Here is a 142,961-nt window from a genome sequence, read left to right as displayed (position 1 = left end):
GAGCGATATTGAACTTCTATAAAAGAGTAATCAAAAGAGGCATTGACTTGCTTCTTAATCTACCAAAAAATGAAAGAAACGCCGAGAAAAATGCAAAAGACTTGTGATGGTCTTATGATCAATGGGGATCACCACCCGTAATTATAGGGGAAATACTCTAAAATTGATCGCCTCAAATAGGGGTGGGAATATGTCAGGTCAGACTTTGAAAGGCCTGAGTTTAGTCTACGATAAATCTTTGAGGCCTCAGTCTGGTCTATAGTATATCAAAGGTTTTTATTTTGGCTCGGCCTGACCTTTTTAAAAGTCTGGTCTGATAGTCTTTTTAAAAATTTTGTTCGCAATAAATATTTAATATTTTATGGAGTAGGAACGTAATAGAAAAGTTAAAAAGAAAAGGAAAGTCAAATTAATCTAAAACTTGGAATTTCTAAGATTTTATTTTAATTTCTTCACTTATTTGTTTGTCTTTAAAGTGGCAAAGAAATTGTGAGATCATACATTGTTTCTTATAATTCAAAACCTGTTTGCATCGAAATATTTTTGTACGTACAGACCTTTTTATAGAAATTGAACAACTTCATGTTTATTTGTAAAAAAAAACAAAACAAAACAAAATGACGTAGACTTGTCACTCTCAAGTCTCGACCATTTATAATATCATAAAATAAAATAAAAACATTTTTGACTTGAGAGTAAAACATATTTTTAGGAAACTCCCGCTGACTACGTCGTTTTTCCCGTGGGCTAGGGTTGTTACAACTTATTTTAGAGAACAACCTTTTTAAAATGTACGGTGCAATTTGAATGAACGTGGGGACAAAGAACCAATTCATGCATGGTGTAGGATGAAGCATGCTCGATGATGTACTAATTCAATCGTGCACGATATGAATTCTATTATTATTCCAAATTATACACACTTTTAGTCTTTAAATACTGCATTTTTTCACTTATATATTTTAAACTAATGAATATAATTGTACTATATTTTAGTTTTTAAAGGTAATAACTATATGAAAAGTACATTATAATAAATAAAGTTTACAAAAAAATTATATTTTTTTATCTATTTAAATTAAATTAAATATGATAAATTAGATATGCTGCAAGCACTATAAAGCCAATTCAAGCATGCACGATATAAAATCTATTATTTGAAATTATTTTTAAATATTTACACACAGCATGTTTTAAAATTACTTTTATATTTTTTAAATAATAAATATCAAATACTATTGGATGATTTTAATTTTAAAGGTAGGAAATATATATATATATATATATATATATATATATATATATATATATATATATGTGTGTGTGTATGAACTATATTTATTTTCTCTATCTTAAATTAATTACTCGATTCAAATATGGAAAATGCTAAATAGTAGTATTATTTTTTAGGTATTTTTTAAGGAATTAAAAAATATTACTTTCTCCAATAAATATAAACTCTTTTTTTATAAGATTATTTTCAATTTTTTAACTAAAATACTCTTAATGACTTTACTGTAAATAATATGAATTATAAAAGATTAACACACATTAATTAGGAAAAAAAGTAATTATGTGAAAAGAAAAAGATGATGAATCTCAATAATTTGAAAGATATTTTATAAATATAATACAAAGTATTAGTAAATTCAATATTATTAACTAAATTAATTAACATTTTAAAGTTTGAATTAATTAAAATAGTCTCATATTTAAGAAAAGAGATAGTATTATTAAAGAAATGTAACATTTTTAATGTGTTAAACTTTACCTTTTATAATTTACCAGTTAGCTTTATTTTTATTTCTTAGTAAATATATTTGAGATACGCATTAAGAAGGATGTTTATAAGTATTTTATTTACCCACTAAATTCATCTTATTTCTAATCTTTCTCAATAATAGTTAATCCGAACCATTATATTATAGAAGAATCAAAAGCTAGACAATTCTTAATTAGTATATTAGTTTTAATAATTTAAAGGTTAAAATGTAAAATTTATCCTAATTAATTTATGATTTTAGTTTTTCTATTTTTTAAATAAAACATTTTATTTTTACTTTTGAAAAATCTTTAATTTTCGTTTTCCATTTTTAATTGAGATATTTCATATTTTATTTTTTTAAAATTTACAATTTTAGTTTCTTGATTAATTTCAAACATTAATTTTGTGTACTCAAATAACATTACGAACATATTTCTATTTATTATTCATATGACAAATATTTTTTAATTATTGAATAGCTTATGAGCTTAATTTATAAGAAAATAATTAAAAGCATACATAGTCAACATATGAAATTGATTGCAAGAACGAAAATAACATATATTTTTTTAAAAAAAAGTAAAGGACAAAATATTTTAATAAAAAATATGGGTACTAAAATCGTAAAAAAATTAAAATAAAAAACAAAATATCTTAATTAAAAAATAGAATAACTAAAATTTTAGATTTAAAAATATAAGAAGAAAAAAATTATATTCTAAAGAGATAAATTTTTGTACTCTATCAATAAAAAGAATTACATTATCAATCAATTAAAACTCATCAAATGTAACTTTTAAAGGGATTATTAAGTTACATATCAATCTGATTCAATATATATTATCATTAACAAAAATATCAAATGATTTAACAATTAAATCAGTAAGTATTAAATATTATAAAATATAATTAATTGAGACATTTTATCAAGCTTAACAATTTGTTATCAATTGATTATATAAAACTATCATAGCCGCCAAAGTTGTCCTTTGATTTAGATCAAACGAAGAAAAAAGAAATAGTACAATAATAAAGTAAATGCAATAATGTAATTTTAAAATTACAAGCATTTTCTTTTTTAAAAAATAATATCAATATGACCAGTAAAAAATAATATCAAGTAATTTAACAATTCCTTTAAAAAAAGTAATTTAACAATTGAATTAGTAAATATTAACAATTATAAAATATAATTAAATGTGTCATTTTATCAAGCTTAACAATTTTTTATCAATTCATTATATAAAACTATTATAGCCACCCAAATTTTTATTTGATTTAGATCAAAAGAAGAAAAAAGAAATAGAACAATAATATAAGTAAATGCAATAATGTATTTTAAAATTACAAACATTTATCAATTTTATTAAGATTTTGAATAAATTGTAATCAATAATCATTTTAATTTGAGGAACGGAATAGGTTTTGCTGTTCATTTAATTTGCATTTTATATTTATACAACACTTTTAATCATCCATCAATTCTCTCTCTCCCTCCCTCCCTCTCTTCTATCATATCACATTGCACAATATGTAAAGAAAAAAAAATCACAACACGCCAAATTAGTACCTTACAGGTTCAAATTCAAATAACATTTTCTTTGTCGAAATTGCATTTGGTAGCCTATTATATTTGATTAGTGTAATATGTTTTTCTAAAAGAAATTAGTGCAATATGCTATAGCGCGTTCATCACGCAGTAGTGTCAATTATTTACGGGTCTTAGGGCGTCTGCATGCCGTTTTAATTATTTTGCATCTCATCGATTGGTTAGTAAACGCCTTCCCTAATGTGTGTATTGTTATTTGTCACATTTTGAGAAAATGACATATATGATTCGATATAACTGTCAAATATAAACAAAAAAGAATTAATTAATGCAATGGTTGTGGTGCAACTCGCAGTGACAACTATAAATACATCACTTCCCTAGTGGGATCTTTCAACGCAAAGTTTCCAAGGTAGTACCTTACTAGTTCTCTTATATGTATTTATTCTTGTTGACACTAACTAAACTTGATTTTACTATATGCATAGTCATCTTGTATACATGCTACTTCTTGTAAACAATACTTAACGATATCTCATTTTCAAACTTGTCAGATTGAAACCACAAACATCGTGTGGATTTGTCATTGTTCGAATTTTACAATATCATGGACAACAATGGCAGTTCCCACGAACCTAATAACAACAAGAGGGGAATTCCATTCCTTGTTTTCTTCAAAGACGCAAGGTATTATATGTTGAAGTATTAACTGAGTCAAGATTGTTTCTTAATTTAGCTAGGTTTAAATATATCTTTAATGTTTGGTAATATAACTAGTTTTAGCCCTTATATTTTATAAAATAGTTTCTCTCATCATTTAATATTTAGTTATATATATGCATCTAGGCATGCATGTCATGTAGTATTACTTTGGAATCTCACATGACATGTTTAGTTGATCAGATATATGCTATGTAATCATAAGGACCATTTTTAAAAAAATAAGGACCAAAATTAACAAAATGTTTTTTGAACTAAATCCAAAATTCATCCTTTGTAAGGATTAACAAATATATTAAGCCATTTCTTCATTCAAATTTGTAATTTAAATTGCTATTTCTCTCTCTCTCTCTCTCTCTCTCTCTCTCTCTCTCTCTATATATATATATATATATATATATATATATGCACATCACCCATTTTTCATATATATGTAGGAGCAGAATTATGCTTACTAGAGCAATTAAAATGATATCACAAAAGATCTATAGTATAAGTGTATAACTATATAGTCTATTATAAAAAAGGGATTTTTTAAAGTAATCAGAGTTAAGATTTTTTGAGAGGAAAATAATAAGTCTTAGCACAATGAAAACAATTAATAGTTTGATCACTTTTCAAAAAAATATAAAAATAAGTGTTAAATAATAATGATGTAATGCCATAAAAATAATAGATGAACTCACGTATAAGAATGAAAGCTCGTATTTATAATATAAAAATTGATATATTATTTTAATGTCTTTTTCTTCTGATTTTTTCATCCCTTATCTATGCAAGGTTGATGGGGATTTTTTTTTTTACATATATTTCATTTATATGAACTTGCTAAGAGCAAAACCACTAATATAATTAATTTTATGATGAACTATGGAATCTTCTAATGTGAATGTAGACTTATTTTCAAGCTGGATGCCCTTTCTCGAGAGATATTAGGGATTGCATTCCCTGCTGCACTAGCTGTTGTTGCTGATCCGATTGCTTCTTTGATAGACACAACATTCATAGGCCACTTGGGTATTTCTCTCTTCCTTGCCAACATATATTGTTTAGAAAGCTTTCACAAATCTTGGTCATCATCATATATATGATGTCAATAGCTATTTCGTTAAATGTAAATTAAGGTCTTCATTTAGACCTATGGACTAAACATTGCTGGCCCACTTTAAAGATAGGAACTACTGTATATAATTAATTTTGCCCTCAAAATAGTAATTTTGCCCTAACCTTGTGGTTTCTTCTTTAAAGTAATTTTAATTTTTACAAAAATCATCGATCTCATGAGAATTTATAATTAGATAATAATATAAAATTCTTTATACTCTATTATATTGCCTTATAAACAAAATTCATAGTTTTAATTAAAAGAATTTTGTAACAAGAATCATTTTAGCTTTTGAAGATATATAACTTCCTTTTTCATCTATATAGGACCGGTAGAGCTTGCTGCTGCAGGAGTTTCCATTGCTTTATTCAACCAAGCTTCAAGGATTACCATATTCCCTCTTGTCAGTATTACAACTTCCTTTGTGGCTGAGGAAGATACTATCCAAAGGTTGATTAACAAAGAAACTGAAACTGATAACATAGAAAATGAAACAATAACCAAAGAAAATGTTGAGGCTCCAAAAAAGTTCAAGGGGGAAACCGACGAATCAAACAATGTTGTAGCGAAGAGTACTTTTACATCTGGGGATGTGGAAAAATTAGCTACAGGGAACATGGGCATAAATAATGAAAATGGTACTTTTTCTCTCTACATATATGTCTATAGGTGTGTTTGTCTATGTGAATCTGAATTTGCCTATAACACACACTACTAGCAGAGTCCTTAACATGGCACATGCATGGTTCTGATGAACCACTATTTCTTATTATATATAGGTGGAGAAAATGAACGAATGATTGATTTTTTATTATATATACACAACAAGGTTAATTAATTAGTTCGTGAAAATTATTTTTCTTAAAAAAGTGTTACGAATAATTTATTAACCAAGGAAAAAATGAATAAATATACGGATAGAGAAAAATTATTTTAAAAGAGAGATAAGTTATTTTAGAAAAGAAAATATTACTTTTCTTATATACCGGACAAAATAGTTTCCGTATGAATCGGTATATTTCTGGATTATATAATACTTTTCTTTTGGTAACAAAACTGTGAAAAGAGAACTTCATAGTCTTGGAGTTAGAGCAATGAGGATAAATCTTCTATTCAAGAAGATATTTTTTTTTCAGGAATCGAATCAGCATGTTATTGTGAAGTACTCTCGGACACACACTCTTATTATATAATACTTTTAAATTCAATAAGTTATTTACGTGTAAATCTTCCTGGGTTTGTTTTCTAATTGGTGTGTAAATCAGTGAAAATTTTGAGGCTCTTGCATATGAGTTGAGATACCTCTTGTAATATATATTTTTTCTCTTTTTAAAAAAAAGTTACAAGTAGTACCAAAAGCAAACCCAAAGTTGGAAAGAAGCGCATTGCTTCAGCATCAACAGCGTTACTTTTTGGCACTATTCTAGGCCTCCTTCAAACTGCAATCCTCACATTTGCAGCCAAACCTCTTTTATATGCAATGGGTCTAAAACATGTAAGTTAATTTATTCATCATCAAGAGTTAATATAATTTGTTTATATACACTTTAGTTATAGTGGAGTTACTTCATCATTTTGTTTTTAGGATTCTCCTATGCTAATTCCAGCAGAGAAGTATCTAAGATTGAGATCAATTGGGTCACCTGCTGTTCTTCTCTCCTTGGCCATGCAAGGAATCTTTCGAGGGTTCAAGGACACAACAACTCCTTTATATGTGATCGGTAAGTTCAAATTCATTTGTATGAGTAATGATTTATGAATACTTATATGTGACAAATTGAGTCACCCAGTCTAATTTAGACTCATTGGATTGGATTAAAATGTGAAATCTATTCTGACCCGAACTTCTTTTGAGCTATAAAATTTATAGCCCAACTTAGTCTTATATAGTTTAATGGTCCAAATTAATCCTAATTAAAATTTAAAAAAATGAAATTATTGATATACAAAATTTTAAGAAATATATAAATATTAAAGAAATAAAAACGATTCATTGAGATAGGTCAAATAGGCCTATTTTTGTTTGGACTAAATTAGAAGCCCGACCTAGTTTGTTGGGCCATCGAACCAGGCAAACAACCTGTTTTTTTTTTTTTCTTTTCTTTTAAGAGCCCCTCAGCCTTAATTACAGATAGTTTAGGTTGATGGACATTCGCACAGTAGATACACTTACTCAACACTCTTAATTTCTCCTTATCTCACTTTTTACAATATTTAAATTTCTATCTCTTTTTCTTTTTGAGTGTCTATGGGCATATGAGTTTGCATAAACCATTTTTCTTAAGTATGACCAGATATAAATGAAATCTTGCCAAGGAAGAATGAATTATTTATTTTTATCCGTAAGGAGCATTGAATTATGCTGGTGCATCAAAATGCTTGTTGAAAGTGATATAAACGTTTTTGTATTATATTATTCAAATTCATATGTTTTTTCTAATTCGGGTTATTTAATTTTGTTTTACTTAGTTTCTGGATATGCGTTCAATGTCTTACTGGACCCAATACTTATTTTTTATTTGAAATTGGGCCTCAAAGGTGCGGCCATGGCACATGTTATCTCCCAGTAAGTCTTACTATACTTTGTTGTACACTATTTTAGTACCAATAATGGTTAACTACTTTTTGTGTTCATACAATTGTATTTAACAAAATGGCAATCCTTATAGGTACATGATGGCAATCACCCTCCTTTTGTTGTTAATGAAAAGAGTACATCTCGTACCCCCAAGCATAAAGGATTTGCAGATTTTCCGATTTCTTAAAAATGGTAAAGTGTTGAAAATTAGCATGTTAAAGTTGTAGATTCTTTATTATTATTGAAAAAGAAAAATAGAGACACAACTCACATACAATTTCGAGTATTCATACGATACAATCCTCAAATGAAAAAACAGAACCAAAGACCAAAAATGTTTAAAAATATATCAAGTTATTTAATTAGATTGCATCGGTTTTTATTCCAGTCTCGATTCAAACTAAACTATATATGCAGGAAGGATCCATTTGAGGCTTTGTGGGTTGCTTCCCTCACAAGTTCTTTAAACATTTTTTTATATACACAATATATGCGTATAATTATAAATTTTCTCCACTATTTAAAGTTCAATAACAAAAGTCAATCCATTATATGAGTATTGTTATCACAAGTTTATATATTTTCCTAAACTTAAAATTTCTCGATATGTCACACAGTATATATGTGTCACCTATAATTTATGTATTGAATGTAATTTTCTCAATCAAATCATTTTTCTCTTTAAAACTAATTTAATCCAATTTGTAAACACTTGTACTTACTTTAATTGTTAGTTTTCTCCAATCACATAGGGGCTTCAAATGTTATCTTCTATTTCAAAAAAAATCCTTATAGAATATTAATAAGAATAATGTTGGTTGTGTTACTTATTATAATAACTTTCATATTTAATTTCACCATTTTCAACAGGTGGTCTATTGTTGACAAGGGTAGTGTCAGTGACATTTTGTATGACCTTAGCAGCATCATTGGCAGCAAGGCTAGGTTCAATTCCTATGGCTGCATTTCAACCTGGCCTACAGATTTGGTTGGCATCATCCCTTCTTGCTGATGGTTTGGCTGTGGCAGTACAGGTACAAATTTTCTTATCCTTAATTTCTTGGAATTAATGATTTAACATTATACATTTAATCTCTTAAATACTCTTGATTTGTGCAATACAAATCAAAACCAAAGAGTCTAACTCAGTTGGTTGAACAGGGTGTGTAAGTTGTTGGAAACTTCCTACTACTTGAATTTGATTCCTATAGAATAAAAAAAATATATAAATCAAATATAACTAACCATAGTTCCCTTGTTTCACAGACAATGCTAGCTTGTTCCTTTGCTGAGAAAGACTATAACAAGGCAACTGCTGCTGCAACACGGACACTACAAATGAGTTTTGTTTTAGGCGTGGGGCTCTCTTTTGCAGTTGCACTTGGGTTATACTTTGGAGCTGGAATATTTTCCAAAAACGCTAATGTTGTGCACTTAATCAAAATAAGCATGCCGGTATGCCCTTCACACAACAAATCATCAATGAAAAATTATCGTGAAGTACTACATTGTCTCTTTTATTGGTTGAAATTCGTATGTGGCCTACTAATTTTGGAATAAGACCCACTACATAGGAAGAAATTATATGGTTTAGGACTTTGTTGTCTCGACTAATCTATGATCATGCAGAGATTGATTAAGACCACATAGTCCCAAACCATATAATAATTTCTCCCAAATGAGAAAATGAGACTCTCAGATTTACAATGTTTTTGGAGTCATATACATATAGCTCATATGTGCACTTTAACCAATTTTTTGAGATGTAGATCACTAATAGTAATCAAAACAAGCACTGAATGGAACCTATATGAATTTCACCAATAAGATAAAGCGCGAAAGAAAGAGTGTATTGATAGTATTTCTCTATACATGTTTTATTGTTTTCTGATATCATTTATTTCACCAGTTTGTTGCAGCTACTCAACCAATCAATTCATTGGCCTTTGTCTTTGATGGTGTCAACTATGGGGCATCCGATTTTGCATATTCTGCCTATTCTTTGGCAAGTTTGCATGTCCTTTTTCACCCTTTTCATACTATATCCTCCTTACCAAAATTTATTTAGTAATTTTTCCCTAATCTCTTTGTTTAGGTTTTGGTGTCATTAGTAAGCATTCCTATAGAAATCCTTCTCTTCAGGAGCAAACAATTCGTTGGAATATGGATTGCACTAACCATATATATGATTCTTCGTATGTTAGTTGGTATATGGAGGTAAACTTCCCCTTCTCAAAAGCAAGAAAATCTCATGCACATAATTTTAGTTTTTAATTTAAAAAATATTTATTAAACTATAGTCATAACTCATAAGATTTTTATAATTGGTCTATTTTTATTTTTCCTAATCACAATCACTTAATTTGTCAATTTTACACGTCAAAATTGGGTTACATATATCATGAATGTACATGCAGGATGGGAACAGGGACAGGACCATGGTACTATCTTAGAAAAGGACCATGGTGTTATATGAGAGGCCACTCATTGCCATAGAGTATTGATCTTATCAACAAGGAGCAACACATGTTTTTTTTTTATCAATTGTCTACACTTAGGATCTATATGGGTCCTATTTTAATATTTTCCATTAGCTTTGGTTATACGTTGTAATAAACTTATATCTTGGACTGCTCCACATGAATTATGTTATGCCTCCTACCCTGTTTCCTCCCTTTTTGAGTTATTAGATATGTATCCTATATAAACTATAAATATTGATTATGTTATTTATATAAAATTTTGCTTCCCATTATATGACTGTTTACATCTTTTATATTTATATCTTCATGGGAGTGAAAGTGTAAAAAAAAGTTAAAAAAGATAATGTCACGTAGGAACATTAGATGTAACTAAATTTAGTGGTCAAAATTTGAGGATAAGGTGCTTTGAAGATATGGATCATATAAAACACGTATTAAAAGTACAACGTTGGTACAATAAATCAAAATAAAACATGGGAACAAGAGACTATATGTTGAACTGACCAACACCGTATACAAACAGTGAAGCTCATTCAGCATAAAAGTCATTTACTTCAGCATACATGTGGGTTTTGAGGGAAGAAGAATAACATGGCATGGAGGTTTGTATGATGTGTTACTAAATGGTTCATATGGATGCATAGAAATAGTATTGTGTACCATGTGAATGAATAAAATAATATTGTGTTCAAGAATAAGGATCCTAACACCTTTTCTGTTAGTTTAAACTTAGACTTAGTAAAAGGCTTTTGATGACATGGAAATAGGTTAAGGTCATATTCCCACACCTTTTCGTAACCTGATTCGACCTAAACAAGAAGAATCAATCAGCAGAGGCACAAATGTGATGGTGACATTGGTGAGTCAAAGACGCAAATGCAATTATTATGCAAGGAGGGAGAGAGTAAAAACTTGCTAAAAGATCCTTAGAAATTAGAAATACAATTTACAATATATGATACAGTTACTCACATATTATCGGTCAATATCAAAAGAAACCTTTAAACAAGTTTTTCATATCCAAAGCCTAAAAAAAGTATGCCTTTAAAAAAAGCCTAAAAAAAGTAGTACAACTCAAACCAGGGTCTATCTTGTAAGACACAAGGCCAATTAAATTAAGCATTTGCCTTAGGCCCCAAATTACTTAGGGCATTAATTTTTTTATATTTTTTAATAAATTATTTACTATTAATTTAATTATTAGATAATAAATTTTATTATGGTGTGATATACTATTACTTACTACTATTTTTATCAGTAAGACTATATAATCTTAAGATATTTTCATTGTAATTAATCTAATCTAATATTATTTATCTATGTCAAAGGATATTAAATGAATTTATTATTGTATATATTTAAGAGTGATATGTTAAAATACTTGATTATAAATAATTTTATAGTTAAAATTTTTTTAAAAAAAAATACCTTAGGCCTCATAATTTTTATACACAGACTGACTCAAACTAGGATAGAAACACAATCTTCTCATCTTATCCTCCAATCTTATCTCATGAAGTCAGTACGCAATCCTAATAAAACCAACCCTTATTATCCTAACCCTTATTAATGTAGAAACGTCATACATGTTCTCAATTGATGCAAGTAACAAAGCAATCAATAGGACAAAGAATAATTGTCAATTTACCACTACATATTTTCAAGAGAAAACGGATACCAAGGAGGCTCTTTTTGCCTAACCATATTGATTTTCCCACTCCATTACAATAAACACTAATGCCCCCCTTAGTGGAGTTGCCTCATGATTGATTGCTCAAGCTTTGGCAGGGAGCTTTTGTAAAGATCTATTGTCATCTTCCACAAGGACATTTGGGAACACACTGAAATGATATGGTTTGTCTGTCCTACACATTGCAAGTCATTATGAAATGATTTTTTATGCAATCTATCATTTGCACCTTTGGTTTTGAGCTCTCATTATAACTTGGACTAAGATGTATTTATTTGTTATAATCTCTTCTTGTTAATATTTCATATTTTCATGTGAAAAGTATTGAATTAAAAAAATAATCATATATTTGATATTTTTAAAATATAAAATGTTCAATATTTTTTCTTGCGCAATATCTCATCGAGTTTGATCTTTTATTTAGGTTGGGTTGGTTTTTCTGTTTTAACATCTAATAGTCAAGGTCATGTAGTCTACGGGGGTTTTCTCCTCTTTCATTCACTGAAAAAAGGTCATGTAGTCTACTTAAAAGTAAATGGTTTAAAACACACATATTTGTGTATTTGAATCCGTGTTTTTGATGCACATGTTCTTATATTTTTTTGTTAAATCAAAGAAAAACATAAAAGCTACAAATAGTATTTTTTTATTTTTAGGAATAAAGATAAATATAAAAAATTATAATAATTCACACACTTTATTCAATTAAATGGACTAATTTCATTGGTAGCTTTTGACTTGATGCGAATTAAATGTTCAGCGTAATCAAACAGGCACCATTACTTAGTCAATTTGCCTATGGGTTATAAAATCCCATTTGAAAAGGTAGTTTTGATATGATTAGTATTACGGACTTTATTTTCATCGTAGTATTACGGACTTTATCATAGTAAGAAATTAATCTTTCTTTATGCAAAGTAAAAAATTATTCTTAGTTCATATAAAGAGTGGAGGGTTATTTTTGTGAATTCTCAAATTGGTGTGCCAGCAGATAAATTGTATTATTCGGTGTCCTTACCCTTGATAAATTTTTATAGATGGTTTGCTGATAATAAAAAATTATATATGATTTTTTAATCTAGATGACAAATAATAATTCTGAAACAATTTCATGTCAATTAGTACACGTGCATGATGATATGTATGATTTAAATTATTTAAGTTGTTTTTTTTAGTAATTTTTGTTTTGGTAACTTTATTATTAGTGTTATATATTTATTAATTTTATTGACGATTAATTTTTATAAAAAAATTAATTAATCATTTTTAATAAGAAAGAAAGGATTATACATTAATAATGTAAAAAGCTTTACACAATCATTCAATAACATGTATAATAAGTTTATAAATTTTTAAAATAATTCAAATATTAATTTATAATTAGACCAACATGTAAAACTTTTGTGCATTTATCAATACATTAATATTAAACTCAAATATTTCTTCTCACGCTCTTCTTTCATTAGCTCAAATTCAAAACCTTACACAGATTGAAAGTTCAAACGCTTAATAAGATATGTTTGGTAGTGTTTTTAATAAATTATGCTTACAAAGAAAAAGATAGATAACATTATTTTGTGACAGGCCTAATTAATCATTCATCTACTACCTCCTATATTCTACATTATGAACACACTATGCAATAATTTTTAGAGCAATGAAATGCAACTTTAGCTTACGTTTTAGACTTGCATAGACTTTAGGACGTTAGTATCATTTTCTTTTACCTTTCTCGTTATTGGCCTCCAAAGTCAGAACCACGCGATTTCATTTTGATAAAGTTGCAGAGTGCACATGCTACCACCCATTATCAAAAGAAAAAAAAATCACGCTATCCCAACGCTAAAAGTCCAGATAGTACATTTTTTTTTTTACACACATTAAACTTGGTCAAGTGTTTTAATTTAAAAATTTCGCGCAATGGATATTTTAAGCCCAAAGAGATGAGAAATTCATTTATTTTTACTGGCCGAAAATTAACATAAGAAGTGAGCAAGCATGCGAATTTTGGATTTTAGAGACCCTACAGCTTGGATGAGATTTCAAAATATTGAAGTTATTATAGCTATGGGTTGTTGCAACATCTACTCAGTTTAGAAATTGAATGTATTCTTTTTTAAATGAGGATATATATTAAAAAATATAATGCACAATTATAATTATTGATTAAAAAATCAAGTGTGGTTGTGAAAAAAAACAAGTGTATATATGTAATAAATTAAGAAATTATTAAAATTTCAACAATTATAAATGTAATTGATACATAATAATGAACCCTAAAAACTACCTCGTAATAAAAAGTATTGAGATGATACTCTAAAGCAACCTTTCCCACTCGAAATCAAGTATCAACCCTGTCAAACGCAATAAACAAAGCTATCCTCCCTTCGAACAGAGCTTGGGACCCATGCACTGATAAACTATCCACACTCATGCATGTGTATAAAAAAAATTTAGAAAGGAAAATTTATTGATTTCAAAAATATTATTTATTTTTAGTTTTATAAAAAAAATTATATAATTATTTTTTATTCTCTGTTTAAAATATTCTTATAAGAAGTTGAAACAATAACTAGAGAATCATATGAGAATGTAAGTAACATAAGTAATTTTAAAATATGACCAAAAAACAGTAATCTTGAAATAAAATAAGTTTGGTGTCATGTCACTCACGAGTTTTGTCAGTTTTAACAAACAAACAAAAATGCATCAACTATCATGTACACTTTTTTTCTGTAAAAAAAAACAAATTAATTCATACATACTTCGAATTTGACTCGTATAAAAAAATGTACAAAGAGAGAAATATCATTAATCGAAAGTATATTATATTTAGAAGAAAAAAAATCTTTCAAAATAATTATATTTAGAAAAGTTCAAATTAACTGTAAATAAATTAACTTTCTCACTTTAGCATCCCAGAAAAAGTATATCAAAATTCTTCGTATGTTACATGAGAAAAAAAATAATTTCATAAATTTAACGATAAAATTAATATGTTATAATTGTTTACATTCAAAAATTAATTTTAATTTTTTATCTTTCAAAAATCAATTTATCATCAACTCAAACTATAAAAAATCAAAATAGATACTTATCCAATACTTTTTTTATTGAACTACAGCTGGGTGAGTAGAAATTCTCGGCAGTATATAACTATTCCTTGCAACTATCAAAAATCAAAATAGATACTCATCCAATACTTTTTTTTATTGAACTACGGCTGGGTAAGTAGAATTACTCGGCAGTAAATAACTATTCTTTGCATGTTTAGATTAAAGTTTACAAATTTAAGTTTAAGTACAGTAATAAAGATTTTTCAGGGATAACCAGAAATCCAAAACACATCCTTTGCAATTTGCTAAACTGAAAGAAAAAAAAATACGTATATAGTTGTTGATACAGGTCATCAAGTAGATGCACCCATACACACCAACTACAGTTGGCGCAGAGTAATCTCCCCAATAAAAAACCCAACTACCACCTTCATGACACTAGTCCAGTCTGCAGTGTAGCCAAGAAGCAACATAATTAACAACACCATCCCCAAATCTAGAAAATTTATCATTTAAAGCAACAAAAAAACCAAAAATATATTCCCCTCACTAGTTTCACAGTTAAAAAAGATTGCAAGATTTCAGAGCAGGACCACAGAATCATTCCACGACACCCCATAGCCATTTAAAACAATTGCAGTGAAGAGTAGGCATCGTACTAGTAGTTACACAGATTTAATTAAAGTAGGTACACGAAAGAGAAGAGAGGACAATAAAAAAGATAAGAAAAGAAAAACATTGCATTTGATTTGAATTTGAAACGAAATGATATATAACCAGTACAATTCAAGGTAATACAGCTTAATAAGAAGAACATTGTAAACTTCACTATCTCATTTATCTGCTGTAAATATTCAACAGTGCAGATTACCTCTAATTATTCCCTCAGAAAGAAACAACTTCAACCTTAGGCAAACAGCAAATCATTCACTTGGCTTAACTTGGTGAACTTCGGAAAAATCTTTAGAACAAACGCAGGCTAATAATGGTTTTTGTCGCATTATAAACCAAACTAGCTTGCTTGATAGTGAACTCAACTCTAGTGAAATAGCAAGGGCGAAAACCCTGAAACGGGGCCGTTTTGGAAGAAAAATAGATAACCTCGATAGGATTTTTCGCCTACTATTAATTGATCAGCCCCAAGGGAGAGAGCTTTTTCAGCTCTCCTGAAGCTATGTAGTAAAATAATGAATGACAATTATTTTATAAAAGAAAAAATAGAATATCCTTCATGTGACTCTGCAGCCAACCGATCCTCCATTCCTTTACTACACTTCCTTTCTTGTCTTCCCAAAAATTTCACCAAAAGAATATGTACCTTACGAAATTAAATACCTATCTCAACAAGATATGTAAAGGGTCAATTTTGACTAGACTACAAGCTGATCCAGCTGCATTTGCTCAAGCCAGGCTCCTAAAACAGAATGGTCAATGGATTCAATTTGGGAATTTGAATTCGGTCCATCAGCAGATGCAGTAGGCATAGGAGATGCAAACTTCTCTTTGATCATCTCAGGTGGGGATTCCTTCACCAGAGATTGGACCCAAGAGAGATCAGGCTCTTCCCCGTTGTTCTTGAGCTCAAACGAGGATGATCTTCGCATCTGACGACCAAGTGTGTCTCCATTTACTGACCAATCAGCTTTCCCATTAGGAGATCCCCACTTTGACCAAGGGTTTGCAGGGGAGCCAACAAGTGAGGCAGGACTGTTGGCACCGAGGTCTCTCGAACTGAGACTGCGCAGCTGCTGCTGCTGCTGTTTTTCGCGCTGAGCAAATGCCGATATGCGAGAGCTCATTGGAGAGATTGGTTCAACACTTCTTGGTGACATCCTACCCGATGGAGAGACACCAAAGGAAGCCTGTAAAAGAGGATGCTCAACATTCTTAGGAGATAGCAAGTTAGTATTTATAGGTGATAACATACTTTGGAGCTGTTGAAACTGATTGAGAACAGCTGATTTGTGCGTAGGGGAAAACACGGAACCCGCTGCTGGATCAGAGTACCGGGGAGATGAAGAAATCTCAGCAGAAAAGAGATCTTCAAGATTTGATGGAGTTAGGATCTTGGACCGACCAGATCTACTCACAGAACCAGCACCAGGCCGCGGCTGTAAGTAACAGCTCAAGTCATTCAAAGGATGCTGCTGCTGGCCATCAAGATCAGACATCATGTTCAAGTCGTCTGGTGGCATGTCGCGGGCACTAAGGGAAGACCTCAATCGACTAGACTGAAGATTGCTTCCTGGTAAATGAAGAGCTGGCACATTTGGCTGTGCCCAAGCAGAAGACAGTGACATGCCATTTGCAGATGGGGACATTGGTTGCCCAAAGTGGGATGGCGACATGGAAGAGACCGAAGAAGGCGAGCCCGGCAAAAGGCTCATCGCAGCAGCCATGTCCATGACATTAGGAGCCGAGGCAGATGACCTGGGCGAAGGGACAGCAGATCCAGTGGACACATACAGCGGACGAAGCTCCTCCGCAGTGTGAGCAAAAAAACACACCCTTCGATTGCAACTGGTACCATCTTTGCAGAGGCGTGTCCGATACTGAGCCGGGTGCAGCCAGCACTCAAACACCCCATGAGCATATTCACACATGTCCCCGCGCCTACAAGCCCCTTTCCTAAAATCAGGGCATGGCACACAGCTGTAATGGAACTTCCTGGGGTCTCTCCTCCGAGCATTCTCTCCGGGATGAACAAAAGGACACTCAGTCCAATCATGAGAGTATGCCCGGGAACAAGGCCTCACCTTGAACGAAAACATCCGAAACTCATCGGTCGCATATATGCTGTTCTTTATATCAGGCAGCGATGGATCAATTGGGTATTCCTTCTTCTCCGACAAAGAGCAAACAGCTGCATCAGTAAACTTTGCCACCACAGGAGATGGCGGTGAGGAAGAAGGAGTATACGGCATCCCATTCGAGGAATGGCCAGGAGAACCCAGACTGGAAGTATTAACAGACACTGGGACAGAGAATTCACCAATTGAGCCTTCAGAAGCACTGTCCGAGAGAAGTTCCTCGAGAACGGCTTTTGCACCTTGCAGCTTCGGAGGAACAGCAATCACATCAATAGGGCGATTCCCATTTGCATCCACGCCATTCACATCGGCCCCAGCCGATAAAAGAATCTTCACAGCATCAACAGCATTGGCAGACCCACCAGAAGCAGCACAGTGAAGAGCAGTGGTTTTGTTCGCCCCACACGCGAAATTTACATCTGCCTCGGGGCACAACAGTATAATCTTCATAACATCAATGCTACCATAAGTTGCAGCAACCATCAAAGGGGTTCTGTGCTCAAGAACAAATTGCTTCGATCCGTTTTGCCGGCCATACCAGAGCCCAACCTCATTGATCGAAGAAGAATCTTTCTCTAAAAGCACCTTGAAGCCTTCAATATCATTGTTAGAAGCAAGTTCCAGCAAACTGGAAAAAGAATCTTCAGTATTAACAGTTAGCGATTTCATTTCTTTATCGTTAGCTGACTTTTACACCTAAAGGGAAGACGAAGTTGAAGGAGATTTTGATTTCTCTGGACCACCTCACGTGACTTCAACTAACTGGGACAATAATCATAAAAAAACACAAACAAGCCATTAATCAATAAATCAACAAATTAAAGAATAAAAAAAATAACCTAAATTTGGCATAGAAAAATTCACAATAACACAAAAGTTTACTAAGGATTCTAACAACAGATTAAGCAAAAACCACGCTTGATGAGAAATAGTAACATAAACAATAAAATTATTTAAGAAAATTAATAAATAATAACAAATCACAAGGTAGCATAACCACACGAAAGTATTGTTGACAAACAAGTAGCTGAAAATAATAATATACATACACATATATGTGTGTGTGTGTGTGTGTGAGTGTGTGTATGTGTGTTTGTGTGTGTGTGCATTACTTTAATCTTAAAAAATGAAACACAACAAGAGCACAGATCTGAGGTAAATCTAGAATCATCTTTAGCAGATTAAAGATAACAACAAAACAATTGCAAAATGAAAATAGAACAAAAATTTCTAACCATGAAAATAGAAGAAGAAAAAAGTGATTCACTCGATGATCGTGTAAATTCAACAGCTAATAAAGAAAAAGGAAAATTCATGAGCTGAGAGAAGAGAGAGAGAGAGAGAGAGAAATTCACCGATTACAGGTGGAGGCAGTGGCGATCATCAAGTTTAGAAACTGAAAGAATCTGCGACGAATCGGAATGTGAAGTGAGAAGAAAAAAGCGAAGAATCAAAGAATCGGAAGCAACAACAACGAGATCTGAACACGGAAGAAGCAGAAGAGTTAAGGCTTCACTCTCCATCGATGAAACTGAGGAAACATCAGAGAGGGTTAAGAAGAGAGAGAATGTGGTGTGTGTGACTTTGGAAGAGAGAGAATGTAACGTCTAGAAAGAATGAAATTGAAATTGAAATTGAAATTGAAATGAAATGCGGAGAAAAGAAGAATTTAGGGTGAATTTATTTAAGAACCAAATGAAATGGTGCTGAAATGCACGCCAAATGAAAGGCCAAATGAAGTCTCTGGAGTGGGGGTGTCGGGGAACCGGGTGGGTCGGTGGGAGTGAAAGAATGGAGTGGAAGGGATTGCGAAAGAGAGAGGAGGGGTTGAACCGGTTGACCGGTACGGGTGGATTTCATTGCGAGATTAAAGCGGAATGAAATGAGGTCTTGAGATCCGCCAATGGGAGAGCGACTCGTGCGCCAATGATGGGTAAGTGAGGACAGTAGTCAATTGTGTTAATTGTGGAGTCAAATCAAAACAGCACCGGAAAGAGAAAATATCTTCATTTTTTAACCCCATTAAAATTAAAATATTACAAAATTTTAATATACTTTTCACTAGCATTTAATTCATGTTTTATATATTATTTATTAGAATTTAACGTTGGTTCACTATCAGAGCAATATAATATTAACATTCAGAAGTTGTTGTTAATATGTCCATATAAAATAATTTTATAAGAAAATAACAAATTTATTATATACTATTGTCTTGATTTCTTATACTTTTAGTATATAATTCTTATTTTTTTACTTATTACACGGATCGTGAGTTATTTAACTTTAATAATAATAGTATAGAGTTTCACTTTTAAATATGTAGTGTTATATTCAAATTATATTGAAATGAGAGGATTCTAAAGATTATATAAATATGAGATTGTATAGTTAATGGTGACTTAAACAAATAAATTAGTATTATACATATCAATAAAATATATTTATTTTTTAATAGTGTATCATTTAAGAATTATATAATTAAGTATATTTAATTTTAAGTAATTATAAAATGTGTGACCTTTTAAAAAGTTTCCTAAAAAACATTTGAGTGAGGATAAAATATTTTAAAAAAATTTGTGTTAATTTGTAATGTAACAATAACTTTTGATTTATGCTAAGAGTAAATTTTCTTTTAGTAATCAGTGATATGTAACATATATTTACTAAAGTACAAATGTATCCTAAATTGAAGTAATAGGAGGCCTAAGTATGGATATCATATCCAAAGGACTAGGGGCAATTCTAAAACAATCCAATTTTGTAATAAATTAAACAATTTAATTTTAATTAAATGTTTGCAAAAAATGTGTTCAGTTAGTCACTAGAAATAAAGTTCCAAGAGTCATCGGTTCATAAGTCAAGAGATTACCAATTAGAAAAGATTAGGGTTTTGATTTCAATCATCAATGTGATTTCCCAATTTCTTATTTCAATTGATTTTTTTAATTATTTTGCAATTGCTAACATTCTCTTAAAATAGTTTACATGTTTTTATCAAACGTCATTAATTGTCTTTCTTATAATCTAATTTATATTTGGTCAATTAGGCTTCAAATTTTTTTTAAAAAAAAGCATAAACACAAAGAGAAAGATTAAAGATTATTAATTTGGTTAGAAATTCACAAAATATGTTTGGCCATTCGCTATTTTGTGAACATGATTATTCTATAGTTCCACAAATTACAAGAAGATGGTCAGCTACGAATAATTGCCTAATATATTAGAGCAATTAATTATAAATAAAATCAGTAGACCAATCCAATTGACTGAATAATACAAAATTCAATTAAAATAAACCATTGGGATTTACAAGCACAACTACATCATAACACTATAAAAGGAAAAATTAGCCGATTATATAAACATAGGAAAGCAATTTAACAACACCATATACATGAAAAATAAAAGAGTAAGAAGTTTTACAATTCAGGACCCCATGTTGTTCTTCATGATCTTTCCTACCTTCTAAAGCTCCCTTAAAGTCACTCTCTCACTTAGACTATTCTACTTTCAAAATGAAGTATAAGATAATTAACTTTGGCTCCCCCTCTTCTATTTATAACAAATGTTCTGACTTAGGGGTGCGAAGTCCAACACAACTATGCTTTACATTAATTAGCACGATTATGCTAAAAGTGCAGACTTTTTAAAATTTGAATTTGTTTGGTGCCTTAATGGATCAACATGACCATGCTTTGGGATAACATGACCGTACTCAGAAAAGTGACATTGATTCTCTTTGTGAAATTTGTAGCACAGTTGTGTTGCTCCTAACACATCTGTGTGGTGTGTGGTGTGTGGTGCTGAGCACAATCGTTCTTTTTAGGAAGTGTCCAAATATTCTTCAAATCATCCTTTTTAGGCTCTCTTTTCCTGCTTATTCTCCTATGAGGCCTTCCTATTGCACACTTAGCATAAAAACATGACTTTTGCGAATAAAGTATGCATTAATAGGAACAAAATGGGAGCAAAACTCACTTCCTAACACATGCAAAATATGTTTTATCAATCACTAATTATATCAGTTAATATAAAAAAAATCTTATTTAATTGAAATATCCTTATTAAAAAGTAAAAATATAATTGTGAAACTAATTAAGCATTTAACTTAAATTAAAAAATAATATTTTTGTTTTCCAAATTAACAAATATTATAAAAGCCTCACCAAAGTGATGGATAAAAATGAAAATTGATTATAAACAAAACTAGTTGATACTCAATACTAATATCATGATAATCCCAAAAGTATTTACATAAATTTAAATATTAAAAATATTTCTTCCGGACTTAAATATAAGAAATAAAAAATCCATGTGAGATGGACTAAAACAAATAAATTTTAACTAACTTCTACCTATTTAATTATATCATCTTCAAAATACCATTCATTTAATTAGAGTTTTATTTTCAACAATCTTTTTTTCCAATACAGTTAAGCGTGAAGGGTATATTTTAATACATGAATTAATTTTTTAAATGAAATTAGTATGAATAAGTTTTTTCTTATATTTCAGTCCGAAAGAAATACTAATAAAGAAGCAATATATATATATATATATATATATATATAATTATTTAAAATTTACTGTTAAATGACTGTTGCATTTTATATATAATCAATATTATTTATAATTATAAAAAAGTTATTATTTTGATAATAAATAAATTTGTTTTCTTAACTAGCGTTCTAATACCTTAAAGACACTAAATATCATTTACTAATTCAAAAAGACATAATAGTGGCAAAAACTTATAAATCACTCTATAATATGTCTACGGCATCACAGTAACTTAATTTTTGTAATGATTTACGTTTGCACATACTTAAGATAATTTGAACAAAAGGTTTCTCATTTATGAAACTAGGTAGAAAAATAAAATGAATGAAATGCAAGGGGGTTAGAACATTTTTGCACCAAGCACAAGGCTCCAAAAAGGAAAGGAAATATCCTAGTTGGTGTTAGGCATGGAGGAGCAGGCAGAGAGGTTCCCCACCTAAACAACCTTAAGATAATTGAAGGCGGGAAATCGATTCTGCGTTGTGGGTTTCGTTAGGTTAATGCTTCATAAATAGACAATACCTAACCTACAATATGCATGGTCCCCATCTTTGTTCTTCCATGAAAATCAAACCTACTTTGTATTCAATTTCAATGGAAAACGATGGCTTTTCTTTTCGACTCTTCCAAACTTTCTATTTAGCTCCCCCTAAAGGGTACCATTCCAATGTGGCCCCCCCCCCCCCTTCACCCATTTCTGCTTCTATTCTTATCCTTATAAGTCATTTTCAAAACATTTTAAGAAATAATTATTTGATTTTATTTGTAAAAAAGCTCATAATTAGCACGTTAATTTATGAAAATATTTAAAAATTTAAATAAATAAATTATTTCCTCTAAAGTAAGCATCTTACATGCCTATTTTCATTGATATATTTAATTTAAAGTATATCTTACGATGTTGACTACGTAAAATTTAAAAATAAATATTCCTTTATTTGTGTATTTTTCAGACAAGTTCATTTTTTTCCTTCAAAAGTTCTATCCTAATTTCTAAAATTTATGAATATTGGTCATGCTAACATTTCTTGTTGATTAATGTGTTCGATCACCTAAATATTTATGACTTTTAAGAGCTACATTAAATTTTTACTTTTTTATGAACTTGTCTATTTGTTTTTGAGCTTTATAACATTGTACTTTAAACTTAATAAAAAAATTTAGCTTGTTTTTTTTTCCTTATCAGATAAAGCGAATATTATTAAGGGATAATACGTAGTGCTCCATCCTTCATATATAAAGTCCAAATTTGACTCTGTTTATAACTTTGCTTCAAGCACTGTACGTAGAGGACAAGTATACACAAAAGTTTGAAAATTAAGTCACCTTTAGCATTATCTAGTGAAAAATTAATAGCACCCTAGCTAGTATTCCAGTGAAGGCACCCTAGTATTATCTAGTGAAAAATTAAGGCATCCTAGTACAAGGTCCAAGAGACAAGGTAAATCAAATGATTCATGTCGATCTGGATACCATCTCATCAAAAATATTTATGTACGAACTATACTTTGGATGTGTCTAATTACTTTGGACACTTCTCGTGCTTGAACTTATAAATAATAATAATAATAATAATAAATGAATGAATATCATTTCATCAAGGTTATCATGATCATATATAGAACAAACAATATTAAACCAAAAAACTAATCATCCCCGCATTTTTCAACGAGCCAAAAAACATCTACAAGACCTAAACATAAAAAAGTGCACGAAATCTTTCTTATACTCAATATTTATTAATCATTGTTTTGTTTTCCATCCATCTGAAATTTATTAGACCTAATCAACAATAATAAATGATTTTCAGCCCATCAAGAGTAGTATAGAGAATAATATCCGTGTCACTTCGCATACACCATCAAGGGTAGACTTATGTCTACATGCTGAAAAATACTGAAATCCCCACATAAATAGGGAAAAGATTGTACTCCCAGGAAGCAAAGAGGCATTATATTTCAATAATAATAATTATTTGGGCATTATTGATGTCAATGTCTTAATCATGGTACACTTGGCGGGTTCAGGGTGACATTAGAGGGTGTCGCTTGTGGGGAACCGCATTAAGGTGTGGGGAGGAAAATGAACAGACATCGGGGACTATCCTAATTTGTTTCTCTTGTGGAATATGATATATGATCCAAAACGATGTGGCTAAGGGACGGTGCTCTATGGTGGGGTCGCACTTTCGATTCAAAATTCAGCCAAGTGGATAATAGGACAATGAAGGTGAACCGATTATTCAAAAATCGGAAAAAATAAAATAACAAACAAAATCAATTCCAGAAAATTTAGGAAAGTTAAATTCTGGATCATCATGATCAAAGGACAGATTTCAAAATTTAATAAACACTGATAAAAATATTTACATATTACTCATTAACAAAATACTTACATTAACAAAGAGAATCAAATTCATCTTTTTGTGAAATATGAATTCATTGTGAATTGAACCAATCCTTATAACTAAAAAATCAATAAATTGATTAGGCAAGTATACATGGTGAATCATTGTTCTACCATAGACATGTTCAATTGAGAGTGGGATCCATTTATGGCTCTAATAAATGCCACGTGTGTGGATTTGCATGGCTAAGAAATCAAGGATTGTGAGGGAATCTTTAATAGTCCATCTTCCCTTTTATCAAATTTTTGTTGTCTTATTATAATACATTATATATAAGAATTTTAGCAATTTTTTATTTTAATGATAAAATTATTTAAAAATTTGAAATGAGTCTTGGTTATTATCTCTCTTTCTATACTTCATGTTATAAAAATAATATTTTAACATTAAGAAACAACTTTTATATAAGAACAATTTCTACACTAACTTTCAATGGATCTTTTAAATAAGAACTAGTCTTTACTTCTACAAAATACTCCAACAAAGAAATTGATGGAGAGCTGAGAGAAAAATGATGTTCACACCCACGATCATGGAAAAGGAGAAACTATTGGATGGAGGTGGTGGTGATGAGGCACAGAGAGTGTCATTCAAAGAGAAAGTGATAGGAACGGTTTCTATGTCAACAAAACCTAAGAATATCCTTAAAGAGGGTATGATGAGCATGAAATACGAGGGAAGAAATAAATCACTTACAAAGTTCAAAATGGGACATATTGCTTTTGAGCAACTGTATCCTCCTTGGAAGAAGTGTCTAGTGGTGAAACTAGTAGGAAAAAGTATTGGTTTCTTGACAATGAAGGAGAAACTGAAGTTGACCTGGAAACTGGAGGGATGGTTTGATCTCATAGATGTATCTTATGTTATTTTGTGGTGCGATTTGACCTTGATGCGGATCGTGAAAAGGTTGTCAGTGGAGGATCGTGGATGATCTTTGATCATTACCTCACAATTCATCCATGGATCATAGATCTTGTAGCAGCAGTTCACCCATAGATCAAACCCTAGTGTGGGTCTGTTTCCCAGGCTTAAGAATGGTCTATTACAATGAAAGTATCTTGCTTACAATTGTTAAAGTAATTGGTACCCCTACTAAGGTGGATAAAACCACATTGAATATGCACAAGGGTCATTTTGCCAAAGTTTGTGTGCAAATTGATTAGACCATCATTGTGGTGAAGAAGTTTAACCTAAATGGCAACTAGTATAACATAGAGTATAAGGGATTGCATGCCATTTATGTAGAGTGTGGTTGTTATGGACATGTGATGAAGGAGTGTACTAAGGTTGGCTCAAAGATAGTGGCAGACAATACTGCTCCAAAGGAAACAACAAGTAACCAAGGGGACCATGATCATCTTGTAGGGAGCGCAAACCCTAGCAAGGATGCAAGGGGTGCATATCCTAGCAAAGATGCCACGTTGGCAAACTTAGAGGGACCCACTAAGATTGTGGCACATAGGGAGTGGATGGATGTGAAAAGGAAACCTAGGAGAGGGAATATGAATCAAAAGGTAGCCACAATTGGAGATTTAGTGAATCATAACAATAAAAGAAAAGAGGGAACAAAATTTTCAGTTTTCAATCAAAATTATTTGATTATGTTGGAGGGCATTAAAGTTGTGCAAAATCATTCAAACAGATTATTGGGAGTTAATGAAGTGACATCATCCAACGTGACTTCCACAAGTGAGAAACGTGAGCTTAAGAAAAATGAGAATAGATGTGTGCAACTTGATGCAACAACACATGGGAAGTAAATTATGGACCCTCATATTTTAAATGCTTTGAAAAAAAGCTCTAAGACTAATGGGAATTCTCATATAACTCACAATAAGCCTAAAACCCTAGCCTTAAATGCTAGCATGCCTACGACATCCCATCATATGCACTATATCACTAGTAGGTTTGTCTAACAACCTTTGGGAAAGGACAAATCTCTATGGTTCCATCCATCGATGCAAATGTAAAGGGAGTTCCAAGAGTGCCTAGAGAATTCGTGATGCATATGGATCTAGGAGATGCCTAAGGTCAATTTACTAATGGAGTGATAGAGCCTGTTCAGGCTCATGATGCAACCCCCATGCAAGATGTAGCTATAAGTTCCTAGTGGGGGATGCTTCCTATCTCAAAAAGTTGTTATGGAAGTCTTTAAAGATGTGAATGTTTTATCTTGAAATATCGAGGGTACAATTAACGTTAAAAGGCATCGATATATCAAGGAGTTGGTGTGGATGGACAAACCTTTTGTGTTTATTTTTTTTTTAGACACATAGTCTCTTTGCTTCTATAGACAATTTTTGGAAGTTGCTAGGTTTTGAAGTTCATCATCTGGTGGAAGCCTTGGGTCATTTTAGAAGGATTTAGGTCTTAGTTAATGGTCAAAGTAATATAGCCATTTATGAGATCCATTCTTTTCGCAAGCTATCACCTTTTCGATTTCTAGAGGCAGTGAAAGATGGTGTTGTTCATCTGTTTACGCGAGTCCTCAGTATTCCAAGCCCACCCTCATTTGGGATCATCTTACTTCCATTCGGTCCAATATTCTTGATCCTTGGTTGCTAGTTGGTGATTTCAATGAGATTGTGATGCCTACTGAGATGAGAGGAAGAAAGTTTATAGCAACAAGAGGGAACCTCATGATGTCAATGATTGATGCTTGTAGTCTCATTGATATTGAAGCTACTGGGATGAAATATACTTGGTATAGGAAGCAAGTGGGGAACGTTACAACGAAAAGGCTAGATAGAGCTCTTGTTGACCAACCTTGGAAGCTTGCTTTCCTATAAGCCTTTGTGGAAAATTTATGTTGAGTATACTCGGATCATTACCTTATGTTGATTCGTGCGGAGGTATAATAGCTACTTGTCATTTGGGTCAAGATGCCTCGTGTCCCATGTGCTTAGTTGATAATGAAATAATTTTACATTTGCTCTCTAATTGCATGTATTTGTGAGAACTTTGGCTACGTATGGGTGTGGCACATCAACCCATCATACACTCTTATGATCTTAACAATTGGATCTACAAAATGTTATATCATAAAGAAGCTGAGATTGTGGTTACGATTTGTTGGTGGGCTTGGTTTTAGAGGTGTAATAATATCTTTAACTCCTACTATGGACTATTTCACATGTGTATAATTTGATCCAATCTAGCATGGCAGAAAACCTATATATGAGAATGAACTACACTGGAAATGTCTCGACTCACCACTAGTGGATAATTGCATAGGCACTCGAAGGGATTTTTGAGACCATACTGGATCGTGGATAGGAGGATTTTCAAAATTGTTTACTGATGGTGATCAGATATGGCAGAGCTTCTTGCAATTAAAGAAGGTTTATCGAATGCTTGGAAGTATGGGCATCAACATATCATTTGCGAGACTGTTTGTAGATAAGTCTTTGAAGTCATTCAACTAAGAGATATTAGAAGTGGTAGAGCACATTTTTATTATGATGTTGTTTAGGAGATAGCGTTGTTGATGATGCAAAACCCTTAGTGACAAATTTTTGGTTTGAGGCCCCTATTGGGGTCCTAGCTTTTGTAGTCTTGTTTATTTTGTTTCCAACCTTACCAAAAAATACGTACTCAAGCAACATTTGTTTTGAGTTTTTTTTTTCTTTTTAGGGGCAAAATATGGAGAGAAATTGAATTTTTATGTGCCAGAACAATAAAAAAACAAAGCTACAACCTAACAAAAGTAGTGCCAAAAGCATTTGCTGAAATAACAACAAAAATTGAAAAAGGGAAAACATCTCATAGCACACTCCAATCTGCACAACAATTTGTTTCCCTAAGAATATGAAGAAGTTGAACATTCCAAGCTTTAGCAAGTAAATATTTAATCGTTTTAATGATCACAACATAAAGGTAAACTTCTTGAACTTGATGAAGAATAGCTTGTAGGCATTCATAGAGTTAGTTTCACAAACAAGGTGCAAAAGTCCTAACTCCCAAGCTATAGTTGAAGAAACTAAATGACTAGTTTAACTTGATTGATAGTAGAGTAGTGTACGAGTCTATTCAACTTGTTTAAACATGACTCACGTTGGCCCATGATTATATTGAATTGATATGATCTATGATAAAAAAAGTACTTCTTCCTAATTTATGTTTGTTAATTCATATTAAATAGATTTTCCATGAATTAAGGATATAAATTTAAAAATGTAAAATAACTTAAAAAAACTAAAATATATGAAAAAGCTAAATTGTTAGTTCATATTAAATAGAACTGATTAACAGTGTTTATAGTAAGTAAACTAAATTATTAAATTTGAAGAACTAATTCAAACGAACTAAATGGACATAATTTAGTTTGAATTGTGAGATCGTATTAGGTCAACTTCTACAAATGTTGGTTTGGTTCACCCGATCCGTATAACAAAACCTTTTGCTTGCATTTTTTTAAAAAAAAAAAATCTAATCCATTATCACTTGGTTTTGTGCGGTCGAAAACTTCTTGTACCTTCTTCTAGCTAAGAGAATCTCATTTACCATTAAATATTGTCTGTGGATCAACATGGTTGGTGGGATACTAAATTTAATGTGAGAGATCTTTGTGGAAGGAAAAAAAGAAGAAAGAAATTAAGGTTCGAAGATGTTGATAACTCCTCAAAAAGGAACAAAAGAAAAAGCTTGTGTTTGACTATTGAGCAAAAAACTGACTCCTTCCGATGTACCAAAATAAAGAAGAAACAGCAGCAGTGGCCTGACTCCTACCTATATTTCAACCAAAAAGATAAGGATAGCATTCACGTTCAAGACTTTTTCGATGAGTGCTTAAAGGTCAATGCTTAGTTGCTCATACATAATCCTTTTTTGAGTAAATGTAATTGTCTTTAAAAATTATTAAAATAAATTGATTTTAAATACATTTCTTTTGTTGAAATGGTAAATGTGTAGGTTGAATAACATTGGCGATGGCAAGACAGGTTACCCAACCTATTGTGGACAAGCTCGATGAGGATTGCGCACTATAGTCGACCCAACAAAAAAAAAAACTAAATTAAATTAAAATGTTGTCAAGTCTTGTAAAAATTCAATTTTTTAGAGCTTTTGACAAGTTTTACAGGCTAAACCTGCATTCGACTATGATCGAATCAGATTAAAAAGATTCACTTTTAATTTGGATTCAACATTTAAAGTCAATTTGTATATTTTATCAAGGGGATTTAAGTCCATCTGAGTAATTTGACCCATTTTTTTAATCTTTAAATAAGATATAAGTGAAAATAGCACATAAGGAATTAACAACCTAAAATTTTCTTCTATAAACTTAAAATAGGTACCAAATGAAAATGAAATATGTGAGAGACTGAGTACAAGAATAATATCAAGAAATTTTGTTTGCTTTTAAAGTAGTTTTTGAGAACTATTTTTAAAGCTAATATTTCTATTTTAATTAGTTTTTTAAAACAAAAAATAAAACATCTCTAAAAGTATTTTTTTATTTTCTACTTTTAGTTTTCTTTTACTTATTTTTTTACATACTTTTACGTATTTTTTATGGTTTCTATTATGTATATAAGTCCATTCTTAAAAATTGTTTTATGAAATATTCCTTAAAAATATAAAATAAAGACATCCTCACAAATCCTCTAACTATAGTGGAGGGTTTAACATGAAAAATCATATCAATGTGGTTACAATGTTATTACATCCTCACAAATCCTCTAATTATAGTGGAGGGATGAAACTTATCTTAAAAGTAGTCCAGATGAAGATGGCGCGAATAAATTATATGTTTTGTCTTAAGTAATCAAATTTATTTAGTTTATTCGAATTATTTGAGACTCAAAATAATTTTGAAGTAAAAAGGTTAGTTGGCTTAATAAAGATTGAAAAAAAATGTATCTAAGGTTGAAACCTATTCTATACGAGTGCATTTAAGCACACTTTTCTCCACAACCACAAAATCAATCCATTCACTCACATGCACATATATGGCCTTTATTTTCATATATTCAAATAAACATTTTGCATCTAGGTCATTGGAACATGTGGCTCTAAGCTCACCATGGCAAATCAGGTAATAGCTAGTTGTTTAATCTTTTGTGGATTCTTGGCTTTAGTCACGGTTTGGCCAAGAAAAAAAGAAGAAAAAAAATCCATTATATGAATTAGGATCATCTCTAATTTTGAAAAATACCATTTGCTCAACTGTTAAGGGTTGTTTCCCTTCAACTTAATTATGATATATAGAAATCTACGTGTAAAGAAAGATGTGCACTAGTACTTCATTTGTTTTTCCTTTTGGCAACCGAAAGAAAGATAAAAGAAAAGACAAGTAGAGGATATCATTCACTAAATTTGGGTGCTGGTATTATCATTATTATCATCTACATGCATGCACTGCCATTATAGGCATAAACATTTGCTTTTGCATAAAAAACTTATCGAGACACGCCTGTTGATACTTCAATATTTAGCAATGCTATTTTAGCTAAGATATCCACAAGCATGCGCGTAATTTAGGTTGTAAAAGTCATGTTCCATAGATTTCTTGGACTGTTCAATTCGTTTTGAAGTCTAATATGCAAGATTCTCTAAAAAGTCAACATCATTGGAATTTAACTAAGTATTTAGCTTTATATATACTGCATATATACAATATTTTCTAAAAATAACTTCGGTCGTTTAAGTCAGTTTCGATATATAAGAAAATGGGCAGAGTATATGCAGTTGCTTTTGATTGCGAGGAGAGAAAAGAAGCACAATGTTGAGAGATAGTAAGAGTAAACGGGGAAAAAAAGAAAGAAAAAACATGGAAGAAAAAATGATAAAGAAAAGAAAAAAAACGGAGAAACAGATTAAATTTAACTTTTAAAAAAATTCTTATTATATTTTTTCGTAACATAAAAATAAATACAACACATTTCCTTATATTTCACTGCACTTTTGGAAGAGGGGGAGAAGGAATATTTTATATATATATATAACGGATCTCACATATTATCTTACAAATATTTTATTTGCACCACCAAAAAAATCTAGCACTTTTTAATTATAAAAACTGGTTACTTACATAAAAGTTCGTACAATTAAGAATCTTATCAACCTCTTTTAATTATAATACTAAGTAAAAACTAATTCTTTAACTTTTTTTTCACTGCTCTTTTTTTTTTTTTTTTTTAAGGATACTGCTCTATTTCTCAAACATAATAACTAATATCCTTTTTTTTATGCAACCTCATAATTTAAAACCTTTTACAGGCCAAGAAGCCCAAGTGCAACAAGGCCAAGAAAACCAAGCCCACAACTCAGAGAAGCTTCGATCCCTTCTCAAGCTTCCACAAACCTGTGAATGGTGCAACAGCAAAACAAAGAGGAACGAACGAAGAAAAAGAAGGAAAAAAAAAGTAAACCGGAAATTAATGAAAAAATGTTAGGTGTAGAAAAAATTTGCCTGGAAGAAGCAAAGCCCTAAGATTCCAATAGCTGTAAATGGGCCATGATCAATGTTTGAGGAGAAATTGGCTGCTATGAGGCCCTCAATATCCCATGCAACTAATTTATACGAAGATTAACATTGCTAAAAATATAAGACAAGAAATGAATCGTCTATCCCTATCCTGGCTACCCACACTTTCTTTTCTAATGCCTAAAAAATTAAGAACAGTGCTACTCAGAACCTGTTACTCTAGCATCGAAAAGGAAGGTAGCTCAAGATGTGGGACCACTAAAGACGCAAGAGCCAAAGATTTATTACATAGACAATGGCATCAAATCCAATATTAATTTCAAGCAAGTGTCCAATGGGCGGTTTGAATTGTTTTGAAAATGGAATTTATAATAATTAAAACAATGATATAGAAGTGATGCCTCAAACACCTCTGGTCTTAGTGGATATCAACATGGGCCAACAAACTTGATGCTGGGTATGCGGATCCTCTTTTCTATTTTATAAGTTTGTTATTAAGTTTCTCTATGACATGTCTTTTATCTTGTGGAAATGTTCGTGGCAAAGTTGGTAGGTGTACTTGGCATTATATTCATGACTTAGTTTTGCTACTGATGTACTAGGCATCACATTCACGACTTAGTTAAAACCTATCATCCTTGTATTTTCTTTTTCTCTGAGGCTCATCCTCCCTTTGCGAGAGTTGAGAACAAAGTAGAAATCTTTGGGTTATAAGGTTGTCTTTATCCAGGAAGGCTCAAGATCATTCCAACACTATATGGTTCCTATCTATCAGAATTCCCAGTCTATTACCTTTATGTTAAAGAGGCATAATGTTACTTGGTGCTGCTCCTCAATCTATGCCTCCCTTAACCCAATTATCAGAAGTTTATTTTGGGACTACTTCATGGGCCTAAATAAACAAATTTCTTGTCATTGAACTATGATGAGAGATTTCGATGATATTCTGTCCCCTATATAGGTTCCGGGTGGCTCTTTTTTTCTACTTCAAGAGCCTTTTTGTGTGCTGAGATGATGGATAGTTGCAATATGATGGACATTGATGTCAAAGGAAGGAGATTTACCTGGAGAAGCTCATATTAGGAAGAAGCTTGATCGGTGCATGCCCAACCCTGATTGATGGTTTGCTTATCCTCATGCATTAGTAGAGATCCTACCTTCACACAATTTTGTTCATAATCCCTTGTTGCTGAGTTTCTGGGAATATCTTTCGTTATAAAAGGATTTTGGAGGCCCACCTTAAAGGGACCCATAGTCAGCTGGATACTTCATATGATCATGCTTTAGTTCTTTTTGAGAAGAAGGAGCTTTGGGACAACATATACAACACGATTTTGCCCAAGAAAAGATATTATGGTTTCAAAAGTCAAGAGAGAATTGGGTCAAGTATGGGAATAAGAACACAAACACAAACAATTATTCGTCGCCATAAAAAAAAAAACTGGTTTGAATATTGATGGTATATGGTGTATGGATGATGATATTCTTAAGAAGGAAGCCCTCTCTTTCCTTAAAATATTGTTTCAGAAGAATGCTTATTGTTGTCCCCAAAGCATGGTGATTAATACTATTCTGCGTATTAGTGATGAGCTTTATCAAGGCCTGATGAAGCAGTTTTCATGTCTGAGGTTAAACAATCTCTGTTTGCTATGAATCCTTATGAACTTTGGGTCCTGATGGCTTCCAGCCTATCTTTTTCCGATCTTATTGGGAAACTGTTTCTATGACAGAAGGCTTGGCAGAGACCATTATTGTGCCTATACCTAAAGTTGATTGGCTTATTACTCTTAAGGAGTTTAGACCCATAAACCTTTATAACGTTAGATAATTTCTAAAAAAGTGTTAGTTAACCATATCAGACTTATTTAGGATAATTTTATTGGTCCATTGCAGAGCAGTTTTATTCCTAACAGAGGGCCATCTATAATGCCATCATAGCTCAAGAGATAACCTATAACCTATAACATGCATAACAAGAAAGGAAGACAGACTATCTTATGCTTAAAATTGATTTTGAAAAGACATATGATGTGTAAATTCAAGTTTCTTGAAATTAACTCTTTGAGGAGTTTGGATTTCCTATGAAAATTATTGACTTGATAGAGCGTCAAAGGCATTTTATTTTCCATCATTTGTTGTTTCATTTGGCATTCCCGCAATGACGAAATCTTCAATGACAAATCTGGCCTATCTAGTTTGTTACAAATCAAACTCATTCTCTTCAAAACGTGCTTCTTCAACAACCCAACACCCAAATTCAAAGGCAACCTCTTCAAATTAGTTGGCTCCCTCCTATTGTCAATTCCTACAAACTTAACAGTGATGGAAGTTCTATATGGGAAATGAATTTATTTATGTTTACGTGGGTTTGTGTGGTACTACATCCATCTTCAATTCATGCAGAAGGGTATGGTATTCTTCGTGGCTTGGGAAAAAGGCATCACGCCTTTGGATTGCGAAACAGACTCAAAAAAAAATTAAAAAAATGGCTATTGATCTCATTCTTCTTAGCCATAAGAGGTTACATCCTTATCATCCTCTTCTTCAACAGATTCGTCATTTTCAATCTCTAGACTGGCAATTCTCTTTTCAACATGTTTACAGGCAAGGAAACATGTGTACAGCCGATGGCTTGGCAAAAGTTGGCTCCTCAATTTCCAAGATTTTGAGATTATGAATACTTGTCCATGCTCTCTTTTTAATCTGTATTTAACTGATGTAATGGGTTTTACCCACAATAGTCCTTAGTGTGGTGCTGTTTTGTTTCTTTTTTTTTTCCATTAGTAAAAAAAAACGAAGATAAAAATTTACACTGTACAAATAAATTGGTAAGAAGACACAATAAATGTGCCCTTTTAACCTTTCAGCATCACAACTTAGACCCTTTGGCTAATTTTCTTTAAAACAGTATACATTTGATTTAACAGCTATTTTCTTAAAGAATAATAATTATGTAAATTCAGGAAAAAAAAATCGTACCTGGAAACTGAATATTGGTAACTCCTATAAAAATAATAATAAAAAGAAAAACTATATTATCACCCCGTTAGCCATCTTGCTATAAACAATAAAATGGAAACCATAACTAGAAAAATGAAAACCATCGTTACTTGGGCATTCCACAAAAGGAACAATTAAATGTACATTAAAATTGAAAACGTTGGCACAGTTGGGATGGGAGCAGCTACAATGGTCATAATTCATTCATGCTTCTTTATTACTATGTTTTCCCCTAGGTTTCATACTTTGCTTCACAAGCTGTTTAAAACCTTTCTTTGGGCTATTCATTTTCTTCCCTTCCTCTTTCTTCTTTGCTACCAACTCTTCTTCCAGCTGCAAGCAAAGCTTTCATACAACACATTAGAGTCCCCTCTTAGACTAGGGTAATAATCATGTGATACCTCTTAAATGCATAAGACCCCAAATGAAAAAGAGAGAAAAATATAAAAATTGGAAAACAAGTATAGAAATTGAAGTGTAAAAAATTAAGTCATATTATCACCACATCCATACAAGCCAAGATCAAACGGTCAATAGATTTCCACGTGGAGATACCTTTAGCATTCGATCCTCCACCTGATTGAGCCTCTCTATCATCGTTCCTTTGGCTTCGGTCTCCATCATAATGTTTTCAATCGGACGGCAGTGCTTCTCTAAACTCTTTGGGGAGAAATCAGTGGACGACACGTGTCCATCACTTCCACTTGTTGGAGTAGATGCACACGAGCTCTTCGGAGATGGATTGCACCCTCTAATTTCCTCCAAATGCCGCAACTGAAGTATTTTCATTTTTTTTTTAAAAATGAAAAATGAAAAGCATAAAATTAAACAAAACTTCTATTTCATTTAAGGACTATGGCCCAACGTAAAATTAACTTGTACATAATTCCCTTTTTTCTTTTAAGAAAAGATGGTGCTTTTTAGTCAACTAAAAAGCAATTATGAAGTTATTATTGTTTTTATAGTCCATTAAAAAGCCTTATAATGTTCAATTTCATAATAAACTTCCGATATATAGTTGTTCTAATAATACATACAACAATGATACAAACCTAGTGAACCAATGTAAATTCTTCGCAAATCTTTGACAAACGAAGTTTAAGTATCTCTCTTCCGTAGCTAAAGATAATGTAGACGAAACAGTACTGTAACTCTATATATAACTAAAATTTGGTAAACCAAACTTTCACACAGTAATTTAGTTTAAATCATAAGAAATTTTGAATTGCATAAGCATCTTCTACTCTACACTGTTCATTTAATAAGAATAACTAACTAATTTTAAATTTTCTCTATAAAAAATATCAACACCTTTTGTTTTAAGTCCACCCTTTAGTCTTTTTTCCTCCTTTCCCTTGCTTGTGAGTTATAAAAGAATAACATCACGCTCCCTAATACTCAATTTTTCAAATATTATTGAACTAAAATCATGTTTTACTACTCTAATCTAAATAAATTCAAAGAAGAAATGCTAGGCAAAATAAAGCTACTAAAGAAGGGGCATTCTTACCACATTATCCAAACGGTCAATCCTAGAGAGAATTTTTTCCTCAGTGGCAGCCATCAGTTTTCGTCACTCACCTTGGTGTAGTCTTCTACGATTTTTCGAGCTTGAACACTTTTTGGTTTTGGATTTTCATGGTAGGTGGTTAATATATATAAAGGAGGAAGAAGAATGATTCCATGGTGCCACGCGTCCTACTCTTACTGTGGGCTGCTAGCTCCTATTCGCATCTTTTGCCACGTGTGATGGTAAAGGTTTTGGTGAGAGTGATGATGATCCATTGACCTCACTTCAAGGACACGTAATGGAGGCGCATGCACTGCATGAAATTGCTGCATGACACGTTCCATCCATCGTATCTATCTATATGCAGCTTAATTTGTTTGTTGTGTTCTCGTAAGTGTAGAATATATTTCATAGGAAACTGAATAAATTTGTCTAGCTAGTTATCTCTAGGAGGCTCTTAATTAGTTTATTGAGATTCTATATTCATATAGATAATATTATTAAATGCATATGTTTGCGTCATAACGTAGCTATGAACAATGAATCCAAGCACGCAGTTCCAAACCTGTTCTGTTCAAATGGGACAAAAAAATCCAAAGCCTGCTATGACTTTTTGCACGTAATATAACTTGAGTCTCTAACCTGTTTGCGGATAGACACCTCATCATAGTTATTAGTTATTATCTAATTAACATGCATCTATTAAAATTTATCTAAAGTTTTAGCAAGCTTGTTGGTGACTCAATCAGTAAGGAAGAAAAAGCAAGATGGCAAATTATGAAATTCAATTTCATCAGATGGCCAACAATATAGTTGTCCAAATGTTACTGTGAATAAATCAGCACTTGACTAACCCTAATAGGATGGCCCGAATTGACATCCGAAAATAATGCGAGTCTTTATATATTTGAAATGTGAAATATAACTTCGGACAGATAAGAATATTGTTAGTCTGCATTTGGCTATAATTTATAACCTTGTAACCACTAACCTTCACAATTGACAACTAGGTCAGTGGATCTAATTAGTAAACGACTTATATATAGATAAACATTAGAATTCAATAAAACAATACTAGTAATATACTTTTTATCCCGCTTCTTTTAACATATACTTTATTATTAGTTAAAATTTATTTAAAATAACAAAATGATAGAGGCTTATTAAACAACAAATAAGATTCACACAATTTTTTTTATTATTTCTAATAAATTCCAATCTATAACAGAGAATGTGTTATGTTGCTAGCATTTATCTCATTTAATATATCCTTTCACTTGGAATCTTGCATCATAACACTAACACATCAAGATCTCACTGTAGAAAGACCCCAAATTTGCTTCCAAGGGAGTTATCTCCAACACTAGGTTCTTGGGATCTCTCAACCTGGTGATTAAAGGTCTAATTAATTGGAAGCAAATCAATTCAATTGCAAAACAAATACTCTCATGGAGATGTTTTTGTAAGGTTGCATGCTCCTCATCTGTTATCGGTTCAATTGCAAAGCAAATCAAATCTAATTAAGGTAGCCCATTGTTTCCAATCGGCTACTTTCTCAGCGAAAACCCTATTGGAGTCTTAATCATCACAATCAAATTAAGACTTTAACTAGGTTAAAAACACATCGTTGCTAATTCGAATAAAAAAAATCACAACTGATATTTGATTCTAAATTCCACAAATATAAACATATTTGTTTATTAGAGTCACTATGGAGCTAAGTCATCCATTCGAGAATCGTGATATTCCAATTCTTGAAACAAATCCCGCCATCAACTTTCACTAACATGATTTTAAATTAGGGTTGCAATGAGTTAGAAAACTTTTACACATTATGAAAAAATGACCATTAGGTCGCAATATGATTGCGATCAGTCAAAATACCTTGATGTTACGATAACAATTACGATTGCAAACTGATATTTAAAACCAAGTTCACTGATGTTGAATAGCCTTTGATTCCAAAAATTTATAACAGACATCTAGTAACTTGGTCCAAAATGAATGCACTTTGTATTCTTTCATGGTGGTTGCAGCACCCGACCGAGCATCCTCCGCACAGAAACACAGGCATCCTCCCATTACGTACGTACTGCCATAAACCAATATAATTTATAACAGAGGCGGCGGCAGTACGTGAAATCTCTGAAAGTTACCTTCGCTCTACATCAAATGCAATAATTCTGCAATGATCATCATCATAGGTGTGAACCAATCAACGAAGAGTCTCATTCAAGAATGACCCCACTCTCACGAATATGTACAATATTAGGCCAAGCCAAGATATAAATAATAAGGAAAATTCTAAGGAATATCTATCTTTCAAAAGAATTTTAATTTTAATATTTATCTTTTAAATTTGATTTGACTAGTATGACAATTCCTATTTTGCACTGGTTAAAAACAATAATTTACAAACTTTTATACTATTATAATTTTTTTTAAAATGTCAACACATGTTTCAAATTATTTTGTTATTTTAAAAAGCATATTCTTTAAATTTCTTATTGTCTCATGCATTATTGTTTATTTTTAAGCAAATATTTATATACATAAGTTTCTTTATTTATTATTGAAGAGTTATTTTAAAAATACACGTAAAAACGAATATGACCGGTGCAAATGCACGTACCTAACTAGTTGAGATTATATATTTATTAGATAATGTTGTTATATGCATATGTTTGTGTCGTACATGCTCTGTTGAGATGAGACAAAAAATGCAAAGCCTGCTATGACTTTTTGCACATGATATTATAACTTGGGTTTGTAGCCTATTTGGGAGTACTACCTCGTAGTTATCACGACCAGTTTCGACAAAATATTTACAAATTATTAATTATCTAATATTTATAAAATTTATCAAAAGTTCTAGCAAGATTGTTCCTAACTCAATCTGTATGGAAGAAAAAAATAAGATGACAAATTGTGAAATTCAATGCAGATCACCCTAAAATATATTTGTTCAAATTAGCTAGCTTTCTCTTTTGGTGAAAGGTATCAGATTGAAGAAGTGCCTTCACAAATTTTACACTATCAATCATGATTTTCAAATATCCCAAGACTACCCTCCATGGAACCTTCGTCTAAAACAGCCACCACCGTTTCAAATAGGATGTTATTTAAGGAATGCCTTTTTTTCTGAATTAATAGTATTTTTTTTTACTATGAGACAAGTATTTCTAAATGAAGCAATCAGACTCGGAGATAAATAAATTCAACTATAAGCAACAAAACTCTGGCTTAAGTAAGCAATGTAACAGCATACTCAAAATTAGAAACTATCAAGGTGGCAACCAAAAAAATACGAAACTTTTAATTTAAATTGCTAAACCAACCTTATTATTAATGGGCTGGGTGATTTCAGAATTGATAGTATACCAAGATGTAAATAAATGCAAAAGGTCCTCGGTTTTCTTATCACAGGTAACACTCATTGAGATGTATACATACAAAATGTGAACCTCCGAATAGCTTATAATACATAGCTACTCCAGAAAACTGGAAGGCACGTTAGTATTACAAATAAAACAATACCACAAAGTTCGGTTCTAGTTTGTTTTCTTATGCATCTTCTATAAACAACTGCACATAACTTAAATATAACGGCTACAAAACAACAATTATAATTACAACCCAAAACACAATACACTACACTTGTCTTTTGGTCTTCTAGCAGTTAATGCCACACTCCTCAACATCAGGACCAGTGACCCTTGTGGTGAATGGATCAATTCTAACCCACAAGAGTGAGAAAATGGATGCAAGCAGAACGGACCACACCACCACAATGGTTGGTGTTCTGTTTTGGCGCCCCATGAGACCTTTGAGGAAAGGGTATAGATGGATGATCACCCAAAATGCAAAGAAAAGCTTACCAAAGAGGGGTCCCCAAGATTGGTAGCCACTGTTGATGGCATAGGAGATGCCAGCAACCACCCCCACCAAGTTTATTATGAGAAGGGTTGTTGGAGGAATAAGAAGGGTGGTCCATTTGAACATGTATAGTTCGGCAAAGTCTCCGTCTTCATCCGAGGCCTTGGAGGTGACAGTGAAGTTGGTGTCAATTCCAGCAAGCACTTTGAGCAAGCCTTGGAAAACAGCAAAGAGATGCGCCGAGACACCACCGATGACCCAAAACTGTTCATTCCTCCACCACTCGTCGATTCCGACACCACTCCACCTCATCTCCAGGATTCCAGTAGCAAAGATGGACAGAAAGAGGGAGATGAACCATATGCTAGCAAGGTTGCTGATCTGCAAGCGTAGTAAAAGTAAGTTGGAATATTATGTCGCCACAAGACAACCGCGAGCTTGATTATCATGACAAAATGAGAAACAAGGTTTTTCGGGATGTGTTTTGAGTGTATTTCACCACTCAGCTGAATGATCTATTATATTTATATTCACAAAGTATTACAAAGATAATCAATCTCCAACTACAATTTACAAGAGAGCAATTAAGTTATCAATACTTCCTAAGATGCAGTGAACCTAGCTATACAAAATATCAAGGAAAGAGAAGCAATGATAAAAAAATGCTCTTTATTTTCTAAAAAGCTCCTATTTTCCAACAGTTATGAAAGTAATTTCTAGGAGGAACACAAGCGAATTACAATTTTGGATGAAATAACCAAAAGAATGATTAATTGAGTCAAGTGTTAAACCATGCATTAATGTGCTTAATCACTTGCTTAGTTAATCATCCAAAACCGAAAATATGTCAACTAGCATATCCTAAATTGTAGTCGCCATTGGTTAATCATCCTAAAATGAAAGTATGTTAATTCTCATATCATAAATTGTAATGTAAATCTTCCGAGAGAAAAAATTCCCTTTAAATATTCAAACATTATTTTGATGCGCAATATCATGATTTATTCAAGCATCCCTTTAAATGACAACTGATTACTGCTTTACTATGTCTATGAAGAAATAACAAACCTGTGGAATAATGAACTTATTAGTCAGCAGACAGACAGCAGGCAAGATACAATAAATGAGAAGGGGAATGGCAGTGACTGGATAGATGGTGGTGTTCACATAAGCAAACCTTTCAAGCCACTTTAACCTTCCACCATAACCATACCAGATGGGACAGTGCCGGCTGAAAAGAATTTCCACGGAACCTAAAGCCCATCGAAGCACTTGGTTTAGACGATCCGAAAGATTGATGGGAGCAGAACCTTTAAACGCTGGGCGCTTAGGCATGCAGTATATAGACCGCCAACCCCGGGCATGCATCTTAAATCCGGTAAGAATATCTTCTGTGACAGAACCATAAATCCATCCTATCTGTGGAACACAAGACAAATAGTAATTATCTTTGAAGATAATTATATAAATGCATCCTTTTTTTTCTAATAACATGATAGTCAACCAATACCAACTCATTAAACTGACTCAAATCATAGGGCACTTGGTGACTTCATGTAAAACAAACATTAAGGGAAATTTTTTCCTAGCTTATATAATTCAATTTGTTGGATATGTAATGGATTAATTTGTTGGCACTAATATGCTAAATTGATAGGATTAGAATGCAACTTGGGAACAAAAATCAAAATCAAGGGACATTAAGCATAAGATGACACCACACCTCACTTCCCCAATCAGTTTTATCCTCGTAACCACAGCTGATAACATGAATAGCCTCCTTAAGAAGAGTTTCTGGAGTAGCAGATTGAGGAACACCACCATTCTCCATAAGCGTAGAGGCAACAAAGACAGCGGACTGACCAAACCTTTTCTCAAGACTCATTTGTGACATAAGTAGTGATTTCTCATCATCAAATCCAGTACCTAAAAACATATGAATGAGAAGTAAAGATCTAATTAATTGGAAGCAACTAAAATAAATTACTAAACAGATACCCTGAAAGAGAAGCCAGCTTCAAAAAGATAATAGGCTTACCTTCTACTCCTTCTTCTATATCCTCTAGATTGAAAATGGGCACAGTTGGGTCAACATGCTTGCTAGATTTTTTCTTGTCTGATCCTTTCTTACTAGATTTTGAACTCTTCTTCCGAGTTCCACCACAGAGTGATGATAACAACCCAGGCTTTTTATGCTTGGGTTTAAGAGGAGGTTCATAACCATATAAAGCTGTCCTGTTGAAGACACATCCAGTACCCACATAAACAGGACCTTGAATGCCATCCAAACCTCTCAAGTTTATCTGTTCCGCAAGGGTCAAGAACAGAAAAGTATTACAAACAGGTCAAACCTCATAAAGGCCACAAGAATAAAAAACAGTAACAAGGCATAAGATACTTACATCAAAGAAAACTGTATTACGATTGGCATATCGATCATTCCTATCAATACCGTCAAACCTCTGCGGAAACTGGACATAGCAAACATGTTTACCAAGATTGGGATCCATCATAAAGCACATAGCTTCCCTCAAGGCCTTGCTGTTGTTTATGTAGTGATCACAATCAAGATTCAATAAGAAAGGTCCATTGGTAAGGACTGCAGATACTCGAACCTGCAAGTTATATAAATCACAACCAGTAAGAAGGCTGTGTTTGGGAACATGTGTGGAGATAAATAACTTTCACATTTTATATTGTTAATGATACTTACAAGGGCATTCATGGCACCAGCTTTCTTGTGATGTTGGAACCCTGGACGCTTTTCACGAGAAACATAGACTAAACGTGGAAGTTCATTACCCTCAGTGTCAAGTCCTCCACTTTGGCCCAAGAAAACCTGCAGATATAAAATGCAATCTTAGTGAATGACTTTCTCGTGTAATTAGCAACACAAAGAAATTTACATAAATATATTCCTCCACAAGGGTATTTCGGTAGTCTTAAGTTTTAAAATTGTAACATGTACTCTATAGCCTATATCGTAAGACAAAATTTGAGAAATAACTCCAAAGCTAATAAGTGAACAACAGTTTGTAAAGAATTCGACCAACCTGGATCATTCCTGGATGGTCTCTGGTGTTATTTCCAGGCCACGGGGTACCATCTTGCATAACCCATCCTTCTTCAGGAACTTTCTGTGCCTTTGAAACAAGTCCATTAATACGAACTTTAAATTCCTCATATTCTCTCTGAAACATAAAAGGGAAGTAATATTAAACGATGCCTTTATGAAATTCAAAACTCATGCAACGAGCATAAATGCATGCCCAGCCAGCAGAATAATCTTTTTGTAAGTTAATCTATTACCTTCATTGCTCTACGATCCTTGACAAATGATGGATGAACCTTATCTTTCAAGTAGTCAATCTTTTGAGAAAAATACCACTCAGGCGCACGGGGTTCAATGCTATACTTCTTGCTAAAAGGAACCCATTTCCTTGCAAATTCCGATGTCTCAGCAAGTGCTTCAAATGTCAACATAGCAGCACCATCATCAGACACATAGCAGGAGACCTTATCCACTGGATAGTCAACTGCAAGAATAGATAGTACGGTATTGGCAGTCACAAGTGGAGGCTCCTTTAATGGATCAACAGTACTGACAAAAATGTCAACAGCAGCTAGTTGTGACGGTTCTCCTTCCCGATCATACCTGCAACTCACATGAATTTGGTATCAAAAGAATATCATATTGAAAAAAGAAAACCTACATGCCATATGCCAAAATTTCCCGTACAGAAGAATGGTGAAGTTCAGAAAGGCCCTACCTCAGTGCAAGCCTGTCAAGATATGTTTCACGGTTTACAGGAAGCCACTTGGGAAATTGATCCAATATCCAAGATATGGCAAACCAAATCTCACATATAACTGATACCAACCACAATGGATATGCATTGGGAACAGGATTTGTTATCCGATAATGCAAGAAAATGCAAAGGATTACCAGCCGCAGCATAATGACCATACGATATGGATTTATCCTAGAAGATGGAATAGAAACCTTCCTGGAAAGAGGCTGTCGAGCTTCATCATTCCTGCATAAAAAAGATTGCACTTATACAACAGAAGAAAACTATAGATAGTATTTTACAAGACAGTTAATTACCAAACCTTCTTATGGTTTCAGTCATGATATATTACCATATCATATTGTTAACCACTGAAGAATACAATAACAGTACATATGCTATTATAAGGCATACATGACATTAAAAATATGCAGTTGATAGTTGATACTGACGGAGAAACGAGCAAAGAGGCTTCCAATACAAGTAGAGCAGCAATTTTTCTGACAAATAGGTAAAAGTAAATACTCACAATAAAGAATCATCTACAAGCACATCAGTACTAGCATCAATATCTCCAGCTCCTCTTTCAGAAGCAGCCTGGCCTGTGCTCATTGGAACAACATTCTTTTCTTGCTTCATCTTCCAGCCATCAACTCTTTCTTTCCATGCAACATTGCCCAATCCTGGATCCCCAGCCCTGATATTTGCTGCACAAGAATACAACCAAGTACCTCAAATCACAATCAGATAGCTAGATAAAGAATAGTAGCAATCATATATCACAATAGATGAGAATGTGCATAGTGAGAAGGAGCAGAGAGATACGAGATTGATTAATGTCAGATGAATATGGAATATTATGGACACGCTTTCCACCACCAACTGCAGGAGATGCCATTGAGAGCCTCTCAGGTGAGGCTGCAGACAACTCTCCAGATACCTGAAATAAAAGATATGCCAAATTTCATCAGAGACCCGGAATTAAAGGCGAAAGTTGGAAAAAACTAATAGACTATCATGTAGGAAGCTAACTGAATGACCTCTTGTCCACTGGTCAGCAGAGGAATGTGGTTGTGAGAAACATCCTTATCATAATTTGGAGCACCAACCTCCTCTCCTCGTGGGTATGTCAATTGCCAGCTTAACATGCGCTCTGAAATCTTCTGCTTTTGGTTTTGATTTTGATTTTGATTTTCTGAATCATAATTGAAGTCACTGGCATCAGCAGCAGCAGCACCATCCTCTTCCATGTCTCCAAGAATTGCAGGACTTCCTGGAATCATTTAAATAAGTAGTTTGATCACTATATAGAGTCAGAAAGTAGAAGTTCTTTATATATTGACCAGAGATTGCAGATCAAAATAGGTGTGAAATCATGAAATTTTTTAAGTAGTGTACTGTGCAAGAATAACATATATATCTCGCAACTATAAAATCCTCATGACTAAAACAAAAGGAAGGGAAAACAGAATTCTTAATCTAAGCATTTTATGGTTATCTATTGAAGTCTGCACTTTATGGGGGAATAATAAGCCTAGAATAACTTAGCAACCAAGAACTCAGTCCCTTCCAAACCCCACTAACATTTTGCAAAATGGAAAACAGCAATGCAAGTCCACTTGATTATGAAACTACAATCACAGATAATTAAAATATTTGGAAAACTTAACAATGCACAAATCATAAATGTTATCTTCTATATACTATCTATCCACTCAGCAGATTTGACTTGAAGAATATAGAAATACCCCGCAGAGCAGTAAATAGTGACAGTATGAGTGTGCTCAACATGTAATCAAAACTGTCTCACTTGTTCATTCCTAGAGTGTACTAAGATTGCATGCTTTGTTTAGTCTAATCTACTCTGTTTGCCTACCCCAACATTTATAAAAGTTCCAATTCAGTAGTTCATTTAGTAAATGTTTTGAAGCAAAAGCATATATCTCTCATTTGGTTCACAGGAAAGTGGCCAATTTGCTTCCAAGTGAAATTTTATTACAAGACCATGTGCTTCGGGCCGAATAGAAGCCTAAGGCCATATTCAAATCACATGCTACCCAATTCATTCACATTCAAATTTTGAATCTTCCATTGTTATAGTCATTTGCAGCTTCCCCAGTTGCACTGTATGAATGAAGAACAGTGAAAATTAACACAAGACATAACGGAGTCTAGGTTAGCTTCATTTACCCTTGTGCCTCTTGTACCGGGTTTTGCACTGGGGGCAAGATTGATTCCCATCCTTCCTTTCATACTCATAGCAAGGCCTGCAGACAGGGAAAGCGCAAACATCGCACGCAACGAACGGTTCACCATCCACAGTCTTCCCAACACCATCACCACAAATCTGGCACACTTGGGCACCCAATGCTGTCACTGGCTTTGCCTGAACAATGAAAATGGCATTAAAAAATAATCATCAGGCATCAACCAACAACCATTTCACCCAAAAAACATCACAAAACATTGGAAGAAATCAAACAGAAAATTTATTTATATATACTCACCCCAGCTTCCCCTTCTGATTCCATAGGACCCTCTCTTCTTAACTCTTCTCAAATGCCAATAAGGGACCAAAGGGTAGTAGTAGTTCAAGCCACACTCATCACTTTTAACACTTTCTGATAGCTGAGAAGATCAATTTGGAAGACTCCCCCCTTCTCAAACAACTCCCTTATTCTTTATCTGTAGAAATTGAAGCTATTATCACAAAAGAAAAGAAAAATATAGTTTCTAACAAGCATTCTCAACAGTTTCCAAAGTGAAAAAAAAAAAAAACTTTTGATCTCAAATTGAAGCTATAATAAATAAATAAAAATATAGTTTTTAATAACCATTCTATGCAGCTTGCAAAGTGGAAACAACAAAAAAAAAAAAAAACAGAACTTCTGATCTCAAATTTTGTTTGGAAGATGAGAAAAGGCTGGGTGGAAAATGAAAAGGAGGGGTCAGATTCCAAACAATGAAGTCTCCTTTATGTACATGGCTGAGAAAACAAAGCACTTTTCCCATTACCAACAATAATAATAAAAAAAAAACAAAGAAAAAGTCCAATTTCTTTGAGATTCTCGCATGATCAACAGTAAACAGATATCCACTATCCACTTCACAACACAGACAAAGGTCATGCAATAAAACTTCATATGCACACAAAACTCACCTCAAAAAACCAAACTTCTCCACCAGTTTCCTCTGAAAACAGACAGATCAAAGAGAATCTGAAAATCCCAGATGAATTTTCACGCCATCAAGCCAAATCAAACAAAAATCTACCAACTTTCAAACTCCCAAATGAGAAAACCAAACACCCCACTTCACTGAAATGATAAATAAATAGAGACACAGATCGAGAACTGAATGAGAGAGAAAAGAAAATGAGACGAAAACAATGGATAACTCTCTCTCCCCCAGAAAGGTTGAAGCGTTTGTTTTTGTCAATTGTCTTGTGAGTGATGATGATAATGGCTATGTGCGTGTAATTGTGTATAGCTGTAAATGAATAGAGAGAAAAGGAAAGGCTTTTAAGATGAGGAAAAGGACAACGGCACTGCAACTAGTACACTACCACCGACACCTGTAACCTGAAATCATAGACAAACATTTTATCCCAACATCTATTCTTAGAAAATCTTAATATTATTAAATAAATAACGTAAAATAAAATATGATACTTGGTATTGTGGCATGGTATAATAATAAAGTATAGTGTGTGTGCACTGAGCAGTAATTATTGATAATATAATTAATTAATAATTTAATAATATAATAAAGGAACCTTTTATATGTTTTTGTTGAAAAATCTTGCTCAGACTTCAGAGTCCTGTATCCAGATGGGGGGAACTGACAAGGTTTATTTGAATAAGAAAATGTTAACCTTAAGGTTAGAAGATGACAAAGGAAATAGAAAATATTTATTTTTATTTTATTTGATTAGAAATAAATGGAAATTTTGATTTTTTAAGCATTTAAAAGTAAAAAAATTGTTTTTTTAGTTCAAAATTTATTCATTTTGTTTCTCAGCAGTAAAATGTTATGTTGTAAATTATGAAAGAGAAAATATTTTATTTGTTGTATAAAGAGTTTTAAATTACCATCTAATAAAAAAATTATATTGTATAATAAATTGATTAATTTTATAAAAAGAGTGTTAAAAAACATATTCATTATAATTTTTAATTTTTTAATTAAGTAACCTTGAAAAATGTAGTATTTTGAAATTAAGCTCGCTTTAAAAAATTAAAAATAAAATTGAACTCAAAGTGAAGTGTTGAAGTTTCCGGGATGAAGTGTACTTTGGTTTTGACTATGTTTTTTGGTCTGTCAAGAGACCGTTATCTACGCGGTAACGTTGAATTTTTTTTTGTTCCCTAATTAATTTAAAAAAGAAATTTTTTTTACTGATAATTATTTTTATCAAATATTGAATTCAAATATTATGTAAATGATTTAATCTTAATTTTAATCACTAATTACCTGTGTATTCAAACACTTGATTTACAATAATATTGCCTCAAATCTCACTACTAAGCCTATCCAAGTGCTTCGATAAAGTTGGATTAGAAAACGTAAAGAGATTTTTTATTTATTTTTTTCAAACGTAAAGAGAACTCTACCAAAAGAGACTTGTTGGGCCCCTCTTTTTAAGTAGAAAACGCTCCTCTTATTTATGTTTGTTTGATTGTTTCAGACTTTTCAGTTCCTTTCTTTCCTTTTACAATATTTGATTTAATGAAAACGTAATATTAAAAACAAACACAATGAAAAATTATTATTAAAATTAAATTAAATATTTATAAGTTAAAATATCTAATTCAATTAGTTGAATAAGATATTTAATTTATTCTTATAAATCTCATAAAACTGTCGAAGATCCACTGATACACACCCATAATGAAAAACTCTACCATGCTATTGCATTTAGAGAAAAACACAATTAGTTGAAAAGTAAGTGTCGTGTGAGCAAAGGTTGACAAAGATAAAAATTGTTAGTTGAAATTGTTGGTTCATGGGTAAACGTATCAAATCATCAATAGTATTATGATAAGTAAAAGTATTATTTTCTCGAAAAATCGTGTAATACTTGATAAATTTCATAAATTTATACTATTTTGACTAATGAAAAGAAAAAAAAATTGCTATGGAAACCAAATTACAATTGGTATAAGTGCAAATAGAAACAAGTGCAAAAGCAAATGAAAAAAAAAACTTTTTGGTAATTTTGTCAAACACGCAATAAAAAGGAGTTTAGCATCAATGAATAAAGGTGTTGGGTTAGATTTTATTAAGCATCACTCTCTTTTAAAACACACTTGAAAACATTTGCACTCTAGTATTAAAATCAATCATGAAAAATCACACAACACAAATTTCTTAGTAAAAGAGATCCTAAGTTCCTTTGTCAAGCTTCAATCCTTTAACAATTTAAGAAAGTAAATTGTTTTAAGCTTAATGATGATAAGATGACTAATAAATTAAAATTCATTGGATGTTTTTATCTTAGTTCAAGACTATAAAAGTATTTCTCAATCACTTTCAAGTTATAAATCAAGTCATGCAATATCAAACTTAAGTCATATTCAAAGGTGTACGGCACAAAACCCTAATCAAAAGGGTCCCATTTTTTATATTATTTTGTTGTTTTCATAATTAAATGGTTTAACTTCACTTTTTACTTCAATTTTTTTTATTTTTGATGAATTTTACCTCCACCAAATTAATTTGACACATTTTATCTTAATATTTAAAAAATTTGTAAATTTTACCCTATGTCATTTTACTCTTAACATAATTACACTTTTTACCTATTTCTTTTTGGTAAATTTTGCACCCAACTTTTTACTTTTTGGCGAATTTAATCCCTAATTTTTTTTGGCAAATTATATCTTTAACTTTTATGCTTATTAATTAATAAATGACGGAGGGTAGAATTCACAAGTTTCTTAAAAGTTAAGATGAATTTTTTTACTTTTTGGCAAATTTTACCCACTTTTATATTTTTTTGACAAATTTTACCCCAAATTTTGTGCTTATTAATTAATAAATAATGGAGATTAAAATTCACAAGTTTCTTAAAAGTTAAGGATGGAATACATCAAATTAAAAAGTTGGAGGAAAAATTCTCCAAAAATTAAAAAGTTGGAGAAATAAAAGTACAATTAAGCCTAATTAAATTGAAGTTAATATTTTATTTCACATCTTTTTTTTGTTCAACTTAAGACGTGACATGTGATTAAAATATATTATTATAGTGATTGTTAGTTTTTTATGTATTATTTTTATAAGTTCTTATTGAATAAATTTTCAATTCACTTGGACATAAACAAGTATTAAATTTGTAATGACTTGTCTTTGATACATAACTAACACTTTGTTTGATTTTATTTAATTTAGAAAAGTCTTACACTAGTTTAATTATAAAAATACTGTGTGAACTTTTTGTTATTCTAAAACTAATAGTTAAAACTCAAAAAACTTAAGATATAAACCATGCATTTATAAAAACAAGAATAAATCAAATAAAATGCTTGTTAGCACCTCAAACTTTTAAAAGAAGAAGAAACTTTGATTAATAAAACTCTTGGAACATTATGCTTAATATAAACATAAGTTGGTTAGCTTTATTAATAAAACTAAACCAAGGAAAAAAAGAGAATCACGTGCACCCTTTCTCTACAAGGTCTCCAAGGAAAGGAATTCATCTAAAAGTTGTCTGCTCCATGGCATACACAATTTGAGATTATCACAATTGCATATGCCACATGCAAGGATAAGCTCACTAAACAAAACTATACATATAGTAGATAAATGAATTTTCAATTATTAATGAAAAAGGAGAAAATTAAACTAGACTTTTTATACTTCAAAAGTACCATACATAATAACTGAAAAAATTTATATAAAACTTTGTTCATAAACTCATAATAAAACTCAATTCATAAGCTTATATCAACACTCAGATCATATAAAGACTTCATCAATAAGCGTCAAATAAACAACAACATCACAACTCATCCATCGTCATTTATATACACAACATAGTTAGAATAGCATTAACAACATAATTATATCATAATTATCAATTACATTCAACTTTATACTTTCATCACCAGTTATCGCCATGAATCATCAAATACCATGAGTCATATATAATCATTAATCATTGTAATTCAACCGACAAAAATCATTATCACAATTGATGTATATCATAGACCACTAAACAACCTCAACTATCAAACATTGACTTTACTCCATAAAGTTTCAACACAATGAGTGATCCCTCAAGAGACTTATCCCTTAACATAATCAAATTCTATGATCTAACCATTTAGGGAGTCTCTTGGATTTATCATATAAAGAAAGTATGGTTTTATCGAACATAAACAAATGTGAATAATGACTTATCTTTGTGATTTGCAAGGCCTTACATTTCAAATGATTTCACTCCCTTATTTATTCTATAAGCTCATTTTTGTTAGTCACCATGAAAATCTTCAACACTAGGTTAGGATCACCGCATGCATCCTCAACTTACGTGTACTCATATGTTCATGCACCATTTATGCACCTTATGCATCAATTGTGCATATTGTGCACCCACTATATACCAACAACATAATACTTCTGTATTTGTCATCTCTTATGACTTGACTTAGGGTCCAAATGCAACTCAACAAACAATCATCCACATAACAACAACAACTCATCCCCTATATGCTAAAAGGGGTCACTAAAATCTTTTGGAAAATAGTTCTCAACACTTTGACACGTCACTTGAAATTAAAACATAAGGGTGATATTTGAGAAGATACCCCTCTATGTGAGACTTGCGGGTCATTTTAGTGAGACAGAATTCTAGGGTGAAATTGCCCTTCCCAAGTATATCATTTTCAACAACAAAAAACTTTTCAAAGGTTATAGCTAACTTTTCTCCATAAAGGGATGGTTCTCATACAAGATTATCAATTATCACCATTATCTCAAGAACATAAGCATTTCAACCACAATACAATATATTTCATCAATAGAGGCATTCCTTCTTAGATAAACTTATTACATTTTACTTAAAAATTTATAGGATTCATAATATCTACATTCCTCTTGTGGTAATCATATCTCAAACAATCACATAACATCCATCATATCATTAATTTACTATTCATGTACTCGTCGCATTCATGAAATCATCCCTAGCTCCCTAAGCAAAGTAAGACCTTCCACACCTTGAAGGTTTATAATCACTTCACCAAACCACATTTGAATATGCATTACATTATCTTAACTTATAATTCACTTTAAAATAATTTTAAATACTCAACATCTTTTTTGCATGCACTTTAAATTGGTTAGGGAACTCTCGAGAAAACATTTAAGGTAAAATAAAACATTTTGCCTTAATTTAGTTTAAGCTAGAAATTTTAGCTTCAACTAAAAAGTTGGCTCAAGCTAAATAGTATAATCCCAAATCCGTTAAGTTTTAGGTTTGGCTTAAAATTGTAGCATCAACTAAAGTCGCGTAGATCCCATCCTATCGAATTTTAGTTGTAGCTAGAAATCGTAGCTTCATTGTTCATATCGACACAACTATTTTGCCTTTAGTATTTTCTGAGCTTTTCCATGATTCTCTATCTTGTTCATGTTTTTTTTCTTCATTGACTGGTCCGCTTGTCCCCTTTACCATAATCCTTTCAAATTGATTGTCACTGACTAATTTCTTCTTTATCGTTACTATATAACCTCTAAAATAAAATAAGGATCCTTTCCATAAACCTTTTTCTTTCATAGCATAAGTCAAAACTTTATGTGACATGGAAACTCATTATATTTTAAAACATATTATTTCATTTAAAAAGGATTTTCAAAACAAATAGAAAATCTTAAACTCCCAAAATGCATAAAACTAATTTTGATTTGTTTCTTAAAGGAGTTCAAAACACATATAAAGGTAAGCTTAAACTCCCCAACAAGTTCAAAAACATAATACACTTTTTTTTGCCACTTTTCAAAAGAAAGCTTCAAAACACTATGCCATAATGAATAAACCAAACCTGTAATATATTTTAAACACACTAAAAACTTATTTCTTTGTTCATTTCAACCAAAACAAATAAAACTTAAATCCTTCAAACAAAAAGGTTGAAAGAAATTACTAAATAAAATCATGTATCGAACTTTTATGCAAAAAGGAAAAGGAGTAATACAACCAAAATCAAAATATCATGAGTCAAAAGTTGCCCCATGTAAACTTAAAAAGATTACAATGTCACGGGACACTACCACCCATCATTTGAAAACAACTTAAATAAGTTTCCAAAATAATTCTCTTAAGGGAGTATGACAAGAATTTTATAAAACAAAATACATATCGGGCTAAAGTTGATAGATCTCAAAAGCAACAAGCACTTTGGCCAAACCTTTCAACAACAATTTTAAAATCAAAGGCTATATAGGCAAATTAAAGCACGTTTTGGATAAGAAAATAAAGACTCAACAAAAATACAATTATTTTGAAAATTCATTCTAAAAAGACATGTTCATGTTGAAGAAACATATAACAACTTCAAAATAAAATCATAACAAGGAAAGCACTATTTCAAAACTAAAAGGGAACACCTACATAGGTGTGGGTGTATTTTTTAACAAAAGTTAATTCCTATTATTTTGAGAGAAACAAAAATAGAAATGTTTTCTTGATCTTACATAGAAAAACCATTGGAAAACTTTTCTACCTTTAGAAGCAAACTCCAAAAGATTTTATGGAAACACAACATGTATCACAACTAATTTTGGAGCTAACATTGTGTTGAGTATAAAAAAATATAGTGTGTATGATAGAGATGGAGAGAGACAGTAAATTTTACTTAAACTTTTTAGAACTGTTAAGATAAAAAAATGTAACTTCATTATAATTGTTGATTAGGTAAACTCCACATAAACCTTAAAAAAATCATTGGACCAAAATTAGTCAATAATTTAAATCAATATCATCTAATATTAATGAAAAATTAAATGACTTGCATAAATTATTTTTATTATAAAATTTATGCATATTTTTATACAACTATTGAATATAGCATGCTTAAGTATCATTAAATAAAAAAAATATTATGAGATGTATGGATTGTAGAATTAAAATTACTCTAAAACAAAATTAAATATTTAAAACACAATATTTAAAACATCTATTAATATAAAATTTATGCTAAATTAATACGTATTTAAAATATCTATTTATATGTGTATTAACAAATATTTTTCTGATTATCTTCTTTTACATAATTTAATGAATTTTATAATAATAATAATAATAATAATAATAATAGTTTTGAAACTGAGAAAAAACACATTTATAAACACAAATAAATTAGGTGCCCTCACTTTTTTTTATATAAGACACAAATAAATGTATTAAAAAGATTCTAAAATTTTTATTTAATAGAAATTAATAGTTATCGTTTTTCGATTAATACAAATTGTCGTGATGAACAATTAATTCATTTAATGAACATTCAATAAAAAGTATTATATTATATTTTCTACATTTAATGCACAATTAATTCATTTAATACACAGTTAATACAAAAGTATTATATTATATTTTAGTAAATTTAATTCATTCAATGCACAATTAATTCATTTAATGCACATTTAATAAAAAATTATATTATTTAAATATAGTAGAATACGTTTTTTTTTTGTAACGTAACCAAGTTGGGGTTCTCTAATTTTAACTATCATACCTTTATTTGTAACATGTGCTAAATATTAAAATGTTACTACTTAATATTAAAACTATTAAAATTAATAATTAATTATCAAATTTATATAATATTAATGTCAACCATTTAATACTTCATTAATTATCATTAAAATCATTAAATTCAATCAGATTTGACATATTATAAAGTTAAAATTTCAATGGTCAAAATAACTTCAAGTTTCTTATCTCTCTCTCTATATATAATTTTATCTCTCATAAATTTAGACATTTAATATTAATAAATATGCATTAGGTATAATAAAAAGAAATAATTGTAGAGTATTCAATAATAATGCTGTTATTATTAATAATAATGTTGTCTTTTCAAATTCACTTAAAATGAAAAAAAGTGATGTATGAAAAGTACCACGTAATAATTATAATATTAAAAAATTATAAAAACATATAAATAATAATTCTTATTGATGAATAATCCTAATAGTAATGAAATTAAAATACATAAAGTGAGAAATATATAATAATTCGTATATGTAACTAACTTTAAAAAGTAGAAGCTAAAGAATTGAAAATTAAATAACAATAATTTTTTTCATAATCATAAATTATTTTTATTATAAAACATATCTATTTAATAAAACACAAACTATTACAACAAATTTAAAATAAATTTAAATTCTTAAAAAAATAAATTTTAAAAAATATTAATTATAAACACATAAAAATCAACTCAAGTTAACATAATAGCAACAATAATGAAATTTGACACTCAAATTTAAATAATTATATATATGTATATATGTAAATATTCTTATTGGTTTGGTATCACTAATATTAGTTAAAAATAACATGATAAATTTCAATAGAGTTGATATTTTTAGAGACAAGATTTTTTCAAATAAAAAATTAGTTAATCATTTTTTAATTGTAATATAATTATATATTATATTTAATATGTTATTAAATATTTGAAAAATTGATAATTCTATTTATACATTTTTTTTAAAAATACTAAACACAAATATATAAAATATATAATTTTAACAAACATATGTATTACACGAATTTAAAATCTAGTATATAAGTTGTTAGACTTGTTTTTTTACATTAAAAAATGTCATAATTTTTTTTTACAAGAATGTATAAGGTCATTAGACTTTAAATTGACAAATAAACCAGATATATATAATATCAAAACACTGCATTAAATTTTTGATATTTAATAATAATCTTTATCTACTTATTATTATTATTATTATTATTATTTATATTACTTAAATAAGTTAATTGGTTAGATAAATTTTTTTTCATGAATTTTATATGTGACTTTTTTTTAAAAAAATATTTTGAAAATATCTTAACTCATACTATTTAGTAAAAAGTATGTTATGAAATAAATTCCATATAAATTTGACCATAAATATAGAGGTTTTCATTCCTACTACTTAAAGAATCATTCTTATATAGACAGTACCTACATTTAATTAAAAAAATTACAAATTATTAAAAAAATGAAATTATTATGCATTACAACCAGATCTCATCTTTCTCTTTCTTTTACCCTTACTTTTTTTTTTCACTATCTGTTTAGAAATCAATGACAACAAACGTCATTTTTCACCCTTCACGAATGTCATAAAAGGTCACAACATGTTCATATTTTTTGTGCCTCTAGTTCCCTAACACAGTGCCCAAAACTTTGATCCCCTCACACTACTAAAAAAGATGTTTTCTACAAGAACCGTCTTAGTTTATTAGTAATGGTAATTTTGTAAATATATAATTTTTCAACAAAGACAATTGGGCAAAAAACGTCTTAGAAGGTTATCCTTTTAGACGTTCTAGGACGGGTTTTAAAAAACCGTCTTAGAAATAAGTGTCATTTTGTCTACTATTTTATTATATGTCTGTGACACTCTCGCTCATTCAATTTTGAAACCCTAAACAGCTTTCTCTCCTCTGACTCCCACCGCTTCATCTCCCACGGTAGCATCTCCTCCATCTAAAGCTGCAGCTCCAACTCCGATGGCTACACCTCCCGTAACCACTCCTCCTGCGGCTACACCACCGAAAGGTCATGGAGTTCCTCCTCCGCAGTTCTGTCCTCGATTCTGTCATCAAGAAAACCCTAACCGCCCTCCCTCTCTCCCCTGTCAAACCCCGCCTCAAGAAAACCCTCCTCCTCCGCACCCTTCAAACCCTCATCCGTACAACCACAGTATCGGCAAGAAGCGTGGGATCTCTGGTTTCTGAAATTCCTATGCTGTGAGCGTTTGAGAGATTTGTTTTTTTTGTCTCTTTCTATTTGTTCTGGATGAGGAGTGTGTTGAATTTTGTGGAGGAGAAGTTTTTGTGCTAGCGAGGGTGTGTTGAAATTCAGAAGGTGCAAATTTTTTTGGCTATCTTGAGAGAAAAAAATGTATTCATTATGGTCTATTTTTATGTGTCTACTTTTCTTTCTTTCTTTCTTTTTTCTAGTTAAATGATTTTTTCTCTTTGGTGGCAGTGGTTTTTATGAGTTTATGGTGAGATGAGAATCTCTCCGGTGTTCATGTTTTTGATCTGCTGGTGTTTTCAGATTATGGCCTCTCTGAAATTTTAGTTTTTTTTCTCTCTTGATTTGTTAATGTTTGAGGCTTTCCATGTGAAATTCCCTCTCCATCTGTGTAATTTTGTGATAGAACCAAGGTGGAGTGTTATAAATTTAAGCTAAATGTTTTTTTTTTTGGTTCTGAAAAAAAGGAGAGCTAGTTTAATGGGATATTTTTTTTTAATTTCCATGAACGGTTTGGTTTTTAATGGTGTGAATTGTCATCTTCATTGTAATCAGTCATTTCCCTTATCGAGCGAATGACCTTGAATTTCCCGTAGATGTAATAGGATAGAGCCTGACGAAAACTAGCAAGGAGGGAGGTTTTTGGTATTTTTTGGACAAGCTGCAGGATGCCTTCTGAAATCATGGAGAAGAGGGGTGCTTCTGCCCCATCTCGCGTGTATCCATATTTATGTTTTTGGGAGCAAGATTGGCACCAATGCTGCCTCACGTGACTGTTTTATTATTACTGCCATATGTTTTGCTTGTTTAATTGCTTGCATGCCTGTTTTTATGCTTTGCTTATAGATCTATTGGGTGTGTAGACAAAAAGGATCTATTGCAATTTTTAGAAAGCTTAAGGGCCTCACCTGGATCTAAAGTTTAAGGTGACTTCTTCAAAAGGAGGTAAAGTTCACGCAGTGTCTACTTATTCCCCCCTTGAAATTATACTCCTCAAAAAATATATTATTCTCATGTTTATTGTATAGGTTTTCCTCTTTAAATTTCTTTTTCCAAGTATTTTTATTTTATTTTTTAAATAATTTTTACATATAGTATTTTAGTGTTATCATTTTACAAATTTTATGTTGATGTCATATTTTGAAAATGTTGCTGTGTAAGTGTGTGTTCATGGTTCAAGTAGTAAGTATCAAAATTTTGATTTTCCCATTTATGTTACATCCAAGCAACAAATTATTTAGGAGAAAATTATGGCAACAAATTATTTAGGAGAAAATTATGACAACAAATTATTTAAATAAATACATATGATCCGTATGTCTATCAAATTGATATAATGTATCAAATTTTAAAATTCAAATTTAAATTGAGATTGAATAAATTTAAACAATAGGGAGGAATGAAAAACTTAAAAATAAATTAGTGTAATATACTTAATATATAATAACTTATTTATTTTAATAATATAATATTTATTACATTTAGTTCTGCTCTTTACATTTTTAGTTGATATATTTGATGAGAGATGACTTGAAAAAAAAGATAGAGGACTCAACTCTTAATTACTTAAACAATTAATTTAAGAGTATTTAATTTTTAAGTAAGTATATTTTATTTATTAATTAATATCTTAACCAATATTCTAATCATACTACTGGTACTAATTAAAATAAAAAGAGAACTTTTTAACTATCTTTATTTTATTTTTGAATTCCTTAATCATGATTTTGAAAAGTACTAAGAGTTATAAATTTCTGTTGTGTGCCTGTTGGTCCCCGTGGAATGCTTTAAATAGGAGTTTTAGCATTCCCGTGATAGCAATGAAAGTTGCAGGAACACATAAGCCAATAGAAAAAAAGAAACTTTTGCCTAATTAATGTATTATAGACAAATCCTACAATACCGAATATTGCTATCTCACTAACGTATTTTGGTTTTTCTAGTTTTAATTTCTCATATTTGTTCTACTACTGCATAAAATTAAAACATATTTAGTGTCATGGACTAATCAAGCTTAATTGTTGTACTTTAATTGAAATGGTATTTCAATAGTGGGTCTTTTATGTTCTAATTGTTCTTTCTCTCCACATGTGATCAGGTGCAATTTTGCGTGATGGAAGAGAAATACTTTTTCAGGTAAATTTCCATGACTCTTGTGCAGACTTATCTGCTTAGTTCCCTATTCATAATAGAATAATTTTCAAGTCAAAGTTGTGTTATAGTGATCAAGTCAATAGTGGGTCTTTCTATTTTCTTTATTGAAATATTTGTTGTTTGCGATCCAATAATATTGTTTAATTGCAATAATTTGATGATCTTGGAGAACTAGTAGAATTAGTTACTTGCACAAAAATATATTATTAAGAAAATATATTTTACTAAAAAAATATATTTTATTTTTTAAAAAAAGGAAATACATTCTAAGTCGGTTATTTGGAGAACCGTCTTAGAATGTCTATATTTTAAGACGGTTTTTAGAAAAAACCATCTTATAATCATAATTTTATTTTATTTTATTTTTTTTTTAAAAAATTATATTTTAAGACGATTCTTCAAAAACCGTCTTAGAAAAACTACACATTCTAAGATGGTTCTTCAGAAAATAATCGTTTTAGAATGTTTAACTTTTCTAAGACGAGTTTTCAAGAACCGTCATAAAAAGTTTTGATTTTTTATGACACTAACTTCAAAGACGGATCAAAATCGTCGTTAAAAATGCTGTAGAACCAATGTAGAATCATATTTTTGTAGTAGTGTCAAGTTGTTTGGTTGTGGCAATTCTCCATGACCATGCGACTTTCTCCCTTTAATCCACCACTAAATGGCGAGTTTTGCTTGTACACACTTCCTTGGAACACACTTCCAAATGACATTCCTTGTTTGCTTCATTACTATGCATCATTTTCAAGAAAACACACCAACCCATCAATTGCCACTACTGACAGCACTAACTTGTCCTCATCACCAAACACAACATGCCTTGCACAACAAAACATGTGTTATCCTTAAAATGTTATTTTTAATTTCCCTTACAATAGTGGACAAAACCTTGGCTTTTCTAAACAACCTTATTTCGTTCCATTTTCAAATGATCAGAATATGTAGTTTAAGAATGTGCCTTTGTTTCCTCAAAGGAATCAGTCTCCTCTATAAGATAAAGGAGTATAAATTCTATTCATGTGACTCCCAATTTGGTGTCAAAAGGGACAATAAAGGAACAATTTGTTCCTGGTGAAGGTACACAAAGGAGATTGGTTCACTTGGGGGAAATGATTTGTGTCCTTTCACTAGGAATAAATTGTTCCCTTGTTGCCCCTTTTAGCACTAAATTAGAAGCCATAAGAATAGAATTTGTACTCCTTTGTCTTATAGAGCAAACTAATTCACTCGGGGAAATGAAGGCACATTGTCGAAATACATGTTTTGATCATATGAAAATGGAACAAAATAAGGTTGCTTAGGAAACCCAAGTTTTTTTGCCTATAGTTGTAAGGAAAGTTAAAGTTAACATTTTGAGGATAACTCATCTTTTGTTGTACAAAGCTTGTTGTGTTTAATGATGAGAATGAGTCAGTGCTGCCACCAATGGTGATTGATGGGTTGGTGTTTTTTTTTCTTGAAAATGGCGCAAAAAGATTTTTAAATTTGGTTATTTTTATTTTTTTGGTCTTGATCACAGGTATTCTTTATCGAGGGACGAATAGAGGTGTTTGAAAACTTGTAAATTAGTAATAGTAATTGATACATGGGGTTAAGAGTGTAAAAATATGTTTTGATTGGGTGGACTATGTCTCTCAATTTTATTGAGGAACATTGGTGTTTCGACAATTTGAAAAACATCTGCATAGATAACAACAATGGAGCATATTGCCAAAACAAAAGGTGACAATGATGTAATAATTTTTTTCTTTGCTATTAAAAACTAGTAATATTAATAGTAATTTATAAAATAACAATAAATAGGCTTATAATTATGTAAAAGAGCTGATGCTGTGATTCATAAATAGAATAAATGGGTCTGTGATTTATTTAGTATTATTCCCTTTTTTCATATTTATTTTTTTATTTTCTTTCTCAACTATTATAAAATAATAATTTCTTGCACATGACTTATTTCAATTTCAAATATCGTTTTGCAATGTTTTAATCACACGTGTAAGACCTAAAATTGATTAAAATAATTAATTTAGTATCATTGTATTAGTTTCAATGCCAATAAAAATCTAATTTGATAATATCATTTTATAATATTAAATAGGTAAAATTACAAATTTGTCCCTTTTATTTATCTCAAAATTACAAATTTAGTCCCCTATAATTTAATTCATGAATCTCAAACATTTCCTTTAGCCAACTTGCAGCACATGGTTAAACATTTAGCCTAATGAGATAACTCCCTCTTTTTTTGTCAATATATCTCATAAACCTCAACATCTCCTCTTTCATCTCTTTCATTTTTTTGGTTTTTCTCCACAATCAAATATTTTTCTCAATAATCTTCAGCGCATATTTTTTTACGGGCCTTTCACATTTTTTTGTCATCCTTTTTTTCTCTAAACAATTTGCTTCATTGTGGCCATATTTGCCACAATGAAAGCAAATAGCATGGAGACCTTTATGCTACAAGGATATGACTTGACCTCTAGCAATGAAATTTGGAACTAAAGGTTTGTCGAGATCCCATTCAACATAAATCAAAGCAAACTATCCTAGTGAATGTATGGAAGTGACACGACCAGTTTTCAACATAGTCCCTAACATGCTTCCTACCCTCTAGAGAAACCTTTCATTGTATAGTTCAATGGACAAGTCTGGAATACGCACCCAGATTGCCACCTTTCTATTTTCTTCCATTTTTTTTGCATGAATCCCGGTTTCCATCATTGTACCAGGAGATAATAATGCCCTACCACCATTCATGGCCCCTAGAAAATATCATGTTTATAATCCAAAAGGCTCTTGAATTGCACCAAATAATAATTGTTTGGCATATCAACTATTTTAATGGCGCCTTTCGAAGCCCATTCAATGGCTTTGAAATGAACTCGCGCACCCAACACTGAAACCATTAATTCCTTAAATAATAAGTGTTTCCTTGGCTTGCACTAGACCATAAATTCCTTACCAGAGACCGAAATTTTTGGATACCCTCCGCTGCCACTTGAGGTGTTTTAAAGGACAAACCATTCAGCCACTCATCATTGTTGATCAACCCTGAAAGGACATCACCACCAATAACAAAACCTTTATCCTTCAAGAGGCTTTCATTTACCCTTCTTGTGACTTCAATGTAGCTAGTCTTTCTCCTCATGTCTCTTCCAAAATCCTAGCAGAGCTTTCGCACTCCATCTCTCCTCCCAACTAACATTAAGATAACAAGATTCTATTCACTTTGTTGGTACATCTTGTACAATTAATGACTTTGTTAATAAAAATTTATGTTCCACCTTGTTAAAACAAAAGTTAGCAAATGTTACATGCAATTAATTTTAATTAAAAAAAATCTTCACACACATTTTTTTTATTGAATTATATTTGAAAAGAATAGTTTTTCTATTTTTTTTCTTTAATTCTTTCTTGTGATTGACTACTATTGGTCACCAGGGAAACAATCATATTAAAATTGGATAGGATTTTACTATTGGCTTTTGTTAAAGTTTCCGTTAGTTGATTCATGTTCTATTGTCTTTATTTTACCGGGATAAATTACACTCATATATGTATTATTTATATTTGAAAATTGAAAAGGGTTTGAGTTGAACAGAGAACAAGTGGCGAACCCAGTTTGAGCGCTATTTTTGTTTGTGTTCCCAGCGAAAGGGCAAAACAAAGTATAAGACCTTGCTTTGATTTGCTTCCCTTTTCTTGTTGTCGTGTCAACCATGGCGTCGTTTGGGTCTCTGAAATCCACCATTTTCGAAAAAGAAGAGAGAAAACAGTGAGTACTGAGTTTCTCTCTCTCTCTCTCTCTTTTTCCCCGTTATTTTTCTTCATTTCGATTGGATTGGATTTCTGTAACCCTAAAATTAACCTAATTGCAATCGCAGGCAGTATCAGTCGCATATTCGAGGCCTCAATGCATACGACCGTCACAAAAAATTCATGGACGATTACGGTAATGTTTCTTTTACAAAATCCTTAAATCATTTATTATTTACTATCTCTTTTTGAAAAATAAAAAAAATAAAATTTTCCTGTTTCATGATAAATGTCGTTTTGTTTAGGGTTGATGGACAATAAGGAATTGATCGAATTTGTAGCTTTTGATTTGGTTGGTTCCTCATAATAATACTGTCCTATATCAAATGGATGATGAACAGTTTCCTCCACTGAGATGGAAGGAGGCTACAATTGTCCTCACATATATTCAAATATGGATCTACCTTCTCTAAAGTGTAGCAATTCACTTCAAAGGATGAAGTAGTAATTTCAGTTGTTGATGAGGAAATCAATGGTTGGATTGATTTTTGCGTTATATTGATTGCTTACTTCTCCTCTTGCTCACTTTAGAGGAGTTGAATTCTTCAAATATACCCCTCTTTTAGTAACTGTTCCACTGATTTTTCTTTTGTTGCTTGCTAGTTCTACTGATTCATTGCAAAAGAAAGTGTTCTAGAGTCTAGACATGTTTGTTTGTATTCTTCTTGTTCTGTCTTCCTTGGGCTAGTAATCATAATTTGTTAATGGGTTTGTAACCATGAGGCTTAATTTTGTTTGCAACAGCCTCGCGATGGTTTTGTTTTTTTGTGTGTCTGTTTTGTGTTATCTGCTGGAAGTTTGGTGGAGAGATAAGAAACCAATAAGATACCTTGATCTGAATGGCCTATTGGGCAATTTGTTTTTTTTTGGCAAACTATAGTGGCATTGTTTGATTGGTGTAATTACAACTAGTGAGAAAATGGCTTTTGTTGCCATTCTCATTGTTGCTCTGATGGATGTTATTATCTCATTGTAGTTTACTGATGTTATTTTAAGTTGTAAATGCTCCTAGTTATTTATCATCTTGGTCCTGCAGGAGAACATTTCAGTTTCCCATGAAATTTCAGTTTTTTTTGGTTTAACTGTATTATTTTCCAGCTAGAATTCTTCTAAGATTTTCTCCTTTTGTGTCTACAGTTAAATTTTATGGAAAAGAAAGACCGTCAAACCTAAAGTTGCCTATTAAAACAGATCAAGATACACTAAGAGAAGGATACAGGTAAGCTTGTTATCTTGCTTTATGTATGCTAAAACTGGCGGGAGTGTCTTTTGTTTTCTTATATTCGTGGAGCTTGTTGCCTTGCCATAATGTCTCCATTGCTGTTGTAACATAAGAAATGAGCCTTCCCTCCTTATTTTTTCCTATTAAATTTCAATTGTTTTCCTAACTCCATTTTAGAATTTAGTGGCCATCCCTCTTATCTTTGAGATTATTTTTATTATATGTTATCATAACACATTTTTTAGCATTTCTTAAAATTTTCATGTGATTTGACCTAGCTATAAGAGTGAAATCATGATTAGTGCAGTACTGGATTGCTTGCTTATATTTGGCACTCTTATGAAATCAACCTTTTCCTAGCAATAGCTAAATGAGCTTCTATCATTTGCTGCATGTTCAACTCTATTGAAACTATTGTGAATATGAGAATTGTTTTTACCATACTTAAGATATTTTTTAAGCTTCCCTTATGAATATGAATTTCTTTATTATTATTGGGAAAAAGGTTTCACCTTCCTGCCTTATCATCACTTTTCTCAATTTCTTTATTTCTGTATCAGAATTTTAATGTTGTTAATCCAAATATTGCAAGATTCATCCGGTCAGAGGAAGATGATATGAATCCATCGTGGGAACAAAGGCTGGTGAAGCGTTATTATGACAAGCTTTTTAAGGAGTATCCTTTGCAAACATGTTCAGTTTTTATACTAATATTATTTATACTGTAGGAGTGATAGTTCCTTTTATTTATTTATGTAACATAATATTGGCATTTGGTTAACTTTGTTGGTAAGGAAATGTGGACAATGCTCATGTAAGAGATTCAGAGATTTCTATGTATTATATTTTGCATTCCATTTACCCAATTTGGTCCCTCTTCCACAGAGCATTTTATCTAAAACATAGCTTATATGAAAGGATATAAGAAGTTATTATTGGCATTGCTTCTGATTCATACCAATATAGGAATGACATTTATGGGATGGAGTCTAACTACCTGCCTGCAAATTTGTCTTGTATAATCTCTATATATATTTGTACCTTAATCCTTTCAAGATACTGCCTAGCTGACATGTCACAGTACAAGAGTGGTAAGGTAATTATTTATTCATTACTTATAGAGTATTTGCTTGTGGGATTGTGAAATATTGCTATCTTTTATACTTATTCTTATGATTGAAACTTCAAGAGATGTGGTCAGTATCAATTGAGCCCTTGACAATTTTTTCACATCAGTTTACCTCCTGATAGTTAATATTGCCATTCTGTATTTTTCCAGATGTAGCAAAGTGTACAAAAGGAATCAATCTGTTGAGGACTTGAATGATGCTGACCTTTCTCTTTGGACATTCAAAATAATGGTTTAATCTATTTTTATTCTAGTTTTGGTAAATCACACTGGCACCTTAGGGCAGGAATATTTAACCTGTTTCTCTACCTTTCTGCTTAAACAGGGAGATGGGCTGCCACTAGTCAGTAGTCACTAAATGCCTAGAATGCATTAATGGTTCTCCTGCTTTAGTCTACCTTAGCTTATTATATCTTGCTGGCTCAACTATATTCTTAGGCTCCTGTTAAATAGCATTTTAACCTTGTTTTTGATATATCAACAGTTAATTTGTATTATCATCTTGTAAACCATTTAAAATTTTTTGAGATAGAAGAGGGGGTGTTACCATAATCTCATTTTCTAGGGATGTTGGTGATAGAAGGGTTTTATGAAGTCTAGAAACTCATTTTTAGTACATCTTTAAAATGGTATGCTGATAAATTGCATTTTCTTGTTAGATTGGTCTCAGGTGGAGGACAGAGAAGGAAGTCATATCTGGCAAGGGTATTAATTATTTTTTTGCTGGCTAGTATATCGTAGTATTGATTCCCTCAGTTGCTTCCCATGTATCACTGGGACTATTTCTTAAAACATATGCTTTGTGGTTTGTGTTCTTTCTTTACACCTTGTATAATTTCTTAGGAAAAGAAACTCATCCATTAAAAATTAATGTCTAATTTATTTAAGTTTAATTGAGTTTCACCTACTTTGTACATGCAATAGAATATTATTCGTTTGATCAACTAATCTTTTGAGTATCCAAATTTTTTCCAACTGATCCTTTTAATAGAATTATGCACACACTTTTAGAAGAAAATTGAAATGTGAAGTAGAATTTGTTGGCTTTGAAAGGATGCTCTATTAATGATATTACTTTCTTTTGTGAACTTGTTGGCATTGTCTCCACATTTTTCCTTCTTTAAATTATAGAATAAATTTTATTTTTAAACAAAAACACAACTGGGGAAAGAAGAACTTGTTTTAAGACATCAAATTTCCCTTCATTCTTAGGCCTGCAACAAAACTTTAAGTCCTAATTAACAAAATGATCTCTTCTGTGATTGTCCACACCAGATCATCATGCAAGGGATATTAGATGGGAACATAACCCAGACAGGTCTGGATAAGGGTAAATAACCATCTACTTTCATGAGATTAAGAAGCAGCTTTAGGATTACCCAAAGTAACTCCAAAGTAAATCAGCCATTTTAGAACCTGACAACTGGCTGTGTTCACACAGGTAGAAAGACACCAATTCTCCTCATTCAAACTAGCCAACCCACTCTTAGTTAAGTGCCTAAGTTTAACCTATTAAATTGGAGATGGCCTTGGAAAACTTGCAACTGGAAAGAACCTTCAAAAAGACATTTCTATCCTCCGCTAGAGTTTGTTTGATTTGCATAAAGAAGGAACAGAGCATCACAAAAGAGTTATACTTTAGTTGATTTTTAAAATAGACTAAGTGCTTCTCAAAAAGTGACTCAAGTCAAGGGACAAACAACACAGCTCTAAATATTTGTTGCTTACTAAACCAGGGGACAAAATTTGTCCACAACACAAAATGAGAAAAAGTAGTTTCTTTTAACTTGTTCTGTTGTTTAGAATCTTGCTCAATTTTAAATTTGATTGGTTATGTAACTTTGCAGGCCAGTTAATATGTGGTAACAAGCATTGCAATGAGAAAGATGGGTTAGCAAGCTATGAGGTAAGGGTTTTATTATAAATACTAAAAAATTGGCTTTAGATAGTCTAATTGCATCAGTTGATACTTGTAATCTCCCAATAAATTTTAGCCAATGATAGTGTGTTAAAGAAATGTGTTCCTAACACTCTAATTAGGAATACTTTATGTTTTCAGTATATGCTAATCTTTTCTTTCTCTCCCAACACTATACCTTGTTGATCATTCTATCAGCAGCTTTGTTTGTTTGAGGGCCAAGGATACATAATTTGTGAATATTTAATTAGGTGTTTCCACTCCTTTATACTATTTGCATCATTTTACAGGTGAACTTTTGTTACTTTGAAGCTGGAGAAAACAAACAAGCCCTAGTTAAATTGGTAACATGTGAGAGGTGAGTCAGTATGTGCCAATGCTGGTTTTGTGCTTAAGCCATTATTTACTTCCATACTGGATGTTAGTATTTATGTCATTATGGGCTTTATGTTACTTTTTCTCATTTAAGGTTGTAGCAAAATCAAATTCTTGTTTCATTTTTTCTTGGTTATTTTTTTAATAGGTGTGCATTCAAACTCAACTACAAGAGGCAAAAAGAAAAGGAGCTGTTAGAAAAAAGACAAGAAGAACAGGATAGACGAAAGAGGTGAGAACATTGCTTCCCTCAATCCTCATATTTTTACCTATTGACTAGAAGATATGGAGATTGAGTCCTTCCATTTTTAGGAATCGTTCAAAGAGTGATGATGATCTAGATGACTTCCAAGAAAGCAAAGAGAGAAGGCGGAAAGGTTTGAAGTTGCACTACCTTTATAAGTTAATGGCCAGTTTTACATCATGGCATGATAATCTGTTTTTTCAGTTTATCATTTGTTTATGTTGCAGAATAGACCTGGTTATTTTAGCAATTTAATCTTTTTTCAAGAAATAATTAAAAAATTAGGCTATGGATGGGGTATCTAATAGTGAGCAAAATGAGATGAAATAGAATGTAACAGAATGAAGTTACTATTCTGTTGTGTGGATATTTTTGTGATGAAACATGGAGGAAAAGTTCCAGTTCTATACCCCAATTGTTTCTTCTGTTTTTTTTTTTTTGGGGGGGGGGGGGGGGGGGGTTGTTCAGGTTTAATTCCATACAATGGAATATTGAAACCTAATATAATTCTGTTACAGAAAAGTAATAGCGGTGATGAAAATGTATGAAAGATTATGAGAGTTTTCCCCTACAGCTACTTATCCAGTCCCTTCAGAGAATGCAAAGCACCTCTGCCCAGCTGAAAGAGAAATAATAGAATGCTAAACCTCTTTCCCCCCTTGCCACTCCCTTCTTATATTCTCCTTATATGTGATAGGTTCTCTCTGCCCATGATTCCTTTCCTATCCCTTCTACAATATACGTGCCAAATGTTAGTCTCATCATTGGGTCCTTCACTTTTGTGGACCTAACTCTTCCATTCCATGAAGGCATGAATAATCCATGCCATCCTTATCCATTAATCCTAACATAACTAAACGAATAATGCACCAATTGTTATGCTTGATACTGTAATTCATTTAATGCTAGCATAACATTGCATTTCATATGTTTTAGTAAGACGGTTTTGGCTTTAAAATGATTAATTTTTCAGGCATTTTTCTTAAAAAGAACTTGTTTTTTTCAATTGACTTGTCCTTGAAAGGATAACTGTATGGTGTTATTGAGGTGACTGCAAAGCTTTCAAAATATGTGTATGGTAGCTTCTACTTTTAGAAGCATATTTGCCTCCTAATCTTGAGTTATTGTCTTTGCCTCTTTTGTAAAGCTTGTCAACTTGTTTTAATTTTGTAGTAAGATATGTCTAATGAGCAGCTTGTTTAGAAAACTGTTTAAAGCCTTTTCTGGAAATGAAAAACCTTGGGACTAGTTATACGTGCTACAATGACATGATGACAGCACACTATCTGATTTTAACACTGAAACAATGGGTCCAAATTTAGCACACTGGAACAAAGTTTAGCACCCCTTGTTCTAATAGGGTAAAAGGTTTAGCACTGGAAGAATGGGCCAAATTTTAACATATATCTTTCTCTCTGATTTGAATGGGGAAGCTGTGGAAATTTGGTTCATCTTTTTTAAGCATGATGATGACAGCACACTGTCTGCTTGACTTGCTTCTTTATAGTTCATTCAAATGTTTTGAAATCCTTTATATGCTTAAAATTTAATTGTCTGTTACAAGCTTAACTTGACCATGTATTTACAGGGAAAAAGGCTTTGACTTCAGCCAGTGATCATAAAATTGATGACGATGATGATAACTTAGATGAGTTTCTTGAGGGGATGTTTCCGTGATCTTGGCTGATTTGATTGCCATACCTGAAAAGTGCTTCCAGGCGCCAAAGCTGGGCAAATAGAAACGGTTAGGCAGTGGTGGAGACAAGTGGGTGATCTGTAGGTAGATGTCTAAAATATAGGAAACATGGTGACCAAATGGTTCTTGACAAAATTATTCACCCTGTTGTATCCTTCAAAATTATGTCCATTTATGCAGACTATAACAGTTCAGCATGCTAGTTGAGTTTCTATTATGTACAGTTTGTATAGTCTTTTCATCTGCCAATAATGAAAATTGCGTAGCTGAATGAGCTGCTGCTTGATTATCATGAACTCGTTTTACCACATATTGCGCGTAAAATCTTGTGGAAATTTTTAGGGGATAAAAAATGCTGTCTAGCTATCACTATCTGGAAATTGGTATCATATTGAACAAAACTTGGGTTGTTTTTATGTATTTTTAATGAAAAAACACATTTAACAGCTATTTCACAAGTTATATTTTTCATTAATGAATTGTTGTAGCTGTTTTTTTTAGTGAAAAACCACCAAAATAATGTATTTCCCTCTTCCACAAAAATTGTTTTGCTTATAGAACAGCATCTAAGTCTTGTTCATTTCCCTCTTCAACACTCTTATCAGACTGCGAATAAATGTATTTCTTTTGCCAAGATGAAGAGTCCTAACTTAGATGTTTTAATGATCCCTCGGGTTCTGATTTAAATTTTATTACTTAAAAATAATATTAAGCTGACATATTTGCCTGTTGGCTTGTTACTGAACGTTATTGTCCCGAACCTCACGCTTTCTAACTTACAATAGATTCTTAATACAAATTTTATTGGAAAATATTTAAGTGCAATGTTGGTTAGAGATAAGACTAAAATAGAACATATAAGTAAGATAATTCTTATTCCATGAGATAATTTTGGTGATTAAGTTAGGTTCAAATTTACATTTTAATATAAAATGTTTTAATTACCATCAATATTAAATCAACCTTAAGAAAAAAGTTGGTGATATGGTTTCATGAAAAAATAATAACTTAATTAAGTGTGCCAACAGTCAGCTGTCACATATCACTGAAAGTACATGAATTCAATCGTTTGAATTAATGGATAAAACTAACAGCAAAATTAATTTATTATATTTTTTACAAATTGGAGAACAAAGTTTTAATCTTTCATCTTGCAAAGACGGTTAACACTTAAAAATTTAAGGACAAAAGTATGCATTTATTCTTTTTTATAAATTATATTGTTAAATTTTTTATCAATTAATTTCACATAATTAACTGTTATCAGACAATTTTATCTATTATATATATATAATATTGAAGTGAAAAGTGACTCAGCTAAAAGCTAAAGCAGATTGGGCAGTTGCCACGTGTCCCATGTAGCTTACTCAACAGGCACCAGCTAGGTTGAGGCGTGCAGCTAACACATGCCTCATGCACGTGTCACACTGCTTCACTGCTTTCTTGCACTAAACCACCAAAATTTCAATGACGCCGTTCTGCAAACGGCGCTACGCCAACAGCAGTTAGTTGCCATTAATATATTTCTTAATACTAGTCTTTCTCACTCAAACTAACATTTTTTTATTGGCTCATTGTTATAACTTTTGAATCACTAATTTTATTATTTATTATCATTTTTTACAATATTAATTATTTAATCATTTTTAAATTTTATTTAAGCTTAAAACTAGTTAAATATTACTCGATATTATTTTTAATTAAATAAAACTTAATACCTCTACTAAAAGTTTGACTTAAGTATTATTTTTGTTATAAAGAAGTAAATAGTATTTACATTAAATTTCAATTACGAAATGTTATATATAATAATTTTAATTTTATAATAATTATTTTTAAAATAATATTAATAATGATAGTGTAAGTTTTCCATACTAACAATAAATAAAAATTAAGTGTTTAAAAATTTATGTAATTTAATAAATAAATAATATATACAACTTATAGAGTAAAAAGTTTTATATTGTTATTCAATCAAATTTTAAAGTATAATACATTTTTTCTTTTATAATCATTTGCTTATTTCATTTTTTTTTTGCATTTGTACTTGTACATATAAATTAAATTATTTTTTTAAAGAGGAAATTAGTATAGCTTTTAATTAATAGGCACCAGCAATAGGGACACGTGTCTCGATCTTCGTGATGGGGCCCACACATGTCGTTTGTAATTGCAACACGTCGTGGAATATATACATACAGGTGTTGTGTCACATTAGGCGTGATTTTGTTTATATATTTTAATTTAATTGTTCCTAACTTTTTTTTTTATCAATTATTGTTATTATTTTATCACCAAAAGTAAGCGCAAAGACTGTTTTCTAATTCCTACCAAAAATATAAATTATGTTGCGCTTAATGGAATTTTTTTTATATATGGAGTTTTTACCAAAGGTTTGTTCGCATGCCACTGGCAGTCTAATGATTAATTTTCTTTTCATACTATAGACATTTTGTAACGATAAAAAGAATTTAATTTAATATAGTTATTGTAAAAAAAATCGCCTGGGGGTTGCATTGGAAGAGGCACAAGGATTTTTCTTTTGTAAATAAATGAATTTATGAAACATCATGTCAAATTCCTCTTGCTAGTGAATATTACATTTAATATAAGTTTTGAAGTTTTTATTAATAATTAATTTCACAATAAATGTTTTAAATTTATTAAATATAATCGATTTCAGTAAATAAGTATCAAAGTGAACTCCATGACATTATTTCACATCTATATCTGAAGAGGGATAAATATAAAATTTAAACATATAATCTTATCATATTAAAATAAACTATGAAAGGATTGAATTATTCAAAAAGTAATGGACTTCCAGGAGATGGGTATATGGGTTTGATGGCTAAATCTATAAATGAAGAATTTTGTTGTGTCATATTTACTAGTTTAATTCTACATAAGAAAATGATATTTACTTGACAATGACATAGGTGAGTTATTACTTCTTCATAAATAAGGTAAATTTATTGTTAGAGAGCTTAGAAGCATTTTTTATTGACTTTATAATATTTATCTTATAAATCACAAAAGAATAAATTCAAATTAGTTAAGGATGTAAACTTTTTACATTTATAATCCTTATCTATTAAACTCAAAATAAAACATGATTTTTTTAAAATGTTATTCCTTATATTCTACATTGAGCTAGGTGACATAAAGATGAAGCTAGATAAACTTTTCAACAATGTTTCTCCTAAGGTCACATTCTATAATTGAGAAAAGTGGTTTTAAGGGGCCATTTTTGTCAACACATCATTGTTCTTACATTACACTCAAGTATTAGGTAAAACAGGTTTCATATTTTATTACATTTTCTCTTGTTTTCTTCCATGAGGGAGACATCAGACAATGACAACGACCTTTGCGTGAAGTAGAAATAAAATATATTTCTTACATTTTCATTTTCTCAACATAAAAAAAAAACATTTTTTTCTCCTCATTATTCGTAAAAGTTAAATCTTATTCTCATCACTGCATCATGCTCCATTGTCTCTCTTGAGGTTGCAGACTTAGAAAGAGAGAGAGAGAGAGAATGGGTCTCATCTCAATGCAATTTAGGTTCTGAAAACCAAAGCTTTTCATAGTAAGTCCTTCTTAAGTTCATTGTTTTATTCTCTTAAATCACAGAATCTCTAGTTTTTGTTCAGTTCATTGTTTTATTCTCTTAAATCACAGAATCTCTAGTTTTTGTTCAAATTTGACTTTAACTTTCTAAAGGGTGTTTCTGTGTGTGTTTGTTTGTTTTCATCTTCCTTCATGATAATTGTTTGTGAGAAATGGGAATTCTGTTTTCAGCATGTGTGTTTAGTTGGCAAGAAAACATGAGAAAAGCAATTTTGATTTTTGAATTTTCCGTTTTAGTAATGTTAAAGGGTAGTCAATAGTCATCACTTTGTTTTCTATACAACATAGAATTTAATGTTAGCTATAAATAATCAAATTCTCTGCTCAAGAACACAGAACTTGATAAAGCTCTAGTCTTTTTGGGATTTTGAGTGAAGGGTAAAGTCTTTAAATTCATTTCATTTTACTTAGATTCATTTTCACAGCATGCAATTTAGACTGAACTTCATTACCCTTTTCCAGCTTTGCAATGGAGATAACTGATTGAGATTGATCTGATCCCGAGCATCTTTCCTTTTTTAAAATAATTTTTGGAATTTGATTGTGTTTTTGTGTGTCTGTGATTTTGAATTTTGTTGTATCTTTGTGTGGTTATAGGGAAAAGTTGTGCTAAGATGCCAGGGAAACCTGACACTGATGATTGGCGTGTAGAGCGTGGGGAGCAGATTCAGTTTCAGTCTTCCATTTACTCTCATCATCAGCCTTGGTGGCGCGGAGTGGGGGAAAATGCCTCCAAATCATCTTCAGATGATCAGTTAAATGGTTCAATCGTGAATGGTATCACGCGGTCTGAGACCAATGATAAGTCAGGTGTCTGTAATTTGGCTGGGATGTTATTAAACTTTTGCTTTATGATAATGTAATTTTGTTACTTCTCCTTTTTTGGATACTCTTTTTTTTTTAAAAAAATCTTTTGATTATGCTAGCGTTAATTGTTCTGTCATCTATTTTGATAGAGAAGAGTGAAATGTTATTGTTACCTGCTCTCTTTTAGATTCTAATTGTGTACAAACTGAGGAGTTTGTGTTTTCAATAATGACTTCTAATTGGTAAATTAAGAATTCACCTTAAACATAATGTTTCTCTGCACATACATTAGCTTTATATATGAATATAATTTTTACTAATAAGTTTCTTGTTGGTCTCAGGCGGAGGTGTTGCCAAAGAATACCAAAACATCAAACATGCCATGTTGTCAACCCCATTTACCATGGAGAAACATCTTGCTCCAAATCCCCAGATGGAACTTGTTGGTCATTCAGTTGTAAGACCTTTAGAATTACATTTTTCTAAGACAATTTAGGCACAGAACTTTTGTCACATACTGCATGAGCCTTTAATTTATAGTTGTAAGTTTATAACTCCTTAATCTCTTCCATATCATGTCTATTTTCTTAAATTATTTTTGGGGGAGGGTGGGTTATGGAATGTGCCACTTTGTACTGTACCTTTGGGGGGTAAAATATTAAGATGATAAGCTTCCTGGATATGTGATGCAGGTTTTAACATCTCCTTATTCAGATGCACAGTATGGTCAAATCTTGACTACTTACGGGCAACAAGTTATGGTATGATATATGCAATTATCTCTATGGTATTTATGAAAATTGCTCCCATTTGAACAAATCTCTTTAATCTGTAGATCTGAACTGGCCCACCTCTGTGACTACGAAAATAGAATATATATTTTGTTTGGTGTATAGAATAGATATTTTGTGAACCTATATTTGTGCATAATAGGCTTATTTATAGATTAAAACATTTATTTTTGAAAGAAAAGGGTTGATATAAAATAAGTAGTATTTTTGCCCTTGCAAGGACATGTATTATGCTTATTTATTAGTTTGGTATAAAAAATATTGTTTTTTGGATTTTTTTATGATTATGTGTTTGTATTTGTGTGTGCACATCTTTTCATGATTGTGTGCCATTAATTAAATGTTTTGAACTATAATTTTGTTCTATAAAGTATTACCTTATTCTTTTGTAAATGTATAGACCGCAAATTAGAAGCACAAGATGATCACATAGAAGTTATCAAGTATAGTGAGTGTCATATCTGATGTTTATATATTGAATACGCATATACTTTATAAGTTTCTTCTTTTTAAAACTCATCAATTGTTTACTTTCACAGAATATTATTTTTTAAATTGATCTATAATATTTTTCATTATTGTATGTCATTGAGTAATTAAGTATTTCTTTATAAGATTGTTTCAGAGGAGGATGCCTGTTCGGCACTTGATTTGATGTAGTATAAGGTTATAAACATCTTTTTTGGATGATGCTTCATAAATACTTGATTAGATGTGGCAATATGAGGTTTGAAGTAATTTGAGCATATTTACAAATGTAACAATAAGCTTGGAAATGCCTTTGGTTGTAAGTTGTGGTTCTTTCTGTTTTCCATTACACTATGGAGGGCTACTAGACACTTCACATCCTTGTAACAATAATCACTAACCACTGCATGAGTGTCAACTTATGATGGTAGTAGCACTTAATTTGTGCAGGCTTTCTTTCTCTTTATGGACTTCCGTATCTAAGTTTAAATTCAACCTCTCTTTCTCTTCATTTTTTCCTCCGAGGCTTCTTATGACTTTCAATATTCTTGTTGAACCAAGTAACTGCTCTTCTACTTTATTTCTAGTCCTAACAGATATTGTATGATGCTAGATAAATCCTCAGTTGTATGGAATGCATCATGCTAGAATGCCTTTGCCACTTGAAATGGAAGAGGAGCCTGTTTATGTCAATGCAAAGCAGTATCATGGTATTTTGAGGCGAAGACAGTCACGTGCTAAGGCTGAGATTGAAAAGAAAGTAATCAAAAACAGGAAGGTATGATTGATATTCAACTTATTTAGGGAGGGGATTACACAGCTAATAGGGAGGGGTCCACTATCCTGAAAAAAGATTAGAATGAAACATAAATGAAGAAAAAAGAACTGTTAAAATTCATTCAAGGCAATAGGTTACTACTGGATTGAGGTTTATGCATTCATAGACTATATGTTGGATAGGAAAAGCTTACCCTGAATTGGTTCAATATTTTCCATGGTAGGGATTTTATTATGCTTTTCTATTTCTTTTGTGTTTCATTCTTCTGACTGATAATCTGTTGACCTTCTCAGTAGCATATATAAATTTAGGCAATTGTATTTTAGCTTGTCTTGGATTATATGTTGACTTGCTGATGTTATTTCTACAGTATTAGTTCTGTTCCCACAATTTCTTTGGTTATTTCTATTTCTATTAGATCTGGTTCCTGTGGCTATCTGATAAAAAAACAATGGAATATTAAGTCCATTTCCTGCTTTGCCCTTTCTCGGTGACCGCAGCAAGCAACCATGTTCAAATCAATGTCTTTTAAACTCTCAAATTTGATATCTCTTCAGTATTGACATATGAGCACGATATGTTAATTGTTATTTGGAAATCTTACATTTATAGATTTAAATGCCAAGATTTATTTTGGTAGAAAAAAAAGGAATAGCAGGGTTAATAAAAAATGTTTGGGATAAAGTAGTGCGTAAAATTGTGTGTTCAGAATACTTTAGGAATTTTCACTATCAGGAAATCATAACAGTCCCAACTCCCAAATGTCTTGACTAAAGATTTATATAGCAGTTGGTTACAAGAACCATCTTGGCCAAAAGATTATAAGCTGTTAGGAAAAGGCACCTGAACAGTTTTATACCTTTAACAGATGGTTTCTACTTCTATGAAGACACAAAAAAGAAAGAAAGATGTGTGGCGTATACTTGCAAGTCTATACAACATCTCTGCTCTATTCTTATGAAGTATTGCCTGCCCCTAGTAGGCAAACTGTCCTATAGATGATCTTCAAATCCAACTTCATTGTTATTGTTCCAAAATTCCAGAATTTCTTTCTGGAATGTATCCATCCATGCTTAACATGTGCAATATGTATTCAGCCAATACTTGTGTTACTATTCCTCTGCTGAAGTTAATAGGTAGTTTTGTCAAACCCTGAAAAAGTAACCCCCAAGTTACATTTTTGGACCAAAATTGCTTTGGAAGGAAATTTTGATTTCCTGCCTTCAAGTCTTACAAAATTGCCTTAAAGTTTTAAAATTAAGGAGGCATGTGCCATGTGGTGGATGATTTAATTAAAGACAGTTTTAAATGAACAGAATAAAAACTACAAGCAATCTAGTTGAGTGAACTGGTTGTTAGCCTAGCACTGTGGTTTCTGTACACATGATTATGGCCAGGTAGTGGGTGGAAAACCACAAATTACCAGGATTTGACTACTTTAAAGTAAGCGAAGGTAAAATAAGTAATCTCAGTAGTTGATGAGAAAATTAATAGTTGATATTCTAACCCACAATGTTTTAAGAACCAGATCAGCCATTGAACTGGCCGAGGCACTAGGTTAACGGGTTACAGGTCGAATCGGAGTCTCATGGTCGAACCGGTTTGACCAGGTATATATTAAAAAAATATAGAAAATAATATAACTAAGTAACTGACATAATTTAATCATTCATTACTCTAAATTTAAAATGATTGTCATTATATAATACCTAATATCCCAAATAATAACCAATGTTCATGTCAATACAAGTTCATAAATAAGTTCCAAACACAAACAAACATCCAATGTCTTAAAAATAATCATAAGTTCACAAAAAATAATATAGAAAAAGTTCATAATTTTTTTTTTTTAAAAAGAGCTGCACCCGGTTCAACCCGAGAGTCACACCGGTTTTGATACATTTCCAATCCTCTTAGCAAACTGAACCGGTGTGACCATGGGGTTCTGGTTGGACTGGCTGGTCTGGTTCTTAAAATATTGCTAACATGTGTGTGATTTGTTATACCATGTGTATGTAATATCAACCATTGATTTTCTCATCAATGATTGAGATTACTTACTTTACTCTCTAAAGTGAATTGTTCACTTTAGAGGATCCAGATCCTTATTACCGTGATGTTTTTTGAAGTTTCACCATGTCTCACTGTTAGGATTATATAGTAGCTACTGCCATTTTGTGATTGTAATGTAATAATTAATAGTTTGCTAGTTACAGCTGTTAGTTAGTTAAACCTACAGCTGTCAATTACAAATCTGATGTATAAATACCACTGATGTAACTCTATTATTCAGATTAATCAATTCATCATTCATTTTCCAATACTCACACTGGTTACTGGTAACGTGTTTGTGAATGTTTTATATTCATATAATTTTATCTCTCACTTCTTGCCATTGGTGTAGAATTGATTATCGTATAAGTGTTTCATTCATTTCTTACAGCCATACCTCCATGAATCCCGTCACCTTCATGCAATGAGAAGGGCAAGAGGCAACGGTGGTCGCTTTCTCAACACAAAGAAGCTTGAAAATAACAATTCTAATTCCACTTCAGACAAAGGCAACAATACTCGTGCAAACGCCTCAACAAACTCGCCTAACACTCAACTTTTGTTCACCAACAATTTGAATCTAGGCTCATCAAATGTTTCACAAGCCACAGTTCAGCACATGCACACAGAGCAGAGTTTCACTATAGGTTACCATAATGGAAATGGTCTTACAGCACTATACCGTTCACAAGCAAATGGGAAAAAGGAGGGAAACTGCTTTGGTAAAGAGAGGGACCCTAATGGGGATTTCAAATAACACTTCCCTCAGCCATACAGCAAGAGTTAGGTACTAGAAAAAAATTGTTTATACATAATTTGGTTTAGTTGAAACTTCGATATTTAATTGAATTGAATGGTGTCATGTGATCCATTTAACTGACCTAACCTAGTAGGATAAGGTTTTGCTGCTGTTGTTGTATACTAAGGTTTTGTTGTTGTTGTTGTTGTTCTATACTAAGGTTTAGTTGAATTTCTCTCAAGTCTCATATGAGGTTCATTTATTGCAGGTGAAGATGAAGGGCTTTATCTCATCCAACTTGTGATGCTGTATAGAAGGCAATTCATTCTTGGCTTAGTTAAGTGGTGAGACCAGTGACATGGTGTACACTATGGCCTTGTTTGGTCTCTCCCTTGCTTTTGTTTCTCTCTACAAGTCCATATGTAAAATGGATAACAGAAAGAAAAAGAAAAATCACTTTGGTTTGAGAACTTTTTAAAGTTTATATTAACTGTGTTAAGGTTCATAAAACTGTAGACTGATTTGTGTGACATGCTCCACAGAACCTTAAATTTTCCTCTATTTTGTCCTATATCTCCTTGCACATTTGTTATTCTAAATTGGTGCATATATTCTAATATTTGTATGCTTGTGTACGTGTTTCCATTTGAAAATTTTAACTTATTATTGGTCTGTCGTTGGCATGCCCGTCATTTTTGGACCTTGTTTCACCCTACACGCGTGGCAAGTGCTGAATGGAAATCAAATTTTAGTGAAGCGTGGCTTGCTGAATAAAATTACCAACTGATAATATCTTTGGTTTATTGAACTTTATTAAATATGTGGAGGGAGAACTTTACCTCTTATAGAGATTCTATCTAACTTTAACAATTATGGTCTCCAATAAAAAATACGTTTAGATAAAAAAAATTGAGTATAATTTATATGTATTGTAAATATAATTTTTCTTTTACATAGATATTCAATAGGAGTTCATATATTTCATTATTGAATGGGACGATACGGTGAATTCTTATGATGTATGCACTGTGTACATAAATTAAATTCTAAAAATTAAATATAACATTTTCTTTAAAACATTTATTCATACGTTTGCTTGTCCTATAATGTCTAATTATTATAGAATTGTGTTTAATTGAAAACTCACCATACCACTTTATTTAATCCTAAAATCTAGACTTTCAAAAACCGGTAAAAAATCAAATAAACCTGCTCAAAACAAAACAAACCCGATAGCAAACCAGACAATCTGATTTGATATTTTTTTTATATAATAAAATCTCTTTTTAACTATTTTCCAAACATTGGTTTGATTGTTTTTTGTTGCCTAAAAAGTTAAACTTTCAACCAGTGTCTTCATTGACTCAACAACCAATCTGGTTTTAAAAACAATGGTTTACTGTGATACTGAATATATATGGTATAATCGATTATTTGTAGAATGATGTATACTATGACTATGAAAGGTACAGTGAGGCTGCCAACATTTTCACAGTTTCCCCTGCTCTTGCAGTTGTTCCTGCCCAAAGAGCAATAATATTAATATTAGTAGCATGCTCATAAACAAAAGTGAATGAAAAATAAGAGGGTAATATTATGTAGTGTTACAACAGGTGGTACTGTTTAAAACAGAAGAGAGGTAACCAATCTATGAGAAACAATTCAGGGCTTCCTTTTAATTTTTCTTTTTAAGTGGTTTTATCATTCTAGAAATTAGTTCATATCAGATCAAACTAAGCACTCAAACTTTAATGACATTTATTACCAGTTAACCCTGAGAAAGTGGTTACTAAATAAACATTGCAACTTTGCAAGTAATGTGGAGGAAAGAAAGAGAGGGAGAAATGCAAAGTAGGAATATAAATGTAGTTGTAACACAAACCTCTGTCACAAAGAAGGCATGGAAACCATATGGAACTCTATGTGGCAATTCGACCACTGCAACAGGATCTGCTGACATTGTTTTTGCATTGATGACATGCACAAAAGATTTTCTGCAGTTTTGCAATTTGAATTCAAGTTAGATTTTATTCTACTAAAAAAGGAGACAAGAAAAAACTAAAAATAAGCCATGATTCCTTAGGAATTACACTAGCCATAACAGGCAAACATATGATTACAATTGATGCATATAAAAATAAGGTTTAAATACCTTTTCATCCCTACAAATATAAGTTTTCATTTTTAGTCCCTATAATTTTTTGAATGATTTTGTAATGACCAAACCTTCCCTTTTGTCCTTCCCATCTATCTCCATTACAAAAAACGCTAATGTGACTCCATCTGGCATTGCCACGTGGAAACACTTGATGGAACCGCATAAGCGTTTTTGTAGTACCGACAAAAAATTAAAGGTTTGAATATTGCAAGGATCATAAAGAAAAATAAATATAACTACTAAAAGTGATAATTAGTATATTTGTAGGGAAAAAAGGTATTTAAACCTAAAAATAATTTCATAGAAGTCACTGTTTTAAGTGTGCAGAGGAAAGTGATACCTGGTATTTTCATCATGTGCAAAAAAAATCAAGTATCCATCATCTTCTTCAGAATCCGTACCAGGGACACGAGGGACATATACAGCTTCCGAACCATACTTCCCTGGTCCCAAGTCATAGAGACCCTGAACATTTCCTCCAACTTCAAGTTTTGTTTTTCCATGATCTGGTTCGGCGTGCAGATCAAATTTAATAATGCCAGTAACTTTTGCAATGCTGTCTAATGTGGTTCCATATACATATCGTTGCTTCCTGATGAAATTTTAGAGTAAATGTGACCATGAAAATTACAATTATCAATTTTACAGATGATTAAGATGGACTAATTCACAAGTTGTGGTTGAGTACTTTGACTTCCCTAAATTTTCTCAACACAGAGAGAATGAGCTTACCTTCCAGTGTAGCTCTCATTCACCCTAGGAAAATCTACAGCAGATGCTGATAGTTTCTTTTGAGAAGCTTCACCGGTTTTCATGTTAAATCTCATTTCATACCTGGAAAGAGTTCAATAACCATAAATAAAGAACAATTATCCAGTAAACTTTTTTCTAAAAATTACATGTAAGAATGAGTCATACAGCTCATTTGAGAAATTTTCAAGCTTTTCCTTGGCAGTCCCGCCAACCAAATCCAAATTTGGATTCTGAAGGCGGCATGTGATCAGAACAACTTCATCTTCCTCCTCCCAAGCATTGGCTGAAAAAAAAAATCACATGAAAGGTTACAATGGACAAGTCTATCAGAAATAAAGAATTCAAAGCACAAATTGAACTTGGTTTTGAATTCAAACTTTTAAGTAAATTGCAATGGACAAATTTATGCAGTGATTTGCATGTTACCACAAGGATTGTCAAAAACTTTTATGATATACAGAATACAGGCTATAGACATCCTCTGTACGTTGGCTGGAATACACTGGATTATTATTATTATTATTACCACATCTAACACACTTTCATAAATAGCAGACTAAAAGGAAAAGATTTATTTTCGAGGGACTAAAAACAAACATTGCCCTAATCATAGGGACTAAACATATTTAACTCTTTTTTGTATCATACACTTCAATCATATGGACAGTTGTTTTTTCACAAAAAAACATCATTGCAGAATATTGATCAACATATTATATTAAGTAGAAACAAAATAAACAAACACACCATTGTGGAATATGAAGCAGTTGGGTAACTCAAACCATCTAATAAGCTTTTCATCCTTAGCATACCGAGGTAGCACACCAAAACGAGCTTTCTTGGTTGAATCAAATGAGAATATCAGTGTCTTATTCTTCACCATTTCCTGAGAATGGATTTCAATCCATAATGCCAAATTCATTAATAGCCATCAATTGATGTGCAAAGTCAATAGATGCTATATCATCATACCATCCTTGACACAACCCTCCCCCCCACACAAAAAAGAAGCTTCCAACCTGGAATATAAGCTTTAGCGAGAATATAAGAACAGAAACACCTGGAATACCTTTGGCCTAAAAATCAAAGGAAGATCCAAAAATATTGCGTAGTTCTCTGTGATGGCAAAGTCGTGCATCATGATGGGATCTGATACTGTTATGGGTACCGGATCATGCATATAACCATCCTTTGAAATTACTCTGTATGTGATATATGGAGGTGTATGTGCATAGCCAAATGTAAACATCTCCCCTGCATACAGGATATTTATTCGTTGGAATAACTATTCCATTAAATCAGTCAATTTAATTACTTATTTTAAGATGGCTTCACCAGTAAATGGGTCAACTTTTGGATGAGCAGTGAAGGAGTGGCCCAATCTCTTGTCATAATCTAGCATGCCAAGTGTCTGCAAATCACCATCTTCAAAAACTTTAATAGCATCTGCAAAATTCAAAATGAAACTATTTCAAACCTACACTGAAGAGGTAAACACAACTATAGCTAGCAAGTTACTAATTCGATTGCAGTTACTTTCTCCATGAAAAAGAAAATACCCTTGCCACTTAAGATCATAGCTTGATGAATTTTTTCAACCTCTTTGATCTATACAGTCAATGGCAAGTCAGATATAATCAAAGGTTTATACCATTCATAAAAGTTAAACGGATAAGAATGATACTTACAGGGTTTATCTGCTTCTGAGAGTGCTAGAAGTTTCCCATGGTGATATACGAGAGCAGTATTAGCTGGTAGAAATTTGAGTATGAGCACAAGTTAGTTTCGGCACTTTCAGTCATATACAAGACTTAATATTCCCAGTCAAAAACCATCAAAAGATTTCACCAAAACGTGTTCTAATATATTTTGTGATGCACTCTCTGGCCATTTGGAAAAGAAAATTGAGGGCTACTTTAAAAACGGAATGATAAATTAGGCATTGTGTTCTAATACATTTTGTGATGTATCAATAATAAAAGCAGCCTATACATATTGCAAGTTTGCAACAGTAGTGGAGTCTTCAAATGGGTCATACATTATGAAAAACTATTTGAATCGCACTAAACAAAGTTGCAGAATGTACAGGGACCTTAAATTTGAAAACAATTATATAGCACAAATTACCTGTTCCAGTTCCATAAGAAACATCCAGCACTTTCCATTTAGTTCTCAGCATATGTATGTTAACCATTAAGAGTCCGAATAGACCTTTGAGATCTCCAATCTGAACATGACATAAGAAGCTACATTTGTCTCAATAAAACAAAGCGTTTCTAAATTCTAAGACTAGTAAAATTTTCACTTTCTTTTCATACCTTCATAAATTTGGAGCCTCCAAAGTATTCTTCTTGTTTAAGACGAGAAGTTCTCACAAAACGGGAAACATATGTAGCTTTTCCATCTTTGATGCGCAAGCCATGAATCATTCTGCAATTCAATAGATCAAAATTGGAGAAACAAATACCAGAACTACGATTTTGTGTTGTGAAATTGACTGCCCAAAATTTAAGAACATCAGAAACAATCTAATTTCCACTATGATGAGCTGCTGAAAGTCAGAACTGAATGTATAATTGGAACTGGTGTTTAATTCACAAAACAAGTGAACCGAAATCTGTATGGAAGATGCTTTATTATCTAGAATATTATATTGTTTAGGGTATAATTCCACTCATCATTGTCTAGTTACCTCCCATGAGATGAAAAGAAGTTAATACCAACCCAATGAGTACCTTGAATGCAATTGTCACGAACCAACTCTCCACAAGCTTTAGTTGTTAAGCAAATATACATGAATGATTTTTAACAATATATCTCTAACAGTAATAAAAACTTCGTACCCCATTGCCCAGAGGCTCTTCGCTATGCGAAGGTATGGGGGAGGGACGTAACAGTAATGAAGCAAGAAAAAAAAAAGGCATGTACGGACAGAGAAATATAACGATGAAAGGAAAAAGGAGGGGGAATCCAGAAGAATATAAATATTTACATCCTAGAAAATCTGGTTGTGCAGTTCCAATTGAACTGGGATCATAATTAGAAATTAAATTGTAATCACTAATCCAAATTGACACTACATTATATTAGAGCTCACATATTTCACAGGTCAATGAAAAAATAAAATGGATAATCAAACAATTCAAAAAAGGGAATCAGCCATAAATACTAGAAATTTTGATTGTTCAATGCTCAACAATACACCCAAGCAATCCCAAATTCCAATAATAGGATCCAACAAATATTTCCAGTCCATTGACACAAAAAAAAAACATCTATAACCTGCAACAAATATTTCCAGTCCACTTGAAAGAAATATATGTTTGCATATAGGAAGAGAATCACGCACCCATCTCCATCAAACCTGCAAAAACAGTCGGGGAAAGCATGGTGTAAGCATCAAACTCCACTTTAAGAACACATTTTTCTAATACAGATAAACTAAAAAAGTTCCATATCAATACCAAAGCTTCCCATAAAAAGTAATTATGGAAAAGAGAAAATCAATATACTTATAAGTAACATGGATAACCAAGAAATGCACTTTCCGCCAAGATTTGTGCAATATCTCATAATAAAGGTTTAAAAGATACAAAAATAAATAAATAAAACTTTACCAGTGATATCCAGCTACAGGAGAAAACTTTGGATTTGGTCCGACTCTGACAAACTCCCCATTCAAGCAATCCTGCAACACACTTCAAATGTTAGACAATGAGTGGCAGGACCTGATATTGCTCTAGACTCTAGACCTTTAGTACAAAGTGTATTACATGAAAACCCTTTAATTATATCTCGTGAATAGCAATGGTGACATTTTTCAACGACAGAAAGCAGAACACCAAAAGGATAAATCACAAAATTTTCATGGCCAGTAAAGCATAACACGGCCTTCCCATATGAACTGAGGCTTAAAGCAGCATAACACAAGGGAAGATATAATATTCAAAGAACTAGATATAATAATCAAGGGACACAGACTACTTCCACGGTGCTCACAAATGAGGAAAATCTAGAGGCTGTAAGTTTTCTTACAATCATGACACCACAACAGATAAAAACGATGCAACCATGACTTCAGCCATAGTGTCAAGGTTTTTGGGATGTTTGCGACCAGAATTGTGGCTGCATTTGTCTGCAATTTCTCACAATTTCAAGGAACACAACGAAACTGCAACCGCAATTCAAAATCTTGAATTACACACCTACACAACACATATCCTCAAATGGATAACAAGAAGAGTTTAATTTTCATACACCCTCAGAGTAAAAATTTTACACTATCAACCAAAGTTTTAAAGTTGCAGTTTCATCGCCTTCCTCAATATTGCTAGATATCGCAGACAAACGCAGCCACAATTGTGGTTGCCTTGCGGCCGCAGCACGCCAAAAACCTGGATAATTAATATTAGTACAAAAGACAACAATCTTCCCCTACATGATAATGTATGATTGAATAACAGTAAAACATTGTCAATCAATCTCTACAGTATGAGTACATTTTAATTAAATTGAACAAAGAACAAATTCAAAAGTACTACTAACCGGGAGGTACCCTTTGACAGGAAGGTCCTTGGTGGGAGGGGTCTCAGGAACAGGAGCAAAATTACCAGTTAAGTAGTGATGGGTTAGTGAAGAATCATACAAAAACTTCACCACCAGCTTCTCCAACAAATCAACCACTTTTGAGGTGAAACCATTGCTGGGTTTTGGCTCAACCTTCACTATCCCCCCCTCTCCACTCATCTTCTTTCCATCATCCCCCATGTTAGTCAGAAATGCTCAAACTGCCACAAAGCTTTGAGCTTTACGCAATTGGGTATGGAAAGTGGCGATGAGTGTGTCACTATTATTATTATTATGATTATTATTAGGTGTTTTTGAAGTGGCTGATCTTCCAATGGTTCAGTTTTAATAATGGCTTCCTTGGCCCAGCAATTGCCACGTTTTTTTGTCACAATCTGAAAGATTCTGAATTCTGTGGGGAGAGATCCTGATCTTACATTTCTTGGCATTCCTTGGTTCGCTCAAAATCTGTATCTATATTCTATTCTATACTATATCTGTATTCTGTACTAATAAAAATAAATAAATAAATAGATATACAGATGAAAATAATATCAAATAGAAAAGTTTCAAAGTGTCAATTTCTAAAGTAATTTCACACGGAAGTTTATACCTCTTTAGTTTGCGTATCGGCTTCATATTCATTTACATACAAATAAATAAATATACAAACTTACAGGTTACAAACAAGATCAATCTCAAATAGAAATGTTTCAAGTGTCAATTTTTGAAGTAATTTCATACAGATTTTATACCCTTTTTTTTAACGTATCAGTCTCACATTCATTTACATACAAATAAATAAATATACAAACTTACAAACAAGAATAATCTTAAATAGAAAAGTTTCAGGTGTTAGTTTCTGAAGTAATTCACAAAAAATTGTATACCTTTTTTATGTACGTATCAGCATCACATTCATTTATACAAAATATTTTTATACGGATATATAAATTAATTTATGAACAATTATACCAAGTAATTATTTGCATATAAATTAATTTATAGACAATTATGACACACAAGTTTGATTTTCTATTGGAGAAAAAATTAGAAAATTTCTAGAATAATATAATTTTGTGGGTTTATAAAAAAAATTGATTAAGATTACAAAACTTGATGTTATATTTGAGATATTAATCCTCACTCACTTGTATTAAAGAATAAATATTTATTAATTTTCTTACACTGTTACATTACTTCTATGAGTTAGGTTTACATATTATTAATAAATGAAAATCAAATGAAATATATTTAATGAATAATCATTCTTTTTTTTATCAAGTAATTAATAGTCATTCTAAAGCCTCATAATCTTTGATTTCGGTATTTTCATGATTTTAAAAATGGTTATTTTGATTTCTGTATATCTAAATTAGTAACAATTTAATCTCAAAAACCCAAAAAGTATGATTTATTTAGTGAAAAAAATGAATGTTTGTTTTTTTTAAAAAAAATTTCTTTAACTAATAAGAATTATGTATCACGAATAGAGTATTTTTGATCAAGTAAAAAAAATAAAATGCAAAACTTAAATAAAGTGGCGAAATCGAGGGTCATTTGAATCTTGTTAAAATTTCCCGCCTTTGCTTTGCGAGTCAGTCAGCTCCCATCAACCCTGAAAACGCCGTGATTTCCTCCCCTCCCTCTCCGGCGATGTATATCAAGGAGATTTGCCTGGAAGGGTTCAAGTCCTACGCGACCCGCACCGTGGTTCCGGGCTTTGACCCTTTCTTCAACGCCATCACCGGCTTGAACGGTTCCGGCAAGTCCAACATCCTCGATTCCATCTGCTTCGTCCTCGGCATCACCAACTTGCAGCAGGTCAGGGCTTCCAACCTCCAGGAACTCGTATACAAGCAGGGCCAGGCCGGCATCACCAAGGCCACCGTCTCCGTCGTCTTCGACAACTCCCACAGCTCCAGAAGCCCTCTCGGATACGAAGGACACTCCGAGATCACAGTAACAAGACAGGTTCACTTTTTTAATTCTTCTTTTTTTTTATGACTGTAGCAAACAAGTTTGGATCTTGCACCCTAGTGTGTTAATTTGTTAGGTCTTGTCACCAAATTTTAGGTTTTATATGAATTTGATGTTTTAACTTTCCATTTTAAGATTTTTTTAAGGATTTTGACATTTGAATTGAAGAAATGGTGGAAGGAAAGAAAATTTTGACTTTTTATTTCTAGCAGTTAAGTTATTTATTTATTTATTTTAAATTTTTTAGTATACAATATGGGCAATGAAGTTGGAACTTACATAGGACCTCATACAAACTACCTGAATTCCTCACTACTTGGCCCAACTTAGTTTGCTAATTTTTGTAGTTTTGTCTTCTAGATTTCAGGTTTATTTGTGTCCGGTGCCTTAATTTTCCATTTTAAGGTTATTTTTAAGTTATGTATCAATTTTGTAGTTTTTTGTTGTTGAGATACTGTTTATTGTTTTTGTTTGATAATTAGCATTAAAAAATGTTATTATTTGAAATGAAATAAATCAGGATTTGTTTTTGGTTTTATCTTTCAGCTTTGTTTGCCTCCGATGCTTCAACTTTTCGGTTTTAGGGTACTTTACCACAAGTCATGGATTAAGTTTCCATTTTTAGGTTATTTTGGCGAGGAAGAATTACTACTGACAGTGTTAAATGTTTTTTACAATGTCATCCAGTCATTAATTGTTATCCATCAATTAGAATATACTGAAAGTCCTAACCCATTAGGGTCAGCCTACTGTCTGTGAGGGGAGGAGTTGAGCAGTACGCTTGAGGAGTTTAAAAGTTGCTTGAATTGATTTACTGTCTCTACCTTTATAAATTTAAAGCGGTTGTTTTTGTTTTAATAATGGGTTGAGTGAGTATTACATTTTAAAATAAAAAATTTGTTATTGATGTTCCACTTTGAAAGTTCTCATTTTGTGTATTATGTTATGTGTTGGGGGTACAATTCAGATTGTGGTTGGGGGCAGGAACAAGTATTTGATCAATGGGAAGCTTGCACAGCCTAGTCAAGTTCAGAACCTTTTTCATTCAGTGCAGCTAAATGTTAATAATCCACATTTCCTTATAATGCAAGGGCGCATCACTAAGGTTTTAAATATGAAACCGCGAGAGATATTGTCTATGCTTGAGGAAGCTGCGGGGACGAGAATGTATGAGACAAAGAAAGAGGCTGCTCTTAAAACACTTGAGAAGAAGCAGAGTAAGGTTGATGAGATTAACAAGCTTCTTGACCAGGAGATACTGCCTGCTCTGGAGAAGTTAAGGAAAGAAAAGACACAGTACATGCAATGGGCTAATGGCAATGCAGAGTTAGATAGGTTGAGAAGATTTTGTATTGCTTATGAGTATGTTAAAGCGAAGAGGATTAAAGACAATGCTGCTTCTGAGGTGGAAGAAGTGAAAGCCAAGATAGCCGAGATTGATGACGTTGCTAAGATAAATAAGGTGGAAATAAAGGAAATGGAGACCAAAATAACTCAGTTGACTGCTGAAAAGGAAGCAAACATGGGTGGAGAAATGAAATCTCTGTCCGAGAAGGTAGATGCACTTTCCCAGAATCTTGTGAGGGAGACATCTGTACTAAATAATAAAGAAGACACTTTGAGGAGTGAAGAAGCCAACAAAGCAAATGTATGTCAGTGATATTCTGGATTTGTTTGCTCAATTACAATACTATGTACCAAATTCTTATGCTGCTAATGTTTTGAAATATTTCTATTTTGTGAAGCTGATATTTGGGTTTTGAACCTTTGTGTTTTAAGCTTGTTAAAAATATTGAAGAATTGAAGCATTCTGTACAAGAGAAGGCCTCTGCTGTTAAAAAGGCTGAAGAGGGGGCGGCAGATCTGAAAAATAAAGTTGATGAGCTCACAAAGAGTCTAGAGGAGCATGAAAAAGAATACCAGGTAAAGGCTTAAGTTGCCTGGCTTTGTGATGTCTCTCAGTGGGATTTCTGTTAGATTGAGGTGTTAATTTTATCCTGTTGCTAAAAAATTTTGACAGGGTGTTTTAGCTGGCAAGAGCAGTGGTAATGAAGAGAAATGCTTAGAGGATCAATTAAGGGATGCAAAGGTAGCAGTTGGGAGTACTGAAACAGAATTGAAACAGCTGAAAGCCAAAATTAGCCATTGTGAAAAGGAACTGAAGGAGAAAACAAGTCAATTAAGGTCAAAATGTGAAGAAGCTAATGCTGTTGAAAATGAGCTCAGCACTAGAAAAAAAGATGTGGGGAATGTTAGAATGGAGTTGGAGTCTCTTTCTTATAAAGAGGGTGAGATGGAAGATTTACAAAAGGTTTGATTGGTTTCTCTTCTGCTAGTTGCTTTCCAATGTAAAAAGGTTTGAGTCTTGTTTAAATAAATTCTCCTGTAAATTATCATCTAGGAGCGTATGACTGAGATGGACTGTGTGCAAAAGTTGAAGGATGAAATACGCAATCTTTCAGCAAACCTGGCAAATGTTGAATTTACATACTGTGATCCTGTTAAGAATTTTGATAGGTCGAAGGTGAAAGGTGTTGTTGCAAAACTCATCAAAGTAAAGGATAGGTCCACAATGACTGCCCTAGAGGTTGGACAGCATAATAACTTGTACCTGAATTTATAAATGAAAATTCTTATGTTAAGCCTTGGAATATTGCCATTTTCAGGTTACAGCTGCTGGAAAGTTGTATAATGTTGTTGTCGACACAGAAAATACTGGAAAACAACTACTACAGAATGGCAATCTTAGAAGAAGAGTGACAATTATACCTCTGAACAAGATACAATCCTACAGTGTTTCCTCCAGAGTTCAACAAGCTGCTGTTAGATTGGTTGGTCTCTGCAATTTTTTTGTAATATACTTATCTACTTATTTTTTGCTATCACTAGCAGCTAAGATTTTTGTTACTTTCATTTCAGGTGGGCAAGGGAAATGCTGAAGTAGCTCTTTCTTTGGTTGGTTATGAAGAAGAATTGCGGGTTTGTTTCTTTGAATTTCAATTTATAATAATGCAATGATATCTAATGCATGGGTACTAAAGGCATTTTCCATACCAATTGGAAGTTCTAATATTCTTCTCCAGTTTTATTTTGCATTTTATCATGCCGGCTGTCTTGACCAGCTTCTGTCTGGAAATTTCGGTTAGATTTTAGGTTCCATTTTACGTTAGACTACACTCTCTTCTAACTAAATTTTATATTTGTTCCTAGAGTGCAATGGAATATGTATTTGGTTCAACCTTTGTCTGCAAAACCATTGACGCTGCAAAGGAGGTAATGAGTGATGCCCCCCCTTTTTTTCTGTTGATTTACATGAAACATTAATTTTATAATGTGGGATAAATCCTTAACTTATATTATGTTGTCCACATTTTGTACTTTAGATCTGCATTGTGCTTTTCATATGCATAACTTTGGAGCTTGATGGTCTTTTCTATAAGTATTTGGCTACTGTATGCTCAGCTCTTAAATGTTTTTGTAACATACTATAATTTCCTTACTGTACATTTATGTAATGTTAAATAGAAATGCTTTTAAACTCTGGTGCACAATGTCTGTATTTAACTAGTTGAGTCCTATTTGTTTTCATATGTGATACTTCATCTAATTTTTGGTTTTTACAATCATACTTGTCTATTCTACCACATGATCATCTTGCTCAAATTGTCTTGCATTTTTGTTGGATGCCTAATAGGTGGCATTTAATCGGGAGATTCACACCACAAGTGTCACTCTTGAAGGAGATATATTTCAGCCAAGTGGTCTTCTGACGGGTGGAAGCCGCAAGTATGGTGCTATCTTCTTTTATCATTATTAGAATTGTAACTGGAATGCACATATATCTCCTATTCTCTGTACAATATGCTGATCTGAAAAGCATAGAATATTATGAGTTTTTAACAAGTTTACAGAATTTATTTGTTTTAGCTGAACAAGTACCGTTCTCTACTAACCAATGCAGTCCCTTAGTTGTTGAATGCTAGTATCTGATGGCATTTTAAGCAATCACACACACACATAAATATATATATATATATATATATATATATATATATATATATTTCTGGATATGTTATGACTGTTTGTTGTAACAGGGGAGGTGGTGATCTTTTGGGGCAACTTCATGCTTTGTCTGAGGCTGAGTCAAAACTTTCAGTGCATCAAAGAAGGTTGTCAGAGATTGAGGCAAAGGTAGACTATGAACACACCTTTTTCCAGAATAACATGGAAACTTAGAAAACACTTTGATCCTTCTGGCATTTCACTTCAGGCAAAGTCACCAAATCACTGCTTTTGGGGGCACACTGCCAAAATAAGAAATGCATATGATAAATTGCTCTCTTTAAAGATCCAGTTTTCCTCAAAATTTCATAAATGTCTGCGCCAACTAAAAGATTTCATGTTTTGGAGACCTTGGACTACTAAGATAGATCAGCAAGCCAACACTATTGGAGAATTGGTGTTGACTTGAAAATAGGTCAATGCAATAATAATCTTCAGTGGAATCTAAAGTTGAAATCCTATTGGAAAAGAGTAAATTATCCTATAGAGAGCTTTCAATTTAAAGTTTCTCAATCAGGAAAGTTTCAACAAAAATAAAATTCCAAGAAGTAGAAGTTTAAAGATTGAAAGCTTCATTGTTCATATGAAATGGTGGTGTGGTGTGAGAGGATAAAATATAATGGCAGGGATAAGAGTACATGCTAGTTGGTTTCACAATGTTTCGGTTTAGCATTTGTTAGAAATGGATTAAGCTTATCCCCAAAAGTTACCTCTCGGAGAGATGGTTGCCAAGTAGTAATTTGACCATATTTCTACACATATTTTGTCTTAATACATTTTACAAAGGCATACAAAAAAATAGTGCTGTTATGTATGGACTGAACTCAACTCTCATTATGATTTTCTTTTGACTTGGGAGATTTGTTACACATATATTTGTGTATTGATTACTTTAATTTTTATAATCTTCAAGCTTAGTCATTTTTCTATCCCAATTTTTTTGTATATGAGCTCATAATTTCAATCTTATAAATCTTTGTATTGTCTTTTTATATTCAAATCCAGATCTCAAAGCTCCTCCCACTTCAGAAAAAATTTATAGATCTCAAAGCACAATTAGAACTGAAGTTGTACGACCTTTCATTGTTTCAGAGCAGAGCTGAGCAAAATGAGCATCATAAGGTTTTGATTCCTTTCTTTTTGTCTAAATTCTAAAATTGATTCATGAACAAACACTGCAATTCTACCTTAGTTCCATGTAACTTCCAATGTTATTTTTCTCCATGTTAATCATCTTTGTCTGCTCCTTTTCACCCTAATCCTCATCTCATTTTTCTTTATAGCTCGGAGAATTAGTGAAGAAGATTGAGCAAGAGCTTAATGAAGTAAAATCTACAGTGAAGGACAAGCAACTTTTATATAAGGACTGTGTTAAAACTGTTTCATCTCTTGAGAAATCAATCAAAGATCATGACAATAACAGAGAAAGTAGGCTAAAAGGCTTGGAGAAAAAGATAAAGACAATCAAATCTCAAATGCAGTCATCATTAAAAGATCTGAAGGTATGCTTGAAAATTTATTATTTTTAAATCATATCATGATTCATTTAACTGATTTATAACAACTGGATAATTGTCAAGTAGTTAGTTGTACTTGTAAAACTCTAGTTTGTAAGCATGTGCCAAAATCATGTTTGGATGAAAGATTGGATTTTCTGTGATGGCCTATTGGAGATTTCCATTATGGCCATGGTGCAATGGAACTTTTGATAGGCCAATATTTGACCATAGTTGAAGGTATATTTAATTCGTGTTATGCCCTCATTCTTCAATTGCTAGAGGATGTGGTTGATTGGCATGTGTGTTTTTTATGCAATGTTTGACAATGGTCCCTGCAATTGTTGAAAGTAGCTAGCATAATTGAATTTTTAGAACTTTTATACTTTTTCTTTACAGTCCTGTCTTCGCATATGTTTGAGACATTTTTGAGTGAATAAACTAGCATATTGGGTGTCAGTGATATAGATTGTGGAATCAGCTAGAAACTAGAAAGCAAAACAGTTCACACTGACGATCTTAAGTCAAGAGTGGGGAATGTGGTTTATAGGTTGTCGTTGAAGAAAAACACAGGGATACAATTTCAATAATTTTTAGCACTCAGAATTAATAATAAACTAAAATAGATAGTGTAACCAACTAAACCAAGTAAGTAATTAATCACTACAGAGGGATAATTAATTGGTTGCTTGCTGGTTTGTAGGGACATGATAGTGAAAAGGAGAGACTTGTAATGGAAATGGAAGCTGTTATACAGGAGCAAGCATCTTTGGAGAATCAGTTAGCATCATTGGGAACACTGATCAGTAATCTTGCCTCTGAAGTAGAAGAACAAAGATCCAGTGTAAGCATTTGTAATTATTTTCATTAGTTCTCTTTCTGTAGAGGAAGATTGTGTTCTCAACCCTTTGAGGTACAGGTTGTTGCTGCACGGGATAATCTTGATCAAGTTCAGTCACAGCTGAAATCAGTTCGCCTAAAAATGAAGGAATGTGATCAGGAAATCAGTGCTATTATTAAAGAGCAGCAAAAGCTTGAACATAAAATTAGTGAGAGTAATCTTGAAAGGAAGAGGATGGAAAATGAGGTAATATTTAACAGCGCTTTTCTGTATAACTTGGAATTGTGTGCTGAAGAACAATCTCGTCATTCTATTATTCTAGGTAAAACGAATGGAGATGGAACAGAAAGACTGCTCTGTGAGAGTAGATAAATTAATAGAGAAGCATGCATGGATTGCTTCTGAAAAACAGTTGTTTGGTAGAAGTGGAACTGATTATGATTTTTCTTCTCGTGATCCTACTAAAGCTAGGGAAGAACTTGAGAAGCTTCAGGCTGAACAATCTGGGTGTGTTGCTTTGAAAGTCTAACATTACTAATATCAATTCATGTGCAACTACAATTAGATATCCTCATTTACTGTGGTGACACTTTTGTTTTTATTGTTTTGCATCCATAAGGCTTGAGAAAAGGGTGAACAAGAAAGTGATGGCAATGTTTGAGAAGGCTGAAGATGAGTACAATGATTTGATGTCCAAAAAAAACATAATTGAGGTAATTTCCAATCTATTTCCACTTTTTTCTAACTTTCTTCCATAAATGCTTAATCTATTTATCTATTTATTTTTCCTAGAATGACAAGTCTAAAATCAAGATGGTGATTGAAGAGCTAGATGAGAAGAAGAAGGAGACACTAAATGTTACCTGGATCAAAGTGAATAAGTGAGTTATTATTATTATTTTCTTTAATGTAATTTGATCCGTTCAATTTATGCTTGTTGGATATGAAACCATTTTTTCGCATAATAACTTTCTGCTTTTTGATTGTTGAGTGTGTTAAGATGATATAAGATCCTTGTGATCAAACAGTCAAGAGGTTGATTCTTGCCCATTAATCCATGTTAAAAGTTGAGTTTCAGTATATAGATTTTTTTTGGAAAGTGGTGTTTTCATTCCTCTCGATGAAAAATGGGATTACAGGGCAGCATAAAAAAGGAAGATGTACACAAATTTGGGATCCAGAAAGTCCTATCACTATCAAAGGAAAAAATCTAATCTGTTGGAACAAAAGTGACTTTATAAACAAGAAATCCCTTTAAAACAGGAAATATATAATTACAGCTTGCCCAAAATGTTGTACCCTAAATCCCTAAAAAAAACAGAATCAGTCTATTATGGCTGATTATTGTTCTATGGGCGTGTTAGTCTATTAGATATAACATCAATCATGAGACTTCACTTAAGCTTTAGGAAGAATTAGTTTGTAACAGACTGAATTACTGACTACCCGATTATTTTATTGTTCTATTTCATTTGATAATGGTTGAGTATTATGTTTTTATTTTGTTCATCCAGTGACTTTGGATCCATCTTTTCTATGCTACTACCGGGAACAATGGCCAAGTTAGAACCTCCAGAAGGATGCAGCTTCCTTGATGGTCTTGAGGTTCGTGTTGCATTTGGAAGTGTGTGGAAGCAATCATTGTCTGAATTAAGTGGAGGTCAGCGATCACTGCTTGCACTTTCTCTGATTCTGGCACTGCTTCTGTTCAAACCTGCTCCACTTTACATCCTTGATGAGGTATGTTTTACATTAGTTTCTTTGTATTTTTTTTAGAATCCCAGTAAAACAGAAGCAGTGAAATACTGAAATCATCTAAGTTTGCCTTAATTCATGACACTAAAGGGTCTGCATTGAATTCGTAACAGTAAAGAGTCTGCATTGAATTCGTAACAGTGAAATACTAAAATCATCTAAGTTTGCCTCTATAATGTATACACATGTGGATCCTGTAAAAAACCTTGTGATCTGAGTTGTAGATGCATCATGCATGACACTTAACCTAGCCCCAATAGAAGAAAAGTGCAAATGTCTATACAGAATCAGTTGCAAATGTCTAAGATTAGCAAATAGAAGAAAAGTGCTCTTGAAAGGTTCATTCACATTTAAATTTAATAAAGAGCAGTAGATTTTCATCTTTAAGGGGAGACACCTGGAAAATCAATGGAATTTTAGCATCATTCAAGGGAGGAAGAAGTGTAATTCGTCCTATTTCTTATCAGCATCTTTGAAAATGCTGATGAGTGATGACAATTAAACTTAAAGGAGTGTAATAGTAGGGTTCCCCCCCGAGATAATAAGTCCTAAGTAGAATATGTAAAAATGAAAACAAGTGAAACTGGATGATGGACTGGTTTGTAATAATATAGATCTAGTTACGTACTATTTTAATGATTGATAGGTTGATAAATTCATGGTTATTTGATAGGTTTGATGGATTGAGCATTCTCGATAAATTAATAGGCATAGTGGTTGGGTCAAATGTTAATTGTTTAATTCTTGCAGGTTGATGCAGCTCTTGATTTGAGCCACACACAAAACATAGGGAGAATGATAAAGGCTCACTTTCCGCACTCTCAGGTAGAGGATAATTGTTGATGTTGTCGTGTGATTTTTTTGGTTTCTTGTATACTTCTCCTTTTGGTTCTGCTATTGTTAAATTCATTCTGACATGTCATTTTCAAAGTTCCTGCTAGTGACAGTTCAGCATCCAATAAGTTGAATAACCTCATTTCTTTGGTTCTTTTGATTTGCAGTTTATTGTGGTTTCCTTGAAGGAAGGCATGTTCAATAATGCAAATGTTCTTTTCCGGACAAAATTTGTGGATGGTGTTTCAACTGTTCAGCGAACTGTTGCAGCTAAACAAAGCAAATGATGTGTTTGCTTCACCGATCTGTTACAGGTCTAGCACTTGTTCATCTTCAGGGAAAGTAGAAATGTAGGTAATGCCTGTAATTTACAAGCTTTTATGTAATTTGAACATTAGGTAAGGTCCATATGTGATAATGTTGTTTCTATAGAGTAATTTAGAAGTTATGATATAGTGCTAATGTAACTAATGATATTCCTCCTGATGTAACTAATGATAAACACTAACGAGGATGGGGTTAACATGGGTGTGTTTGAATATGGATGATCTGGTTCTGTATAAGAAAGTATATATAAGAATGGGAATGATTTGTCATATTCTAACTGTTTACTCATTCCATTTTATTTTCCAAGTAAAATAGAGGGGCTTGCAAAACAATCGACCATGGGCCAAATTTTCAAGATGATGTCATCATTTTGTTTGATTTGTTGGGACTGAACTCAAGTAAAATAGAGGAACATGATATTATATTCTCAACAAGGTTAGGGACTCAATTAATTGGTATGTGTTGTTTTATTATTGAGAAAGAAATTAACATGTTAATATAGGGTGTAATAGAAAATTAGTTAACAATTTTCATAATTAATTTTTTTTTATGTTCTAAAAATATAATTGAACAAGAATATATAAATTTTACATTTTTTCATCAAATAATTTTAAGTCTCAAACAAACATTAAAACAAAAATAATTACCAAATAAGTTTTATTTTAATTTTAAAATAATTTTGAAGGAAAAAATCTGGCTTAAATAGAAATTTAGTACAGATAGGAATATTTATTTTGCTAAACTTGATTAGAAGCAAATTAAGGAATGTTACCAATAACTAAGTCATTGTTTGAGTGGTATTGTGGTACTGGCTTGATCCTTAACCAATGGATAAGTCTTAAAAAATATGATTGAAAATGAGAGATTTTATTAATTAGTTAATTTTTTGATGAAAATTAATTATCAACAAAATCAATAGTATTCACTCTCAATTTGTTGTGTAAAACTAAAATGGCTGGATGGACATAATACAATTTCTTGGCTAAATATATATTTTGGTATCCGGAAGTGTAAGACGATTTTAAAATAATTCTTGAAAAATGAAATTTTAAACTTAATTTTTGGATATTAAAATAGATATTTACCTTCCTTTCTTTCCACGGGTTGCTTGGTTGTTACTATCTCACTTATTAATTTCTTCAAAATGAATGGAGTTATGTAAAGTGATTTTTTTAAATTAAATTAATGACATTTTTAGTTTTATTTTTACATACTTTACTTTTTAATTTAATTTTTTATATTAACGTATATTAATTTTTATGATAAAAAATAAAATTAAAATAAATATCGCGTATAACACACAGATAGAAAGTAAAAACCAGTATTTTACAAATCAAGTCCTCATTGTCCATTTGTGCAAGACTTTTTAGTCATAGTCAGAACACATAACACTCACAAGTCACAATTCGAGGTATTTTTATTTATTTATTTTGTTCTCCCAATAAAAAAAAAGGTTCATTTCCATTTAGGAAATACTATTTTTAACTCTGTAGGATGAATTTGAGGAATTAAAAAAAACAAATTAGTTCTTTAAATTGAAGATGGGGAATTAAAAATAATATTTCGTGAATTTAAAAGATTAAAAAGAATTTTTTTTAATTGAGAGATCAAACTTAAAAGTATTTTAAATTTAAAAGAATAAAAATATATTTAAATTTATTTTTAAACTTCAAGTACGAGATACTCGAGGTTTTTTTTAAAGTATAATAATGAACCGTACTTATTATTATTATTATATATTTCCTTCCTCTTTATTTATAAGAAATAATTTATTGAATTATGCTTATTAAAAAAATTAATTAATTTAGATATTAACATTAAATTTATCTTTAAATGTAATTTTTTTAAAAAAATTTATCCTTAATATTGATAAGAATTTATTCATCTTTTCCAATCTTCTTTGTAGGAGAGAAAAAATGACAGTTTAAATTACTGTTCATTTAATTATAAATTTAAAAAATAAGGATATTTTAATAAAAAAAATAATTAATACATAAAAGAGATGAAATGAAATTTTATAATAAAATACAAAAAAAATTGTTGACTATGAATTATAAATAGAAAAAAAATACTAATAACATTCTCTCTTACACATTCTCTCAAATACTTTCTATGATTGATGAAAGTCTTTTTAAATCATCAATTTTGATGAGTTTTGATTCTCATTTAGTATAAATCAGAAAAAAGAATCATGAAAAGAAAAATTTACCAAAAATTGTAATTTCTAATAAACAATAATCAATCTTAAAAATAGAGTTTGAGAGAGGGAAAGTATAGCTACCATTTGTCTAAATTAGAAACGAAAGGAATAAATGACTGTGGGTCTCGTGACTTGGTAGTGGGTAGTAAAGGCTAAGCATTGTCTTTTTCCCGGAAGGTGACATTGTCCTTTTAGGACCACAAATGAAGCCATCATTAGTCACAATTTCACATTTTGAGTAATTTCCAGGAAATTGCAAGTCTTCTGAGAAAGTCCGCGTCCAAATAGTTGATAAAGAATACCCAACCCTTTGAACATCCTAATCCTATATAATAGAGCCATTGAGTTCAGAGGCAAGTTCCAGTTCTGAAGAGAAAATCTCCCTTCTTTCACTAGTAAAATTTTCAGATATTCAAATAGATCCCGTTGCTGCATTCAGTAATCACAACCACCTGGAACGCCATTATTCAATTCAATTGGTAATTCCATTTCTTTCTCTTTGCTTTTGTAATCAAAATTGATTCATATATGCATGATTGCACTACCACTTTGTTACACCAGACATGAGACTTTCTTTTACTTATTATTTTTTTATTATCTGATTTTGCATATCCTAATCGTTGGATACCCAATAGCTTGGAAAACAAAGTTAATAGGAACTGTAAATGGGGTTGCTTAAAACACTTTTAACTGTTTTTTTTTTAACAACACTTTAACTGTTTAAATGAAAGTTAATCTAAATCCTTAGAAATATAATTTCTTACTTTATTTTCTACTAAAACTGGTTTTAATCCTTCATCTTTCAAATTATTTATTTTGGTCTTTTAACTAAAATTTGAATTAAAATTGTCTTTTGAAACAATCATCATTTTTTATTTATTTGAGGACATGGTTTTGATTTTATTAATTCCATACATATAAAATTTATTTGGTTTGATTCACTTAAATTTTTTTTTATAGAAACTAATTAATATTTGAATAAACAAGGGGACATAAACATGATAAAAAAAATGTGAAAAGTAAGATTTTCAATCTAAAAAAATGAATGATATTGAATTTTAGTTTTCCAATTGTTCGTAGAGTCCCTTTTTACCATCATTATGGCCTTTTATTTAAACATTAGTTTATGTCCTTTTATTTGAAGATTAGTTAGATTGCATAGATTTCTTATAGGTGAATTTAAGGTAACAAAGTTCATTTTTGAATTAATCAAAATTAAGCACTTGTTATTATTTTGTTCCTTAAATATATGTTAATATAACTGCTTAAATCACACATGTTGGACTAACATGATTAACGAAATACACTTTCAAGATTTTTTTTAGTTTTTGAAACTATTACATCGTTATAAACTTCTAGAGACCAAAATAACCTTTTACTCAATGAATTTCATTAAACTTCACAAAATATAGGTATAATTTATTCATTTAATGAATGTGTTAAGTCAAACATAGATGTCCTCTTTCGTTGTATGGTATAATAAGGCACATATAATGCATAATATTTAAAATTAATTTTGTGTTAAGGAAATAAATCATGGGTCGACCTAGAGGTGATGAAAAGTACTGGAATGAAGTAACGAGTTTTGAAGAGAACGGGAAGCAGAAGTGGAAGTGCAAGCATTGTGAAAAAACGTATGGTGGAGGTTATTCAAGAATTAAACTGCATTTAGATAAAGAACAAAAAGGACAAGGCATTACTAAATGCCCCGTTTATTGTAGCAATGAAGAAGTTCTCAACATCATTGCTTCCACTTCAATCCATCCACAAGAAACTGTAAATACACTGAATCCATTACAAGGTAAGTAACATGCTCATCAGCATTTTTAGATAGGAATGGAAATCGTGACCTTTACTTTTATGATGCTTCTAAAACCTCTTTAAATCATATATTTGAATATATTTCTATCCTATTTAAATGTTCTATAGTTTTTAACTCATAACTATTTTTGCCTAGTAATTAGTTATGTTTTTACTTTGGCTTAACTATAATAGTCTCAAACTTCTAAACTAAGGTCCCAAAGTAACTATGTATTAATAATTTAATAATATGATATAATAATAACACTTCTATGTGTGTGTGTGCTCGTACTCTTTCTTCAAAATATTTTATCATCTTTGAAGTGATAAGTTAGTCTTATATTATTTTACAATATTTTTCTTGAAGTTGAAAAATTGAATCTTGGATTTTTTTTAATCCATCTCGTATTGCATTGAAGTGGTTGAAGATGTTGTTGCTGGCGAAATGATTGTCCCTGTTGGTGCTCCAATTAACCATCAAACAAATAATGAATCAACAAGTTTATTCGAAGGTACATATCCTAGGTACCCATTATTTGAGTTGGTTTACTTTAGACATGTGCTTTTATTTTTTAGGTAGTAAAATATACATTTATTTTCAATAATCAATTTTATTATTTATCGTACATGTGAGAAAAAATGATAGTCATATCAAATAAACTAGCCCTAGCCTATTTAATCTTGACTTATGTGTACTAAATCTGGTTGATGAGATTGAGTCATCTCACTTTTAAAAATTATGATTAAAATAAATTTTTCTTATACCAACAATTCCAAGATGTCTTCATTGAGGCAAATGTCCCAATTGAGACTAATTAAAATATGATGTAACAAGGTTGGGCGAAGATGACCTAATTGAGGTTGAGAAAAGATATCTCAATTGAGGTTAGTTAAAAGAAGTCCCAACCAAGATTGAGTCAAAGATGATCCAATTGAAGTTAACTGAAAATTCCTCAATTCAGACTGAGCCGATCAATGATATCTTGTCAAGGTTGAAATAAGGATACTCGATCAAGGTTTGTCAAAGATGACCTTACTTATGTTGACCAAAGGATCATTATGGTGGGCCTAATGGACCAGTTCGAAGGCCTATGGTCAAAATGAATGGTCTATAAAATAGGATTGTCTAAGAAACTTCCTAATTAGTAACTTATAAATATTTCATCATGTTTGAGGAAGTAAGTTATACTCTTATCATTACTGTTTTACAAAATTATTTGAACATATGATATTTTAATTTTATTAAAATATTAAATTCTTCTATAAAAACTCCTCCTGTAAACACGTTGGAGAGCTTTATGTTTTTAAGGTTGAACTTTATGTGATGTTCCATAATTTTAAAAAAAATGAAACAGGTTGGGCACCAGAGCATGCTATTGTCGGAAGCAACAATTCGAATGGTATTTTCCAAAGTAAGATTAGTGTGATAAATGAGTTGGTTTCCGATCTATCAAGAGAGGAAGATGACATCAAGGAACAATTAGAATGGCTAGAATCTCGCGGCAAGAAGCGCAAGGGTGATGTTGATGACTGGATGGATGAACTACGAGACCTGAAGAAACATGTTGCTGATGTGGATTGGTTAGGGTTCACTAACTTTTATGCATCGGATTTGGTTGATAAATTGCGAAAGCATAAGATTGATAAGCCTCTGGTGTTGTCAAATGAATTTGTTGGTGAACAATTTGAGTTAAATGTTGGAAAGATGTGGAAGCTTCTGGTGGATGACCAAGTTTTCGTTATTGGCATAAATGGAATGGGGGGAGTGGGGAAAACATTCCTAGCAACTTATATGGAGAATGAGATAAAAAGAAAGGGAAGTTTCAGGCATGTCTTCTGGGTCACTGTTTCTCATGATTTCACCACTTTCAAATTGCAACATCAGATTGCAAAAAAAATAGGGGTAAAACTTGATGGAGATGATGAGAGATGTAGAGCAACAATTTTGTCATCGGAGTTGGAGAAAATAGAAAATTCAGTACTTATTTTGGATGATGTTTGGAGATATATTGATCTACAAAAGGTGGGAATTCCTCTTAAAGTAAATGGCAAAGTAAATGGCATTAAGTTGATCATGACAAGTCGTTTGAAACATGTGTGTCGACAGATGGATTGCCTACCAGATAATACAATACAAATATACCCTTTGAAAAAAGAAGAAGACGAAGAAGAAGATTGGGAGTTATTTTTGCTAAAACTTGGACACCATGGAACACCCGCAACACTTCCCCCTCAAGTAGTGGAGATTGCAAGATCTGTTGTAAGGAAGTGTGATGGTTTACCACTTGCAATCAATGTGATGGCTAGAACCATGAAAGGTTGTTATGACACTATTATGTGGAAACATGAATTGAATAAACTTGAAAATTTGGAGATGGGAGAAGAGGTGAAGGAAGAAGTCTTCACAGTACTAAAACGTAGCTATGATAATTTAATTGAAAAGGACCTGCAAAAGTATTTGTTATATTTTGCACAGATACCAAACAATTCTGGTTTCCAGTCAAAAAGCTACTTAGTTAAAAAGCTTGTTGAGAGTGGTTTGTTAAAAAATGTAAAGAGGAGTTTGAGGGAAGTATTTGATGAGGCGTGTGCCATGGCGAATAAACTCGTAGACCATTCTTTGTTTGTGGGTTATGATTACCATACAAAAATGCATGGTCTGGTGAGGAACATGGCATGCCGTATCTTGAATGAGAGTAACAATTACATGGTGAAATGTGAAGGAAATTTGAGTGAGATACCTGACGTGAAGGAGTGGATAGTTGATTTGGAGGTAGTTTCATTGGGGGGAAACAGAATAAAAGAAATCCCAGAAGGCATATCACCTAATTGTCCACGCTTGTCCACCTTGATTTTATCTGGTAATTGTATCGGCCACATTCCGGAGGGTTTTTTCATACACATGAATGCTCTAACAGTACTTAATATATCATATAATGATTTCTTGACATCTTTGCCGCATTCGCTGTCCAACTTGAGGTCTCTTGTTTCTTTAGTGCTCCAAAATTGTTCAAATTTGGAATATATACCTCCATTGGGAGAGCTACAAGCATTGTCAAGATTGGACATTTCAGGTTGTTCGATTCGCCAAGTACCAGAAGGCTTGAAAAATCTAATAAACTTGAAATGGCTTGATATGTCCATAAATGAGCATTATACGCTGGCACCAAGATGTGTACTGCCCGGTTTGACCAATTTGCAATATCTGGATCTCCGTTGTGATTCAGCTATAATAGCAGAAGATGTACAAGGGATGAGTATGCTTGAATGTTTTGGAGGAATCTTTCTCGGCAAAGATAATTACAATAGTTACGTGCAAGAAATTCTGGACAGAGGTCATGGACCTAAAACTTATGATATCCATGTAGAAGATGTTAGGGATCTGATATTTGCATTTGATATTGATGATGATCCAGTTTCTCTATACGAAGATCATCAAAATGTACGGTTTTGGCAATGCGAAGGATTGCTGTATTTACTACCCAGAGACCTTAAGAAATTGAGTATGGAACGCAATGATCAATGGGTGTGCTTATGTGGTGCTCTGTCATCAAGTGGTCCTCTTTCTTCTTTGAATCAAATTGATATTATTGGCGGCTGTAAGCTGAAGAGCTTGTTCTGTTTGTCTAGCTCTTGTTCCTTATGCACTAATATCCAAAACCTTCAAGTTTTGAATATTTATGGTTTAGATAGTTTCACTGCAATCTGTGAGGAAGATGCTGTTGATTTAACACGATCTTTGTCTCCAAGGGGTGTGTTCTCAAATCTCAAGAAATTTCAGCTCAGCCAATGCCATGAAATAGAGACGTTGCTGACACCATTGTTAGTGCCACAACTTCAAAACCTAGAGGTTTTATCGGTCGAGAGCTGTAGGTCCATGAGAGAGATATTTGCAGTGAGTAATAGTGGCAATGATGATAATTTCAACATTATACTCCCCAAATTGATCAGATTGCGGTTGTGGAATTTACCAGAATTGACGACCGTGTGCAGAGAAATTTTAGTATGTGGATCTGCGGATATATTGTTCATTAATCATTGTCCCAAATTAGAAAGGCTACCAAGAATCGTCGTGTATGATTGATTGTGTTGATTCTGATTTTAATATTTTATTATGTCTCTTAGTATTCACATTCCTAATTCATGTACATACAAAATAAAATTCTGATTTACTTGCTGAAATACAAAACTGATTTTTACTGTTGTGAGTCCTAATCCAGAGGATGAATGTATTTCTTATTTCTGGCCATCCCAATTCCGGATAAATGAATATTGTCTTACTAATAGATCACCAATTAAATATTATCATTCTTTAAAATGATTTTCTTAAAAAAGAATATCAATATTATTTTCAAACAAAGTGTTATGCAACTTAAAGAGGAAGGTTTTTTCTTCTCTTCAACCATGCATAATGCTTGCATGTGTTGCTGAACCTTATATATATATTCCTGGTCGTTCTCAAGGGAAAAATATTATTGATATTCCTCTCGAAAGAGAGATAAAAGAGTATTTCTCTCGAAACTTTGATTCACTAATTCACTTGACTGATAATTCACACACAAGTGATGCGGTACATTGATAGCCTTTTATATGTAGACATTACATGTTAATTAGTAAATTTCAGCAACAAAAAAAAAACATGTTAATTTGTAAATTAAATAATATTTAAGCAACAACTCCTATTAGAGGCGCTGAGGCAAAATTTCTTTTAAAAAGTTATCTTAAAATACGTTTGGATAAAGAATTTTAATTATTTATTAGAGAATTTAGATTTTTTTAATCTAAAATTTATTGTTTGAATGTTTTTTTTAATAAAAAATTTAAATTTTTAAAACAAAATTTTAAACAATTAAAAATGTAAAATTTTAATTTTCTTCTAAAATGTGAGAAATTAAAATTCTCTTGATATAAAAAACCTTTCAAAACATTAGTATATTTTTATTATAACCTTCATCCTCACTTTCATCTGAAAGTTTCTAAAATTTTGTTCTCGAACGCACGACTCTTTCTTCACGCCAATGATCCTATTTCTTCTTCAAGGTCTGAGCTCGCATAGCGCGTCGATTGGGTGTGAGCATATGGGGATACTTAAAACTGCACTCGCGAGTTAGGGAGCAGCCGTTGCTGCTGCCTATTACGCGATGGAGGTGCTCGCCAGCGCGAAGGATCTGTCCATGTCTTGCGTCGTTGACTAGATGTTGTGGTCGGGTATGGTGGTGTACACCATCGTATCCCGGTTCTCCTCCTGTGACTCTCCACATGTCGCATCAATATTCTTCTCTTTGGAAGCACATCAACCATTTATTTTCTTTTACCCTCGCAATTTTTTTTATCCCAACATAATTTCAAAAATAAATTTTTTTTAATTGAAACACACTCTTAGTTAAAAAATTTGGATAGATCAAGATTGAAAGCAAATTAAATTGGCAGCAAATTAAATTTGGATAGATCAAGATTGTGAATCTTCTACGATATGTATGATCAGTTCAGAGTCTATATGTAAATCAATTGTATATCAAGATTTTATAGCAAAATCAGTTGTTGTTTACACCAAGTAGTTATCAAGAGTCTTAATTAGTAGGAAATTTCTCGGTTAGTACGTGTATATCATGAGTCTATATGTAAACGTAAACTCTTTGGGCAAGTGATTCTAAAGACATATATATAGTCTGAATCAATTCAAAGATTAAAAGAATTAGAAGACCAGTTTCACAAAATTAGTTATCAAGAAAATGATTCACTGAGTGAGGCAGTGTATCTGAGTTAAACACAATCTAATAGGGAGAGACCCACTTATCCTACACAAGCTTTCACTAACATCCTTCACTGAAACTCCCTTACACATATCAGTTTTACTTGACCACCTTGATTTCACAAAAACTCTTCTCAGACACAAACCTCAACTAGCCCTTGAGTTGACCGCTCCAAACACACTCTTCATCATCTAGCTTCAGCACAATGCCATGTAGAGATTGTTCATGTGTTGTTGCAAACATATGAAGATTTGTGCTTGATGAGTGATCAAGATAGGAGAATCCCTCTCCACTATGCAGCTATGAGAGGATGAACAGAAGTAGCAGCAAAGCTTATTAGAGCAAAGCCTGAGTCATTGATGGTGGATGTTGGTGTGATGGTTAAAACACATTTCAGGATTTTCAAATCTATTCTGAAATATTAATATATTTATAAATCTAAAAATATATTATGGAACACCTAATTCATATAACAATTTTTTTTTTCTGAAATAGGCATAGTGAAACACATATTTACATTTATATTACGAAATATTTTATAACAAACTTGTAAATCCTAAAATATGTTTTAGAATATATATACCAAATTAATGTTTTTGATTTTTTTTTTCCATACATTTTTGGATTAAACACCCTTTCCACAACAACAGTTCTGATTTTTCCCCTTTTTTTTATTCGACTTTAATAACTTATATATTTATTCAAACCTCAGCCTCTTCGTGGACCCAACTTCTACTTGCAGGACTTCAAATGTGCAAAGAGGATAGGGAGGGAATGATGAAAAAGTTGCAATGGGAAAGGAATGTGAGGTGTCAGGAGGTCCTGTAGGAGAGATAGGGAGAACATGAAACTTATAATATGAAAATGGTAGTTTAGGGTTATTCAAAAAATTAGGAATTGTAGGAAGTAGGCAGAGAAGTGAAGAAAATAAATGTCCAAAGTCACAAGCACTTTGGGCTAAATTGAACTCAATATTAATATCAATAGGTTTAGCTTAGAGTTAAAAATTTATTTTAATTTTGTGAGAACAAAAAATAGATAATTTTTTTTCAAAGAGCTAAAACCGAATATTAGATATTTTACATAAAAAATATATTTTAACTTATTTAGAAACATCTTGAGGAAAAGTCAACCATACAAAAACACCAATGTTCATTGACTTCACAAATTTATACGGACAAAATCTTTCTTTCTCCTATTTTATTAAATAATAAATAAATAAAACTAGATTATGAATTCATTTAATTTACTTTCTTCGTGATCGACTAAAATTTCTTAAAATTACTCATTTTGATGGATCTAATATCTAACCAAGAGAGAATTATTAAATGATAAGTATGATCACCAAAATGAAGATAATTATTTAAGCTGAGTGTATTTTAAACTTAAATATGAAATATTATGTTAAGTTTCACACATATTTAGTGATTCTATTTTATGTCTTTACTCACATAAAAAAATATATCATTTTAAAAAATAAAATACGCACAGTACCTTATTTTTTTCTTCCTATTATTACTGTTTATTTTTACTAGTATAGAAAGATAGGTGGCATTTCCAGTATTTTTTCCCCCCAAATATTTAATTATTGTTTATGTTTATTTTTCCCGATTTTTCCATTTAATTTTAATTTCTCTCTCTGTATTTGTTTCATTCGAATCGAACCTTCACGCATTAACCGTTGCGAAGTTCGCCGGAGAATCGGGTATGGCCACCGCTCTACGATGAACACTTCATAGGACACCATGGCGGAGCAAACCAGCGCCGCCGTCAACGACGGCGAACCAGAACCGCGACAAAACGAACACCACCAAAACCACAACAACAACAAGAGCAACGACACCGACAACGAGAGGAGTACATCAGATCCAGAACTATTCTGCTGTTTGCTTCAGCCAGCCACCGCCGAGGGCGATCCCGAGTACATCGGCATTCGCCGCCTCCTCCTTTCTCGGAAGGCCGAGGCCGGCGTTCTCCGCCGCAGAGTACGCTCCGTGTAGAATTTCTAATTTAATCATCAGAATCTGAAATTTGAGATTGTTATAAGTGCTTCTAGCTTAGTTCTCTTTCTAATTATCGTGTCGATCTCGTTACTTTTTCGTGCATTTTTGTCCTCTTAGTTTCGTTTCTTTTCCAGATCAATCGTGATAGATTTGCATTGTTCCCGGTGATAAAAGTCTTTTTTATTTTCAATTTTTCTTCCAATGTTATGACCTTTGGCAGTGTATTGTTACATTTTGACTTTTGGAATATAGGCTTGTTGACTCTCGCGTTCTTAGTTCTTACAATGCTCATAGCTAAATACCGTTCTTAACTGTGCTCATAGTTTTGATTATTTAGCTCTTTTTCATCAATCGTTACAAAATTATTTAATTATGTTGAGTGCTGGATTTATTATTATTATTATTTGAACAGTGTTCAGATACAGTCCATAGTGTTGTTAATCAGAATTCGAGTTTTACTTGGGTAGTCTATGTTGACCTTTAATGCCAACCACATTTGATACATGGATTATCAAGGTGAAACTTCAATTCTGATTGGAGAACAGTACCAAGCACATAAGGAATTGTATCTAAGTTTTGTCCTTGTTATTACTATTATTTGTGATTTGTGATAGTGCTGTCTCCTTTGGCTGTGTTGTTGATACTTTTTGACTTATGGACCTGTGATTGTGTTGAAGGACTGGAGATGCAATGGCAAAACTTACGTGGCGTACCGGAATTACATAAGTAGGCCTAGGAACTGGGAAAGGGATAGTTTACGCACCCCAAGTCTCCAGAGTACTCCAGGAAACAGGTTGCTGAATTTTTTAATTGAAGTGATGAGCCCAAATATGCTTAAATTTGCATCACATGATTTCTTAAAGGTCCACCAAACAGGATAAAACAAAGAATCAAAGATGCCCATGATTGGATATGGGGCTTCAAAGTGATCTGGAGGCGTAGTTGGACAATAAATTAAACTTTGATCTGTAGGAAAGTTGGAAAATTTTGAACGACCAATGCTATCAATGGCGGAAGGCCAAAATTCTGCCATATAGACATGCCATTGTGGCCTATGGCGCTGCCATAGCGGGCCTCCCTTCACAAATTGCCTATGGTGGTTGGCAAAAAATCTGCCACACCATTCCGCCATAGCGGACATGGCGCTGCCATTTAACAACACTGAAGGACAGATGTTGATATTCATTCAAATTGCACTATTTTTCTTCACATATGTAGGAAAGTCATGACCATCTGTCTTAAACATATTTACATGATTATGATTTATCACTAGCTTGTGTAATTTTTTTTCACTATTCTTTTTTCTGTTATGTTTTAGGTTAATTTAGGAAGATATCGTATTTTCCAACATTTGCAACAAAATGATCTTAATTTCTATACATTTTTTCCCTATCAATTGCCTTCATTTCTTATTTTAATGTGAATTTCATGTACTTCTTTGTATGTAATTCTTCAATTTCAGTTTCTGTTTGAAATTATAACCACATTTATGTCAATGCAGCTTTCTCTTTTATGGTACTAGTTTAAATTTATGTTTCCATACAATTCTGACATCAGGATAATTTACTGGTTGATGCATCAGTGGCCGATGGTTTCCATCTCCAACTCCACACGGGACCCGTTGGTCTGAGGTGGACAGCTTGAGTTCTGGGCGGGTAAGTTGTGCATTGTAGGTTTTGTTGTAATATACTTGTTTTACACATACCTCTTGCAGTATTTGACTCGAAACAATTGGGATAGAGAAATGCCATATCAATTAAAATTATTAACAGATAGACATATTCTGTTAATGCGATTTATACTTTTTAATCTAAGGGAAAAATGTAGAAGAGCTAAACAAAGCATTCAGAAACTAAATTAGACACATTGGAAAAAATGCTAGATAATTTTGGGTTAAACTTAAAGCTGTTAGAATTGCCCATAAGTGATACAATATATTCTTCACTAATAATTGGCTCTGAACTAACCCTATATTTGCTGGGTAGATTTGGCTGTCACTTTCTTGATATTAGTAAGTTTTGCTCAATGCTTATTTTGCTATTGTATAATTGTACAAGTTGCTGTCAGTCAGAATAAATATACCTAACTTTCCTGGATAGGGGGAAATTTACATGTAACTCCCTTATTTGATTAGATGTTGCATAAGACTACACTGATGAAATAGAATGACCATATCTTTAACAAGATAGTGACAAGTATACTTAGCATGTTTATACAGTGAAGGGATGTGGGTTATGCCATGATAGTTTGGAGCTATACTTAATTGTTTTGAAATTGGAGGAGGTTTGTACAATTTAGATGCTTTGGATCATTTATCTTCTTTTCTTTTTTTGTGTCATTTGTCGAAATTGTGTGTTCATTTACATTGTAGGATCTGCAAAATGCAAATCCAGTATATAATCATAGAACAAGTTTTGGCTCAAGTGTAAGTGATTCTGATCGTCCTAGACATTGTGGGGTTGAGGCTGCCTATTCTTTTGTTGGAATGCATTGCATCTTTGATCAGTGCAAAGCCTCTGGTAGAGTCCAATCCAGATTTTTCTTTCCATTACCCTAGTACTAGTCTCTGTTTTTACTTGGTTTTCGTGGTGGAATAAACCTGAAAATTTTTATGTGTAGTTACGGTGTTGAAGTTTGGGCACATGAGTTCTGATCTACTTGCTTATGGGGCATCAGATGGAACCTTGACTGTGTGCAGTGTATCTGAGAATCCTTCAGTCATCAAACAATTAAACGGGCATTCCAAAGATGTAACAGGTTGGATAGATTGTCTTTGTTTCTTTGTTCTATATTTAATCCTGTATGACATGTATGGTCATTGGTTAAGTGCACTAAGGCAATATCATCTAATGTATTATTTTTTTAACGGGAGATTATGGATCAATAAATCTTGCTCTTCATATTTCCAATTGGAAATCAAATTAGCCAGATATAAAAAAAAATGGTCGGTCATTGACCAAATATTCTTTCTGAATTTGTTACTTATTCATGTTTATCAAGATTTCCTAAATTCTAATGCTCCCTAATTTATTAAATGACTTCGTATGCTGGTTTATTTTCAGATTTTGATTTTACATCAAACAATCAATACATTGCATCGTCTTCATTGGATAAAACCGTGAGAGTATGGGAGATAGCAAAAGGTATTTGCATACGGGTGATATATGGAGTCTCTTCACAATTGTGTATCCGTTTTCACCCTGTAAGTATAAATGGGGTGTGTGTGTGTGTGTGTTAATGTATAAGGGTTTGTGTTTTATGTATAAAGTATGCTAGCCTTCCCACCTCTTCAGAGGATAGCATTGCTTGCTTTCATAGTTGGACAAGATACCCTTGTCTTAGATTTGCAAACTTAAGATATTCTGGTAATGTTTTTGATAATTTCGTCTTATAATTTTTAATTAGAATGAAAACTGACATTCTCTGCCCTTTATCTCTTGCTTTGTGTGCATTTCAATTTACTAGATTCTCTCTCTTCTGTATATCTTTTTCCGAAAGTTCTAATTATCTAATAGTCATTCTTTATACTAAGAGAAGTGATAAAATTGACTTTCCTAGATTGAAGATAGCTAGATTTTTTAAGGGTAGAATCGAATCTCTCTCATAGTTTGCAGAAGGACAGAGACATTCATTGTGGTCTTGAACTTGGATTTACTTGTAATTTTTTTATTACCTCTCTCTCTCTTGTCTTTTTTTTTTTACTCTACATGCATTGGGTTTATTTTTGGTTGCTTGGTTTTGACGCTGCAACAAATACTAATATGCTTGAGTCAAACATAAGATAATGAGGGGAGAAGGGGGCTGCGAATTTAGTATGTAGAATTTTTTTGTATTTGCCACATCTAGTGAAAGTGAAATATTCTTCTCTAAGAGATAGGATGAGCATGAGTGGAGGGGAGTTTGTCTGTTAGGAAAGATTGAGGAAAATGACAACAATTTGCATCATATATCTTTCTTCATCTCATCTCATTCAGTGAAACTTAAATATTCTTTTGCAATTTGTTTGATTTTTCCAAAGGTATGGTTTCCTATATCATTATGCGTGTGGATTTCAATATTTTATTTGGGTAAATAAATTTATTCTTTTGCTTGCATCCTTCGTTGTTACTGAAGACTATTTTTTCTATATTTGGTGCAGGTAAATAACAACTTCCTTTCAGTAGGCAATGCAAACAAAGAAATCAATGTAAATATGTTAATTTTTTTCATTTATTTTTTATAAAGAAGGAAGTAACATGTTTGACAGCTTAGCTGAAGCCTCTCTATTAGAATGTGTTGATCTTAGTCATTTCCATTTTTGCTTGGTAAACCTGAAATGTCTTTAATGTGGCATCACTCAGACCTTAAATGTTACTAAAGCAGCATTGTGTTCAGTTTGTAAAGTATTGAGAACAGTTTATTTTTTGTGTAGTTTGGTGCCTATGGTTATGCTCAGAAGTTTCAGAGAGAATGGAGTAAAATGAATAGGGAATGGAAGAGACTTACCTTCCTGTGTTTGAATTTTAATGAGGGAAGAAATGGGAAGATTTTCTGGGCTATAAGTGGTGCACTTTAAAATTTAAGTTTAACATTTTATTTTAAGTTACTCTATTTATGAAGATAAAGTAGTAAATGGAAAGTTTTTAAAATAAGAGTAATCCCTCATTATCCCTCAGTTAGGAGGGAATAAGTAAGATTGTTTGGATGGGAATGGGGGGAATGGCTCTACACACATTCCCTTCCATAAAATTTCAAACTCCTAAATAAGGATAATTATTCCCTTCCCATAATTTCCTTTCCACTCCCCATAATCAAACAGACTCATGGATCATATGATTGGGCCAATTGATAGGAAGAATGTTTCTTTGTTCAGACACTGAAACATGTATTTCAATTAATGATTTGATAAATATTCCCACTATTAACTATTTGTAGCTTATTTACTATCTCTACTCCTTTTCCCTATAAAATCCTATGCTATTATGTTTTGCCATTTTTTACTTACATTACCTGTTATGGTAATTTATTATTTTTCTCAAAAATTATTTGATGTTTCCAGGTGTTCAATTTTAGCACTGGAAGGGTAATTAATAGATCAATATTTGACAGTGAAGTTACCTCTATGGACCATGATCATACAGGACATCTTTTATTTTGTGGAGATGCACAGGTGAGCTGCTCTATGTATGCACTTGTATATCCTAATTGTTATTTGTTAGGTTTATCTCATTTTCTTTAGGTACTGGATTGTATGTGCAGGGATGTATATACTCAGTAAATATGAACTCCCACACAGGTGTACTATCTCGCTCTCATCGTTACCGAAGTAGCAGCAGACACAAATCTGCTGTCACAACAGTGCAATATCGGAGTTTCTCTCTACTGGCTCGGGGACCTGTGTTGTTGACTTGTACCCAGGATGGAAACCTGTCTTTCTTCAGGTTCAAAAATAATTTGCCATTAATCCCAAGTGCATTCAGTTGTCTTTTTTAACTCATTTTTCTTTTGAGAACTAATGTTGGTTATTATAGTGTGGCTTTGGAGATAAAAGGTTATTTAACTCTTAGATGCTCGCTCAAATTAGCTCCACGTATACACAAAATTCAAGCTTCTTTCTGTCCTCTTCTTTCCCTTGAAAAAGGAGAATTCATAGGTATGTTGGCATCGTTCTTGCATTCTTTTTTTCCCTCTCTCTTCCATCTCTTAAAGGACTTTTATTAAAGAATAATGCTTCTTTTATTAAATCAAATCAAACCCAAACTCCAACTGTGTCAAACTGGAAAATAATTCACATGCAGTCATAACTCAAAGATTATGTACTCCCTGTATTTGTCAATGAAATGTATTTATCACTAAATAATGCTTATGCTAAAACTTGAAAGCCCATGAAGGCACTGACATGCTTCAAAGTGCAAACCAAGTTTTCTGAAATATGTATGACTGAAGCAACATTACAGTTGCTGTCTCTCTAACTCTATCATCTTTTATCATGTGAAGTTGCTGGAAGTGAGGACTCAAATGTCTATTTCTATGATTTAACGAAGCCAAAGAATACATGTGTGAACAAGCTACAGGTTAGTCTTACTTCCATCGAAGGTATTAATGTTATGATGAAGCTCTAAATGAATGAATTTTTTCTAATGCAGGGTCATCGGTTTCCTGTAATGGGTATTGCCTGGAACCATGGAGAAAACTTGTTGGCTTCATCTGATTTTTATGGCATAGTAATTGTGTGGAAGAGAGAAAGATCACATCAAAAGCGAAATACGTAACAACAGAGGTTTAAAGCGTTTATAGTTGAGGACTAGTGAAGATAGCTTTCTTTGCTTTGTTTTCCTTTTTCTTTCACTTTTACCATTCTCCTTTTGTATTTTTTTTGTGCTATTATTTTTTATTTATTTTTGCTGCAATGTACTTTGTACCCATGAAGTGAGAATCAATTAATCACCCACAGCCTCACAGTAAACGGAGGAAATTATATTCAAAAAGTGTTCTGTTTTGCGAGGAAGAAAATGTATTCTCAGACGTGATAGGGATTTTGTATACGAATTATGAGGAATATATTTTGGTTTGACATTGTCCTCTATGTAATTTTGTACAATCAAAGAATAAGGAATTTTTGTCTGAATTAGCATTTATTGGTTGAATTTACGAAGTAATCGTGCTAATTGTTCACGAACTATTTTGTTTTAACATTGTCCACATACAATACGGCTTTTTTTCTTCTTCTGAATTAGCATTTATCAGTTGAATTTTCGAAGTAATAATGCTAATTGTCATGAACTAGGCTCCCATCTAGCAACGGAATTTCCAATTTGTTTCTTAGAAGTAGCACACGAAGTAATGGTTCGATCAATGTGAGTCCACGTAAACTTGCATGGTTCTACAGGGATCCCCAATTAATGTTACCCATCTATAAAATTAGAAAAGATATTTCAACATCAGTAAAGAAAAAGTTTGATTATAATGGATTTCTCGGTCAACAAAGAAAGAATTTACTAGGTTCATAAACAAGTCAAGACACTTCTCGAAATTCTACCAAGGGCACAAATCCAAAAGGAAAGTATTGGAGAACCTATAGTATCAGGTTATTTTTATTTTTGATAAGAAAGAAATGGAATGGAATTGAACTTGATTGAAACGGTATTCCATTCCATCGAACATCTCTCTTTTACCTTTTCCTTCTAATTTGGAGGACATGGTACTCAAACAACATACTAATCTTTTCTTCTTCCATCAAAAGAGTACTTAAACAATAAGACAATAACTTTACTCCATTTCTTTTTATTCACCATCCCATATCCAAATAGTATGTCCAGTTTTAAAGAAACCAGGATAAATGTTCAAATTAACTGCACAAATATTTCCTAAGTTGTTGTTTCCTAACTACAAAAAACATCACCTTTGACGTCATTGTATCCACCTCCAACAATATAAACTGGTAACTCTGTCATTTGTTTACTTTCTTGCTTTGCTTATACAATGGAAAAACATGACTAACAGGATTACTGAAATACTAACAAGTTCAGAAAATTCAATATACCCATTTGTTTCTGTCTGCGTGTGCAGTTTTTTCTTTCGACAGTAATTTCAAAAAGCCTCAAGGAAGACAAAGGAATGGGATAACACAAGTCTTACAAATCAGAAGTACACTAAAATTAGATTAAGAAAATTAAAAAACCATTCAACCTATGACAAAATATACACTTCAATTTCCGTATCTGCACAGTTCAAATTGTGGAGCATGTGTGATATTCCAATGAACCACTCGAACCAATCAGCACCAATAACATAACATGTCTTTTGCCATATATATATATATATATATATACGTACACAGTTCATTGTGCTAATTCATAGACTTAGTAAAGCAGAAGTATCTGAAGGGGAACTTTCATATGTAAGAGCAGTACAGTATATAGTGTAACTGCAAAAATAATGCCCATGAAGTATAGCACTAAAGCTGGTATATATGGAATTTAGGTATAAGACATGGAGATAAAGGAGAGGATTCCAAGCTTGTAGAAGTCAACTTTGATTTAGATTTATTTGAATATAGTATTAAGTTCAATTTAATCTGATTAAAAATGGGTTAAATTAGATTAAATGATTCAATTTTTATTTTTAAACAACTTTGAATAAATAAAATTATTTTATTCATTCTTCTATATTCTTTTTTGAAACTTTATTTTTTACCCGAAAATATAAAAATACATGTAAAAAAAGAAAATATGAAACATAAAAATTATAACATCCTTTCAATGAGTAGTTTGTAATTAAAAAAAATAGAAATTTATTTAATCAATATTTTATTTAAAAAGAAAAATTCAAAAGTAAAACCTTTAATCTTATGCATATTACACAAACCTAGGCCAACTTTAGTGAATTTTTTCTAATATATAAAAATTAGCACATTAAAAATATTAACTAATACAATGCTTCCTAATACCTAAACATTAGCACATTAAAAATAGAAACTAATACATTATAATGTTTCATAATACATATAAATTACTACACGTTAGAAATAATAACTAATAAGTTGTTAAACACTTATTAGTATTGAATTTAATGAAGATATTAGATTCAAAATATTTCTTTCGATTGATTTTGATTATTTACTTTTTTATTTGACTACAAAAAGAGCAAATAACATAAATACTATTATAAAATAGTTTTACATAATTTTCTAATCACAAATTATGTATTATAACTTTATTGACTTCTATAATACTTTGAAAGTCATTCTAATGATAATTTCTAGTTGATTAATGGTGTACAAGAGACAAATGAAATAAATGTAGTCATAATGTTCTAGTTGATTAATGGTGTACAAGAGACAAATGAAATAAATGTAGTCATAATGGCATTAATAAGTGAAAGAGATAAATCAAATAAAAAGGTTGAGTAATATATACATCACAAAATAATTTTTCTATGCAATGATTGGTTGGTTGAACCAATCAAACACTTAATCAACTAAATTTTCATGAATTTTGACCAATGTTAACTATTTCGAAATAATCTAGCCACAAAATGATTTAGATATTTTGCACACACATTCCTCAAACATAACAAAAAATGCCAGAAAAATGTTAAACACTTAAATTTTAAATTATTGTCGGAGAGAAAAAAAAGGAGCAATAAAGTCACATGGCTTAAATTATCGGAAGCAGTCAAAAAATAATATAAGTAACAAAATTCATATCAAGAAATAGTAAACTATGATTGGAACCATTTCCTAAGCTGTTTTGAATGTCTTTTCTCTCCATCATTCTCTAGGGAACCCTTGTGTGAGAACTTGGATTTATATTGTTCTACAAGCATGTCAAGCTTGTCTACTACGTCCTTCCCTACTGAACCTTTATTCTTCTTAAGCCGTTTCTTTAAAACCTTTTGGCCAGCTTCTTGCTCTTGGTTTTGCATCTTTCTTTTTCTAAACCCCACATCATCTTTATTCCCTGATTTTCTTCTATTAGAGTCAGTGGCAGTGTTTTGACCTTCAAGTGATGCACCACCATTGTTATGGCCATTTTCGTTATTCTTTGGCTTCATGGACAAGGCTGCTTCTCGATTTTCTTTCAGTGCCTTTTTACTCTTATTGTTGCCCTTTTGTCTTTTGGATTTGTGTCCTTGTGGGGATTTTCCATTTGCCACTGCAACACCCGATTCACCATTTGTATTCAGTACTGATTCCTTTGCTGGTTCGTCATGCTCTCGAGATTTTCGTTTTCTGTCCTTTACAGGCTTGCAACCTTCTACTGTGCCAGGGTTGTCATTATCCATGGCATTGTTGTCAACTTGAGGAGTCTGATGCTGAGATTGTAGCTTTGCCTTCCGAAGTTTAAGTGTTTGAACATTATCAAGAGCAAACTCCACGATCGGCCGATGTTCGGGACCAAAAGTTTCTGTATTCAATGAAAGACAATATTAGATTAAACAGAAATGAGGGTACAAAAAGTCTCACTCCCAGAGAGATAAGAAATGGTTTTCACCAGGATTATTGTTAAGAACTCTCAGAGCCACAAGGGCATGCTGATGCTCCGAAAATTCAACAAAGGCAACTCCCCGTGAATAGCGCTCCTGAGCAACATTTCCTTTCTTTTCATTTTTCAAAAACTTTATCTGCAGAGTATACAAATAATGTTGAAAATATAAAATGGCGTTCCTAAGCCTTTAGAGAAACAATAATTGACAACTTCAAGTCATGATCTACTTAACCAACCTGCCGAATTACAGGTTTTTGCTTGGTAGCTCTAGAGACAACTGCATCAATGCAAAATTTCTTGAGTTCTTTCTCATTCATTGACTTAGGTAAGTTGTAGATAATGAGTCTAGTTCTCGAAACATGAAAATTGGGAGATTGAAGCTTTGTCTTCTTTTTCCTTTCCAACCTATGAAATTTCCATAAATAATGTTAGAACACTAACACCAGCTGAAGAAATTACACTTGAGCAGGAAGATAATATTTATACCACCAGATTTATAAGATCAAATGCAACATACAATAGGGCAATCAGAATATTATGCTTTGAACAGTAATGATATTTGAAATTGGATTGTGGATCTATGGCTCATATTTTATTTGTTTGTGGATCTTTGCACAAAATTGTGCAAGAATTATCTTTGGTGTATTAGAAATTATATCTTCCTAGCTTTTCAAGAGAGGGCCTTTTCTTGTTATCTTGTGATTTTTCTCAACAAAATTATTAAGCATGAAAAGAAAACAAGGAGAATAATACAATACAATTGCTTTTTTCTCTCCTAAAGTTCAAATGACGTAAAGGTAGCACAGATAAAAAAAGGATTACCACAATATAGGGAGAATTAAAAAAAAAAACCATAATTGTCCACAACAACTTGACATGAACCATACATGACTTGTCCCTCAAATGCAGCATACAGTAGTCTATAACCATATAACAGTTGTGAATTAAAAAAACAATTACTCAAGTGCTGCCCATAGCAATTATAACCAATTAGATGTGAGTTAAAATTATAATAAATGCCACTAGCACTCCAAACCACAAAATACTCACTCTAGGCGTTTTAACATATCGCTGGCTGAAACCCCTTCAGCAGCTGTAGTTCCCTCAAGAATAAGTCCCTCCTATTACAATATAGCAGTACATGCAAATGTTAGCCCTATTAAATATCAAGCATCAACAGCCTGCTCCACATCAGTTACAAAGGAAAAAACAAACCTTTGCCAAGTAAAGATTGCGGTGGTCATGAACCTCATTTTTTGCTTTCTCCAGTTCCTTGTCATGTGCTGATTTCTTATCCAAAGCCTTCAAAACTTTTAATGGTCTACCCTTCAATAAAATACCCATCCCAGAAGCAGCCCTGGCAGTTGAAATTACAGTATTAGCTGCTTCTACAGTTTTAAATTTTAGAAAACCAGTCCCTCTGGGTCGCCTGCATAGAAAGTAAAAGGAGACTATGAATAATGCCCTGTGAAATACAGACACAGAAAATAACACTCAAGCACATACTTGGTAACTTGGTGGAGAACAGGAACAAAATATTCTATTTCCCCAAATCCAGAAAATCGTTGTTTCACTTCTTCATTATCACATTCAAAGGGAAGATTACTTATAAAAACTGTTCTCTGCAAATCATCTTCTGTTCCCTTAGGATTTAATAAGCTGTTTCTGCTGGAAATTTCAGGCTTAGAAACACCTGAAACCTTTTCAGACTCATTAGATGCTTTTTCATCTGCATCCTTAACAATTTCATCAGATCTTGATCCCTTGTTTTCTTTGATCAACATAGAATCATTGTTTACAGATGTTCCTTTACTCGAGGATGTAAGCAAGTTGTTAAGAACCTTTTTTGCAATGTCTGCTTCCTTATCAAAATTATCTTCAGGAGGGGTGCCTTCTTCCTCCATGGCACTAGAGTAGTCTGTATCACTATCTCCTTGACCAGATCTTTTATCAACAAGCTCAAAATCTTCATCGGTACTATCCTCATCACTCATGTTTTGTTGTCCTAAGGAAATCGTAAAGAATGTCTTATTTACATAGTTCAGATTTAAAATGAAGGTTTCTAGCATACTAAAATAAATAGAACAAAGATAAAGTGTGACACTTATGTAAAGCACCGACGGTGTATTTGAAGACTAGAACAATAATGAAAAAAATTCTCAACAAATAACATGAATAGCATAACTCAAAATGACCCAATACTTCAAATGTTATATATTTGTTGGCCATGAAAAGGGACATAGAAAGGGACATACACAATTTACCAGGGAAATTTCAAAGGCTAAAAAAGAAGCAATGAGCTTTGATTTCAACATAGAAATAGTTACCAAATCCCAACCTATTGGTCAATTTCGAAATTTCAGAAAATGCCACCATCCAATGTTCTCCAACAAATTCTATACCATAAGTTTGTAACAACTCAACAGCCTGGCTCCAATTATAGTCACTTAATAATTCAATAAAGAATTCTATAACATATACTCAGTTACTCTCCAAGTATAGTAAAGAGTGAGCTACATTACATAAAAAGGCACTAACTTTCTATTCCACAAATCTACCCAACAGCTGACTAGCATAATGGTAAATGAGGTTAAACACCAAATCTACCCAAACAGGTGAACAGTGGTGAGACTAATCCCAATTTTTATTTTAATGGTAGAGCACTTACAATCACCATGTTTTAGCATACTTTACTTGATTAAGATATAGATAAGTAACCTTGCAAAAAGTTTTAAAAATAATATTTATATCTCTTAAAAATAGTACTATGAAATAATTGGTAATAAAGGAGAGCACTAAAAGTAAGTATACATTTACGCATTTAAAAGCCAAAAGCACTTCATTCCTTTCAACTGATTATGCAATCCATCCTCAAGTATTAAGCAATGCATGGCAAGCAACAATATCAAACATACTGAATTTTTAAATTAAGATGAATAAGATCTACAATGAAAATAGCAAACCTACATAACTTTGCTCAAGTCAAATATGGATATGAGTGGCTGATGGCAGTGCCATTTTCAAATTTCACTGAATACAAAAATTACCTTTCTCTGAGGCAAGAGCATTATTTGTATCACTGCTAAATATCTTTTTTGAAACAGCCCAATCAACAGCTATGAGTCGTTTTGCAAACTTTGATCCATTGAGCTTTTGAATGGCCTGAAACAGAAACAGGCAGCTTATATGCAGGTTATTTCAGAACACAAACAGTAGGTGAAGTAAGACCTTGGTAACAGTTCATACTTTTTCCGCATCTTGCTTGCAGGTGAACTTTACAAATGCAAAACCCTTAGACAGACTGCAAACAGGAGAAGAGGGGAAAAGAAAAACAGTGTAAGAAAGCATTATATATAATAGTATATTGAAACTCTTGAAGTCAAGGAAAAGAAAAATGAACTTACTCTGTGTTTGTCTTTTGTGGAATAAATACATCCCACACACATCCTGCAGATGAAAACATATCTCTTATTTCATTTTCTTTTGCCTGCATCCATGTTTAGTCAACTAGTCAGAAGAAGTTAAGTCCTCCAAACAATACTTATTTCATGTTTTTTAACTCTATGCATCAAACCTTGAAAGGAAGGTTTCTGACAATAAGCTTCCATTTCTGAGTCTTGGAGCCCTGACCCACATACAGCAAAAAATTGTTAAGAAACTAATATCTCATTCATGATCATACTCAGAAAACAGGGAAGTATACTTCACCTACAAACAATTGAAAATCAATAGAAGAAAAGCACACAATAGAGCATAAACACAATGAAGTCTATCTTCCACCACCTAATAGATTATTAGATGATTCTGACAAAGTACAGTCTACAGTTACTAAATGCATTCCAACCAGGCTGAAAATTGTCTTCTAAGTCTATATATAGACTTCCAAATGGTGGGCAGGGTACATACATTTTACCCACAACTACTACTTCATAGAACAGATTTTCATGTATCAGAGTTAGACACTCAAAAATGGAGACAACAATTACGAAAATACTTTTCTACACAAACATGGAAAACAGACTAAAACTGAATCCAAATGAAAATCCTATCAAGCCTCAAGAAGCAGCACATATCACAAATTCTCGTTATGTAACTTCCTTTATATTAAGACAATGCATGCCATATTGTCATGATTGATGGCAGAAAGAACTTACAGCTACTAATGACTTTTTCATTAAAAAAAATAAAGAAAAAGGGTTTTTATCATATTCGGATTCTAGAAAGTGAATAACGCATTCAATAGATACAACATAATACAAATTTTATGACAAAAAGCAAGAAGTTAGAGTATATGAATACAAAATGGTAAAGCTTCTCACAGCTGACAGTTATTCATATACAAACGATTCTTTTCTGGAGCATGATGATATTATACTCTGACTCTGGTGAGTTCTATGACAAGCACTTTACCTCTCCACCCAGTTGGCGCACCCAAATGTTTCCCCCTCCTATCTCTTTTCTATGTAACGTTGCAACAGAAGCTCGGGCTGATTTTACACTTGTATAAAGCACAGCTGAAGCATCTAAAGTGCATCCATCTTGCAGGAGACCTGGAAAAATTCCATAATGACCCCTATCATCCCAAGCAGGATAAAGACTCTTTAAACAAGTAATACAATGGATTTAATCTTGTTGAAGAACATGGAAAGCCATATCTTTGACAATTTCAGCGGATGAACAAACTTCAAATGTCCTTATCAGTACTCAAGATGATTACATGGGATACAATACAACTAAATGTTTGTTTAAAAAAAAAAGGGTTTAGCATTAAAATTAAAACAATAATATTGATAACTGACCAAGAACATATACAAGTACAAGACAGGAGCAAATCTACATTATTATCAGCTTCACATGCTAACCACAAGATGACTTTACACCAAGTACACAACACTGGTAAAATCTGACCCAACAAGAAAGTTAAATACAGCCTATTAAAATTATTCCACAAAGAAAAACAAATAGATCCTTTTATACCTTTTTTAATATAACTAACATATCAAACCATTAAATAAACTTAAATCTATTTCATTAGCATTATATATCAAGGTCTGAAAAATCAAATCCACAGTTACCATGTTGCTCGAGATCTTTCCTTGAAAGAGGGTACTTAATTGAACACACAGTGCCAATCTCTCTAGCTTTGCCGTGAACTTCTTCAGCCATATCGGAATTTATGAGACCACCAAATATAACAGTTCTAGCAACCCTGTCAAAAAGGAAAAAAAAAATACAATAAGGAACAGCATTAGATACAAAACATGCATTCAAACATAAGAAACATCCATAAGTTGGAATCAGATAATCTCATTAGTCATTTCCACTTAAACACAGCCCTGTTAAAATCAGCTTCCAGGGATTTTCTTTTATTTCTCTGGTAACTAACTGGTTTAAAAAAGTTGGATTAAATACAATTGCAGAAAAGGAGAGAAGAGTAAAAACCTCTGTTTTTCTGAGCAACTACCCTCATCTGGTACATCATCACAGAGAGCTGATTTTTTCGTTTCTGTGGGCTTCCTCATGTTTTTTTGTTTACTGACTTGTACTTCTATACAAGAAAAAGAATACATGTAAAAAAATGAAATGAACATATAAATGAGAAGCCTATAAAAATAATTGTATAAACAAATTCTCAACCTTCTTCCTTCAAAACTGAAACGTTCTTCTCTGCTCCAGATAATGTGCTGTCTTCATCATCGTCTTTTGGCTTTGTGAGATCATCTGTCTTGCCCTCTATAACATTACAAAAGAAAGAGGGAGAACAGAGAAGAAAGGAAGAAGAATATTGACAAGGTTAGAACCATTTACACATCTTTCAGACATGTATCATGAAAACATCACAGTACACTGAATCAGAATTATATAGTATCAACCTTTATTTGGTTTTGATTGCCGTTCTTCACAGGGAGGACGAGGCATTGCATGCTTCACTACAATTTTCCGGCCTTCAACAGATGTACCATTCTTCAGCTCAATAGCACGGTTAGCATCTTCCTCGACGGCACTGGAGATGACAACAATTAATACAAAACTAGAAAAAGCCAAGTCACAAATTCTAATTCTAATAAAGGTGAAACAGAAGAGTCATATATCTATCTTTACATAAAATCAGAGTCAACAAACAAATTCTAATCATGGATTAATTTACCAATCACCACAACAACACAGTTATACAGCAGAGTCACCATCAAAAGAAACAGGTATCATATTATTGAAGCACTAGGCAATTAGCATATCTAGAATAAATTTTATAAAAGTTTGCCCACTGATATCCTTTTGAGTGATTTTCGTAAATCACAGTGCTTCAAGTTTTATTAGCAACTTTGTGGCAAGATCACAGACGTTTACTGAGATAGAATAGCATATCACAATCCATATTTCGATTGAGGATATTTCAACATCCATACAACCAGTGTGCATTTTCCAAAAAGGAGAAACTTTCGCTTGGTTACTGGGTATTCATACTTAATAGTAGCTTCAATTGAATGAGTCCATAGTCAAAGCATAAGAAAGAAACCAGAACAAAAGAACTGGTGAGAACATAATAACATAAGCTAAGCTAGAGATTCAATAAGTAGACAAGAGGAAAGCAAGAGAAAAGTGACATGGTAAGCAAACTGGTAAGACAACCAATCAACCAAAGACAACAACGACAACAAATTGAACTTTTGGAAGAAGAAATAAACTCACAATTGGACGTAACCAAAACCACGATGTTGGGCTGACCCTGTGGATCATTAAACAAGGATAAAAGATGTTAAAAATATACATAGGAAAATAGGAAAATATATGCTTCACTTATGTCTTCAGTCTCTACATACATATATTTTATACATGGCATCTAATTAATATACATCAGTGATCAGTTGCTAGCTGAAATTGCATTTATTAGTTCCAGTTCCACAGCCAATGCTTATAGTAATATACAACACAAAGAACCCAAACAGTGAACCCAACATGAAGGCAAATTGAACCATGTTAGCACAGCAGTACCAGTATCACAAGTTAGCATTCTGTTACATATATAACAACCATAATACTACTACTAAACTCAGATTATATAGCTTTGGGGTTGGGCATGAAACATGATGCAACAAAATTACCACATTCTCACTTATAAGTTATAACTAAGTCTGTCAATTCAAACAAAAACAGCCACCAACTTGTGTTCAAAAGGGTAGAGAGCAGAAACAGAACCATTTATCCTCCCAATAAAATAAACTGCAAAATGCATTAAATTTCATACATTTTATCCAAACAATCCAGAAGCTATGTACATATAAAATGAATTCATCATTCAAAAAGGAAAAATAAAAAAGACACTGTACACAAATAAAGTCATCACAAAAATAAAAACTGGGTGTAAATTTTGCCTTTTCCCTTTACCCTTACCTTTCTGAGTGACTATGAAACAACGCCTGACAGGTCCAACCTCACTGAACGTCTCCTCCAACTGATTTTATTTATTGCAAAAAGTTTTTAAAAAATATTAGAATAATAAAAACACTTTTAACCAACAAAACAATAAAAAGAGGAGAAAATAAAGAATAAAGAATACCTGAGAATTGGAAAAGGAATAGGGCAAGTTGGAGACAAAAAGTGTCGAGGAGCAATGCTCTTTGCCTCCATTTTCCTTCACTTTGTTCTTCTTTCCCATCTCTCTTCACACCTTCTTCTTTTCTCAACCAAAAATTCCACGGGGATATATGACTTCTTAAAATGAGTGGTATTGATTTTGTCAAAGCAACTTGCTGTAGGAGATTAATAAAATGCATTATAAATTTCAAGTGGAGAGCAAAGTTTACAGTGAATACTTTATTTAGACCAATATTATAACAGAAAATTTCCAATCAGCCAATTCCTTTACGTTCTGTTGCCATTATACAACTCAGAACCAAAATTGACATCTCTAACTCAAAAGTATGATACTCAGGACAATGAGTTATTTCAATCTTATACCGTGTAGTCTGTATGGAAAATTTAGACAAATCACAAACAATGTGAACTCAAAAAGGGAACTATCTAAAGTTCAAGGCACTACCAATATCTCCAATAAACCTAACCATGTGTTTGGATGGAGCATTTTAAAATTTTGGAGAATTTAAAATTCAGGGAGATTTAAATGCAACAATTAGAATTCTTGGATTTTTATAATTCACTGTTTGGATATGCCACAAAGTTATATTTCTCAATTGAAAGTCCAACAACTTGAGCATTAACACAAACACAGAGAATGCAAGACAAGAAGAAAGTATAAACCACAGAACTAGTTAACTCTGCTACAGCCACACGCACAGCCCAAATCAAACCCTATGAAAAGACCCTAGTCAAACTTTAGGGGAGAGAAATCAAAGTTGTGAGAGAGACGAACCTGAGAGAGAGGTTGTGAGTGCGAGTAAGCGCAAGGGGCTGCGAGAGGTTGCGGTGCGGAGAAAGTGAGGTTGCAATAAAGGCCTCAACTTGGGTTTAGGGAGCCTTGAGTTAGGGTTTTAGCCTTTTAGGAACCAAACAAGAACAGGGGAGGCTCACTCACTGTCACTACCGAGGGTAGGGTATTTTCTGATTTTTAACTATTTTAATTTTGAAATTAAAAAGGGGTGCAAGGTGAAATTTTAAATAATTGTAATTATTAATTTCATCTTCAAATTATTTTAAAATATTCAATTTAATTTAATTTAATCCTCAATTTTTTTAAAAAAAAATATACTAATTTGATCTTTTTTCTTTCAATTAAGATGACGTCATCCGGGTAGTGATTTTTGTTTACTAACAGTGTTGATTTGTTGTTATTATTTTTAAAAACAAATCTACCATATCTGAGCATTGGAGGAAGCTGAAGGAGAAGCAGGATTTAACAATTGGGGGGTGGGGAGGCAAGTATGAAAATTAAAAATTATTCCGTTGTTGGGTTTGATTGGAAGTGATATTGAGAATTTGAGTTAAGTTGGATCATATGCAAAACATGGCAGTGTTACCGGGTCCTTCATCAACAAAGGGTAGGCTTGAACAATGGGCAGATTTCAAATTGGAATCAACAAATTCATCATCCTATGTTTGTGAGATTATTCTGTATCTCTCTAATCAATATAGTCATGTGTCTACTCTAAGCATTGTAGTTTCAGTTCAAAAGGGAAGAAATTATGATCCTGCAGTTGGGAGGTACAAACTCAACACAAATGGAAATAATGGGCCTTCTAAGAAGGCTTGGAGGGACTTTTTATTAGCATGAGTGTGCATCTGGTTGGATTATAATCAAGGCTATAAAAGGGTTAATGCTAACTTGTTTTACTAATATCCCCCTTCAACAAGTTATATTCTTTCTCTCTAAGCTTAAGACAACTTAGGGATATATCTTATTTCATTTTCTTTAGTAAATGTAGTAGCAACCAATAGGTGTTTCCTTCTAAGAAGGCTTCGAGGGACTTTTTAATCATCAATGATGCTATTTCTACTTGTTATTCATAAATACACAGCACAACTAAGCATATATATGGATGCATTTCCGATGTGCACTAACTTCTTTGGGGCAATGGTGATACACTTGCATCCTCCTAGCCAACTTGATGCCATATTGATAAATCATTATAGTTATTCAATGAAATCGGTTAGAACAATTACAACAACAGTCTCGTATGTAATCTTTATGCTTAAGAATCCATGTGAACTAATACAAGGCATAAAAAAGTGTACATATTGCATTTAAAATGGGTAACAACTGTGAACTATGGTATGGCAAAATCAATTCCCAATGAGCTCCAAACAAAATTTGGTAATTACCCAATTTTGTAAGGAATCAAATAAAGAGGCCCGAAAACAGCACTACTATTTTTGGACTGAAATATAAGCAACAAACATTTTGGATTAAAATATATAATTTTTAATTAATTTTTTCCTATTTATTGATTGTATCTCCAAAATACTCTTCATTTATTTTCAACAATTTTATCTTTTTTTTTCCTACACAATTAATGTAAAAGGTACTTTAGGAAATGAAAAAACTTTTTGGTTAAAACATTTTTTGTCCTCTATTTTATTTTATTTTTTTTCTTATTTTAATCTTCTAATTTTTAAAAATAATTCAATTTAGTCACTATCATTCATTCAGTCAAAATTGTTAAGGGTGGAATCTATGTGCTGGAAGATAATGTGTCATTCCCTTAAGTGGGCACATGGACACAAATATGATGATATTAAATGAAAATAAACACAAAGACTAAATTGAATCATTTTTAAAAATTAGAGAATCAAATTGAACTAGAAAAAAATTAAAGGATTAAATTGAACTAAAATAATAAATTAGGGGACCAAAAACCTAATTTAACCTATTTTTTAATTGAAATTATCAAAATTAAATAATGTTAACTAATTTTCTTTATGGGTGTGAATTAGTTTTCTCCCCTTATATTTCAGTTTAGTCCAAAGGGAATATTTAAGACACTTTTTTTAATTGGTTAAAATTTATTAAAAATTAAAAAATAAGAAGAGATAATCATTAAATATGATGCGTAACTTACATAATTTTGTTATTTTCAATAAATTTCAACTAATAAGAAAAAGTATATTTAAAATAGTGTGTTTGGATATGTGTTCCTAGCATTTCTCATCAAATAAATTGGAAAAAAAAATTATTCGCACGGAATCACATAGTGGTTGGATTTTGAAATTAATTAATGAAATTTGTAGTATATCCAACACGAGGCACTAGCACACCTGAGAGAATTTCAGTACGATCAACTTAGTGTAATGAGATACCTCAATGATTATCCCCTATTTAACTACTAGGATTTTCACATACTAAACATAGTTCTTATAGTGGCGTTAGATAAAAAAAACTAGGAACCTCCCAGCAATTCAACAATTATGACCCTTCGCACCATGTTATAGAAATTCCATTAGCCAAGCTATTACATCAGATATAGTAAATAAAACGATTACCCTAAAAAGTCCAAGCGAAGACAATGACAAAGATAAGATTTTCCCAAACTGCATATGTGGGCTCAAAGGCACGACAAATAGGTAAGTAAGCACATGAAATGTGAGAGAGATTCTTGTGCCTATTGATAACATTTGCATTGTGACTTCATTCTTCAAGGGGACTCCACTTACAAGCAAGAGAGTAACACTAAGTGATGCAACGAAAGGGATGGTGTTGAACCTTAAGAAACTTGTAGCTGCTTCTTGGAAGAACGCCTCATTAAGAATCAACATTGATATGTGTTATTAACACCTGGCAGGTTCATTACAACACCAAAGGTCACAGTTAGAGATCATTGTGGATATCAAACTCAACATCCCTCTCATTTCTTCCAATCTATTACTCTTAAGTTGTAAGAACTTATTCACACGCTTCAAAAACTTGCTCCAATACTTTTCATTTGGATCAATTGTCATCGACGACGGGACAACAATGGCTAAGGTTGTTGTTGATGGTGGGTGATCTAGTTGGTTCCTTTCATTGTTCTTGAAGCCAACATCCATCAATATGATTTGTATTTGAAGACTTCTCGTGTCCTTTGGACCGTGCTCTAGCATGTCCAAAGCAGTATAACCCATCTTTTTAATATTTGCTTCTTCTCTTATTTTGGATATCGAAAGCAAGTACCTTACAGTCTAAAAACACAGCATGCATACATTAAGTAAGATTTAACAATTTGTGATATAAAGTCAAGTCAAGTCAATATATTTCGTTATTGCTGAAGTAATTCTTAACTAATGTTTCTCATTTTTCATTATTAGCTACTTTAGTTCCACTTTTATTGGTCAATCTCGAATTCTTTGGTGTTAAGAATTGTTTTAGCAACAAGGAAATTAATTAACTTAATTAGAGTTTATTTAGGGGTGTTTATAGCAGTGGTGTTCGCAATATTTTTTGTTGTTACTTACACTTGCTTTTTCAAAGTTATCTACAACCACTTAGCATTATTAAAAGGAAAATAAATTTTGCACTTAATTAGTATAAATGGAGAAAGGGGAATAACATATATACCTCAATTTGCTTCAACATAAAAGCCAGATGGAGAATGGTATTCCCATGATAAGAGTCTCCAAAGTTAAGAAAATATTCATTGACATCTCCCACTTGCACTAACGTTTTAAGGGTCTCCAAGTGATTCTATTCAACCCAAAGGTGCAATATAGTCTTACCTGATCCATCAAGCATCATAAGTGATTCAGGCTTTGCTCCAATCAACTCTCTTGCTATCTCCATTCGTCCTCTCATAGCTGTATAATGGAGAGGGATTCTCCCATATTGATCATTCATCAAGCACGCGTGCTTGCAATGCAACAATACATGAACAACCTTTATATGGCCCTTTGCAAAAGCTAGATGAAGAGGGGTGCGTTTGGAGCGGTCCAACTCAAGGGATAGTTAAGGTTTGTGTCTTAGAAGAGTTTTGGTGAAATCAAGGTGGCCAAGTAAGGCTGATATGTGTAAGGGAGTTTCAGTGACGGTTGTTAATGAATGCTTGTGTAGGATAAGAGTGACGGTTGTTAATGAATGCTTGTGTAGGATAAGAGTCATATGAAACTTCATTGCACAAAGGTTGACTTAGGATCGTCTAGGATTAAACCTTGATGGAAAATTCGGAAATTGATTAAGAAAAGGATGAAAAATTAGCAAGATTTCAGGGTTGGGAAGTGGCTAATTTCTTGGGCCTTAATAAGGTGGGTCTTGGCATAAAATGGATGAATGAGATGGTAAAAAAAACGTAGGCTAAGTGGTGGCTGAACAGAAAAACAGAAATGGTTATAACTCAAGCTATAAGACTCCAAATGAGGTGATTCCAAAACGAGGTGAAAGGTCTCGTTTTGAATTTTAATTTAGGCTTAAGAATCATTTAATTTGAACGAGTAAAACGAGAGTTATGGTCACGAGATAATTCTAGAAAAAATTGAATTTTCTAGAATTGTGGTTTAAAGAAACAAGGTTGAAGATGAAAGAGGAAAAAATCACTCTTTTCGGTAAAGGCAACACACAAAGGTTGTGAAAGTCCTTTGATATAGCTAGGGTGTTCTTGAATCACTCAAGAACTTAGGAGAATCACTCTCACTAAGATAAAAGAGATAAACTCTAATTTTTTGAATAAAACTCAACTTGTATTTATTGATAAAATGGTTCAGCTTATATAGAAGCTTTACATCAGATTTTAGTAATGATCCACTAACCTAGAATTAAAAGAACTTAATGTCATTAACCTAGGGAATTAAAAGAACTTCATGGCTGAGTGTAACTCAAATTGTTGCAACCAAAAGTCATCCCCAACAGCCATCAAGTCAGCCACCATGTGGTCTCCCAAAAGGCTGATGCCTAGGTTGCCAATTGGGTCCTTATTACAACTTGAACTAAACCAAACTAAAGCCCTTTTAGTTGATTAACCAAAAATATATTTTTGGTCAACCAACTTTACAAGAATTGGGTCATTATTTAGACAAATTAAACACTCTAAAACTCTAAAATTGAGACAAAGTGGTGTCATTTAGTCTTCCTCCATTTGGGTCATGATACAACTCACAACCTTAGACTTTTCTCCTTGAAACTTGGGCTTGTATTCAAATAGTATGAACAACACTTGTTGAAGAACTTCCTTGGCTTTCCTTGCTCTAGCCCTTGTCATTGGTCCTCCAAGTCCTTCAAGTGAATCCTTACCCTTACTCTTGTTCATGTCCTCATCAAAGAGGATCTCTCCCTGTTAGAGTGTCTAACTCAGATACATTACTCAAAGAAAACTCATAAAGAACGCTCAGTGAATCATTTTCTTGATCAACATAACTCATTTTGTGAAACTAATCTTCTAATTCTTTTAGAGTGTGTTTGAATAGAGAATTTTAACTGAGGAAAGTAATTTATCAGAAAATTTGAATTTTTGTAGTTTAGAATTCATTGTTTGGATATTTTTTTTAAAGAATTTAAAATTTTAGAATTTTAAAACAGAATTTTAAACAACTAAAAATATGAAATTTTAATTTTCTTTTAAAAGGTGAGAAATTGAAATTCTCTTCTTACTGTCTTCTTCAAAAAATACCGTCTGAGCTCGTGGAACATAGACCGGATGTGAGTGTAGAGGAACACGTATAACTAGCACACCAATCATATCTTCTTCTTTTTTTCATTCATTTCTTTTTACCCTCATAATTTTAATTTTTTTTATCCAAACACAATTTTGAAAATAAAAGAATTACAATTGAAGTATTTGAAATTCTTAAAATTTTAAATTTCTCAGAATTTTAAATTCTCCTATCCAAACACACTCTTAATCTTTGATTTAATCGAGATAGCATATGTATTTAGAAACACTTCTCGAAAGAGTTTACTTATAGACTCATGACATATACTATCCGAGAAATTTCCTAATTCCTACAAAGACTCTTGAGTTGACTACTTGGTGTAAACTATAACTTATTTTACCAAGTCTTGAAATACATTTAGATTCATACGTACAATTGATGGGAAGTTTCTTAGCAAGACTCTGGATACTGAAGTATGGAGGAATCTAAGCCACATTATAGGATAGTGAAGTGTTAGATTCATTGTATACTAGTCATTTCTCTAAATTTACTAATGGTGCTGCAAGAACATACTAAGGATTTTGAGACTGCAGAACGTTCAAAGCTTGAATTTTACATTTTCTCACATTAAGGGGCATAACTCAGCTTGAATTTTTTTTAAATTTTAAGTACCCACTTTTGTCACTCCAGAACAAGGACGAGAAATCTTTTAGTTGTATATTATTCCTATGTTATTTATGTTCCTATGGCATTGGATGGGTTAAAACAATGAAACTTTGTTCACAGCGTTCCCAACACACAAGGTCATAACTCATATTGGATAGATAAACTACCATAACTAATTGAAAGCTAAGACAAACTAACTAACAACACTAGTTAATATGGGCCTAGTAGCGGCCATCATGATGATGGTGAAATTGACAGAAAGTACAAGGAATATGAAAGAGAGAAGCATGGCTATTGAGAGGATCCCATTTGTGACTTGACTCTTGAGAGGGACTCCACTTACAAGTAAGAGAGTCATAAATGTGGATCCAACATAGGCCATGGTTTTGAAGGTAGAGAAAAGTTGGTACTATTCTGGTTGAGAATTTGAAAACACTGGCACTGGCTTCCCCAGACATAAATTGAGGCATACTCATTTGTTTATGTCCGGGTGTACCTTTTTTTTTTTTCAACAGTGATCTCAAAAAGCCTTTAAGGCTAACAATTGAATGGGCAAACAAAGTCTTACAAAACAGCAGTGCACGAAAATTAGATCAAGAAAATTAAAAAACCATTCAACCAATGACAAAATATATCACTGTGAAATGCCGTATCTACGCAGTTCAAATTGAGCAACATGTGTGATATTCCAAGGATCTCACTCGATCACTATATGTGATATTCCAATGAACCACTTGAACCAATCAGCATCAATAACATAGCGTGTCTTTTGCCATATATATGTACACAGTTCATTGTGCTAATTCATAGACTTTATAAAGCAGAAGTATCTAGATGGAACCTGTTATATCTCAGTATAGTAATATAGTGTAACAGCAAAAATAATGCCCATGAAGTATAGCACTAAAGCTGATATATATGAAATTTAGGTACAAGACATGGAGATAAAGGAGAGAGGATTCCAAGCTTGCAGAAGTCAACTCTGATTCTCTCGATCTGTAATATGGATAAGCAGACTCTGATTCTCTTGATCACCTGGAACACACACCAAAACTGCATAAATACCACTGAAAACAAACCAGAATCACAAATTTCACAAAGCAACAAGTAAAGAAAACCAGATTGAAATATAAAACAGATTTTAAACAGGTACCATGGAACAATCAGTAAAGTTAAGGTCTCCTCAAAGTTCTAAATACTGAAAACCAAACCAGTTTCTGACATAATCAACAAATGATCTTGTAAAAAGATAGGCATTTACAAAATTATTTTATCCAAAATATTTCTTGACTGTCTGTAGTTCCTAATTAGTAATGAGGGAAAAACCTTCTGATTTGTTTCCTTCCCATAATGTTTATAAATTATAATAAAAATGTAACTTGTACAAAGATAGGCATCTATAGTTTTTTTTAATCTTAAATCTTAAAGATGGGCATATGATATGCAATAAGGGAAAGGATGGTCACTAACCTTTTATACAAAGCTTTTACATCCTCCCCTAAAAGTGGACTTTCAAGAAATAGATCACCACACTCTTTCACCTCAACTGCCTCAACTTCAAAAGCTCGATCACCGCAGTACTCATTCCATTCAAACCACATTTTTGAAATTAATTCCTTCTTGAAACAAGTATTGTGATCTTCCTCTTCCGGAGAATCAGCAGATACCAAACGATACACAAACACCTTCTTCATCTGGCCAGGTCTGAATGCACGACCTATAGCTTGACGTGTAACTGATGGATTGAGATGAACGTCCAAAATAATTATTCGAGAAGCCCCAACCAATGATATACCCTCTCCACATGCCTTGATTGAGCCAAAGAAGACTCTGGCATCAGGAGAATTGTTAAATTTTTCCATGGACCATTCTCGTTGCTCAGAGCTTGATTCTCCTGAGATTACAAAAATTTCTCTTCCAAGACTCCAGCCTTTCCATTTCATAGTCAACCTTTCTAAATATTTCAAAGGTAACAGATACTGACTGAAAACTAGAAGCTTCTCCCCTGCTGATTCACACAGATTTAGCATGTTGTAATAGAATTTTGACTTCACACCATCTCTCATGTCTAGTTTCTCTATCAAATCATCCATTATATTATCAGATGTAGAATTTTCACCACAATTTTCTGCTAGTGGTTTAAGTTTGGGGTGAAGATAGACAGCACTGCCTACAGAATTTATCTTGAACTTTCTTCTAGATAGCTTTTTTAATTTCTGAATTTCAGGCTTCTGTCTAGGGCTAAGAGTGAGCACCACAGTAAAATCAACAAGACCGGGAAGCTCATCAAGAAAATCTCCTTTATAATAGTGAAGTACCTTGCTCGTCATCTCCCGCAAATCTTGTATAACAGCTATTTTCCTTTTAAAATCAGTGTCCTTCTGCAAAGTGTTTTCTACTAAATCATAGAAGCTTCTCACCCCAGGTATGTGAACTCTACTATGAATGCGCCTCACAATCGGCCTTGATGTTTCCATCTTCAAAAATTTTGGTCGAACGAGATTTAAAATGTTGAATACCTCCCTGACATGATTTTGATAAAGGGTTCCTGATAGTACAACTTTTCTAGCCGTTTGAACTTTGGCAAGTGACTGTACCATATCAGTATTTTCATTCCTAGGATTGTGTCCCTCATCTAAGATAAGAATCGTAGGAATCTTGAGTAAAATCTCCTGGCAAGATAAAGATGTGTTGTTGGTCCCGTTATCACAAACAATAGAGGAGAACTGTTTGTATCCTAAGAAAAGGATACTCTTCTGCTCCATCCATTGCTTCAACACTTCTAGTTGTTGACTTCTACTGTCTGCCTTCACTGTGTAAAGGTCATATAAAGGTATGTCCTCAACTTGCCATGTTTGAAACTCCTTTTTCCATGTTGACAATATTCCCTTAGGAAGCACCACTAAAGGTCTTGCATTAGGATACTTGCCTAGAAAACTTTGCATGAAACTGATTATCATGAATGTTTTCCCAGATCCAGGAGCATGGGCTAAGATGCACCCACCAGGATGGTCACCCGCAAGATTTCTAACAAGAAAATTGAATCCTTCAACTTGATGGGGTTTCATCTGTTTCATGTGTCTGGGATGTGCTGCGATATCAGTTACTACGAGGTCATCTTCAGCAACATTAATTCCAAATACATCTGCTTTTCCTTTGGAATTCCATGAATCAGATGCATAAGTTCTTGTGCTCCGTTTAACCTTCAATAAAATGAATATGATAATTAAAAAAAAATTGAATGCTTCCTGCCACAGCTATAAGTAATCTACCAATCTTTGATCTTAGTCCAGAATATATATCATGAGAATTATGAAGTGTGCATTGTTTTTATAAAGCAACTAAACCCACATGATGTAAATAATGGTCTACGTGCTATTATATTATTTTGGTTAATAACGAGGTTCAGGAGTCCTTAAAGAAAAAAAAGACGAATCAAACAAAATAAACATCTCCCAGCAAGAGGTATGAGAAAAAGTAAATTATCACAAGAGTTTCATTAACAAAATAAGTATAGAAAAATTTAACTATTCACTTGTCATATCATTATGCCCTGGTCAAACATTCAACTTGTACATCTTTCAAGCTCCATACTTAAAAAAACAATTTTAAAACATTCAATAAGTTTTTATAATCATGATTTATAAACAAAAGCATAAATACAGAAACTACAGTCTAACCTTGTACTGAAACTCAAATATGGTTTCAATTTTTCGGTCAATAACCCCACAAACGCGACAAACATAGCCAAGATCATCTTTTAAGACAAAAGAATGATCACAATTATCATCTTCCTCCTCTTCTTCTTCCGGCTCAGGATCCTCAGAAACATCCTAGTAGAGGTACAATTAAAATAAATCAATGCCAAAGGATCTCTAAAAAATGCTATCTGTGGGCAGATATTCAAAGTAAGAAATAATGTACATAAGGCTAAATTACCTAAGCAGAAAATAAAAGCATACGTGATATTTACATGTGATGGGTTCCTTACATGTTATATGCATACAGAAGGTATAGCATAGAAAGATTAAGTCAGAGAGCAATATACTGGATGCCAATAACAATAACTGTATGCTATAACACACAAGATTTCAGCACATAAAATTACATTCAATGTGCATTTAGTGAACTACTGTACATCTAGAATATGCAATACACATAAACAGCTGATACTAAGCTGGGCTGATAGAAATGTGAAGACCATTTTCAGCATATATCAAACAAAAACAAAATTAATAACCTACTTGTACAAATTTCATTACAATTGTCTACATAAATCAACGAATAATCTAGTTAGCAAGTAACAACCCCACCTAAACAAGGAACTATGCCATAATTCTATCTATGGGTATTTTCACCACACTAGTCTGTTCTGCTATATTTTTTTCCCCTTATCTTCTTAGGAAAAATGTGATTTCTTAGCAACCCTCAAACTAACGTGTAGATATCAGGGAAGCATTACAAATTAAATTAAATGAAAAAATCATCCAAATGAATAGGAGATAAACTACTTGGCAGAGACAGTTATTATTATTGAAAAATAAAAACAAATTAAAGTACGATACTTTGGAACATTCTATTGCCATTGACATCTCCTTCCAAATATCTTGTAGACCATCATCCTCAGTATCAGCCTTATCTTCTTCCTCTCCCTGTACACCAACATAAACACCTTTATTGCTCCTAGTGTTATTACCTTTATCAGCCATATTTATCTCAATTTTTAGATCGTTGCTTTCTCCCAGGTAAGTGTGATACCCCTAAGATGCATTGTTACACATAGAATAGTCAGTGAAACAGCTTGCATTAAAATGAAGAACAAGAACAAGTAGAAAGACAAGCATCTTCTCATGAAAACAAACTAACAACAAAAGCCTTATCTTGCTTGGTGAGGAGCATCTTGTAATGAAAAGTTGCTACAAATTTAAATCCAAATACACAAAAGCTTACAACAGAAGCCACCCAAGTGTAGATGTAGTAATTCAAATTTTAAAAGATTACACAATATTCAAAACACACTCTTTATCTTTCAACATTAATGTGTGCATAGCAGGAGTAAAGACAAAAAATAGTTGAAATAGCAAGTCATTTAGATAAAATATAAATCCAGATATATCCATTATTTTCATATTTCATTTCAACCTTATCACTTGCCCAACTACCAAAAATACAGTAAAAGACCAAAAGTGCAGGAAATCTCATATTGCAACTGAACGTTCAAGTCTAGCAAGACATACAATGATTACAGAACTAAGACTACAGTGCAAAAAAGTCACATCTCTGTGAAACTTAGCAAGGTATTAAAATTAAGTGCTTATTTTTTTAAGAGGGCTATGCAAAGTTAAGAAAGTAAGGGATTGAGGGTTTTTCACAATATAATGAATATATACTTCATGTTTCAAAATTCTTCAATCAATACTAATATGTCTAAAGAAAACAAGCTAAGAGAATTTGATACGATGGTAATCATCTTGTTGTAATTATATATATACTTGAGAAACAAGGTAAAAAAATATAAATGGTTCAATGAAAGAAATTCAGCAACAACTTAGAGAAATGCAACATAATATGCCAAAAAGTAAAACACAAACATATTGAATTGGTCATATATAGATGATGAATATATAAAATATTCAATTATCTTTCAAAACAATAAAAACCACATCTCTCAAATATATGTCAGACTAAGTAGTAGCTATAGCCTCTCCATCTCCAAACGAATCTGCTTTGTAAATATTCAAAAGGTAAGGCAACATATTTGACAGGAACAGAATTCAAGAAAACTAATTCAATGATAATTTTACAAGAATCTTCTCCCACAAAATGTAACAATGAAATGCTATAGTTCTGTCGAATCATCCCTAGATGGAGCATGTTACTGAATACTGATACATTCCAAATAAAAGCTCATGCACAATAGCATCCATCATTTCAGTATTCATATAAAAAAATAATTACAAAAACAAGGAAAACCAAAAAAACTTACAATCACCTTCAATGCAGGAGATGGTGCAACTTTTCTTGGCAACACAACTTCATGAAATGGAATGACAGATTTTTTATCTCTATCATCTTCCTCATCTGAATCAATAATCACAACAGTATTTGGTACTGCAGGAACATCCTTTTCAGTGTATTCCCCCTCCAAATCTATGACACTTTGATGTGTCAAACCAGTAACTTGTTGATTTTCCAACTTGGGAGTTTCTTCATCGTGATGCGTTACCACTTTCAATAATTGATTAACAAGTATGGGATATTTTGCAAAGTAAGGGCCCATTATTTGCATTTTTAGGGCTATAAGGGCCTCTATGTCCTTTGTGACACTTCCAAACTTTCCATTCTCTAAACGATCTAAAATATCAGTTATTGCAAATGGATTGCTGTAGTCAACAACATTTGGAATCTTAGGTGTCTTTGGTTCAATTTGGTCACATGCTGGGTATGGCAGGCTATCACTAGATAACCTCAGTCTTTTCGGTCCATCAGGGCCAGGGGAAAATCCTGGTTTCAGAAAATGAAACTATACTCAGTGAAACTACAGATATCCTTCAAGTGTTATATAATGAGTATTGGGAAAAACTACATTATCCACTAAGTACAACAGTTCAGAGGAAACATAGTAGAAGTAGTACAATAGCAAAAACAAATATTCTCAAGGCATATATACTTCAACTGGACTCAAGCATGATGCTCCACAGACTGATGCAATTTCAAATCCAGCCAGCAATTAATCAAATCAAACCAAGTAAATTCAAAAAATGAAATAAAATGTTTGGAGTCACCATTTTGTGTTTCTAGCAGAAAAGATATGTAGTCCATTAGGTAAATGTACGGCCCAAGCCAAATGATGTCCATGCAACCAATCATCATCTTGTACCCCAGAATTCTAAACCCCCCCTCCCCTCCTCCTCTCTCATTCTATTTAAGCACACAAGGGGGTTATGCCATTGCAAATTGTCAAGTATGTTCACTTCTTCACTTCTCTACCTCCACCAACACCCTCATTTCACAAAGACTGACTCAAATGACAGATTGTCTTTGCAACCACACATCACTACTTCCAAGTCAACAGATGAACAGCCGTGATTGATATTGATGTAAAAATCTCTTGCATCAGCAGGCAGTAACAAAAAGGGTTGCAGCACTTTACTAAATAACAAGGGTTACAAATACAGACCCTACAAAGTTACATTACATATTTACATCATCTACACAATAGCAGAGCACAAATGGTCTCATAGAACCTTATAATTTATAAACTACACATAAACTAAGACACACAATTTTTTTTTAAAGAAATCAAACACTTTCTATTCAGATTAAATCCTAAAATCAAAAAAAGAAAAAAAAGACAGATTGACTAACGAATTAAACAGGTTAAAGGGCCACAAATTTCGCATACAACATGCAAATAATCCACAAAATTCGATTGATTAAAAGGTGCAAAAGATTAATACGAAAATGATACTGGAAATGGAAATAATGTACCTGGTAATCAACGTTTATGTCAAATTTGAAATATAAAAATTGCTTAAAAATTGAAATAAAAAAAAAGAAGAAAAAATTGAGAAGGAAATAATGAACATACCGGTTGGTAGGGGGCGTTTAGAAGCAGATACATCATCAGCGGACTCCATCGATAACTATCAATGAATGAATTGAATAAACTGAAAATAAAAAATAAATGCTTTTTTTTTCTTCTTTGAATAGAGATTTTAGAAAAGAAGAGAGAATGAGGGTTAGTTACCTATGCGAGTGAGGAAGCAATTGAAGAGATGAAATGGGTTTGAGAATTAAGAGCGAAAGCGTTCAGAAATTTGATGATTCTGTTCTTTGAGAGTGAGAGTGAGAGTGAAGGTCTTGGGTTTTCGCTTTGTAACGTTTCGCGAAAAACATTGAAGAAATGACGGAGTTTTAATTTGGTGTGAAAAATTGTAGTGCTTATGATGGAAGAAACTACCTCACGTGACAGATTTCAGCCGTTGGATTTAAAGTGTACAAAATCTAGCCACTGGATATACGTGGGTCAAGTACATCAATTCTCTGAAACGGTGCCATCCATGATGAAATTATTTTTTCTTTAAAAAGGCACATTGAATTATTTTTTATTCATTTAAAGACACATTAAATAAACAAGTAAACACATTAAATGACGCAGACTGAATACAAAGTGCAAAGGTTAAAAAAATGCTAAATTATAATTTTAAATACATAAGAAATTCAACTTATAGTCTTTTATTTAAAGAAAACACAACAAAACTTTAACACACTTTGTATAGTTAATTTTATAAATATTATTTTAGATTTATAATCATTTAAAAGTTATTAATTTTTTTATGAATTATAAAAAATTTATAAATTAAAATCAAATATTTAATATTTTATTAAAAAATTATAAATAAAATCAAAATATTTAATTTTACATGCATTTGATTTTATTATAAAATTTTGTTTTAATTTAAATTAAAAAAGATTTGTTCTTATTTTATTATATTTTTAAAAAATACATAAAATAATATATAGATTATTTTTTAAAATTATTTTATGTAATTTATACAAATTAAGTAAATATAAAATAATATTTAAATCATCTAAAAAAATTAAAATTCTTTACTTTTCATAATTAAAATAAAATTT

The 142,961-nt window shown here is 32.2% G+C and overlaps 12 protein-coding genes across 18 annotated transcripts; 6 read left to right on the top strand and 6 right to left on the bottom strand.

Moving 5' to 3' along the window:
- Positions 1-3,866: 3,866 nt before the first annotated feature.
- LOC114379633 (protein DETOXIFICATION 43-like) lies at positions 3,867-10,472 on the top strand. The gene is made up of 12 exons (XM_028338320.1): positions 3,867-4,001; positions 4,930-5,051; positions 5,466-5,777; positions 6,480-6,634; positions 6,725-6,860; positions 7,609-7,705; positions 7,809-7,909; positions 8,588-8,751; positions 8,984-9,172; positions 9,627-9,722; positions 9,813-9,934; positions 10,135-10,472. Exons 1-12 carry the CDS (start codon positions 3,922-3,924, stop codon positions 10,211-10,213), a joined length of 1,653 nt encoding a protein of 550 aa, XP_028194121.1. The 5' UTR covers positions 3,867-3,921; the 3' UTR covers positions 10,214-10,472.
- Positions 10,473-15,668: 5,196 nt separating this feature from the next.
- LOC114380126 (zinc finger CCCH domain-containing protein 30-like) lies at positions 15,669-19,399 on the bottom strand. The gene is made up of 2 exons (XM_028339066.1): positions 19,112-19,399; positions 15,669-18,518 (listed from the first exon to the last, which is right to left on the bottom strand). The coding sequence occupies exon 2, from the start codon at positions 18,423-18,425 to the stop codon at positions 16,317-16,319; it is 2,109 nt and encodes a 702-aa protein (XP_028194867.1). The 5' UTR covers positions 18,426-18,518; positions 19,112-19,399; the 3' UTR covers positions 15,669-16,316.
- A 15,768-nt stretch (positions 19,400-35,167) lies between these two features.
- On the bottom strand, positions 35,168-36,779 carry LOC114379355. 2 transcript variants are annotated; one of them, XM_028337997.1, is made up of 3 exons: positions 36,666-36,779; positions 35,711-35,929; positions 35,168-35,500 (listed from the first exon to the last, which is right to left on the bottom strand). In XM_028337997.1, exons 1-3 carry the CDS (start codon positions 36,717-36,719, stop codon positions 35,360-35,362), a joined length of 414 nt encoding a protein of 137 aa, XP_028193798.1. In that variant the 5' UTR covers positions 36,720-36,779; the 3' UTR covers positions 35,168-35,359. The 2 variants fall into 2 exon arrangements, with proteins under 2 accessions (XP_028193798.1, XP_028193799.1); XM_028337998.1 differs by having other exon boundaries at positions 35,168-35,488.
- A 3,274-nt stretch (positions 36,780-40,053) lies between these two features.
- On the bottom strand, positions 40,054-47,834 carry LOC114379354 (cellulose synthase A catalytic subunit 3 [UDP-forming]). Its single transcript, XM_028337996.1, has 15 exons — positions 47,493-47,834; positions 46,840-47,017; positions 46,523-46,718; positions 45,373-45,605; positions 45,158-45,272; positions 44,862-45,039; positions 44,312-44,578; positions 43,851-44,196; positions 43,595-43,732; positions 43,255-43,380; positions 42,944-43,156; positions 42,580-42,844; positions 42,265-42,467; positions 41,610-41,960; positions 40,054-40,922 (listed from the first exon to the last, which is right to left on the bottom strand). The coding sequence occupies exons 2-15, from the start codon at positions 46,861-46,863 to the stop codon at positions 40,338-40,340; spliced, it is 3,240 nt and encodes a 1,079-aa protein (XP_028193797.1). The 5' UTR covers positions 46,864-47,017; positions 47,493-47,834; the 3' UTR covers positions 40,054-40,337.
- Positions 47,835-57,004: 9,170 nt separating this feature from the next.
- Positions 57,005-70,180, top strand: LOC114380380 (protein FRA10AC1-like). The gene is made up of 14 exons (XM_028339399.1): positions 57,005-57,429; positions 57,918-58,266; positions 59,420-59,457; positions 63,136-63,259; positions 63,369-63,436; positions 64,438-64,519; positions 65,115-65,198; positions 65,579-65,618; positions 66,311-66,356; positions 67,499-67,557; positions 67,860-67,927; positions 68,093-68,176; positions 68,257-68,321; positions 69,777-70,180. The coding sequence occupies exons 4-14, from the start codon at positions 63,204-63,206 to the stop codon at positions 69,863-69,865; spliced, it is 741 nt and encodes a 246-aa protein (XP_028195200.1). The 5' UTR covers positions 57,005-57,429; positions 57,918-58,266; positions 59,420-59,457; positions 63,136-63,203; the 3' UTR covers positions 69,866-70,180.
- A 3,143-nt stretch (positions 70,181-73,323) lies between these two features.
- On the top strand, positions 73,324-79,725 carry LOC114380507 (nuclear transcription factor Y subunit A-1-like). The gene is made up of 7 exons (XM_028339600.1): positions 73,324-73,476; positions 74,115-74,327; positions 74,666-74,781; positions 75,017-75,085; positions 76,197-76,361; positions 78,805-79,200; positions 79,421-79,725. The coding sequence occupies exons 2-6, from the start codon at positions 74,132-74,134 to the stop codon at positions 79,168-79,170; spliced, it is 912 nt and encodes a 303-aa protein (XP_028195401.1). The 5' UTR covers positions 73,324-73,476; positions 74,115-74,131; the 3' UTR covers positions 79,171-79,200; positions 79,421-79,725.
- A 647-nt stretch (positions 79,726-80,372) lies between these two features.
- On the bottom strand, positions 80,373-86,887 carry LOC114380114 (carotenoid 9,10(9',10')-cleavage dioxygenase 1-like). Of its 2 annotated transcripts, XM_028339049.1 has the most exons (14): positions 86,609-86,887; positions 85,681-85,751; positions 85,413-85,427; positions 84,382-84,493; positions 84,191-84,290; positions 83,752-83,814; positions 83,399-83,509; positions 83,133-83,317; positions 82,811-82,949; positions 82,229-82,346; positions 82,043-82,144; positions 81,651-81,902; positions 81,035-81,146; positions 80,373-80,671 (listed from the first exon to the last, which is right to left on the bottom strand). In XM_028339049.1, exons 1-14 carry the CDS (start codon positions 86,828-86,830, stop codon positions 80,642-80,644), a joined length of 1,632 nt encoding a protein of 543 aa, XP_028194850.1. In that variant the 5' UTR covers positions 86,831-86,887; the 3' UTR covers positions 80,373-80,641. The 2 variants fall into 2 exon arrangements, with proteins under 2 accessions (XP_028194850.1, XP_028194851.1); XM_028339050.1 differs by lacking the exons at positions 85,413-85,427; positions 85,681-85,751; positions 86,609-86,887 and adding an exon at positions 85,346-85,407 and having other exon boundaries at positions 80,512-80,671.
- A 1,310-nt stretch (positions 86,888-88,197) lies between these two features.
- On the top strand, positions 88,198-98,201 carry LOC114378241 (structural maintenance of chromosomes protein 2-1-like). The gene is made up of 20 exons (XM_028336800.1): positions 88,198-88,603; positions 89,577-90,257; positions 90,389-90,532; positions 90,630-90,920; positions 91,011-91,196; positions 91,276-91,440; positions 91,529-91,588; positions 91,820-91,882; positions 92,304-92,395; positions 92,704-92,800; positions 93,677-93,793; positions 93,955-94,173; positions 94,871-95,011; positions 95,087-95,254; positions 95,331-95,515; positions 95,628-95,721; positions 95,801-95,889; positions 96,523-96,748; positions 97,514-97,588; positions 97,765-98,201. Exons 1-20 carry the CDS (start codon positions 88,286-88,288, stop codon positions 97,882-97,884), a joined length of 3,531 nt encoding a protein of 1,176 aa, XP_028192601.1. The 5' UTR covers positions 88,198-88,285; the 3' UTR covers positions 97,885-98,201.
- Positions 98,202-100,404: 2,203 nt separating this feature from the next.
- Positions 100,405-106,173, top strand: LOC114379580 (probable disease resistance protein At1g61300). 2 transcript variants are annotated; one of them, XM_028338263.1, is made up of 4 exons: positions 100,405-100,603; positions 101,651-101,925; positions 102,353-102,436; positions 103,280-106,173. In XM_028338263.1, exons 2-4 carry the CDS (start codon positions 101,661-101,663, stop codon positions 106,006-106,008), a joined length of 3,078 nt encoding a protein of 1,025 aa, XP_028194064.1. In that variant the 5' UTR covers positions 100,405-100,603; positions 101,651-101,660; the 3' UTR covers positions 106,009-106,173. The 2 variants fall into 2 exon arrangements, with proteins under 2 accessions (XP_028194064.1, XP_028194063.1); XM_028338262.1 differs by having other exon boundaries at positions 100,406-100,603; positions 102,344-102,436.
- A 3,115-nt stretch (positions 106,174-109,288) lies between these two features.
- On the top strand, positions 109,289-116,297 carry LOC114380539 (WD repeat-containing protein 13-like). Its single transcript, XM_028339646.1, has 12 exons — positions 109,289-109,662; positions 110,358-110,473; positions 111,263-111,335; positions 112,052-112,199; positions 112,300-112,437; positions 112,743-112,882; positions 113,819-113,866; positions 114,719-114,829; positions 114,919-115,100; positions 115,191-115,312; positions 115,657-115,733; positions 115,806-116,297. The coding sequence occupies exons 1-12, from the start codon at positions 109,423-109,425 to the stop codon at positions 115,929-115,931; spliced, it is 1,521 nt and encodes a 506-aa protein (XP_028195447.1). The 5' UTR covers positions 109,289-109,422; the 3' UTR covers positions 115,932-116,297.
- A 2,444-nt stretch (positions 116,298-118,741) lies between these two features.
- LOC114380252 (RNA-binding protein 28-like) lies at positions 118,742-128,198 on the bottom strand. 2 transcript variants are annotated; one of them, XM_028339259.1, is made up of 20 exons: positions 128,020-128,198; positions 127,207-127,399; positions 127,041-127,101; positions 126,339-126,375; positions 125,522-125,652; positions 125,286-125,381; positions 125,091-125,196; positions 124,724-124,857; positions 124,059-124,198; positions 123,223-123,273; positions 123,053-123,135; positions 122,895-122,949; positions 122,696-122,810; positions 121,155-121,653; positions 120,864-121,077; positions 120,699-120,769; positions 119,885-120,053; positions 119,655-119,784; positions 118,852-119,567; positions 118,742-118,821 (listed from the first exon to the last, which is right to left on the bottom strand). In XM_028339259.1, the coding sequence occupies exons 2-19, from the start codon at positions 127,303-127,305 to the stop codon at positions 118,882-118,884; spliced, it is 2,877 nt and encodes a 958-aa protein (XP_028195060.1). In that variant the 5' UTR covers positions 127,306-127,399; positions 128,020-128,198; the 3' UTR covers positions 118,742-118,821; positions 118,852-118,881. The 2 variants fall into 2 exon arrangements, with proteins under 2 accessions (XP_028195060.1, XP_028195059.1); XM_028339258.1 differs by having other exon boundaries at positions 118,742-119,567.
- A 6,804-nt stretch (positions 128,199-135,002) lies between these two features.
- On the bottom strand, positions 135,003-142,235 carry LOC114380233 (protein CHROMATIN REMODELING 35-like). 3 transcript variants are annotated; one of them, XM_028339233.1, is made up of 7 exons: positions 142,072-142,235; positions 141,913-141,991; positions 140,308-140,825; positions 138,887-139,081; positions 138,002-138,154; positions 135,792-137,524; positions 135,003-135,356 (listed from the first exon to the last, which is right to left on the bottom strand). In XM_028339233.1, exons 2-7 carry the CDS (start codon positions 141,959-141,961, stop codon positions 135,353-135,355), a joined length of 2,652 nt encoding a protein of 883 aa, XP_028195034.1. In that variant the 5' UTR covers positions 141,962-141,991; positions 142,072-142,235; the 3' UTR covers positions 135,003-135,352. The 3 variants fall into 3 exon arrangements, with proteins under 3 accessions (XP_028195034.1, XP_028195036.1, XP_028195035.1); XM_028339235.1 differs by having other exon boundaries at positions 140,314-140,825; XM_028339234.1 differs by having other exon boundaries at positions 141,913-141,967.
- Positions 142,236-142,961: the final 726 nt, after the last annotated feature.

This window comes from Glycine soja, chromosome 12, assembly GCF_004193775.1.
Source record: "Glycine soja cultivar W05 chromosome 12, ASM419377v2, whole genome shotgun sequence".
Classification (NCBI taxonomy): domain Eukaryota; kingdom Viridiplantae; phylum Streptophyta; class Magnoliopsida; order Fabales; family Fabaceae; genus Glycine; species Glycine soja.
This window is presented reverse-complemented; position numbering and strand designations above follow the sequence as displayed.

What these genes read in the sequence shown, in the direction of transcription:
- LOC114380126 (XM_028339066.1), bottom strand. Translation starts at nt 18,425, where the DNA reads ATGAAATCGCTAACTGTTAATACTGAAGATTCTTTTTCCAGTTTGCTG.
- LOC114379354 (XM_028337996.1), bottom strand. Translation starts at nt 46,863, where the DNA reads ATGGAATCAGAAGGGGAAGCTGGG. An exon ending in ATCTGACATTAATCAATCTC is followed by an intron (nt 45,040 to 45,157) that starts GTATCTCTCTGC and finishes ATTCTTGTGCAG; the next exon opens with CAAATATCAGGGCTGGGGAT. An exon ending in AGGATCGTAGAGCAATGAAG is followed by an intron (nt 43,733 to 43,850) that starts GTAATAGATTAA and finishes TTTATGTTTCAG; the next exon opens with AGAGAATATGAGGAATTTAA.
- LOC114380114 (XM_028339049.1), bottom strand. Translation starts at nt 86,830, where the DNA reads ATGGGGGATGATGGAAAGAAGATGAGTGGAGAGGGGGGGATAGTGAAG. An exon ending in AAAAGTTGACCCATTTACTG is followed by an intron (nt 83,318 to 83,398) that starts GTGAAGCCATCT and finishes TCCTGTATGCAG; the next exon opens with GGGAGATGTTTACATTTGGC. An exon ending in CTTTGATTTTTAGGCCAAAG is followed by an intron (nt 82,950 to 83,132) that starts GTATTCCAGGTG and finishes ATCCATTCTCAG; the next exon opens with GAAATGGTGAAGAATAAGAC.
- LOC114380252 (XM_028339258.1), bottom strand. Translation starts at nt 127,305, where the DNA reads ATGGGAAAGAAGAACAAAGTGAAGGAAAATGGAGGCAAAGAGCATTGC. An exon ending in GTTCTCCACCAAGTTACCAA is followed by an intron (nt 121,078 to 121,154) that starts GTATGTGCTTGA and finishes CTTTCTATGCAG; the next exon opens with GCGACCCAGAGGGACTGGTT. An exon ending in GCAATCTTTACTTGGCAAAG is followed by an intron (nt 120,770 to 120,863) that starts GTTTGTTTTTTC and finishes ATATTGTAATAG; the next exon opens with GAGGGACTTATTCTTGAGGG.
- LOC114379355 (XM_028337997.1), bottom strand. Translation starts at nt 36,719, where the DNA reads ATGGCTGCCACTGAGGAAAAAATTCTCTCTAGGATTGACCGTTTGGAT. An exon ending in TTGACCGTTTGGATAATGTG is followed by an intron (nt 35,930 to 36,665) that starts GTAAGAATGCCC and finishes AAAATACTTCAG; the next exon opens with TTGCGGCATTTGGAGGAAAT. An exon ending in TGGAGGATCGAATGCTAAAG is followed by an intron (nt 35,501 to 35,710) that starts GTATCTCCACGT and finishes GTTGTATGAAAG; the next exon opens with CTTTGCTTGCAGCTGGAAGA.
- LOC114380507 (XM_028339600.1), top strand. Translation starts at nt 74,132, where the DNA reads ATGCCAGGGAAACCTGACACTGATGATTGGCGTGTAGAGCGTGGGGAG. An exon ending in CTTACGGGCAACAAGTTATG is followed by an intron (nt 75,086 to 76,196) that starts GTATGATATATG and finishes GTATGATGCTAG; the next exon opens with ATAAATCCTCAGTTGTATGG. An exon ending in AAGTAATCAAAAACAGGAAG is followed by an intron (nt 76,362 to 78,804) that starts GTATGATTGATA and finishes CATTTCTTACAG; the next exon opens with CCATACCTCCATGAATCCCG.
- LOC114380233 (XM_028339233.1), bottom strand. Translation starts at nt 141,961, where the DNA reads ATGGAGTCCGCTGATGATGTATCTGCTTCTAAACGCCCCCTACCAACC. An exon ending in TAAACGCCCCCTACCAACCG is followed by an intron (nt 140,826 to 141,912) that starts GTATGTTCATTA and finishes TTCTGAAACCAG; the next exon opens with GATTTTCCCCTGGCCCTGAT. An exon ending in CTCCTGCATTGAAGGTGATT is followed by an intron (nt 139,082 to 140,307) that starts GTAAGTTTTTTT and finishes AATGCATCTTAG; the next exon opens with GGGTATCACACTTACCTGGG.
- LOC114379580 (XM_028338262.1), top strand. Translation starts at nt 101,661, where the DNA reads ATGGGTCGACCTAGAGGTGATGAAAAGTACTGGAATGAAGTAACGAGT. An exon ending in TACACTGAATCCATTACAAG is followed by an intron (nt 101,926 to 102,343) that starts GTAAGTAACATG and finishes ATTGCATTGAAG; the next exon opens with TGGTTGAAGATGTTGTTGCT. An exon ending in ATCAACAAGTTTATTCGAAG is followed by an intron (nt 102,437 to 103,279) that starts GTACATATCCTA and finishes AAAATGAAACAG; the next exon opens with GTTGGGCACCAGAGCATGCT.
- LOC114378241 (XM_028336800.1), top strand. Translation starts at nt 88,286, where the DNA reads ATGTATATCAAGGAGATTTGCCTGGAAGGGTTCAAGTCCTACGCGACC. An exon ending in CCACAATGACTGCCCTAGAG is followed by an intron (nt 91,197 to 91,275) that starts GTTGGACAGCAT and finishes TGCCATTTTCAG; the next exon opens with GTTACAGCTGCTGGAAAGTT. An exon ending in GGAAGAGGATGGAAAATGAG is followed by an intron (nt 95,255 to 95,330) that starts GTAATATTTAAC and finishes CTATTATTCTAG; the next exon opens with GTAAAACGAATGGAGATGGA.
- LOC114380380 (XM_028339399.1), top strand. Translation starts at nt 63,204, where the DNA reads ATGGCGTCGTTTGGGTCTCTGAAATCCACCATTTTCGAAAAAGAAGAG. An exon ending in AAAATTCATGGACGATTACG is followed by an intron (nt 63,437 to 64,437) that starts GTAATGTTTCTT and finishes TTGTGTCTACAG; the next exon opens with TTAAATTTTATGGAAAAGAA. An exon ending in CACAGTACAAGAGTGGTAAG is followed by an intron (nt 65,619 to 66,310) that starts GTAATTATTTAT and finishes TTTTCTTGTTAG; the next exon opens with ATTGGTCTCAGGTGGAGGAC.
- LOC114380539 (XM_028339646.1), top strand. Translation starts at nt 109,423, where the DNA reads ATGGCGGAGCAAACCAGCGCCGCCGTCAACGACGGCGAACCAGAACCG. An exon ending in TATTTTGTGGAGATGCACAG is followed by an intron (nt 114,830 to 114,918) that starts GTGAGCTGCTCT and finishes TTGTATGTGCAG; the next exon opens with GGATGTATATACTCAGTAAA. An exon ending in TGAAAAAGGAGAATTCATAG is followed by an intron (nt 115,313 to 115,656) that starts GTATGTTGGCAT and finishes TATCATGTGAAG; the next exon opens with TTGCTGGAAGTGAGGACTCA.
- LOC114379633 (XM_028338320.1), top strand. Translation starts at nt 3,922, where the DNA reads ATGGACAACAATGGCAGTTCCCACGAACCTAATAACAACAAGAGGGGA. An exon ending in AACTCCTTTATATGTGATCG is followed by an intron (nt 6,861 to 7,608) that starts GTAAGTTCAAAT and finishes TGTTTTACTTAG; the next exon opens with TTTCTGGATATGCGTTCAAT. An exon ending in TTTCCGATTTCTTAAAAATG is followed by an intron (nt 7,910 to 8,587) that starts GTAAAGTGTTGA and finishes CATTTTCAACAG; the next exon opens with GTGGTCTATTGTTGACAAGG.